Source organism: Zingiber officinale, chromosome 8B (genome assembly GCF_018446385.1).
Source record: "Zingiber officinale cultivar Zhangliang chromosome 8B, Zo_v1.1, whole genome shotgun sequence".
Lineage (NCBI taxonomy): Eukaryota > Viridiplantae > Streptophyta > Magnoliopsida > Zingiberales > Zingiberaceae > Zingiber > Zingiber officinale.
The window spans coordinates 24,393,708-24,527,758 of NC_056001.1; the positions used below are offsets into that span (position 1 = coordinate 24,393,708).

The window sequence follows — 134,051 nt, forward strand, 5'->3', positions numbered from 1 at the left end:
GAGCTTGTAATGACTCCTACTCTAAGGTCCGCAATCATTAATCGCTTTCGTTGGGCAATCTACTATCTGTTTAAAATATTACAAGAATATTTGAATTACAATATAGATGCAAATATTAAAAGTTACTGACAACTACAGATCCGAAGATTCTTAACTTCAATTGTTGGAGCAGCGTTTGGACATTGTCGAGTCATTTCTGGAGCAACGCATAGGAGAGAAACTTATTCAGAATGTTGTGTTTAAAGTGCTAGTCGAATTCTCTTTTTATAGCCTACTCCGAGTGCCTAGAACCTCTCCCGGGCGCCCCCATAGAGCTAACGTGGCATGCTCTCATCGAAACTCGATCCGGCAAAATTTATCCACCTCTAGGCACCCGGACCACCCTGTTGGTTGCTACTCGGAAAACCTATAGGTTCCACTGTACAAAAATTTTGTACAAAGGTCTGAACCTTTTCCTAGCTACCATGTGTTCTTTTAAATTAAATTTTGGATCGCCTGCGGAACTTAACACGTTTGATCCAAAACTTAATCTATTTGTTCTTTTAGGTTTTGACTTGGATCTCCTGCGGAACTTAACACGTTCGACCCAAGTCTCCTTAAGTTATTAATTTCATTAAATATTAATTTCCATAAAAGGTTCCCAGTACTGACGTGGCGAGGCACATGGCCTTCTTGGATATGGGAGCAACCACCACCGACTAGACAAAACCTTTAATAGAAAGCTAATATTTAATTTCCTAAAATAACTTTAGGTTAACCAAAGAGAACAATCAAATCACAAGGAAAAGAAAGAAACAAAAGAACACAACTTCGAAAAAAACATATTCGAAATTCTAGAACGTAAGCCTCTTGTATTTGGTATTATTTCCATAAATAACTAGCATGATGCGGAAATAAAATTTACTAGTTATACCTTGTAGAAAAACCTCTTGATCTTCTACCGTATTCCTCTTGTATGCCACGTTATTGGGTTTATTAATTTTATTATATTGCCAATCTAGTTTTATGACAAATCAATAGTTGGTTTCCCTTTGGTCACACAAGTGATAGTAGTGACTCCGTTGGGGAGGATACTATTAAATGTGTCTAAGTGTATACCATTACTTGACACTAAGTCCATTAATAAGATTATGCCCCTTCCGTTGGGGAAGATCACACGCTCTTAATTAACTTCCTATAGTCATCCAAAAATGGAAGTCTGTTCTAGTGATCCACAAACAAGCTCATCCGTTATGGAGGAAGGCACTCAGAGCCAACGCGCAAGCTTGTTTGTATCACTTACAAACCAGTAATGGAGACCATGAGATTTACTTAAAAATCCCTCTCCCACTTAGTTATTTATAAATGAGGAATTTTAACTATGCTAGCCTACTAAATATGTAAACCAACATGCACACATAGCACAATATAAAAGCAATAAATAGAAAATATAATTTTCAACTATTATGGCTTTTATCTCTAGTTGTCCTCCGTGTGTTGTCATCCCAAGCTGCTGCCATATTTGGCCACCGCCACCGGGATTAGCTGTCGCATCCATCTTGCTCCTAGTTCCGCTGCGCCTCTGGTCCTTAGAAGGTTCCACGCTTTGCAAGATTCGATCCGCGACATAAATAGACTTTTACATTTTTGATCCTATATTCCATAAAAGGAATGTACATGTATCTAGATCAAAAATAAAATCCTAATAAAACTAAATACAGCTCCTGCTGTATTTTATAATACAATCATGCACACACATATAAATGCCCTTGACATGTCTAAGGGTCCAATCACACATATAATAACTAAAAGCCATAATAGTTGGATCCTGCATCCACAAAGTTAGCACATCCTACTATTAACCTGCCTAAATTATGTATGACATGTGCATAATTAAACTAACACCAAATACACAGAGGCAAAACCCTAGCTCTGATACCAATTGTTGGTTGCTACTCGGAAAACCTATAGGTTCCACTGTACAAAAATTTTGTACAAAGGTCTGAACCTTTTCCTAGCTACCATGTGTTCTTTTAAATTAAATTTTGGATCGCCTGCGGAACTTAACACGTTTGATCCAAAACTTAATCTATTTGTTCTTTTAGGTTTTGACTTGGATCTCCTGCGGAACTTAACACGTTCGACCCAAGTCTCCTTAAGTTATTAATTTCATTAAATATTAATTTCCATAAAAGGTTCCCAGTACTGACGTGGCGAGGCACATGGCCTTCTTGGATATGGGAGCAACCACCACCGACTAGACAAAACCTTTAATAGAAAGCTAATATTTAATTTCCTAAAATAACTTTAGGTTAACCAAAGAGAACAATCAAATCACAAGGAAAAGAAAAAACAAAAGAACACAACTTCGAAAAAACATATTCGAAATTCTAGAACGTAAGCCTCTTGTATTTGGTATTATTTCCATAAATAACTAGCATGATGCGGAAATAAAATTTACTAGTTATACCTTGTAGAAAAACCTCTTGATCTTCTACCGTATTCCTCTTCTAACCTCGGACGTTGTGTGGGCAACGATCTTCCGAGACGAGAAACCACCAATCACCTTCTTCTCCTCCTAGCTAGGTTCGGCCAACAAAGAGGAAGCTTCACCAAGGAAGAAAAACAAAATACTAACCAAGCTCCAAGAGATGCTAGCTTTCTCTCCTTCTTCTTCTTCTTCTCCGAGTAGTATCCGGCCACCACAAGAGCTCCAATAGAAGGGTAGGGTTCGGCCACCACAAGAGGAAGAGAGGGAGAGGTTGGCCGGCCACACCAAGGAACAAAAGAGGGAGAGAAATAATAGATGTTGTCTCTTGTGAAGGCACCCTCACCCCTTCTTTTATATTCCTTGGCCTAGGCAAATTAGGAAATTTAATTACAATAAAATTTCCTTAATTTCCTTGACATGATTTAATTGAGAAAAATTAAATAAAATTTCCCAATTTAATCTCTAATGGCCGGCCACTTCTAGAGGAAATAAATTAGACAAGTTTAAATCAACAAATTAAAACTTCCTAATTTGTTTCCGGAAATTTTAAAACTAAATTTCTCTTTAAAAATCTCTTCATGGTTGATAAAGGAAATTTCTATAATTTTAATTTTATCAACATGTGGATAATTTTTTAAGAGAAAATAAAATAACTCATCAATCTACAAATAAGGAAAGAGATCTAATCTCTTTCTTTAATCTTTTGTAGATCTTTTACAAGAGAGATATTTTAATTTTAATTCTCTTTAAAAAATTATTTCTTCCACATAAAAACTAAAATTAAAATCCCTTTTTAATTTAATTTGGCCGGCCCCACTAGCTTGGGTTCAAGCTAGGGCCGGCCACCCAATAATATACCTAGGCCGGCCCTAGCTTGGTTCCCAAGCTAGCTTGGCCGGCCCCTTATTAGTGAGTATAGAAGGTGGGTATAGGTGGGTATAAAACTTCTACAAATAAGAGGCTACGATAGGGACCGAGAGGAGGAATTGGTTTTGGTCTCCCGATAAAATTAAGCATCCCGTGTTCGCCCCGAACACACAACTTAATTTTATCAATGATAATTCATTCCACTAGAGAATTATCATTGAACTACCGCACCAATCCCAAATTACATTTTTGGGCTCCTTCTTATTATGAGTGTGTTAGTCTCCCTATGTTTAAGATATCAAATGTCCACTAATTAAGTGAGTTACTGACAACTCATTTAATTAATATCTAAGTCCAAGAGTAGTACCACTCAACCTTATTATCATGTCGGACTAAGTCCACCTGCAGGGTTTAACATGACAATCTTTATGAGCTCCTCTTGAGGACATTATCAACCTAGTATCTCTAGGACACAGTTTCCTTCTATAATCAACAACACACACTATAAGTGATACCATTTCCCAACTTATCGGGTTTATTGATTCAACGAACTGAATCTCACCCATTGATAAATTAAAGAAATAAATATCAAATATATGTACTTGTTATTACATTAGGATTAAGAGCACACACTTCCATAATAACCGAGGTTTTTGTTTCTTTATAAAGTCAGTATAAAAGAAACGACCTCAAATGGTCCTACTCAATACACTCTGAGTGTACTAGTGTAATTATATAGTCAAGATAAACTAATACCTAATTACACTACGCCCTTCCAATGGTTTGTTCCTTTCCATCATGGTCGTGAGCTACTGTTTATAATTTATAAGCTATTGATAACATGATCTTCTGTGTGTGACACCACACACCATGTCATCTACAATATAAATTAATTGAACAACTACATTTATCATAAATGTAGACATTCGACCAATGTGATTCTTATTTCTAGATAAATGTTTATACCAAAAGCTAGGCTTTTAGTATACACTCCAACACACCCCGGGCACCTGGACTGTGACGTAGGTCCGCCAATCATCATGCTCTAGCTCGTCGTGCAGATTGATTTTAGGTCGTCGAGTGCTTGGAGCACCTCCGGGTGCTTGAACCGTGAGAGCGCCTGGCCAAGCACCTTTCTTGTCGATGAAGCCAGTCCGGGGGCCCAGACCACCATTTTTGTGAATTTCTTTTTCTGCAAAACAAGGTTAGTCCAGGCAATAATATGCAAAATAAGGTTAGTCCAAGTAAAATCAAGGGGGTTAACATTTGCTTCTAATTTTTGATACAATAAATTATTGACGAAGCAATTAGAGCTAATCACCCCCTCCCCCTCTAACTTGCCGGAGTATCCTAACATCTAAAACATATTGTAATTTATTAAAAAGTTCTAACCTAAATGTATCATCCACTTTCAAAAATTATATAAAATATTCATTTATCTTTATATATAGGAAAAACTATTACATCCACACATCAAATTATTAAAGTCATTTGCTTATGGCGATTGCATTTGAAGTAGACCTGACCACGGTTCGGAATTAATGGTTCGACGGTTCGGAACCACCGATTCGACGGTTCCAGGCAGGTTGACCCTTAACCTTCCTTAACTGCCCAACACGTTTACGGTTCATGGTTCGGAATCGTCGGTTCACCGTTGACCACAGTTCAAGATTATTATGTTAAAAAAAATAAAAATAAAAATTTATTATAAAAAATGGCTTGCACTTATTTAAGTTGCCTACGTATCCCTTAGGGTAAAGGGGAATCAAAGCACACGTAGTTCTTTTATATTTTTATCCTTTACATTGTCACTCACTTCCATTTCTGGTTCCTATCATATTCGTTCCTTCAATATCAAAATCTTCAACCTTGTCATCTGAAAGTTGCATTCCTTGAATTCTTTTCTCCACTCTGGTCTAATCATCCAATAATGCTTGGACTTCCTGTTGGTTGGTCCTAGGAAGATCGTACCGGTTCCACTGTACAAAAATTTTGTACAAGTGTCGAACCTTTCCTAAACAACCTATTGTGTTCTTTAGAAGTTAAATTAGGAATCGCAAACGGAACTTAATATTATTGATTCCAAATTTAACTTATCTGTTCTTAATTGTTTAGATTTGGATCGTAAGTGAAACTTAACACTATTGATCCAAATCAACCTATGTTATAAATTCAATTAAACATTAATTTCCAAAATTAGCTTTCAGGACTGCATGGCGAGGCACATGACCTTCTTGGGTATGGGAGCATCCACCACCGCCTAGACAAAGCCTTTTATGGAAAGTTAATATTTAATTTCCTTATATAACTCTAGGTTTAACCAAAAGAAACAATCGAATCATAAATTTGAAAAAAAAAAAAACATAAACTCGAATAACAAATTCAAAAAACTAGAATATAATGTCTCTTGTGTTTCGAATTCATACAAAGAAAAATAACTAGTATGATGCAGAAGAAAATTACTAGTTATACCTTTTCTTTGTATGCTAATAACCTCAAGATCTTCTGCCGTATTCCTCGCCTCGCCTTGGACGTCGTGTGGGCGATGATCCTCCAAGATGAACACCACCCAAAAGCCTTCTTCCTCCTTCTCTAAAATCCGGCCACCACCACAAGAGAACAAAAGAGAGCAAGGGGAAAAGAAGAGGGTGAGGGCCAGCCACAAGAGGGAGCACCAACTTGAGAATAAGAATTGATTATCCATGAAGCCTCCTCTCCCCTTCTTTTATATTACTTGCCCAAGGCAAATAAGGAAAGACTTTTTACAAAAATTAAAATCTTCCTCTTGTTTTTCCTTTTCCCCTTTTATTTTTCCTTTTCTTTCCTCTTGATTGATTCAATCATCAATCTTTGATTGGTTAATTGATTGGCCGGCCCCTTGCTTGGGCACTAAGAAAGGGTGGCCGACCACTTAAAGAGGAATAAAAACTATGTAAAAATTTTATAAGCAAAGAAGGAAAACTCTTATAAAATTTTACAAGCTCTCTTTTAATTTCTTAATGTGGATGTTAAAAAAGGAAAGTTTTAAAAATTAAAACCAAGTTTTAAAATTTAAAACTCCTCTTTTAAAATTTCCTTTATTAAACATGGCTACAAAATTAAAAAGATTCAAATTTAAAACCTCTCTTCCTTTCTTCTAAAACCATGAGGATGGTTAAAAAAAGAAAGTTTTAAAACTTTTAAACTTTCTTTTAAACCATGTGGCCTAATTCAAATAAGGAAAGTTTTATATTTTAAAATCTCTCTTTTAAACTTGTAGTTATATACAAAGAGAAGATTTTAAAAATCCAAAACACCCCTCCTAGTTTGAAATATAGTGGTCGGCCCCTCTTTTGCTTGGGCACCAAGCATAGGGCCGACCCTCTTGAGGAGATGGTGGCCGACCCTTGGCTTGGTCACCAAGCCTTGGGACGACCCCCTTCTTGGACACCAAGATGGACTTTTATTTGGATGGACTTGAGGCTTTAATGAGGCTACGACAGGGACCTAGAGGAGAAATTGGTTTTGGCCTTCCGAGGAGCTTGAGTATCCCGTGTTCGCCCCAAACACACAACTCAAGTTCATCAATAATAACTCATTCCACTAGAGAGTTATTATTGCACTATCGTACCAATCCCAAATTACATTATGAGCTCCTTCTTATCATGAGTGTGTTAGTCTCCCTGTGTTTAATATATCGAATGCCCACTAATTAATTGAGTTACTGACAACTCATTTTAATTAATGTCTTAGTCCAAGAGTAGTACTACTCAACTTCATTGTCATGTCAGACTAAGTCCACCTGCAGGGTTTAACATGACAATCCTTATGAGCTCCTCTTGGGGACATTCTCAACCTAGATGACTAGGACACAGTTTCCTTCTATAATCAACAACACATACTATAAGTAATATCATTTCCTAACTTATCGGGCCTATTGATTTATCGAGCTAAATCTCACCCTTTGATAAATCAAAGAAATAAATACTAAATATATGTGCTTGTTATTATATTAGGATTAAGAGCACACACTTCCATAATAACTAAGGTCTAGTTCTTTTATTAAGTTAGTATAAAAAGAATTTACCTTAAATGGTCCTACTCAATACACTTAGAGTGTATTAGTGTAATTTATTAGTTAAGATAAACAAATACCTAATTACACTACGACTATTCCAACGGTTTGTTCCTTTTCATCTTAGTCGTGAGCAACTGTTTATAATTTATAAAGAACTGATAACACGATCTTCTGTGTGTGACATCACACACCATGTTATCTACAATATAAATTAATTGAACAACTACACTTAACAAATAAATGTAGACAATTGACCAATGTGATTCTTTTATTTCAAAAAATAAATGTTTATAAAAGCTAAGCTTTTAGTATACACTCTAACACTTCCAATGAGTCGGGAGATAAAGTTGATCGCCATTCATCTAATGTGTTACCGCTGGCATCGAACGTCTACTCCACAACAGTTGACACAGGACAAGCTAAAGTTTCTTTGGCGATCACGGAGAGGATGGGAAATCTTTGAGCTTTCTGTGACCACCACTTTAAGATATCGAAATTTTCGCTATCTGCTTCATTAAAATAAAAAAAGTCGTAAAATAATTCTCAAGTTTCTGTGTGAAACTTGAGGATCTTCATGGACGTTTTGTCGGTTCTTTTAATAAAAGTTGTGCTTTTATAAGTTTTAAATTACTAGTAGTAATTTGTTGTATTTCAGAAATATTAATTTGTATTCCATATTTTGCATAATATTGATTATAAATATCATATAAATAAATTCTAACATTATATATAATATTAACTGGATCAAGAAAAGAATCATCTTTAATTGAAATTAAAACGTCATAATATAAAGTTAATATTTTTTGTAAAACTTCTCATTTAAATCTAAGATCTAAAATAAATGTAATTAAATAAATTTCAGGAATAAAATAAAAATATTTTTTCATTTAGTTTTCATAGCTAAGATGCAAGGAGATAAAAATTCATTATTAATATGTTCATTTAAAACTAATACTATATTAGAAAATTTTTCTAAAACTAATTGAGGAGTGAGATAATAAACAGTCGAAAGTTGCCGGTTATATCATTAAATACTTTTAAAATTTCACAAATACTACTACAAATATTATATTGTTGTGAAAAATATATATATTAGTATTAGTATTTTGTATGAAAAATGAACATAATAATTCTTTATATTGAAATAAATCTTATAATAATTGGTATGTTGAATTCCAACGTGTTGATACATCACGTGAAAATTTTTTAGATCCCATTCCATTAATTTTTCAAAACCTACCCCTTTGTTTCATTATAGATGGATAAGACCATAAATAAGAAATTACAATTCTAATTGGTTTAATATAACTTTCTAAAATTTTTAATTCATCTTGAACATATAAATTTAAAACATGGCATACACAACGAATATGAAAAAAAAAATCGCCAATAATAGGTTGACAAGCAAATTTTAGATCATCTATACAAGCGGTATTGGAACTAGCATTATCTAATGATATTGAAAATATTTTATGAGTTAAATCATATTCTTCTAAAATTAAACATAATAATTGTGCGATGTTATGAGCATTATGTAATTCATCAAAAACTCTATAAGCTAACAATCTTTTTTGGAGGCTCCAAGAGTTATCGATCCAATGGCAAGTCACGCCCATATACGAATGTGTTCACCAATGATCACTCCAAATATCGGAACATAAAGAAACTTTATTATCTAATTTACTAAATTCATCAATTAAATTCTTTTTTTCCTTGTTTTATTAATTTTTTAATTGTACGAGTAAGTGTAGTCTTAGGAACACGTTTAGCACTGGATTAAGAGATTCTTTAAAAAATCTTCAAATGTGCATTTAGATCTAAAACTAAAGGAAGATGTTCTATAAAAATAAATTTAGCTAATAATTCTCTTAATTTATTATCCGAATATAAAAATAAATCAGAATCAGTACTACCGTTACCACTAGTTGAAGAAAATCTTGATAATTATGTTTAAGAATAGTCGAGTTCATATTCCGTCCAGTGCTTCGTTTCTACATGTCATTTCAACGACCCATAGCCGCCGCCATCTTGGAATTTGTAGGAAGCATTGCAGTGCTTACATTTTCCACGCATTTCTCCCGACGAAAGAGTGATCTTCTCAAAATGTTTAGTAAAAATAGAAGACTTTAGAGGAAGAAGTTCCTGAACCTTAGAAGTAATTGCATCGGTATTTCCTTGTGTTTCGGGTGTCGGATTCGTAAGGTGCTCGATCTCATCATCGGTAGATTGAATGTTGGGGTCTTCCTCCCGCGAATTCATTATTTTCTTTCCTTTCTGAGCTCGAGATGATGCACCTCCACGACCTCCTTCCATTATAATTAAAAATTAGAAACGAAAGCGTATAAAGAATATAAAATTGAGATTAAGAGTAGAGAAGATGTATGTGAAAATGATGAAATGAGTTCTCTTTATAGAGTTTGGATAGTAATAGACACTAAATCATACTCATTGATCAAAAAATGGTCAAATGATCCTAACAACTGAAAAAATACCTAACCCCCCCCCCCCCACCCTCCCCAACGGCTAGGAGCCACCGGTTAATCGGCGGTTCAAACCATAAAAAAAAAATTGGTTTAACCGACGGTACGCCGAGTTTTAACCAAAGGAACCGGAACCGGCCCGGCAACTTGTCGGGCCAATTTTGGTTTGACCTAGCGAACCGGGTCAACAGGCAACCGGCCCGTTAACCAGTTACAGGCCCTGGCTGGGTCCAAGCCAGGCCTGGCCGGGGGTCGGGTCTAATCTGAAGTACAATCAAGTATAACTGAAAAATATTTTGTCTCTTTTATTTTTCAATTATAGCACTTCTTAATTTAAAGGCTAATATAAAAATCAACTCATTTTGAATCTTATGACTAAGGTAATGATAATGAATCTCATTATTTTGAATGCGTCTAAGATGCTCTTGCATTACCAAATTAAATTATACAATTAATTCAAGTAGCCCTAAAAAGTTGTCATTACTGCCTTGGTAAATTTTTGCATTATCCCCACGAAAAGTCAAATTACGCTTAGCAAGACATTTTATAATAGAAATAATCCTTACTAAAACAAGTTTCCAATGCTCTTTCTCTTTCTTAATTTGCACTTGAATATTTGGCAACTGTTCATTCTTTTTCAATCTAATTTACAAATCAATTCAAGTTCTCATGATGATAATATACTCAATATCATTCTCATGTTGGCTAAGTAAGTCACTTATATGTTTCCCATCATTAAGACCTTCATTTGCTAGCAAACATTTATTGTTCATTGATTTAAACATTTACAACAAAAACTATATACTTTGTTTTCATCTTCTAAGTACACAAGCTATTTTCTATCTTGATTCTCTTCATTTGGTAATTTTATTGTGTAATAAGAATATGAAAAATGTCTCGAAAACCCATATATAGTGAACTTAAGATTACCTTCTCTTATAGGACCTTTCTCTACCAAAAGATCTCTTATTTTATTATCAATGTTATCCCAAAATCTGGGATCATATATATCCAAAAAATGATCAAGTTACTCTAACTCATTTTCATTCTCAATTATATTATCAACTTCTACATTTAAATCATTATCATCATTTTCTCTCAATTCTTCCTGCTCATTGGTTGCATGATTATTATCATCATTTTTGTTGGTGCAATATTCCCCAGGTCAAGGTTGACCGTGTTGACTGAGCTTAAATTGAGTCAAGCTCGAGTCTTGATGTTGTGGTTTCGATGTTTGACAATACATGTAGTCAATACATGAAAATTGTAGGTGCAATTGTTCATGTGTGAAGGAGAGTCAAGTAGGTCAAAATTGACTGGATACTTGACTGGAAGACCTAGTGAGTGAAGCTAGGCAGAAGAAAGTCCTGGTGAGTGAAGCCAGGCAGATGGAAAGACCTAGTGAGTGAAGCTAAGCAGAAGGAAACCCTGGTGAGTGAAGCCAGGTAAAAGTCCCGGTGAGTGAAGCCAGGTGAAAGTCCTGGTGAGTGAAGTCAGGTGAAAGACCTTGTGAGTGAAGCTAGGCAGAAGGAAGTCCTGGTGAGTGAAGCCAGGCACGAGGAAATCCAGATGGATTAAGGCTGATCGAACATCTGGTGTTGAAAAGTCCAAGTAGGTCAAAGGGATTGACTGGATACTTGGCATGAGGAAGAAAAGTCCAAGTGGGTCAAAATGATTGACTGGACACTTGGTGAGGGAGTCCTAGCAGGTCAAGAGTGGCCGGATGCTAGGCATGTGTTGGAGTGTATACTGAAAGCCTAAGCTTTTGTAAACATTTATTTTGAATAAAGAATCACATTTGGTCAAATTATCTACATTTAGTTGTAGTTGTTCAATTAATTTATATTGTAGATAACATAGTATGTGGTGCCACATACAGAAGATGATGTTATCAATACCTTATAAATTATAAACAGTAGCTCACGACCAAAATGGAAAGGAACAAACCATTGGAAGGTCGTAGTGTAATTAGGAATTAGTTTATCTTGACTATATAATTATACTAGTACACTTAGAGTGTATTGAGTAGGACCATTTGAGGTCGTTTCTTTTATACTGACTTTATAAAGGAACAAATACCTCAGTTATTGTGGAAGTGTGTGCTCTTAATCCTAATATAATAACAAGCACATATATTTGATATTTATTTCTTTAATTTATCAATGGGTGAGATTTAGTTCGATGAATCAATAATCCCGATAAGTTGGGAAATGATATCACTTATAGTGTGTGTTGTTGATTATAGAAGAAAACTGTGTCCTAATAATCTAGGTTGATAATGTCCCCAAGATGAGCTCATAAAGATTGTCATGTTAAACCCTGCAGGTGGACTTAGTCTGACATGACGGTAAGGTTGAGTGGTACTATTCTTGGATGAAGATATTAATTAAATGAGTTGTCAGTAACTCACTTAATTAGTGGACATTTGACATCTTAAACACAGGGAGACTAACACACTCATAATAAGAAGGAGCCCAAAAATGTAATTTGGGATTGGTACGGTAGTTCAATAATAGTTCTCTAGTGGAATGAATTATTATTGATAAAATTAAGTTGTGTGTTCGGGGCGAACACGGGATGCTTAATTTTATCGGGAGACCAAAACCAATTCCTCCTCTCGGTCCCTATCGTAGCCTCTTATTTATAGAGTACTATACCCACCTATACCCACCTTCATACCCATGATAAGGGGGCCGGCCAAGCTAGCTTGTGGTTCAAGCTAGGGCCGGCCAAGCCTTGATTCATGGGTGGCCGACCCTAGCTTGAACCCAAGCTTAGGTGGCCGACCCCCATTAAATTAAAAAGAATTTTAATTTTTAATTTTATTATGTGGAAGATATAATTTATTACAGAGAATTAAAATTAAAATATCTCTTTTTAAAGAATCTACAAAAGATTAAAAGAAAGAGATTAGATCTCTTTCCTTATTTGTAGATTGGAAAGATATTTTATTTTTTCTCTTTGAAAATTATTCACATGTTGAAAATTAAAATTATAAAAATTTCTTTTTATCAACCATGAAGGGATTTTAAAGGGAAATTTTATTTTTTAAAATTTCCAAAAACAAATAAGGAAGTTTTAATTGTTGATTAAAAATTATCTTATTTGCTCTACATGAGGTGGCCGGCCACATACAATTGATTAGGAAATTTTATTTAATTTTTCTTAATTAATTGTTGTCAAGGAAAGTTAAAGAAATTTTATTGTAATTAAATTTCCTTATTTGCCAAGGCTAAGGAATATAAAAGAGGGAGTTGGGGTGCCTTCATGAGATACAACCTTTATTATTTTCTCCCTCTTTTCCTTGGTGTTGTGGCCGGCCATCCTCCCTCCCTCTCTTCCTCTTTGTGGTGGCCGAATCCTTTCTCTTGCTTGGAGCTCTTGAGGTGGCCGGATACTACTTGGAGAAGAAGAAGAAGAAGAAGAGAAAGCTTGCATCCCTTGGAGCTTGGTTGGTGGTTTTCTTCATCCTTGGTGAAGCTTTTGTTTTGGCCGAACCTAGCAAGGAGGAGAAGAAGGTGTGTTGATGATTTCTCATCTCGGAAGGTCGTTGCTCACACAACGTCCGAGGTTAGAAGAGGAATACGGTAGAAGATCAAGAGGTCTTTCTAAAAGGTATAACTAGTAATTTTTCCTTTCCGCATCATACTAGTTATTTTGGAAATAATACCAAATACAAGAGGCTTACGATTCTAGTATTTCGAATATGTTTTTCGATGTTGTGTTCTTTTATTTTTTCTTTTCCTTGTGATTTGATTGTTCCTTTCGGTTAACCTAAAGTTATTTTAGGAAATTAAATATTAGCTTTCCTTAAAAGGTTTTGTCTAGTCGGTGGTGGTTGTTCCCATATCCAAGAAGGTCATGTGCCTCGTCATGTCAGTACTGGGAACCAATTTTGGAAATTAATATTTAATGGAATTAATAACTTAGATGATTTGGATCAAACGTGTAAAGTTCCGCAGGAGATCCAAGTCAAAACCTAAAAGGACAAATAGATTAAGTTTTGGATCAAACGTGTTAAGTTCCGCAGGCGATCCAAAATTTAATTTAAAAGAACACATGGTAGCTAGGAAAAGGTTCAGACCTTTGTACAAAAATTTTGTACAGTGGAACCTTTAGGTTTTCCGAGTAGCAACCAACAGCATGATGTACCAACAGGTCATGGTTGACCGGATGTTGATTTAGGAGACTTTGGACTTGGTTTTGGGCAAAAACCATGAGCTGGATCGATCAGTCAATCGATTGGCTCATGCCCAATCGATCAGCTGATCAATTGGGCGAGTCCCCACGACAAGCCTTCTCCCAATCGATCAGTGGATCGATTGGGAAGAAGTGTCACACAAATAGAACAGCTCTGGATCGATCGGCCGATCGATCCAGAGCCCCCAATCGATCAGTGGATCGATTGGGAGGTTCGATTCTGCGCGATAAGCCCTGGATCGATCAGCCGATCGATCCAGGCAATTCCTGAGAGCACAGAGACGCTCTAGATCGATCAGCCGATCGATCCAAAGCCTCCCAGATTGATTGGGAGCAATCCAATCGATCGAGATCCGACCGTTGGCGCTGGATAAAGCTGTTGGCGTGCAATTCCTTCGGAAGCGCTCACACTGTTCACTCCCGATCTTCACTGCAGCTCTCCACATATTCTTCTCCACTCTACCGCCAGTTCTTGAAGAGTTCTTGGAGCAAGGTTTGCTGGTGATCCAAGATCAAGAGGCGGGCTACAACAAGAAGTTAGGGTTAGGATTTTTATTGTACATCTTGTAAGCTTTTGCTTATCCTGTATTTCCCTTTCTTCTTCTTGTACTGAGAGTGTTGTAGGGCTTATCTGCCTTTGGAAGTAACCATAAAGGAGTGTTATTCATAGTGGAGGGTGTGTGAGTGCGTGGATCCTTGGATTAGTCACCTCTTGTAAGGTGGATACCAAGTAAATCCTTAGTGTTAGCGTTGTGTTTGTTTTCTTTGTATTTTCCGCTGCACATCTTTGAAGAAACAAGCAACGAAGAGCATGACGAGCGCACTGAGCTATTCACACCCCCCCTCTAGCTACATAATCGGTCCCAACAAGTAGTATCAGAGCGAGACCGCTCTTCACCGGAATCATCGCCGGAAGGGGCAACAAAGCTAGAGGGTGTAGAAGTTGGAGCAAATTCTACAAGTCGAAGACTTCATCAAAAGGCTCCACTTCAAATGGAATTCCAAGATGGACTTGGATTCGATACGAGGGTGCCTCCACCATTCACAATGACAAGCTTCGATTCTTGGAGAACAAGAATCGAAAACTTCTTGATGATGGAGATAGAGCAATGGTTTGCTCTCATGGAAGGGTTCAAGGCTCCAAGAAATTCAAAGGGCAAAATTCTCAAAAGAAGCAAGTGGAGCCAAGACCAAATCCAAAGATGTGAGGCCAATAACAAAGTGACCAAGCTTTTGGTCAATTTATTGCCGAGCAACATCTTGGAGCAAATTGGAGATGTTGAAGATGCCAAAGAGCTATGGAGCAAATTGGCCAAGATTCATGAGATCCCCTCCACTATACCAAGTGAAGAAAAATCAAAAGAAGGCGACTCATTGGAGCAAGATCAAAAGGAAGAGGATTCCGAAGTTGAGAAATGCTCAACTTCCGAAGAAGAAGTCTAAGAAGTTTCATCTTCAAAGGAATGCAATGAAGAGGGCAAGGAGAGGGCATACTCCTTGTTCTATGTACAAGATGAAGATGAAGAAGCCTCCACCTCTAAGATTGAGGGGGAGTGTAGATCATTGACACCGGAGCAAGAAGAAGCCTCCACATCCGGGTCAAGAGAAGAAGAGGATGAAGAAGCTTCCACCTCCACAAGTCAAGCTAAATCAAATGGAGGATCAAGTGTCGTCCCTACACATGAAGGTATAAATGTTTCAATTAAAAATAAAAATCATATTATATGTTTTGAGTGCAGGGAACATGGGCACTACAAGAGCAAGTGCCCCAAATTGGCCAAGAAGAAGGGCCAAGTGGCACTAAAGGGCAAGGTGAAACCCAAGGAGACCGTCCCCGGAACAAAGAAGAGTAAGGAGCACATTGTGTGCTTCTCTTGCAATCAAAAGGGACATTATCGGAGTCAATGTCCCAAAGGGAAGAAAGCGGTCAAGGCTCAAGGAGGAAGCATGAGTCAAGGGGGAGCCTCCAAGGTAAAATGAAAGGTATCATTTGTTGAGCCTACCCCGTTAAATAATGATAAAAAGCATGCTAGTTCTAATTTTTATCATTTTAATGCTATTTACCATAAGAATAGAAAGCATGATAACTTTAAGGAAAATCATGTAGCTTTTCATGGTAAGACTACCACACCTAGGGTTAGGAAGGTAGATGAAAATCTAGGCAAGAAAACTAAGAGTTTTAGTTACAAGCCTAAACATAAAATTGCTCATGGATTCATTGAAAAACCAAAAACTAAGGATTTAATGATAGAAAATCAAGTCTTGAGGTCAAGGCTTGATAAAATGGAAAATACCCTAAAAAGGATGGAAAATATCCTAAAAGGACAAATTAAAATGAGAAAAACCTAGGTCTAGGAGTACAACAAGGGTCATCCAAGAGCCATAGAGGTTTGGGGTACAAACCTAAGGCTAAGAAGGATGTAATTTCTTACCATAGAGTTCCATATAGCTATGGAATCGACCCTAGGTCAAATGGTCAAGTCAAAAATACAAGGGAAGTTATCCCTAGAAGTATTTTTGCAACAAACGTGACTAAGACTTCTAAGAAGTCTAAGAAAGTCACTAGAAAGGTCACAAGGGAAGAAATCCCTAGGGTTGACCTAGAGAAGGTGACCAAGGCTTCTAAGAAGCCTAACAAGGTCACTAGGAAGGTATCTAGGGAGGTTATCCCTAGTGAATACCTAGAGCATCCAAGAAGCACCAATATATTTTGGGTTCCTAGGAGCATTTTCTCTACCCCATAAATGGGTTAGAGAGTGTCAACTCCGATTAGAATGGTAGTTAACCCAACTTTGATGAAGTTGACACTCTAAGAGCATTTTCAAAATTATTATTAACTTTTGAAAATGATAAGGGTTATATGTTTACTCTTGGTAAGAGTAAAATGTGTCACAATTTGAGAAATTGGATGATATTTTAAGTGACACAAATTGGAAAAATCATAAGAACTACCAAGTTGAGATTTTGGTATGTTCTTAGGAAATTAAAGGCAATTTATGCCTTAACTCAGATGATTACTCCTTGAAGGAGTAAATTGTTCCAAAATTTGAGGAATATGCTTAATTTAAATTGGCACAAAATTAGGAAAAGCAAAAGAAATGTCAAAATCAGGTTTTGGCATTTTCTTGGGACATCTTGGGCAAATGTAGGGTTTAAATTCTAAGTTAGCTAAGGATTAAGAATACTTAGATAGGTAATCTAGGTATATTTTATTTATGCTAAAACTTGCCATGTCTTGTTTGCCCATCATATGTCATGACATCATATTTGATTTTGCATTAATGGTTTATTATGAAAAACACAAAAATAACATGTCATGTCATACATACATCATGTAGTTATAGAAATTTTCTTTTGAAAATTATTTCTTTTTGATGTATGCCATAACATCATCATGCATTAGTTTATTTCCTTGTAAATTAAGGACTAATGGCATTTATCAACAAGTAACATCCTTGGTGGATGTTCACAACTTAAAATGCCTAGGTAGATATGCATGATCCCTAGATTAGGACAAAACCAAAGTTTACATCTCGCTAAAGAACTATAAGGTGACTTGTATGTGTTTTTAGTACACATTAGATACAAGTGAGGTGTTAGAATGATGAACAAAACTCAAGATGTTGATTTAGTGCATTCTTTTGAGCTTTAGATTCATCAAAACACATAGTTATGTGTTTTTCAATCATTGGGAAAGCTAATGTACAAGTCATGTGCATTGAGCCCAAGGAACATGGTTGGATATTGGTTTTGAAAATATTTTTAAATATATTTTGGAAAATCTTGATGAAGGCTATCTTTTGATAGTAACCATCATTGAATAGTTAAACACAAACTTGAAGAAAACACTAAAGTTTTTGCAAGTTTTCAAGTTTGTATCAATCTTTGAAAATAGAATGTATTTTCTTAGAAAACTATTTTTCCTTGATAGTATATACCCTAAATAATGTCTACAATAATTTTCACGATTTTTAGAATTTTGTAGAATTTTTGGGGAGTTTCTGAAGTTGACTGAAATGGTATTTCAGCACTTTCAGAGCTCCAATCGATCACCCGATCGATTGGAGTGCCTCATTCGATCGGACGATCGATTGAGAAGGCATTTCTCGCGAGCAGAAGCTCACTGAATCGATCAGTTGATCGATCCAAGCAGTCTGAATCGATTAGTGGATCGATTCAACAGGGTTCAATCGATTGGGACCAAACTCTAATCGATTGGGAATGCTGATTTAGGCTGGTAAAGCCTGATTTCAGCATTTTGGACCATCTTTAGTCTAGGTAACCATTCTAAACCCCTCAAAACATATTTTTATACATTTAGGGGGAGTTTTCATGATGAAAACAAGGATGGATTGGTTAAGTAAGACTATGTCGAAGTTTAGGTTGAGGTTTGACTTCATTGTTGAATTTATGAACCTCGAAACTTCTAATTTTGGGTTTCCTAAAAGTTTAGGGATTCCAAGTTATTGTTGGTGCAATGACAGAAGTTTCGTGCATGTCTTTAGGAGGAGTTACTCTTTAAGGACATGAAAATTATTTTTCATACACTTTGGAAGGTGGTTAACCTTCTTTAGTGAGAATGCTCAAGGTTGGGCATTTGACTACAATGGAGAGTGGATATCTTCATTGTTTCAGTGATATATGCTCAAGGATGAGCATTTGAAGAAAATGAAGGGTATGAGACCTTCATTTAAATCGTGTGAATATACCAAGTGGTATATGCTCAAGGATGAGCGTTGAGAATAATGAAGAGTATGGGGCCTTCATGTTGGAGGATCGGTGGCCGGCTTGAAGGGGGGTTGGATAGCTAGGCCACCCCCAAATCGATTTCTTCTCTACAATACGTTAGTTTGCGCAAGCGAAAATATAGAAACTAAAATAAAGAAACACAAACAAGAATACAAATGCTAACACGCTCGATGTAACGTGGTTCGGAGATTGCTTGCTCCTACTCCACGACGTGTCCTTGAGGTGGACGAGCCCTTGATCCTTTGGTGGATCAGTCCCCGGCAATCTCCGGCTAAAGCTTCTCCTTCTCGATGGAGCAAACCTCTCACAAGATCACTCTTCCTCTTTACAAGATGGAGTTAGAATTAGGAGGAAGAGAATTGTCTTGGGAGCTTTGGGCAAGATTCAGAAGGTTTACAATGAGTATCAGTAACCTCCTCAATGCCCCAAAGCCCTCCTTAAATAAGAGGAAAGAGTTGATCATCAATCAACTCAAACCCTGACACCAGTCGACTGGTCCATGCACCAGTCGACTGGTGCTAGCCGTTAGGCAACACCAACGGCTCTCTTTAGAGCCCGTTTTCTGCCAACGGTCATGTACCAGTCGACTGGTCCCTTTAGTCGACAAGCACAGAATGCTTCTGTGAATTTGGATCAGCCGACTGGTCCCATGACCAGTCGACTGGTCCCAGTACATTCACTCCTCTCATCCTTTCCGGAGTTGCCTTTGAAGTCCTCTTCCTCGGCCTTCGTCCCTCAGATGCACCCGAGCCCGCGGCTCCTCTCCGTGCCATCCTTCACGCTGCCTTGAAGTCCACTTCCTTCGGCCCCACTCCATTGCTCCTCGTCCGCGCGGTCCCTCGGATGTCTTCCACACCATCCTTCACCGACTCAACGATCCGAGCCCTTGGATGAGCTTTCCACACTTGGCCGCACCAAGTTCTCATGTGTTCCACAAGGTCCTGCAAGACTCAAACACATATCAAATACATATGAAAGCCTAACTTAAACTCTTTGACACACACATCAAAACCTAGGTCGATTGCACCAACAATCTCCCCCTTTTTGATGTGTGGCAATATGTTTAAGTTAGGCATAAATAACAACTTTGAAAATTTTGAAGCAAAACATGAAGCATAAAACCCAAGCTCCCCCTTAACACATGCTCTCAACCTTAATTTTCAAAGATTTGTACACAAGTAAACCAAGTAGATTTCTAACTTAAACCTACCCAATTCTCCCCCTTTGACACCATCAAAAATATTGTACCAGACACGTACACATACTATGGTATCAGTTATAACCAAATTTGAACCGAAAATTTGATTTTAAAGACCAACAAAATGCTGAAAGGCTGGTACCAGTCGACTGGTATCTGCACCAGTCGACTGGCACAAACTGAACATCAATTTCAGCCTATGACAGCCAACTTCAGAAATCCATAAAAAATTCCAGAAAATTCGAAAAATCATGAAATTTTGAACACATATTTATTATAATATTCTTTAACTAAGAAAAATATGTTTTCATGAAAAGTCAACCTATTTTAAAAATTTTGACCAAGTTTCAAAAATATCGAAAACATGTAAGTTTGTATCAATTTCAAGCTCAGTTTTGAAATCATATGTTTTAAAATAGCTAGACCACAGTAAATAAAACATAGAATTGTTTTCAAAACATTTGAAATATCTAACTATGATCTATGGGCAAGATGTCCATTAATTAAATATTTGCTTTCCCCATAGTTGGTCTATGATCACTAAAAATTGATACATTTCATAACTCATCAAAATGCCATAAGCATATGTGAATTATTTGTATCATCCTAGTATCTCACATTTATTGTTAGAAAATAATGCAAGTCATTGTGAGATAAAGGTAATCTCTACTTAGCCCTTTTTATCATGAATTTCTATCAAGGCTAAGTACTCCCCCTTAAGGTCTCAAGTCAACCAAAAAAATAGGAATTATGATTTCTATGGTTGACTTGACCTAAAATCCTCTAACCCTTGAGGATTGATTTTGGCACCCAATAGAAGTTCTCTCTAATTGGGTTGACCAAGTACTCCTTAGGGATCCATTTCCTATCTATGGTCTTTTTCTTTGATTTCCCCCTAGCAAGTAGACAATGATAAGTCTTTTCATTATTGGGTTCATTGTATCCTAGCCCATTTTTCTTAAAACTTGCCCTTTGGCTCCCAATAATCATGTTTAAGGTATTTGAGCCAATTTCAAATTTTCTAAGGGCATTGGTAAGGTATTCTACCTTTTCCCTTAATTTCCTATTTTCCTCTTCTAAACATGAATCATTTGAACTTGTAGAGGAAGCATGCAAATCATCATCCCTAATAGGCATGGATTCTAATTTTTCTTTAAGCATGCAAATGTCATGTTTCAAAGACTTGTTTTTCCTTTTTGCCTTGAACAAGTCATCATTTGTGCTTGAAATAATTTTAACTAAGATATGGGGAGGAAGATTATGTACCTCACTTACCGAGAAGTCCGAATCCGAAGTTTGACCTCCCCCTTCACTTGAGCTCCCCTCTTCATCTTCACTTGAGCTCCTTCCTTCTTCTTGTTCGGATGAGGTGGAGGCTACATCATCAATCCCCATGAGAAAAAATTGACTATGTGATGCTCTTCTTCCTCCGATGATTGAGGATCATCCCATGTTGCTTTTAGGTTTTGAGCCTTCTTCCCTTTTTCTTTTGTCTTCTTCTTTTCTTCCTTCTCTTTCAAGAGAGGACAATCATCTTTTATGTGTCCTTCTCCTTGGCAATTGTAGCAAATTACTCTTCTTGTCCTACTTTTGCTTCTTGAGCTTCTCCTAGCATGAGATTTGTTAGATGAAAATTTCTAAAAGCTCTTCTCATTTTCCTTACCATATATGCCTCTTGATCACTATCCATTGAGGCGCTTGATTCTTCGGAGTCGGAGGATGGTGGGGATGAAGACTTCTTCTTCTTACCCTTTCCCTTGTTTGCCACAAGGGCTACTCCTCTTGATTTATTTGCTTCTCCCTCTAATCCCTCAACTCTTGTTTCATGAAGCTCCATTGTTGAGAAGAGTTCATCTAGAGAGGATTTCTCTAGGTCCTTTGATATGTAGTATGTATCTACAATGGAACTCCAAGTTGTGGATCTTGGAAAAGCATTTAGGGCTTTCGTAATCACGTCTCGATTTGAAAGTGTCTCACTTACACTTGTTAGTCCATTAATAATCTCCTTGATTTTACAATGTAAAATTGATACCTTTTCTCCTTTTTCAAGCTTGATGTTATTGAGTTGAGTTCGAAGGAGGTCTCTTCTTGCTAATTTCGCTTCCGATGTTCCTTCATGAAGCTCCACTAGCTTTTCCCATAACTCCTTAGCGCTTGAGTAGGTTCCAACCCGTGTTATTTCTTGTTGAGGAAGGACACTTTGTAGATGATGTATGGCTTTAGCATTTGCTAAATGTTCTTCCCTTTGCTTCTTGGTCCACCTTGTTTTCTCAAGTAGCTTATTGTCTTGATCCCTAGGCACTTCGAAACCATTTTCCATGATTAGCATTATGTCAAAATCGATTTCGAAGAATACCTCCATTCTCCTCTTCCACCAAGAGAAGTCTCCTTCGAATTTGGGTGGATGAATGTTTGAGCCGGCCATTTGATGATGTTGTTCTTCTTGGCGATTAGTCCGTTGAAGAGCTTCCTTGCTCTGATACCAATTGTTGGAGGATCGGTGGCCGGCTTGAAGGGGGGTTGGATAGCTAGGCCACCCCCAAATCGATTTCTTCTCTACAATACGTTAGTTTGCGCAAGCGGAAATATAGAAACTAAAATAAAGAAACACAAACAAGAATACAAATGCTAACACGCTCGATGTAACGTGGTTCGGAGATTGCTTGCTCCTACTCCACGACGTGTCCTTGAGGTGGACGAGCCCTTGATCCTTTGGTGGATCAGTCCCCGGCAATCTCCGGCTAAAGCTTCTCCTTCTCGGTGGAGCAAACCTCTCACAAGATCACTCTTCCTCTTTACAAGATGGAGTTAGAATTAGGAGGAAGAGAATTGTCTTGGGAGCTTTGGGCAAGATTCAGAAGGTTTACAATGAGTATCAGTAACCTCCTCAATGCCCCAAAGCTCTCCTTAAATAAGAGGAAAGAGTTGATCATCAATCAACTCAAACCCTGACACCAGTCGACTGGTCCATGCACCAGTCGACTGGTGCTAGCCGTTAGGCAACACCAACGGCTCTCTTTAGAGCCCGTTTTCTGCCAACGGTCATGTACCAGTCGACTGGTCTTAGGACCAGTCGACTGGTCCCCTTAGTCGACAAGCACAGAATGCTTCTGTGCATTCTGTGAAGCTGGATCAGTCGACTGGTCCCATGACCAGTCGACTGGTCCCAGTACATTCACTCCTCTCATCCTTTCCGGAGTTGCCTTTGAAGTCCTCTTCCTCGGCCTTCGTCCCTCAGATGCACCCGAGCCCGCGGCTCCTCTCCGTGCCATCCTTCACGCTGCCTTGAAGTCCACTTCCTTCGGCCCCACTCCATTGCTCCTCGTCCGCGCGGTCCCTCGGATGTCTTCCACACCATCCTTCACCGACTCAACGATCCGAGCCCTTGGATGAGCTTTCCACACTTGGCCGCACCAAGTTCTCATGTGTTCCACAAGGTCCTGCAAGACTCAAACACATATCAAATACATATGAAAGCCTAACTTAAACTCTTTGACACACACATCAAAACCTAGGTCGATTGCACCAACACTTCATTATTGTGTTGTGAGCAACGAGTGAAGTTGTAAACAACGAAGGGTAACTCTTCAGGAGGAGGATTTATTTTTGATGTGTGCCCAAAGATGGGGATTGTTTGTGATGTGTGCCAATAGGGGAAGAATGTAGGGTTTAAATTAGGCTTTCATTATCTAAGAGGGAGTTTGCCCTCTTAGGGGGAGAATGTAGGGTTTAACTTATGTTTTCATTACCTAGTTGCATGAAGAAGGTTGAGGCTATGGGATTAGCCTAACTTAAAGAAGGTATTGTCAAACATCAAAAAGGGGGAGATTGTTGGTGCAATATTCCCCAGGTCAAGGTTGACCGTGTTGACTGAGCTTAAATTGAGTCAAGCTCGAGTCTTAATGTTGTGGTTTCGATGTTTGACAATACATGTAGTCAATACATGAAAATTGCAGGTGCAATTGTTCATGTGTGAAGGAGAGTCAAGTAGGTCAAGATTGATTGGATACTTGACTGGAAGACCTAGTGAGTGAAGCTAGGCAGAAGAAAGTCCCGGTGAGTGAAGCCGGGCAGATGGAAAGACCTAGTGAGTGAAGCTAGGCAGAAAGAAATTCTTGTGAGTGAAACTAGGTGAAAGTCCTGGTGAGTGAAGCCAGGTAAAAGACCTAGTGAGTGAAGCTAGGCAGAAGGAAGTCCTGGTGAGTGAAGCCAGGCACGAGGAAATCCAAATGAATCAAGGCTGATCGGACATCTGGTGTTGAAAAATCCAAGTAGGTCAAAGGGATTGACTGGATACTTAGCATGAGGAAGAAAAGTCCAAGTGAGTCAAAAGGATTGACTGGACACTTGGTGAGGGAGTCCTAGCAGGTCAAGAGTGGCTGGATGCTAGGCATGATGTACCAACAGGTCATGGTTGACCGGATGTTGGTTTAGGGGACTTTGGACTTGGTTTTGGGCAAAAACCATAAGCTGGATCGATCAGTCAATCGATTGGCTCATGCCCAATCGATCAGCTGATCGATTGGGCGAGTCCCCACGATAAGCCTTCTCCCAATCAATCAGTGGATCGATTGGGGAGAAGTGTCGCGCGAATAGAACAGCTCTGGATCGATCGACCGACCGATCCAGAGCCCCCAATCGATCAGTGGATCGATTGGGAGGTTTGATTCTGCGCGATAAGCCCTGGATCGATCAGCCGATCGATCCAGGCAATTCCCAAGTGCACAGAGGCGCTCTGGATCGATCAGCCGATTGATCCAAAGCCTCCCCGATCGATTGGGAGCAATCCAATCGATCGGGATCTGACCGTTGGCGCTGGATAAAGCCGTTGGCGTGCGATTCCTTCAGCCGCGCTCGCACTGTTCACTCCTGATCTTCACTGCAACTCTCCACATATTCTTCTCCACTCTACCGCCAGTTCTTGAAGAGTTCTTGGAGCAAGGTTTGCTGGTGATCCAAGATCAAGAGGTGGGCTACAACAAGAAGTTAGGGTTAGGGTTTTTATTATACATCTTGTAAGCTTTTGCTTATCCTGTATTTCCCTTTCTTCTTCTTGTACTGAGAGTGTTGTAGGGCTTCTCCGCCTTTGGTAGTAACCATAAAGGAGTGTTATTCATAGTGGAGGGTGTGTGAGTGCGTGGATCATTGGATTAGTCACCCCTTGTAAGGTGAATACTAAGTAAATCCTTAGTGTTAGCGTTGTGTTTGTTTTCTTTGTATTTTCCGCTGCACATTTTTAAAGAAACAAACAACGAAGAGCACGACGAGCGCACCGAGCTATTCACCCCCCCCTCTAGCTACATAATCGGTCCCAACAATTTTCTCTCAATTCTTCCTGCTAATTAATTGCATGATCATTTAGTTTTTCTTGATTACTCGGTTGTTGCTCATTTGTTGCATGATTATTTAGTTCTTCTTGACTTTTTTCTTGTAATTCATCAACTGAATCTTTAATTGAAGTGTTAGCTTTAAAAAACTTATGAAGTGCACATTTTTTAGTTTTAATAATCTGTTCCAATTTTTTTGTTTTGTTTTTTTTCTAACTCTCAGATTCATGTTTCTTTGGAAATATGTTTGTACTATAAATTTAAAGTGTAAAAATAAAACATATAAAACCAGCAACAAAGCAAGCAATAAAATAAACACAAGCAGTGAAAATAATAGTGAAAGAGTAATAAAATCTAGTTTGTGCTTTAAGCAATTGATATAATTTATTTTATGATGATTAAAATTGAGACCAGTTATTTAAACTTTTTCAAATCTGTAAGAAAAATTATAAAATATTGGAATCTAATACAATATTAAAAATTAATATTGAATATTAATACTAAAAAAATAGAGATAAGTTGGTAACTTACATTGCAGGTTTATATATTGATGAATGATGATACAGATGCAACTAAAATTTTAATTGAAGAATAACTTTTTCTAATTTAATTAAAAGAGATTCAGAGGAGAAGAAGAGAGAAAATTGACATTCAATTCAAACTTTACTCTTCAAAGTCTTCCAATTTCTATAAATGAATTAATAAAGAAAGACTTGTACCAAAAATAAAATTTTGGAAAGGAAAAATGATCATTTACCTTTTTTTTTCTTTTTTTTTCATATATTTTTCTTAATTTTAATGGTAAATATATTTTTTTACCTTTATTAAAACAATCCAACAAAATAAGTTTTTATTATAACAATATAATTATATACAATATATAATATATGTGTATATTAAATTTGGGGCCCCTAAAATCAAAGGTCCTAGACCATTACCCAATGAATATGTCTTAGGATCGACCATATAGGAGACTCGGGAGTAGGGGCCAGGAGACCCGAGAGGCCTGCGAGTCATAGGCCAGCAGGAAGCCAGAAGATCCTAAACTTTCTTTTGTTCGAATCATTTCAACAATTTTAACCAATATTTTTTTACTCACGTGGTGTCTATTTATCATTCTCTGGATCAATTATTCATCTTTCCATTATATAAGAAACCTCTCAATAATTTGATAGAGATTGCACACTTTTTTTTTTAAATCTCACTCTTTTATTATTTTTATTATTTTTAAAAAAAACATTTAAATTAAAAATGAAAAAAAAAAAGCATGGAAATAGAGAGCGGCTCCTAAAAAAAGCAAGGATGTTCTCTCATGGTGGGAGGAAGCTCTCTTTGGTGATAAAAGATGAATATATTTGTCTTCAGTGTCCTCGCCAATTCGTTCCAGGGTCAATACGGAGGAAGTAAATCATGGACAGCTACTAACCTTTGGAATAATGACTAGCACATAAAAAAAGTATTTTGGAAGAGAGCTCCCTTATTACATAATCATGTGGGTTGCATCAGCAAATATTTTTAGAGAGCTCCCATGTATAAATATTTTTTTTTTTTAGCTTTCTTACTTTTGCCCTCTCATACATGTCACTGAAAATTAAGAAATTGGGTTTGAAAAATGGAATCGGCTTCTTGACCTCTTTTCTCCTTTTATGGGTGGGATAAAAAAAATGAAAAAAAAAAACCAAAAACTCCCCACCCATGGGAGATGCTTAAAAAAAACAAAATTTAGCCGTAGTGCCGTATAAAAGGCTTCTGATACTATACGTAATAATGGATTCAGATATTAAAAAAAAAAAAAAAAATTAAAAAAGGGAGCTAGAGTTTATCTTTTTTTTCTCACTGTCCTTTAAATTATAATATATTGATGAAATTTTTCGAAAATAAAAAGATACTCAAGCACACCCCACTACCCTTAGATCCGCCCGTCTATACGGAAAAATAATCAAAACTCGTGGGCATCACGTTGAAGCGTACCTTCGCGTCAGATTCGTCATCACTGCTGACTCGGCAGGACCCATCAGTCGCACCTACTCAATTATTCCCCCCATCATGCCTTCCATTTTGTCACAGTGCGTGCATATGAAAAACAAAGAGAGAAATTGTCAGAGACCAGTATTCTCGTGGGACTGACTCAGAATATTGGCAATGAAGACTTGAGTTCGTAAAGGCTTTTTACGTCTATGAGACGTCTCTTCAGATGACAAATGTGACCATCAGAGAAGATTAATTACGAATAACCAGTAGTTATTAATATAATAATTAAAATATTAAAAAAACATATTTCAACATGTTACATTTTAATCCCATAACTTAATATAACAATACCTCGCATTTTACAAAATATTAAAGATTAAAATTTAATTTTGATAAATTAATAAATAATTTTTTTAATGGATGATTAATTTAAAAATATTGAATCGATGATTGTAGCGTTTCCTCATTTATAATTGGTGAAAAAAAATTTATAGAATCGAATAAATTGAATATCTTATATCAATTTTAAAAAATAAATAATATGGGATTGCAGTTCATTTAAAAAAAATAGATACTGAAATAAAAATAGGTATCCCTTTCGAATCTAAGACACCATCACTGAGTAAGCATCGCTGACAAGATTTGACTTGTTTATGGCATCAAGATCACAGAGATCCTCCTCGGACCCTTCGCAGATCCAGTCGAGTTGCATCATCGGCCAGGAAGAATGAGACTCTGTTATCCTACTGTTCCAGCTCACCGGAGCTACTGGGCACAAAAGATGCGTTAAACAAAAATAAACCAAGATTCATGAAAAAGGAACTTTTGATGCTCACAATTCAATAAGTTTTTTTTAATAATTTAATTATCCAAGATTTTAAATTAATTATTTTTAAGAAAGATACTATAAAAAAATTTCATTCGCGATCAATATAAATTAGAAAATATTTATGATTATCTATCAGAACGATTAATATTTTTAAATTGGTCATCTTAAAAAAGAAAATAACTAATTTGGTCCTGTAAAATTTTTTATTAATTATTAGATAAATCAAAAAGTATTCGAATGATTCATCAATTTAGTGTTTTTAGACTTACCGTCTTTAAAAAACTTATCAATCAATTTATTAAAATCAAGACTCAATTTTTAAATATATAAAAAATTAAGAAATTATTTTGCTACAGCACTATTCTCCCTGTTTCATGCACTATTATCTATCGACGATTTTTTTTTTTTTTTTTTTTTTTTTTTTTTTTTTTGTAAAAGATGAATACGCTCATCTCTAACGTCCCCGTCAATCAGTCTCAAGGTCAACACGGATGAGATAAATCACATGCGGCTACTAGCCTTTTGAATAGTGACTAGCACATAAAGAAAGTATTTACCTCGACTTTGTCGAGATTCGAACCCCATATCTTATTATGGTAACACCTCTATCGACGATCCTCTTGTACATTGAGATTATGGAGGATGTTACGTGATATAAAATATGTAGACTTATTAGTTGTTACAATTTACAAGTCAATACTACTCTTTCGGCAATTTATGAAAGATGCACGTAGGGATTTAAATTTATCAAAAAAAAAATGTATATTATTTTGATATTTATCAAAGAACGTACCTTTTTAAGTGTATTTTCTATTTTACCCTCATGACAATTTGACTATTTTTTTTTATCATTTTTCTTTTCTCCATTATTTTTCTCTTTTTTTTTTTTTTATCGGCATACAGAACATATGAATAACATTAGTCAATTTTTTAATAACATTTTAATACATTTGTAGAAATAAAAAATAAACAATGAATAGCATATTTGAACTCCTTGCAATTTTAGAAATCCACTGGAACTAAAATGAGTATAATCGGAGCTCTCTAGATCGATTAGTGGGGTTCGGTCAAAATTCACTGATGGACCTAGAGATCTCCGATTGCACCTATTTCAGTTTCTATGGATTTCTAAAATTGTAAGGAGTTCAAATATGGTATCAATTATTTATTTTGGTTTTTCATATATGTTAACATGTAAAATGAAAGAATCGTAAAAAACACCCACGTTGGGCCTGATATGGAATCATATCAGGCCCAACGTGGGTTTTTTTTACCGATTATTTGATTTTACCCATTTCAGTTCCTATGGATTTCTGATATTGCAAGGAGTTCAAATATAGTGTCTGATCCTGTCCGAACCAGGAGCCAACGGACACTGGGCACGTGGCACTCCCTGCTGAATCCTCGAGCGCTCCGGCGAACCTGCAGCAAAACCGAGCCGGGAGGGGTGTCCCGGCAACGGCCCTCCAATGCTCAAGTCAGGCGAGGAATAGCAAAAAAGTGGCTTTTAAGTAGGAGACCCTCGTACCTCCGATGAAGAAATGGAGGCCTTATATAGACCTCTCGAAGAAGCCTAGGCGCACCAGTCAAAGCAACCACCTGCCTTCGACCATGTCCAGGTATGGGTCTGTCAGAAGGGCCATGCCCAGATATGGATCTGTCAGGAAGACGTCCATGAGGCCATACTACTACTGTAGCAACCTTCCCCTGATGTGACGACAAGATCCTCCATCGTGTGATCTTGTGTATGGCCTAATCATCAGACATGCTTCTGCTGACATCCCATAACTCATGCCGAGCGCATAGGCCGCTCGGCCACCTTTGTACCCTCGCCTCTATCCTGGCCGAATGGACCACCCGATCGGCCAATTCGGTCCCAGCCGAGCGGACTTCCGCTCGGCCCTTCGATCTTCCTGCCTTGGCGTCGGAAACCCAAGCCCATGGATGGGTTATCTATAGCTCCGCTCGGACCATTATTCGCTGGGCCAGCCCTCCATCCTTCCTTAGGCTAGGACCCTTCAGAGGGTGGGCCCTCCCTTCTTACCGCCGGATCACTTGCCTTCCCTTCAAGTCTAGTCGAAGGAGGCAGTGAGTCCGACTGACTGGACTATGTGTCCAAGCGGGCGTTCGTCGCCTTTCCGTTGCTTATAATATTCGTGGGGCCGTTCGGCCCTTCCTCCAAATTCAGCCGCTCGGCTCTTCGTTATGGTGGTCTTGTCGCTCAACAGGAATGTTTGCTTGTCTAAATCTTCTTGAAAATCACACAAATCCTCTCCATTAAGTCGAAGCATGCGCAGTATGGGCGCATTAATTGCACTTGGTGACAGAGCGCCACGTGTCGACCATTGTGTGACGGCGGCGTCACTTACGATGGGACGCCTCCGTTTAAAATGGACGACCCGATGACGTCTTTGTTTCCCATGACCTAGATCGGACGGTGGAGGCCCATCGACTTCGGCCGTATAAAGCCTTAGCCCTCCTCCGCCTACGCATCTTTGCCCGTGCTTTGCCCCCCTGCCTCTTCTGTTGCTGCGGCCTCCGGCGATCCAGCTCCTGTTCTTCGGCAGCTACCATCTCACCGGCGATCTTCTCCGCCCATCCCCTTCTTAGTGAGCCTTCTTTCCTCGCTTACCAGGTCTTTCCTAACCGTTTTACCTCTCTTTCGTTGCTATCCTTTTGTCTCTTCGAGATGGCGAGCTCTTCTGACCCCTCTACCCATGTTCACGGTCCATGGTATATGAGTATGGAGAGTCGGTTTGACGAAGAGGGCGCTCGGCGTCTGGTTCGGACGTACGGGATCCCAGATGACCATGAAATAATTATAGCCGGCCCAGCCGATCGGCCCCATGACCCGCCGACCGGCACCATTTGTTTCTTTCTGGACCAATTCCAGGGCGGCCTTAGGTTTCCCACCCATCGATTTATTTTGGAAGTTTGTAACTATTTTCGTATCCCGCTCGGCCAACTTGTGCCGAATTCCTTTAGGCTGCTGAGCGGGGTGGTCGTCCTCTTCAAGCTGCATAGTATCCCCCTTGACCCCAAAATATTCCACTTCTTCTTCTACCCCAAACAATCCGAGCCGGGCACTTTTATCTTCCAAAGTAGAATAGGCTTTAGATTTTTTGATAATATGCCGACCTCCAACAAACACTGGAAGGAGTTTTTCTTCTATATCCGACTTCCCGAGCGGCCAGCATTCCGCACCAAATGGCAGACCGCTGTGCCGCCTCAGCCGGAGCTAGGCAAGTTCAGAAGCAACCCAGCTTATCTCCATGCGGCGAACTGGTTGTCCGGTCAGCGATACAAGATCGACCAGTTGCTGCTCAAGGGGGTGTTGTATATTTTCGGATTGTCTCCCGTTCGGGCAAATCTACCCTTCCGCATGAGTAAGGATTCTTTACTTTCTTACTCTTTTTTGTCTAACTGATTTTAATTTCTTTTACTGCAGCTGAAGTCATGTGGCGCTCCAAGGCTACCGCTAATTTGAAATTAAAGTCCGTGGAGATTGAAGCGGCCACCAAGAAAGAGCTCGCCGAGCGGGGTCTTATCCCCAGCCGCCCGGCAGATGCAGGAGAGGGGGGAGCGCAGTCCGCCCCTGAAGCAGAAGCTGCCCCATCCGCTTCAACGGAGGTTGAGGCGGATCCTGTTTCCTCAGCCCCCGCCGAGCTAGGCGTTCCCCAGGTCGGGGATCCCCCATTGGATGTTCGGCGGAAACGTCGAAGAGACTCCAGCCGTCCGCCGACCCAAGAGGCGGAAACACAGGCGCCAATCGACGTAACTTCGCCGGATCGCACGCCATCACAGATCGGGACCCCTGTGGTTTCGCCCACCGCACAGTCCTCCGGCTCTCCTCCCCGAACTCGCCGCCGCTTACGTCGGTTGGGCGAAACTTCCACCATAGGGGAGTCCTTGCATCAGGCGGCCGCGACTGAAGAAGCGCCGTCCAGCCATCCGACTATCAAGACTACCCTCCGATTCCCATCGGAGGAATATTTACTATCAGCCGATCGGCCATCGAGCCCTGTCCACGAAGTAACCCTGACGGGTCCACTCGCCAAGCTCTTTGAGGACGCTCAGATTCAAGTGGCCCTCATGACGCCCAAGCAGCTCGGCGACAACAATATGCAGCAGGCCACTCAGGTAAATTCATTTTTCTTCCTGTACCATGCCACTGTTTGGTTACTGACTCCATTATTTCCTTTACAGCGCTGGGCTGAGCAAATCGCCACTAGCCATCGGCTAGCCGAGTTGGAGGATCTCCTGGAAAAACTTCAAGTATCGGGAGGTCCCACGGCCGAGCGGGAGAAACAAGCTCTTGAGGCCGAACAGAAGAAGGCTGTCGATCTGGCTGCAGAGGTGGCCCGACTCGAAGACTTGGTGAAGAAGCGGGACGGGGACGTGAAGCGCGCCAATGGTCGGAAGAGGCGAGCAATTGCTGATCTAGATAAAATGAAAGTCGAAGTCCGTGCGCTAGATCAGCGATCCAAGGATCTGGAGGCCCAGCTGAACGCCGAGCGAGAGGACCGTTCGGCAGAACGCACAAAGGCTGCGATGGACTTGAAGGCCCTCCAAGATTCCTTAATCGCCTCCCGGGCGGTGCTCAAAAAATATAAAGAGGGAGAGCCGAGTCGCTTAGCAGCAGCGCGCCAGGAATACCTCCATTCGGAGAGGTTCGGCGTAAAATTCGGTGGCAGCGTCTCCTCTACTTTCGCCGAAGCGGTCAAGGTCGCCATGGCGTACTTGAAGAGGGGTGGCCACCTTCCTGAGGGAATGCATATTCCCGCCTCCGACCTGGCGGCCATGATCGATGATATCCCGGACGCCTTTTTTAATTTTGAAGACCCTGAGTGAGGCGAGTTAAGTGCTTTCTGTATTTCATCCGCTCGGCGGATGCAAAATTTTTGTACGTGCCGTTCGGCCTAATTTTTCCTTTAATGCAACGATGCCCATCTGCTTTTGTCTTCTTACTCATTATCCATAATATTCTTTTGTTTGCTTAACGTGTATGCTTAGAGTCAGTCATGCTCTTAAGCGTTCACCGTCACGCGTCCGATCGGCTTGGCCCATTGCATAAAGTCCGAGCGGGGAGGCCTATTCGCTTTGCACGTATTTTGCCTGCGCGAAGTTAACAAACGCCGAGTATCGAAGGACCAACCCCCAATCGGGCCTGAATGTTTTAATATTTGTAGTTTCCGCGGTTTCTTACTCTGATGTTCGTTCGTCTGTTCGGGGTATTTATAGTCGCCGGTCCGACTTGATTTTTAACGACGGTGCTCGTCGGCGCGGATGTTTATAGCCGATCGGCGCGGCTCTCGATCTTTGACGACGGTGCTCGTCGGCGCGGATGTTTATAGCCGATCGGCGCGGCTCTCGATCTTTAACGACGGTGCTCGTCGGCGCAGATGTTTATAGCCGATCGGCGCGGCTCTCGATCTTTAACGACGGTGCTCGTCGGTTTTCCGCTCGGTTTTTATGGCCGGTCGGCGCGGCTCTCGATCTTTAACGACGGTGCTCGTCGGTTTTCCGCTCGGTTATAGCCGCCGGGCCGGCTCGATCTTTAACGACGGTGCTCGTCGATTTTCCGCTCGGTTTTACGGTCGGGCGGCTCTCGATCTTTAACGACGGTGCTCGTCGGTTTTCCGCTTGGTTTTTATAGCCGGGCCGGCTCGATCTTTAACGACGGTGCTCGTCGGCGCGGATGTTTATAGCCGATCGGGCGGCTCTCGATCTTTAACGACGGTGCTCGCCGGTTTTCCGCTCGGTTTTTAGATCGGCGCGGCTCTCGATCTTAACGACGGTGCTCGTCGGCGGATGTTTATAGCCGATCGGCGCAGCTCTCGATCTTTGACGACGGTGCTCGTCGGTTTTCCGCTCGGTTTTATAGCGGCTCTCGATCTTTAACGACGGTGCTCGTCGGTTTTCCGCTCGGTTTTTATAGCCGGTCGGCGCGGCTCTCGATCTTTAACGACGGTGCTCGTCGGTTTTCCGCTCGGTTTTTATAGCCGGTCGGCGCGGCTCTCGATCTTTAACGACGGTGCTCGTCGGTTTTCCGCTCGGTTTTTATAGCCGGTCGGCGCGGCTCTCGATCTTTAACGACGGTGCTCGTCGGTTTTCCGCTCGGTTTTTATAGCCGGTCGGCGCGGCTCTCGATTTTTAACGACGGTGCTCGTCGGTTTTCCGCTCGGTTTTTATAGCCGGTTGGCGCGGCTCTCGATCTTTAACGACGGTGCTCGTCGGCCTTGAAGGCTAACTCCTTACCAGGTCGAGCGACCTTGGCCTTCATATCTTATCTCGCGTTTGGACAGTCTTTGTGCCCGGCCGAACAGCACGGGTCATTTGCTTGCGAATATAATCGGCTGGGGGGCCTTCGCTATTCGGGCGCCTGGCTCGGATAATCCATATGCCCCTTCCACCCAGCTCGGAGAACGTACTCCTGGCCGAACGGCTCAGGGTCTGCTGCGTCGAGCATTTTGGCTCGGATAATTTATCTCCGTCCGAATTGTTCTCTTGATTTTTCGTTTCTGCAATTTAAGTATTCAGTCGAAAAAAGTACACAAGATGATTTACATAGGCACACCTTTCACCCTGCCCGGTAAGGCTGGAGGTGGTTCGCGCTCCACGGCCTATCTAGCTGGCGACCTTCCTCATCTTCCAAATAATACGCACCCGAGCGGAGCTTCTCGATGATTTTGAAGGGACCTGCCCACGGAGCTTCAACTTTGCCGACGTCGACTTGACTTTCTTCCGACAAGGTCGCCGACCGAATGATCGGGAATGACGCCGGTTATAGTTTTGCTTCATTCGTTGACGGTACGCCATCAGCCGAACGGATGCTTTTGCCCTCTCCTCTTCTACCAAATCCAGCTCCATGTTTCTCCTTTCGGCGTTGTCATCATCGTAGCTCTGGATCCGGCTTGACTCAACGCCGACTTCGACCGGAATGACGGCCTCACCGCCATATACCAAATGGAACGGTGTGACTCCTGTCCCTTCTTTTGGCGTCGTTCGGATGGCCCACAAGACGGCACTTCGTCCGGCCAACTTCCTCCTAAATGATCGCGCAGAATACGGAGAATTTTCCGGTTGGCCACTTCAGCTTGACCGTTGCTTTGAGGATAGGCCACGGATGTGAAATGTTGCTCAATGTCGTAGCTCTTGCACCAATCCTCTAACATCTTCCCTGTGAACTGCCGCCCGTTGTCGGACACTAGTCGGTGAGGGATGCCGAACCGACAAATGATGTGTTGCCAGATGAATTTTTTAACCATTTGCTCAGTGATCTTTGCTAGCGGCTCGGCCTCCACCCACTTGGAGAAGTAGTCTACCGCCACTAGTAAAAATTTCCTCTGCCCGGCCGCCATTGGAAATGGACCGACAATATCCATTCCCCATTGGTCGAACGGGCATGAAACGCTTGACGCCTTCATTTCTTCAGCCGGTCGGTGGGAGAAGTTGTGATACTTCTGTTATGAAAGGCAGGTAGATACTGTCCGAGCGGCATCTGTTTGTAAAGTTGGCCAAAAGTATCCGGCCAAGATGATCTTCTTGGCCAATGAGCGCCCACCCGGATGACCCCCGCATGATCCTTGATGTACTTCCTGGAGGATGTAAGATGAGTCCTCCGAGCTTACACATTTCAGCAACGGGCGCGAGAAAGCTTTCTTGTAAAGCTGATCTCCGATGAGTGTAAACCGACCGGCTCTTCTTCTGAGGAGCTGGGCTGCATATTCATCTGAGGGTGTGGTGCCCGAACGAAGAAATTCTATAATAGGTGTCCTCCAGTCGCTTGGAAACGTGAGGCCTTGCATCCGATTGACGTGCGCCACCAGCAGTACTTTTTCAATTGGTTGCTGAATGGCTATTGGTGTTATTGAACTCGCGAGTCTGGCTAGCTCGTCTGCTGCCTGGTTCTCCGTTCGGGGCATCTTCTGTATAAGAACCTCTCGGAAAGTGGCTTTGAGTTTTTCAAAGGCCTCAACGTAGAGTTTAAGCCGAGCACTATTGATTTCAAAGGTGCCAGAAAGTTGTTGAGCGGCCAACTGTGAATCCGAATAGAGAGTCACCTGACCGGCACCCACATGCCGGGCTGCCTGCAATCCGGCTATGAGGGCCTCATACTCTGCTTCGTTGTTGGTAGCTTTGTAATCCAGCGGGACAGATAGGTGCATCTTCTCTTCCTGAGGTGAGAGCAGCAATATTCCAATCTCACTTCCGAGTCGAGTGGAGGACCCATCCACATATATTCTCCACATAGCTTCCGGCTCTGGCCTTTGCACTTCGGTTACAAAATCAGCCAAGGATTGGGCTTTGATCGCTGAGCGGGGCTGATATTGGATGTCAAATTCACTCAATTCTGTCGTCCACTTGATGAGCCGTCCGGACGCTTCTGGATTCAACAGTACTCTTCCGAGTGGACTGTTCGTCCGGACAATGATGGTGTGAGCCAAGAAATACGGTCGAAGGCGCCGAGCGGCTAGAACCAAAGCAAAGGCCAACTTCTCGAGCCCGGTGTAACGAGATTCAGCATCTTTTAAAATGTGGTTTAGAAAATACACCGGCTGCTCTTCACCGCTTGCCCTCACAAGTGCTGAGCCTACAGCATGCTCAGTCGATGACAAATAAAAATAAAGTGACTCACCCCCGATTGGCTTGGCTAACACTGGCAGAGAATTAAGATATGTCTTCAATTCTTCGAACGCTTGGTCACATTCTTCATCCCACTGGAACTTAGTAGCCTTGCGCAGGATCTTGAAGAATGGAAGGCTCCGGTCGGCAGTTTTGGAGATGAATCTGGACGAAGCAGTTATCCGACCGGTTAACCTCTGCACTTCTCTTGTATTTCTTGGGGGTGGCATGTCCTGCAGGGCTTTCACTTTGCTGGGATTTGCTTCGATTCCCCGCTCGGTCACTATGTACCCCAAGAAACGCCCTCCTTTTGCTCCGAACAGGCACTTCTGGGGATTTAGCTTGACTCCATATTTGCGCAGCGTTCGGAAGGTTTCTTCCATATCCTTGACAAGATCGGTCGCTCGGACGGATTTGATAAGAATGTCGTCCACATAGACTTCCAGATTACGCCCGATCTGCTCCTTGAACACCTTGTTCATCAAGCGTTGATAGGTGGCCCCGGCATTCTTCAATCCGAACGGCATCACATTATAGCAATATGTGCCGTCGGCCGTTACTTCTTCCCGGGCGAGCGGCACTTGATGATATCCTTGATAGGCGTCAAGCATGCAAATTAACTCGCAGCCGGCCGTAGAGTCCACCAACTGATCTATCCGGGGCAGAGGATAGAAGTCCTTGGGGCATGCTTTGTTCAAGTCCCGAAAGTCGATGCAGACTCTCCACTTGCCACCCGGCTTGGAGACTAATACCACGTTAGCCAGCCAGCTCGGGAACTGCACTTCTCATATGCCGGCCTCCGGAGTTTCTCTACTTCGCCGGATGATTGCATCTTGCTCGGACTGAAATCTTTTTCTCTGCTTCATTGGCCGAGCGTCGGTCGGACGTGCAACTCATGCTATGCCATGCTCGGCGAAATTCCGGGCAATTCATGTGTCGACCAGACGAACACATCATGATTTAGTCGGAGACATTGGATCAGCTCCTCCTTCTGCTTCTCCTCCAGATCAGAGGCAACAAAAGTCGTGGCCTCCGATCGGGTCGGATGAATCTGCACCTCCTCTTTTTCTTCATAAATTAAGGCGGGTGGCTTTTCAGTGATAGCATTTACCTCGATTCGAGGCGCCTTCCTAGTGGAGTTGGATTCCGCTCGGACCATCTCTATGTAATACCGCCGAGCTGCCAACTGGTCTCCCCGTACCTCTCCCACCTTGTCTTCGACGGGGAACTTCATCTTCTGGTGGAAGGTTGAGACGACCGCTCGGAATTCACTGAGCGCCGGTCGTCCCAAAATGACGTTGTAAGACGAGGGAGAATCGACCACCACGAAATTTATTGTCCTGGTCCTCCTGAGCGGCTCCTCTCCCAATGAGGTAGCCAGCTGGATTTGCCCGACCGACTGCACTTCGTTACCTGTGAACCCGTAGAGCGGCGTTGTCATGGGTAGCAGCTCGGCTCGATCAATTTGCAGCTGATCGAATGCCTTCTTGAATATGATGTTGACCGAGCTCCCTGTGTCAACAAATACGCGGTGAATAGTGTAATTTGCTATTACCGCTTTAATGAGCAGAGCGTCGTCGTGGGGCACTTCAACTCCCTCTAAGTCTCCGGGCCCGAAAGTGATTTCCGGTCCACTGGCCCGCTCTTGGGTACAACCGACTGCGTGGATCTGCAGCTGCCGGACGCCCGCCTTTCTGGCTCGGTTGGAGTCTCCTCCGGTCGGCCCACCAGCGATGACATTAATCTCGCCTCGGGAAGTGTTGCTTTTATTTTCCTCTTCACGAGCGGATGGTCGGGACCGTTCTCTGGACGCTCGGCGATTCTCTCGCCTGGGTGAGCGATGCCGATCGGGAGTCTGTTGCCGTGTCCTATCAACTCGCGTCCGATCGGCTTCCTGAGTTCTTTGTCGCCGATCAGCTGAGGTAGATCGCCGTACGGCATTCCGCGGCACAGGGTGAGCCACGAAGGGCAGACTTCGACAATCCCTGGTGTTGTGCGTATCCGTCTGGTGGAAGGAGCAGAACATCAGGGTCCATCTCCTCTTTGGCTTGCTTCGAGCGGCAGCTACTTCTTGTACTTGAGACCTTACACGAGGGGATCGGATTGCTTCTGCCCTCGGTCCTCTAGGTGGCTGCTGAGCGGCGTTCTGTTTCCGTTCGGCCTGAATAGGTGCCCGCTCTGTTGGAGTTTCCTTTTTCCGGGCGGCTTGCGCTTCTTCCACGTTAATGTATTCGTTGGCCCGATGTAGCATATGATCATAATCTCGGGGCGGCTTTCGGATGAGCGACCGGAAGAAGTCCCCATCCACAAGGCCCTGCGTGAAGGCATTCATCATCGTCTCTGATGTGGCCGTTGAGATATCCATCGCCACTTGGTTGAATCGCTGGATGTAAGCTCGCAGCGATTCTCTCGACTCTTGCTTGATGGCAAACAAGCTGACACTTGTCTTCTGATAACGCCGACTGCTAGCGAAGTGGTGGAGGAAGGCCGTTCGGAAGTCCTTGAAGCTAGTGATGGATCCGTCCGGCAGCCTCCGAAACCACCGTTGAGCCGATCCCGAGAGAGTTGTAAGGAAGACGCGGCACTTTACTCCATCTGTATATTGATGGAGTGTAGCTGTGTTATCAAACTTACCCAGATGATCATCCGGGTCCGTTGTTCCGTTGTACTCGCCGATCGTCGGAGGCACGTAGTGCTTGGGTAGAGGGTCTCGTAGAATAGCCTCCGAGAATTGGCGATTGATCCGCTCGGGAGATGAGTCCGCCCGGGGAGCTTTCCCTTTTCTGTCATCCCGCCTTGGCATCTCGTCTGAAGATGATCCCCTATCTCTTCGAGCTGGTACGACTTCAGGGGTGCGAAACAAGGCTCGATGGAATTCGACGGTGGCTGGAGGTGCTTCCGCTCGGCCACCTGACGCAGATGTTGCTTGTTGCTCAGGCCGCTCGGCTGCTGCTTTCTGTTTTTGTTCCACAAGTTTGGCGGCCCTTATCTCGACCAGAGCTTCGAGTTCTTCCGTCGAAAGCGCCACCGTATGTTGTCGTCCAGCTTCGTCCATTGTTTCCAGTCGGATGCAGGAGCGTTCCCACAGACGGCGCCAATTTGATCCTGTCCGAACCAGGAGCCAACGGACACTGGGCACGTGGCACTCCCTGCTGAATCCTCGAGCGCTCCGGCGAACCTGCAGCAAAACCGAGCCGGGAGGGGTGTCCCGGCGACGGCCCTCCAACGCTCAAGTCAGGCGAGGAATAGCAAAAAAGTGGCTTTTAAGTAGGAGACCCTCGTACCTCCAATGAAGAAATGGAGGCCTTATATAGACCTCTCGAAGAAGCCTAGGCGCACCAGTCAAAGCAACCACCTGCCTTCGACCATGCCCAGGTATGGGTCTGTCAGAAGGGCCATGCCCAGATATGGATCTGTCAGGAAGACGTCCATGAGGCCATACTACTACTGTAGCAACCTTCCCCTGATGTGACGACAAGATCCTCCATCGTGTGATCTTGTGTATGGCCTAATCATCAGACATGCTTCTGCTGACATCCCATAACCCATGCCGAGCGCATAGGCCGCTCGGCCACCTTTGTACCCTCGCCTCTATCCTGGCCGAATGGACCACCCGATCGGCCAATTCGGTCCCAGCCGAGCGGACTTCCGCTCGGCCCTTCGATCTTCCTGCCTTGGCGTCGGAAACCCAAGCCCATGGATGGGTTATCTATAGCTCCGCTCGGACCATTATTCGCTGGGCCAGCCCTCCATCCTTCCTTAGGCTGGGACCCTTCAGAGGGTGGGCCCTCCCTTCTTACCGCCGGATCAGTGTCCATTATTTATTTCGCCTTTCATAGATATTAATATATAAAATCAAAGAATCGTCAAAAGAACTCACGTTGGGCCTGATATGGAATCATATCTTTGGATCGTGAAAGTCCGCTAGAGGGGGGGGGGGGTGAATAGCGATTAAAAACAAATCGTAGCGAGTAGGCAGCGGAAATAGAAAGCAATGCTAACATAGATCAATTTTACTTGGTTTGGAGCCTTTGTCGACTCCTACTCCAAGGCCCGTATTCGTTGAGTGCTTTCGTTGGGCAATCACTAATAGTTCGTAAATAGAATTACAATATCAAGTACAAGAACTATTAAAAGATAATACCGACAACAATAAGAAAGAACACTTAAATCGCAGGTCGTCGGAAGAGCTTCGCAGCGTCGCAGGAGCACCAGAGATTGAAATCAGAGTTGTTGTTAGGCTCCACCTCTAACCTTCCTTTTATAGGACGGTCGGGGCGCCCCGGATCCCTTCCGGGCGCCCTGGTGTGACGTAGCAGGTCCAACCAGCGTGCTCCATGTGGTGACGACGCGATCAGAATAGAAATTGCCTTCCGGGCGTCCGGACCTCCGGGCGCCCAGACCACCTTTCTCTAGAAATTCCTTCTCCTGCAAGACAAGATTAGTCCGAGGCAAATATATAATATGTATCCTGCAAAACAAAGTGTTAGCACAGTTTATAAATTTAATATCAAGAGTATGACTTAGATTCTTTCTTTTCGAGACCGGAATCTAGTCACGATCTCGACTTAGATATCCGAAATGGATCTAAGCCGGATCGAAGCCTAATGTGTTGGTGCAACATCCCTCAGGTCAAGGTTGACCTGGCTGACCAAGCTGAGTCTTGGTTTGAGTTTAGATGTTTGACAATAAGAAATTGATTGAAGAAGAGTCAAGTAGGTCAAGGTTGACCGGATACTTGACTGGGAAGTCCTAACTGGGATGTTAGGTAGAATGAAAGTCCTGGTGAGTGAAGCCAGGTGAAAGCCCTAGTGAGTGAAGCTAGGCAGATGAAAAACCCTAGTGAGTGAAGCTAGGTGAAAGCCCTAGTGAGTGAAGCTAGGCAGATGGAAAACCCTAGTGAGTGAAGCTAGGTGAAAGTCCTGGTGAGTGAAACCAGGCAAGGGAAAATCTAGATGGATCAAGGATGATCGGACATCTGGTGTTGGGAAGTCCAAGTAGGTCAAAGGATTGACTGGATACTTGGCACGAGGAAATACAGATAGGTCAAAGGGATTGACCAGACATCTGATGGAAGTCCAAGTAGGTCAAAGGGAGTGATAAGATACTTGGCATGAATAGAAAAGTCCAAGTGGGTCAAAGGGATTGACCAGACACTTGGTGGGAAGTCCTAGCAGGTCAAAAGAGTGACCAGATGCTAGGCATGGTGTACCAACAGGTCAAGGTTGACCGGGTGTTGGTTTGGTAGGCTTGGGACTTGGTTTTGGGCAAAAACCAAGTACTGGATCGATCAGTGGATCGATCCAGGAGCTAGATCGATCAGTGGATCGATCCAAGCCTTTCCTAGCGAACAGAGAGCCTCTGGATCGATCCGTGGATCGATCCAGATGTCCCAATCGATCAGTGGATCGATTGGGACGCGGCTGCTTCACGCGATAAGCGCTGGATCGATCCATGGATCGATCCAGGCGTTTTTCCCAGAGCACAGAGGCGCTCTGGATCTATCCGTGGATCGATCCAAAGCCTCCCCGATCGATTGGGAACATTCGAATCGATCGGGATCCGACCGTTGGCATCGATAAAGGCCGCAGGCGCATGATTCCTTCGGTATCGCTTCTCCGATACACTCCAGATTTCTCGCCAGCTCCTCCACAGCACTCACAAAGCTCAGATCGCCAGTTCTTGAAGGATCTTGGAAGTTCTCCAAGTCAAGAGGCGGATCAAAGCCAAGAAGAGAAGCTAGGGTTAGGGTTTATACTCATTGTAAGCTTGTAAGCTTGTATTTCTTGTATCCTTTCTCTCTCTTTTTGTATTGAGTCTTGTAGGGCTTCTCCGCCCTTGGTAGTTACCATAAAGGAGAGTTTTATTTAGTGGAGGGTGTGTGTGTTGGTGTGGATCCTTGGATTAGTCACCTCTTGTGAGGTGGATACCAAGTAAACCAACCGTGTTAGCGTTGTGTGATTGTTTCTTTGTATTTCCGCTGCACATCTTTGAAGAAACAAGCAACGCCGAGCAACGAGCGAACGCGACGAGCTATTCACCCCCCCTCTAGCTACTTTTGGTCCTAACAAGTGGTATCAGAGCGAGGCCGCTCTTCACCGGAATCATCGCCGGAAGGGTCAAGCATAACAAGAAAAGCTAGAGGGTGAAGAAGTTGAAGCAAATTCATCAAAAGTCAAAGATTTCAAGAAGCTCAACTTCAAGATGCAATTCCAAGATGGACTTGGATTTGACACAAGGGTGGCTCCACCATACACTTCCACGAGCTTCGATTCTTGGAAATCAAGAATCGAAAACTTTCTTATGATGGAGATAGAGCAATGGTTTGCTCTAATGGAAGGATTTGAAGCTCCAACAAACTCGAAGGGCAAGCTTCTCAAGAAAAGCAAATGGAGCTCGGAGCAAGTCCAAAGGTGCGATGCAAATGACAAAGTGACCAAGCTTTTGGTCAATTTATTGCCAAGCACCATCCTTTGCAAAATTGGAGAATTTGAAGATGCAAAGGAATTATGGAGCAAATTGGCCAAGCTTCATGAAGAGATCCCCTCCACTGTACAAGAGCAAGAAGTATCCAGAGAGGGTGACTCTTTGGAGCAAGACCAAAAGGAGGACTCCGAGGTTGAGAGATGCTCAACCTCCGAAGAAGAGGAAATCCAAGAAGCTTCATCCTCAAGGGAATGCAACGAAGGGAACAAGGAGGGAGCATACTCCTTGTTTCATATTCAAGAAGATGAAGCCTCCACCTCTAGGATTGAGGGGGAGCAATCCTTGGTGACGCCGGATCAAGAAGAAGGAGAAGCTTCTACATCCGAGTCAAGAGACGAAGAGGAGGAAGAAGATTCTACCTCCACAAGTCAAGAAAAATCAAATGGAGGAGAATCAAGGTTCGATCAAGAGGAAGCTTCAACCTCCGGATCCAAAGGAAAAGATGCCATCCCTACACAAGAAGGTAAAAATAGTTCAATTAATAATAAAAATCATATTATATGTTTTGAGTGTAGGGAACATGGGCATTACAAGAGCAAGTGCCCTAAATTGGCCAAGAAAAAGGGCCAAGTGGCACAAAAAGGCAAGGTGAAGCCCAAGGAGATCATCCCCAACACAAAGAAGAGCAAGGAGCATATTATATGCTTCTCTTGCAATCAAAAGGGGCATTACCGAAGTCAATGCCCCAAGGGGAAGAAGGTGGTCAAGGCTCAAGGAGGCACTAGTCAAGGGGGAGCCTCCAAGGTAAAGAAGAAGGTATCTTTTATTGAGCCTACCCCTTTACATTATGGTAAAAAGCATGATAGTTCTAATTTTTATCATTTTAATGCGATTTACCATAAGAATAGGAAGCATGAGGGCTTTAAGGAAAAGCATGTGGCTCTACATGCCAAAACTACCCAACCTAAGGTTAGGAAGGTAGATGGACACTTGGGCAAGAACACTGAGGATAATAGATACAAGCCCAAAAACAAAAATGCTCATGAGTGTAATGAAAAATCAAAATCTAAGGATTTAATGATAGAAAATCAAGTCTTGAGATCAAGACTTGATAAAATGGAAAAGACCCTAAAAAGGATGGAAAATATCCTAAAAGGGCAAAATGAGCATAACCTAGGGTTAGGGGTACAAAAGCCATCCAATGGCCATAGAGGTTTGGGATACAAACCCAAAGCAAAAAGGGATGTGCCTAGTTATCATAGGGTTCCATATAGCTATGGAACAAACCCTAAGTCTAGAGGTCAAGTCAAAGATACAAGGGAAGATATCCCTAGAAGTATCTTTGCAACCAAAGTGACTAAGACTTCTAAGAAGTCTAAGAAAGTCACTAACAAGGCCACAAGGGAGGTTATCCCTAGAGTTGACCTAGAAAATGTGACCAAGGCTTCTAAGAAGTCCAACAAGGTCACTAGGAAGGTATCTAGGGAAGTTATCCCTAGTAAGTACCTAGAGCATCCAAGGAGCACCAATAGGTGTCGGGTTCCTAGGAGCATTTTCTCTACCCCATAAATGGGTTAGAGAGTGTCAACTCCGATTCGAAGGGTAGTTAACCCAACTTTGAGGAAATTGACACTCAAGGAGCATTTTCAAGGTTTTGTTAACCTTTGAAAATGAAATGGAATTATTATTTACTCATTGAAAGAGTAAAATGTGCCTAATGATGGAAGAATTGATGTTAATCTTAAATGGCACATATTGGGAAATTCATAAGAACTACCAAGTTGGGATTTTGGTATGTTTTTAGGAAATTTAAGGCAATCCGGGCCTTATTTTAAAAGTGCTACTCTTGTGAGAAATGAAATATGCCAACATTTGAGGATATGCTTAATTTCGACTAGCACAAATTAATCAAGGGAATTAGAAATGCCAATTTAGGCTTTGGCATTTTCATGAAGCACTTTAGGGCAATCTAGGTTTAAGTTGTAAGTTTAGCTAAGATTTTAAGGATACTTAGATAGTTAATCTAGGTATATTTTAGTTATGCTAAATCTTGCCATGATTGTTTTCCAATCATATGCCATGACATCATGTCTATTTTTGCATTCATGTTTTATTATGAAAAATCCAAAAATACCATGTCATGACATTCATACATCATGTAGTTATAGGATATTTTCTTTTGAAAATTATTTCTTTTTGATGTATGTCATAACAGTATCATGCATTAAGTTTAATTCCTTGTAATTAAGGACAAATGGCATTTAACGACACTTATTAACAAGTGACATCCTAGGTAGATGTCTAATATCTTTAAAATGCCTAGATAGATATGCATGATCCCTAGTTTAGGGCAAAACCAAAATCTACATCTCACAAAGACTATAAGGTGACTTGTATGTGCTTTAGTGCACATTAGATACAAGTGAGATGTTAGGATGATGAACAAAGCTCAAGATGTTGATTTAGTGCATTCTTTTGAGTTTTTAGGTTCATCAAAACACAATAGTTATGTGTTTTCCCATCATTGGGAAAGCTAATGTACAAGTCATGTGCATTATGCCCAAGGAACATGATGGGATATTGGTTTTGAAAATGTTTTTAAAAAAGCTTTTGGAAAACCATGGTGAAGGCTATCTTTTGATAGTAATCACCATTGAATAGTTAGACACAAACTTGAAGAAAACGCTAAAGTTTTAGCAAGTTTTCAAGCTTGTGTCAATCCTTGAAAATATGATGTATTTTCATAGAAAACTATTTTTCCATGATTAAGTATGCCCTAAATAATGTCTACACGAAATTTCATAATTTTTGGATTTTTGTAGAATTTTCTAGGGGTTTCTGAAGTAGCAACTATCAGAGCTTCGATCGATCCATGGATCGATTGGAGTTCCTGAATCGATCCGTGGATCGATTCAAAGGCAAGTCCCGCAAAAGCAAGCTGGATCGATCAGCCGATCGATCCAGGTAGTCTGAATCGATCAGTGGATCGATTCAGAAAGGTTCAATCGATTGGAACCCAACTCCAATCGATCCAAGTTGCTGATTTTGGCTGGGAAGGCCTGATTTCAGCATCTTTGAACCCCTTTGAGTCTAGGTAACCATTCCAAACCCCTAAAATACATTTGTATACATACAAAGGGTGTTTTCATGTGAAAACAAGGATGGATTGGTTAAGGAAGGTTTCATTGAAGTTTAGGTTGAGGTTTGCTTCAAATTTTGAGTATTTGAACCTCAAAACTTCTAAATTTGGGTTTCCTAAAGGTTTAGGGATTCCAAGTCATTGTTGGTGCAATGACAGAAGTTATCACCATGTCTTTAGGGGGAGGGACTCTTTAAAGACATGAAAAATTATTTTTAATAAACCTTGGAAGGTGGTTAACCTTCTTTAAAGAAAATGCTCATGTATGAGTTTTTGAACTTGAAATGGGGAGTGGATATCCTCATTATTTCAAGTGGGAACTCAAGTGGTTAGAAAATGCTCAAGGTTGGGTATTTGTCTACATTGAGGGAGAAGTTAAGGATAAATGAAGGGTATGAGACCTTCATTATCGTGTTGATCACAACAAGTGATGTTGTGAACAACGAGGAGCAACTCTTCAGGGGGAGAGTCGTCAACAAATGGATTTGTTGATGTGTACCCAAAATTGGGGCATGGGTTGATGTGTGCCCAAAGATGGGTTGATGTGTGCCAATAGGGGGAGAATGAAAGGACCTGTGAATGGGTGTAAGTTAGGCTTTCATTACCTAGAGGGAGTGTGCCCTCTTAGGAGGAGAATGAAGAGCTTAATTTATGTGTTCATTACCTAGTGGCATGAAGATTGAGGCTATAGGATTAGCCTAACTTACATGTGGTATTGTAAGTGTTATTGTGGTATTGTCAAACATCAAAAAGGGGGAGATTGTTGGTGCAACATCCCTCAGGTCAAGGTTGACCTGGTTGACCAAGCTGAGTCTTGGTTTGAGTTTAGATGTTTGACAATAAGAAATTGATTGAAGAAGAGTCAAGTAGGTCAAGGTTGACCGGATACTTGACTGGGAAGTCCTAACTGGGATGTTAGGTAGAATGAAAGTCCTGGTGAGTGAAGCCAGGTGAAAGCCCTAGTGAGTGAAGCTAGGCAGATGGAAAACCCTAGTGAGTGAAGCTAGGTGAAAGCCCTAGTGAGTGAAGCTAGGCAGATGGAAAACCCTAGTGAGTGAAGCTAGGTGAAAGTCCTGGTGAGTGAAACCAGGCAAGGGAAAATCCAGATGGATCAAGGATGATCGGACATCTGGTGTTGGGAAGTCCAAGTAGGTCAAAGGATTGACTGGATACTTGGCACGAGGAAATACAGATAGGTCAAAGGGATTGACCAGACATCTGATGGAAGTCCAAGTAGGTCAAAGGGAGTGATCAGATACTTGGCATGAATAGAAAAGTCCAAGTGGGTCAAAGGGATTGACCAGACACTTGGTGGGAAGTCCTAGCAGGTCAAAGGAGTGACCAGATGCTAGGCATGGTGTACCAACAGGTCAAGGTTGACCGGGTGTTGGTTTGGTAGGCTTGGGACTTGGTTTTGGGCAAAAACCAAGTACTGGATCGATCAGTGGATCGATCCAGGAGCTAGATCGATCGCTGAATCGATCCAAGCCTTTCTAGCGAGCAGAGCTCTACGATCCGTGGATCGATTCAGATGTCCCAATCGATCGGTGGATCGATTGACGCTCACCGCTTCAGCGATAAGCGCCGGATCGATCCATGGATCGATCCAGCGCTTTTCGCGCGAGAGGCGCTCGATCGATCCGTGGATCGATCCAAAGCCTCCCGATCGATTGGGAACATTCGAATCGATCGGGATCCGACCGTTGGCGTCGATAAAGGCCGCAGCGCATTTCCTTCGGCATCTCTTCTCCGATACACTCCAGATTTCTCGCCAGCTCCTCCACAGCACTCACAAAGCTCAGATCGCCAGTTCTTGAAGGATCTTGGAAGTTCTCCAAGTCAAGAGGCGGATCAAAGCCAAGAAGAGAAGCTAGGGTTAGGGTTTATACTCATTGTAAGCTTGTAAGCTTGTATTTCTTGTATCCTTTCCCTCTCTTTTTGTATTGAGTCTTGTAGGGCTTCTCCGCCCTTGGTAGTTACCATAAAGGAGAGTTTTATTTAGTGGAGGGTGTGTGTGTTGGTGTGGATCCTTGGATTAGTCACCTCTTGTGAGGTGGATACCAAGTAAACCAACCGTGTTAGCGTTGTGTGATTGTTTCTTTGTATTTCCGCTGCACATCTTTGAAGAAACAAGCAACGCCGAGCAACGAGCGAACGCGACGAGCTATTCACCCCTCTAGCTACTTTTGGTCCTAACATAATGTTCCCTTCCCGGGAACGCGTCCTCACAGTCACTCCCTTCCAGTGACTTACCTTTACTCATCTGTCAGACGTCCGGTCAGCCCTTCGACCCGTCTGGACTTCTCGCCAGCTATCCGGTCAGCCCGTCGACCTAGCTGGACTTTGTGCCAAGCGTCCGGTCAGCCTGTTGACCCGCTTGGACTTCGTGCCAGACATCCGGGTCAGCCCGTCAACCTGTCTGGATTTAGCCTGTACACTCGATCAGAGTGTTAGATAGCGACAAACCTAACTTAACCTGATTTGTCATTCATCAAAACCTGAGTTAGATCGTTAGTGCTAACCGCACCAATAATATCAAACCCAACGTGGGCCTGATATGAAATCATATCAGACCCAACTTTCATCAACGCTGGAGAAATTATATGTATGGGAGAACAATGAAGTCAGCCATGTAAATATGAAAGTTATCATCAGAACATGAAAACAGACAACTTTCAAAAACTTGTTTCTCCCTAAACCTAAAATGAAAGTCATTGGCATGCACACAGGGACATAGAGGTAGGTCACAAGTGAGAGAATGACCAAGAATACTTGATTTCAAATTCCATAGCACCAGTGCCTATGAGAAGATAACATTCAAGTGATACACAAGATTTAGAAAAATATCATATTAAGAAACTAGACCTTCTTACTGCAGTATCATCGTTTTTTGCTAAATTGTCTATAATTTTCACTAGTCCTAAAAATTAGGTCATTGTAGCAGCAAATAAAACCATTAACAAAATAAATACCTATGATGATCAACCAATTCTGGGTGAACCCATAAAACTTCTCCATCGTTGATGAAAGTTGGGTCTGATATGACATGATTTCATATCAAGCCCAACGTGGGTTTTTTTGACGATTCTTTGATTTTATATATTAATATCTATGAAAATTAGAAATAAATAATGGACATCATATTTGAACTCCTTGCAACATTAGAAATCCATAGGAACTGAAATGAGTGCAATCGGAGCTCCCTAGGTCCATTAGTGGATTTCGATCGAAACTCACTGATGAACCTAGGGAGCTCCGATTGCACTCATTTCAGTTCCTATGGATTTCTAAAGTTGCAAGGAGTTCAAATATGTTGTCCATTAATTATTTTGCCTTTTCATAGATGTTAATATATAAAATCGAAGAATCGGTAAAAAAAACCACGTTGGGCCTGATATGGACTCATATCAGGCCCAACATGGACATTTTTGAAGATTCTTTTATTTTACATGTTAACATATATAAAAAGCCAAAATAAATAATGGACACCATATTTGAACTCCTTGCAATTTTAGAAATCCATAGAAATTGAAATGAATGCAATCAGAGCTCTCTAGATCCATCGGTGGGTTTTAACCGAAACCTACTGATCGACCTAAAGAGCTCCGATTATACTCAATTTTAATTCCAGTGGATTTTTGAAATTACAAGGAGTTCAAATATGCTATTCATTGTTTATTTTTACTTCTTCAAATGTATTAAAATGTTATTAAAAAATTGACTAATGTTATTCATATGTTCTGCATGCCGATACAAAAAAGTGAAGAGAGAGAAAAATAGTGGAGAAAAAAAAAACGGTAGAAAAAAGTCAAATTGTCAGAGGGTAAAATAGGAAATGCACTTAAAAAGGTGCATTCTTTGGTAAATATCAAAGTAACGTACGATTTTTGATAAATTTATATCTCTACATGTGTCCTTTGGTAAATTACCGCTACTCTTTTGTAGGGAAAGCAGTTGTCCTCTAAGGTGACATTTGGTTCTCTACTAGGAATCAGAATGAGAATGGGTATCATAGTATTGTGGAATGGGAATGAGTATGAGCTTGGATATCATTCCTAAAAATAATGTTTGGTTAGTTGAATATTTTCAATCGGAATGAACTTAAATTTCCTTTTTTTACCCTTAGAGGAAAATAAGAGAAAAAATTATATGGAAAATAAAGTTGAATATGAGAGAAACATATGATGAGAGAAAATGATGAGAGAAAAAGTGTGATGGGAAAAAATGAAGAGAGGAAAAGTGTGATAAGAGAAAATGAGGAGAGAGAGCATGATAGGAGATATTGAGAAGAGAAAAAGTATGATGAGAGAAAAAGAGTGATGGGGAAAAATGAAGAGAGAGTGTGTGATGAGAGAAAATGAGATATTGAGAAGATAAAGTATGATGAGAGAGAAAGTGTGATGAAAAAAATGAAGAGAGAGAGTGTGATGAGAGAAAATAAGAGATTGAGAAGAGAAAGTATGATGAGAGAGAAAGTGTGATGGGAAAAAATGAAGAGAGGGAAAGTGTGATGAGAGAAAATGAGGAGAGAGAGTATGATGGAAGAGAATGAAGAGAAAGAAAGTGTGATGAGAGAAAATATAGAAAGAGAGTATGGTAAGAGAGAGAAAGTATGATGAGAGAGAAAGTATGATGAAAAAATGATGAGAGAATGAAGAGAGAGAAAATAATGAGAGAGTGTGTGTGATGAGAGAGAATACAGAGAGAAAATGGTAGAGAATGTGTGATGAGAGAGAATGAGGAGAGAGAGAGTATAATGGAAGAGAATGAAGAGAGAGAAAATATGATGAGATAAAATATGGAAAGAGAGTATGGTAAGAGAGATTGAGGAGAGAGAAAGTATGATGAGAGAGAAAGAATGATACAATTGTTGTATCTTTACCTTGAGATCTAAATTCCACTAAGTAAATTAAGAACAATAAATTTTTAAACTTATAAAGTTTTGAAAAAATTTATCACAAACTTATTATAAAATCTAAAACAATGATATTCACTAACCAATACCACCAGCGAGATCCTAAAACTCCTCTGATTCTAAAAATATAAAATTGATGATCTTTTTTCCCATTTCGCCCGGGCACCTCTTCTCCAGGACACGAGATCGGCTTCCACCCGGCGAGATCCAAACACCCTAAGATATAACACGGATTGGAGCTTGGGTTGACTTGCCGATACGACCCCTCCGACCCTCAAGTCGGTGATTGAGTAAAGAAAGAAGAAGAAGAAGAATAAGACTAAAGAAGAGGAAAAAGATGGATAAGAAAGGTAGTGGAAAGGAGTTGTCTCAACTTGCTAAAATAAGAGAACCAACTTCCTTGTATTTTACTGCTTCCGTTGCTTATATAGATATTTGAAAGAAATTTTCACGTCATTTGTTTTTATGTCTTTCTACTTCTTCTCGTCTAAGCGAAGATGAGATTTTTGATAATCCGTTATCTTTCTTCCACTCCTTGATCGTCACATAAGACGAGAAAGGCATCAAGGGAACTAATTTAACATCAATTACTTGCCTCTTCATTTACCAATCGCTATGTATTATGAAGAATGAATCAAGTGAACCACCTCTGACACTCGCTATTTACTTTTTCATTCATCAATCATCATGTGTTAATAACTAGAACCTTCCTTGCTTATATTATTCTGAAGAGATCCATCCGTATTACTCAGAAGGGCTTGACTATATTGTTCGGAGGAGCCTATCTATATTATTTGACGGAATTTATTCAAATTGCTCAACGGAACTTACCCAAATTGCTCGGAGGAACTTAACCACACCATTCTACGGAACTTAGTGATATTGTTTTGTGAGACTTAATGATCTTGCACTGTGAAACTTAATGTTGTTCCGTAAAACTTAATGATATTGTCCTACGGAATTTTATAATATATTACTTGTAAGATCTATACGACATTGCTAAGAGGACCTCATTACCTTTGAACAGAGGATCTTGACATACATTACTCTAAGGATCTCATTATATTTGAACAGAGGATCTTGACTTACATTGCTCGGATGACCTCGTTATATTTTCAACTTATATTACTTGGAGAATCTCGTTATCTTTGAACAAAGGATCTCAACTCAAAGGTAAAATCCCGACTATCATCACGAACTTTTAAAATTTTTAATAGTATAAGTATAATAGTTAATTTTAAATAAAACTGACTGATGGACTTACCTATCACAAACTTATTATAAAACCTAAAATAATAATACTCATTAAACAACACCGTCAATGAATTTTAAAACTTCCTTAATTCAAAAAATATCAATATTTTAAAATTTTAAATCATTTCAAAATCAAATTAAATATACTCCTAAAAAAACTACTTACTATATTTATACGTCCAAATCTGAATTCAAAAACATAAATAAATAGAACAAAAATTTTAAAAAGAAAGACTTGATATTATGAAAGTGAGGTGCACGAAATAAGAAATCCTGAAATCTACATACTACATGGGCGTTTCAATTAAATATCATAAGAAATATCCATGAACAACTTTTTAAAAAATAATAAAAACATAGGTTAGAAAAAGAAAACTAAGAATTATTTAGCATGAATTGTTTCAATGTTCCTTTGAACGATGAATGGAGCTGTGATTGTAGCATGTTGAAATTACATAATAACTAGGTGGTGGTCATTCAGCAGCTGTTTTCATCTGAACATTTTTTTGTTCCCCTGGCGTCACACGATATCATCAAGGATAAACATGATTCAGCATAATTATTGTATACGGAGCATGAAAAATATAGCATGAAATGCATGCATGTGTTCACCAAACTTAGTAGGAGACATTCTCCCAAGTGATAGATAGCATACACTGAAACCTTTGATTAAGGATAACTTTGCAATTTAATGGGCTTGCGAAGACTATCTTTCACACATTGGTTGGTAGAGTCCTCTGGAGGCCACCAACGAGAATGCCATAGTGCAGATTGTACACACTAGTACTATCATTTTAAGCAAATGTATATGAAGTTGAAGGCACAGAGGTGTATGTAGGCCTATGATAGTAATGACATGTTCGCATATAAAAGTGTGAAGAACAGTTCAACCTCCGGCAAGCTTTGAATGGCCTGTGCAAATTTGTTGCCACGGGGTTCGTCAAGTAGAGGCGAGGTTAACCGCACAATTTGAGGCAAAAGTTTGGCTAAGGGAACTCCCAAGGAGCTTGTCCCAGCGACTTGATTGCTAATGTCATCGACCAAAACATCAACAACCTTTTTCAGAGATATATCCAAGATTTTTCCAAAATCTGGGCTGCAAATAGAATAATACAAAGACACAATCAGAAGCATAGCATGTGCAAAGATGAATATACACATAACTTCTTAAAATAATATAATTTCACTTCGTAAATTAATTACATCCCATGAAAAATCCGTCAATTGTATTTGAATGGCTTTCCAGAACATAAAGCAGTCATAACAAGAGAAAAGGCACGTCTAATGTCCACTATCATCATTGGCTTGGCCTTTCTCAGAAGATCACACAAGGAATTCTTGTTCCTTTATGGAAAACATAAGCAAATGAGACTAAGAATGGCTAGTTTTGGTATTCTACGAATTTCTTAGCCAAACAAAAAAATTGTTAGGAAATGATAGCCTTAGCTGTTGGTGAAAAAAACTTGTTTCATTCTAAAAGGTTGAGATGGCTAGAAAATTATAATAAATTTAAGTTTGCTCGTATCATCAATCTAGGTCCTAAAACTAGAAAAGTGTCTTTATACTATGGAATAGAGAGTTTTGCTGGTATTATCAATCTAGACAAAAATATTTCAAGAATATCTATGAAATCCAAGATCTTTTTTACTGAAAGGAAAATAATTTTCAAGCTCACAGTTTAAGTGATTCAAAATGCTTAAATTAAATAAAACAAAATAATTGTCAGAACAAATCAGTTGGTTTGATTTAATTGTCCTAAAATAGGTATGATTATCAAGGAGAAAAGGTATATCAGTTTTCACTATTATCATTGTACCTGGCATAGATCCTGGCATAGATCCAGTACGATCCAGCCAGACTTAGCGAGCATTTAAAACAATAAATGGCTGCATCATCATCACATCATCATCTGTGTTAATCCAGACTATTAGGGGTCGATTAGTAAATGGGATGCATATAGATGGTAAATATTGTAACCAACATACTCTACAACATGAGAAACAGTCTAGTTCCATCTAGAATTACCAGTTTATGCTATAGCTTAGTAACTATACCTACACACGGATGATTATCAAAAAGAAATTATAATTACACACACGAGGTAGACAAATTTCAGAATCTTGATTTGCAGATTTACAGACAGTTAAATGTATGCAGCTATTATCCCTGAATTATAAAGATCTAGTTTTCATTCTCCGAATGGAAAAAAGAGGATCACAATGAATCAACTCAACCATCCCATAATACATTTTCCTACTTAGTGAGGTAGGCTAACCATCCCAATAGGAACAAATAGGAAAACCAGTGCAAAAGCCACCAAACTAGTCTGTGAGGGTCAAGGTATAGTTGTTCCTACAAGTATACAAATCCAGAGCAAACAAAGCAGGAGTAAATAATATGGCAAAGTCAATAAACAAGGACCATTAAGAAGCCTCAATTGCACACTGCAAAAATATGTATAAGAATATTAATGCATGCCCACAACATGGAAATGAAGAAATGAACTTGGTACATAGCCTGAACACCTACCAAAATATTAGATGGAAGGAAGTTCCAAGCTATTATCTAATATTCTAGTAGTTAGATTCCAGAAAGATCTATTCATATTTTCAATATCCAGCATGCTCTACAAAGCATAAAATAGATCCAAACTAGTATATATTAGCATACCTTGACAGCACAGAATGAGTCTCAGACAAAAGCTGTTCCAGTTTAGTGGCATCCATAAGAAGAGAAGAATCTTCAAATCCGTTGGCAGACATGGCCATCTGTTGCTTGTAGTCATGAACATTTTCAGGAACCAGATAACTTATCCAGTAATTTAATGAGCCAATGTTCATGAACATATCCAGAATTTGGATCATTATCTCATGCAGTGTTGCCATGCTAACAGGCTCCTTAAGCTGCTTGCTGACCATGATACACCATGACAAAAAAAAAAACACCAGCATTATTAGCTAAACTCTTTGTTTCTGAGCATTCTTAATATTATGTGAACAAGAAAATTAGGTTTATCTTATACAGTTATAGTGCTTGTCAGGCATGAAGTCATATACTACAGCATAATACATCTATTGAAGTGCAAGATGATGTTGAATTGTTCTGTTGATTCATATCAAGAGGCATATGCATTACATGGAACGACCATTGAATCGAAACAAGCACAAATTTTTAACTAGCATTTCATATGCAAATTAGATAGGGTCAAGCAGCAATAATTACATACTCTTTGAGAACTTCCTTAGCTGCACTCTGCATGTTCATAATTAATGAATTGATCCCATAGGTAGCTAAATAATCTGCGGTAGCAAGAAAGTCCTGTTGCCCATGACTTTTAAATGAGTCAATCTCATTCTGCCAAAATGTAAATGAAACAAAACATTCAAACCATGTACATGTATCACAGAATTTAAACTCATTAAAAAAATCAATGAGATGATTCCATGCATAATATTTATTGCTCAACGTTGGTTTTTTCATATTAGATTATAATTCACAAGAAAAATAATTAATAAACTAGAATGATAAGTAGAAACTGGAGAGGGATTCTTTTATTGGACAGGAGTTTTTTTCTCTTCTCATGGTTTTATGTCCTTGGGAAAAAGTCAAAAGGGCGTCCTTTTTATTGGAATCGTCAAAAGGGTCCCCCCTTTTCATTTATTATCAAATCACTGTTCCATCCCGCCATAGCTTATTTTAATTTCTGAAAATACCTTTATTTTCATCGTTGTTGTAGCAGATACGAGATCATAACTGATGCAACATAAAAAAAATAACTTAAACATAATTGTAGTAGCTACGACCCTTTAGTTGCTACAATTGTGTAGCTAATCCCGTAGTTGCTACAACATGAACACACGTCAATTTTTTCTATTAAAAAAATAATTATAACTTGTACTTTCCTCTAGTTTATACTCACTAATTAAGCATATTAATTAGCTGTAATCCATTTAAAATTAACTAAGCAACCTACAACCAATTCGCATGTTGATCTTCCCCATACAGAACCATTCACATTAAATATTGAGTTACTAAATGTATCATATAGTTGTAGCAGTTATGGGATTGTAGCTAGCTACAACTGCGTAGCAGCTACAATAGTGCCAAAACAAGAGAATTTTCGTAAATAAAAATAAGCTAAGGCGGGATGAGGCGCTGTTTTGATGACAAATGAAAAAGGGACGCCCTTTTGATGATTCCCATAAAAAAAGGGTGCCCTTTTGAATTTTGCACTGTGTCCTTTGTTTGAAAACCTTGTCCCATCCACTTGTTAATGTAAAACAACTTGGAAGCATCAACAACACAGGACAGCGAAGTTCTTGTTGATACTGTGTTTTCAATATGTGGTAGGATCCACTCCTTGCTTGATGGAGGCTTTCCTTTGAGTAAGGGGATCAACCGAAGTGCTACCCATGAAGATATCCTCCTATTAGAAGAAAGATGATCATGCAAAATATTTATCACTTGATCATGCGATGATACGTTACCTAAACCAACTGAAGTGTTATGGGTGATGTGTTGGACAAGTGTTGTGATGCAAATGTTAAAAGCATCTTGTACCTACTTTAGAGGAAACTAAAAGCATAAGAGGGAGAGTTTTATGCTAAACCTAAGGAGAGTGGGTGTGCGTAAGACAACCATGTAGTCACGACCCTTAGACACCAAAAATCCCCAATAGGTAACTTTAGACTCTACCATGAGTTTAGAGGGTTTACGGACACTTGGTAAAATAATGCTAAGGGTAAACTGCTTTACCTTTTGTCACTCCTAGCTTCGTCATTATATTGGATTTACTTTATATAGCATGCTAATTATACCATGTATAAACAAGCTTAGAGTTGTCTGATGATATATGCTAGAGTTATCCCATCATGAATACATAATCAAGACATTATTCTCTTACTCCTTCATGTCAGTATGTTAATTAATTGAAGATGCATTACAACAAACAACAACAACAACCAAGTCTTATCCCATGGGGTCGGCTATATAAATCATTTTACGCCATTGAACTCTATCTCCTACTATATCATCATCTATACTTAATAAATTTTATCTTATTTTATTGTTGCTAACCAAGTCTTTTTTTGTCTTCCTCTTCCTCGTTTGATATGCGTGTTTGTCATAATTTCACATTGCCTAACTGGAGCATTTATTGGTCTTCGAAGTACATGTCCGTACCATCTTAAACGTGTCTCTCAGAGTTTTTCCTCAATAGATGCAACTCCGACTTTCTCTCTAATGCTCTCATTTCTTATTTTGTCCATCCTCGTGTGTCCACGTATCCACCTTAACATCCTCATCTCTGCAACTTTCATCCTCAATTAATTGAAGATGCATGTTTAGAATAATTTAGGATAAATAGTGGGGCATGTATTGAGTGTGATACCTTCTTTAGCAAAGAGACTACTGCAAAGAGACCGCTTAGGCGATTTAATGTCGAGTTCCTGTGATAGTTATGGATTGTTAGCATCGAATTGGCGATCACATGTATTGTTATGAGATATTTGGGACCTATGATGGTTAGAGATTGTAGAAACCCAATTTGCAATTACATATGTCATTTGCCCACAGTTTGGAGACTTTTACTTGGAAATCACTGTGCCATTACAAGATATTGTGGGTTTGTGACTATTAAGCCTACCAGCTTCAGCAAGAGAACATGAAGTGCCACCCTTGTGCTAAAATGACCCCTTGGACTGACACGAGAACCTTACCACTTATTTTTTTACTTGTGAGAGTATATTTATTGAAGATTTTATTTCGAAGTTTACCTTCGTACTACTCAACGAAAGACAAATACAAGTACATTCAATGCTCTCAAACATTGTTGCTATTGGAGTTGAAGTTTTATTTTGTCATAATAAGTTATTCTTTGGCTTTTTCATTTTTTATGATTACGGTGCTTGTATTTTACCAACCTTCCTGCCGACCCCACCTAGTGGGAAAAAGCTTTGTTGTTGTTGTTGTTGTTGTTGTTGTTGTTGTACGGTGCTTGTATTTTACCCTGTTGTTCTAAAACCTTTTTGCATAGTTGAACAAAGTTTCATAAATCTCCTTTATAATAAATTATTCTTTGTTATTATATTTGTGTTTGTGTCAGTGATGCTATTATACCATGTGAATGTTGAGTACAAATATGTTACGAGCATATATTTGTTTCTGTAATGCTCCTGTACCATGCGAATGTTGAGTACAAATATGTTACAAGCATGGTCTAGTGTCTCATTGGCACAACCTTTGGCCAACACAAGAAATGTGCAGAAGGAATTGTTAGCCAACAAAGTGAGTTTTCCTTACACAAGGGAAGTAAGCTCACTTGGGGCATGACATTAATAGTGAGGTAGCTTCGCACGTAGAGTTAAATGGCAAGTGAAGATTTAGCAAACCTTAAATAAATGGAACTCATGGCTTATTAGTACTGTTGTTGTTGTGTTATATAAATCAATGAACTAAAGAATCATAAATAGACAAAGAAAAATAAGCTAGTAGGAAATAGCAGAATTGTTGTACCTACTCATGTCCATGTAGACATTATTGTGAATTCTTAAACTGCGCATTAAGAAGGAACTCAATAGGACACTTTGTCAATATTAGTTTTCATTATTTTATCTTTTTTATTGAAGGGGAGCCTTGGCGCAACGGTAAAATTGTTGTGACCAAAAGGTCACGGGTTTGAATCCAGGAAACAACCTCTTGCAAAAAGCAGGGTAAGGCTACGTACAATGGATCCTTCCCCGGGACCCCACATGGCGGGAGCTTCGTGCACCGGGCTACCCTCTTTTTTTTAATCTTTTTTATTAACTCCAGATATCATCTTAGCAATCTCATCTATGCTACATTACTTTTTATGTGTAGCTTTCTATCAGTTCAATGTTCCAATTCATACAACATGATAATTCTAATGGAACAGCAACAATCATACAAGATTTCAGAAGTTCCTCACAGTTTCAACAATCCACTCTCACTTATCAATGATTTCTTCATCAAAATTGTTTCATGTATGCAATTTTAGTTCTAATTGCCTTAAAACCTTTAGTTTCTAATGTTTTTTCCGTCACATTTCAAGCTTAAAATTAAATCTATTACTCTCTCATCAATCAACACAATCTCGTATGTGAACAATGTTTTATAATTTGAGTTAGGCTACTTTAATAAATTATGCAATCATCAAAGATTAACAAAAACAATCTCATAAAATGAATAGCAGCAAACGAATATGGGCTATAGTGTTCCACACATTTGAATAAGTGAATCTAATATATTATACAGGCTTCTGCAATTGTTCTCTAAGATGATACTTACAAGAGGTTGAGCATCCTCAAAGCCACGGGCAATCTCTACATACAATTGCCTTCCTAAAATGTTAACTTGAACTCTGACATATAAGCAAAGCACAGTCATTGACCACAAAGAAGCTGCTGTCCTTGTGAAACCTGGAAGAAATTCAAAAAATTACCAAATAATTTCCAAGTGAAAAGAGACCATCTTTAGAGACAAAGCTTCTCGCAGGTTAACATAAATAAGACTGTCAACTTCTCAGACACATTTTTGCAAAAAGAAACTGCAGCATACTTAGAATTTTAAGCCTTTCCCACAGCTCGAGCTTCTCCTTGAGGGGAAGTGAGCTTGACTGTCCCTTCCCATGAATAAGCTTCTCCGTCAGGGGTAAGAGGTCCAAATCCTCAGACACCCTCGACCGCAGGTAGTGCATCGCATAAGGAAGTGTGGTCGTGTCGGAAATCCTCTGGATGTTCTCAAAATGCACTTGCAATCTGCTCACCAACGATAACAAAATTAGTCAAGCAGAAATATTTGAAATCCATAATGAGAAAAGAAAAGAAAAAAAAAAAGGAGGGTTAATTTACTGATTCTTGATGAGTTCATCGACTTGTCGAGCGCCTTCAAGCTGCTGCTCCAAACCCGACAATCTCCTAGTGTGACTCTCATAGAGCTTGTAGACGAGATATCCACCACCGACAACGCCGAGAGAAACCAGAAACTTCCTTCTATGCCTGCTCCAAAAACCCCTGAATCCAGTCGGCCATAAAAAAAAACTAACCTTTAGTTCCTTATTCTCCATAACGAATAAAGAAACGCAGGAATCGGGCGAAGGAAGAAGACAAAACCTTAACGAAAGCATGGCATAGTTGAACGGCCAAAGAGAACTCTTCGAGCCGGTAGCTAAAGGTGATCGAAGCAGAGAAGGAGAAATTGGAGGCAGGGATCAGCGAGTTGCTGTGGCAATCGAGGGGCGAAGCTGGAGCCAGGTCGCGGCCGCTTGAGGGGAAGAGAAGTTCGTGGATCTCGACATTCCGTTTATTCCACCACCAGATGATTCCGTCTCACTGGTCGGCTACCCAACAGAGGATTAGAAATCCCTAACTCCGGACGGGATCCTCTGGTCCGCAAGTGATCCATTGATCATGATTGGTAGATTCCAAGGATCGTCGTTTGATTTTGGGCTTCAATCACCAGCCTTTTTTTTTTCATTGATAACAAAAAAAAAACATTCTTTTCAAGCTATTTCATATTGAATTTTAGGTTTGATGTAGGAAATATTTTTATTTTTTATTAAAATAATAATTTTGATCAAAATTATTATAATATATATGTAAGAATCTAGACTGAATGATTTCTTCCGAACGACAGATCGGACACTCAATTTGAGGATTTGAAGAAATTCTATTAGAACTGATTAAATATTTAATCAGGTATAAAAAATTTTGAATGAGCATGGGCGAATTTGATAAAATTCTATCTAGGTCATATCTGATTAAATTATATATAAAGATAATTTTTGATATGTCGTTTAACTTATGCTGCTCATCCTTATAAGCACCTAAAATATTTTTTTTGTTTTAATTTTTTTCTTAATATTATAATTTAATTCTTAAATCTTAAAAATAAAATCCTAAATGACTTAACCACGAATGTGCGACGTGCATAGAAACTGAGTGCATAGGATGTCCGAAATTGATTCGGGGACTCAGAATCAGTGTACTTTCGGACGCTTGGATCACTTCCGAACCCCTACGCACTCAAAATTTTATGTTGTTCGAAGTTGTATTTATTTATTTTTCCACTCCATCAGTTTTAACCCATGGATCACTTTTTCGCTTTTAACCCAGAGATGTCATGCGATTCCATGCTTGAAAACAATACCAGCAGTGAGTAAAAAACATGGATCGAGCAGGAAAAGAAGGCATAATTTACAATTCAGCAGTCATCCGAGAAGGTTATATGATGGCATGTCTTCTATCCTAATTACATCGTCCATCATGAGCTCCCTCTCCAGCTGCCCTCGAGTCGACTTCAGAACCTCCTGAAAATGCATAATAATATAAACATAAAGATTACCGAAAACACATGAATACGAGATTGTAGTGAAAGAAGTAGACATTGCTAACATTGAATTCCATGTAGGAAGCATTTCTTTGTAGCCATTGCTTGTCCATCAACATGAAGGCTACACAGTAGAGCAAATCGAACGCCCATTCATCCTCTGCCATGGCAAAGCATATGTTCTAAGTGGAATGAGATTTTGTATTCTAACTCAGCTCTACTGAATCTCATTTATGATACCGAAAACAGGAAGTAAATTGGCAGATATTTATGCAAAAAGCTCACCAGACAGCATTTGGACAAAGACGGCTCTGACGAATGTCCTGGCCTTTGCTGTAGATGCATAATTTTAAGCATGTTAAAATATAGTAATGTTGCAGATCAAAAGGACTGCAATTCTGCAAAACTGCTAAGGTGATCAAATACTTCCCAACTCAAAAAAGTTAATCTGCAACTTTGCAAGGAGTAGGTCTGTCGAATAAAAAAAAAAAAGGTGGTAATAAATACTATTCGATGAAATACCTGCACAAACATTCTACCATGCTAGATATGGTTCAAGAAGTATCAAGCAATGCTCACTTCTTTATACACCTCGGTGTCAATATGTTCTGGTATAAAAAGTCACCATGATATCTAGCTGAAAACTCTAATCTTGGTTCATGTGCATCATATACATGTAATCTTCCATTTGTTTCATGAATGCAACTCCAACAGAGGAGATTTCCCTATCTTTTTCAATGATCTTTAGAATTAACTTTTCGAGGGTTTTTTTTTGGCTTTGTCCTACTCTCATTTGCTCTTTTAATAAACAAAGTATTGATCGCTAGAAAGAAACACTTACTAGATTGCAAATCTAGCATTTGTATAATCATGAAAGTGATATTGACACCAGCCACTGCAAAAGGATATTCCCAGGTAGACCGTTTCCCGAATTGCTTGTTTAGCAACGTTTGGAAGGAATTCTAAAGAGAATGAAAGTCAAGTTTACTTTTTCTTGGAATACAATTGTTTAAGAAGATAAATTTTGTGAATGAACTAAAGTTGAGAAAACAAAAAACATGAACAAGATAATTTGATCTTACAGAGAATGTTTTTGCAAAGAATAGCAGATTCTCCAATGAAATAAACCCAGCACCCCTACTTATCATGAAACAACTGTGTGTCAGGATATTTCTCAGTTTGTGTAGGATGGAGAATAAAACAATTATATTGGTCAATTTACCGAAAATCAGTAGATGGATCCCTCCCTTGCCAACCCATATCCTTCCATTGGTCAGATACCAAACCACTGAGTTCCTTATTGGGGTATGTTGCATGCCAAAGAGCCCTGAGAGCTTCCTGCCAGTACATGCTACGTTTCAGAATTGGTAAATAGAATAGATGCAACATTTGCTATTTCACTCAATACTTCCAATTAATAGCTTTCCTTCAATAATCACTCTTCCTATTTCTCCTGAATGCTTTACTCAGTAAAGAAGTTCAGAACCCTAGTTATCAAAAAAGTGAAAATGGTATCAACATCCACAAGCGATGAAAAATGCTTGGTGTCATCTTTCACTTGACTGTCCATGTTTATCCTAGAGTATTTCATATATGCATGTATAAGAAATAATCTGATCAAAACTAGGTAGACACACTGATCAAAAGTTGATAAGTATTGCTTAATACCTGATGATCTCGTCTTGAACCATCAAAATAAACATTCACACGGTGCTTCAGTCTTTGAAGTCTTTCTTCCTGAAAACAAATATATGCACAGATATTAAACTTCCCTTATCAAACATTTTATTAACGAAGAAGAATTAACTTAAGGTGAAGAAAAATGAATGCCAGTTCAAAGCTCTAATGAACAGGCAATATAGAAACACTGCAAACATGAACAAAGACAAAGGATTAAGATGTAAAGGCAAACCAAACTTCATATAGCAAGTGTCGAATCACATTGTGACTGAATTTTTACCTGCAAAGGAGTTAGATTCATGCAGATGCGCTCATAAGTTCCTTTGCGTTTCATACAAACACAAGATAGTCCTTTCCCGATCCATCTTGGTGAACCACATGTCTGATCATCTGCGCAAAGCCAATAGGAAGTTAATCTTAGCAATACAAGCATGAAAGGCATATCATGACTAGCAAAATGACACTAGCATGAGGGCACCTCACTATTGTAGTTTTAGTCAAAAGATATCCTAATTTTAAAAAATATTAAATCAGCACCTCATTACATTTTTTATCTCAAAAATATTCTTCTTCTAGCACTATCATAGTAGCTTTGTTCAAATCTATTACAACTTGTAGCAACTTTATTCAAAACTGCTAAAAGTAATTCTAGTCAAATTGCCCTATATTGTAGCATTTATTAATAAAGCTACTACATGTTGTGTCAACTTTGAAGGCCACCTACCTCTAGGATTAGTCCTGAATTATCAAAAAAAAAGACTTTGAAAACAAAGCTACCATCACAAGATTGAAGTGAACTTAACCAAAATAGAATGATTTTGACCAAGCTAGAGCAATTTTGACCTAGTTAAAAAAATATTTTGATATAACAATATTTCATACTTAGCAATATTGCTTTAAGTCATAGCAATGTTGGCCAAAGTTGCTACACACAAGGATATTTTTAGCATGAAAAAGGGAATAAGACACCGTTTTAATATTTTTAAAAAGTAAAATGCCGTTTTAACGATAAAAAAAATAAGCAGCGGCCTTTTAATTATTACCCAAATAGTTTCTCAGGCTATGTCACAAGGCTGGAGACTTGCAAGGACACGAAACTTACAAGAAAGACAAACTTCCTTACAAGAAAGACAAACTTTGGGGGGGAAGTACAAGCATTTGGTGGTTGCTTGTAGTATGATGTTGCGTGGCTACAAATTTAGCAGGGCACCAAGGCTTACAGGAAGGTATCGTGTGAGACCCACGTCTGTAACATACTCGTGGCATTTGCTAGTCAGCAATGACAATCTACTCGGGGAACGAGACACTTATATGGGGATATTTGCCGTCTTAAATTTCCGCGTGCATGCTAAAGTGGCAAGGACAAAGAGTAGCTCCAGAAATTATACCGCAAAGTGCAAAGAGATATAGCGTAAATTTCGAGATAGGACAGACAAATGACCCTCACATGTCATGCTAAAACTCAAAGGTGTCGCCATTCCGATGCTAAGCTAAAAGTAGAGATGAAAATATCATTGTTTCTTTGTTATTCAAAGACTCCCAAAGACCAGATCTTTAGTAACTCAAATCTTCGGATTCACCTAAAGAAGCTGATTAAAGCTCAAATATACCTATTAGAGGACAACAATATTTTTTTCATCTAAAAATACAGCGAGCACACAAAATCGGTTGCAATAAAGAAGCAAACAGATCGTTGCGGACAAGCCCTAGAAAATATCCGATAGAAAACCTAGGAAGAAAAACACTGCTCCAGCGGTAACAAGGAACTTCGGCCTCCGGTTGTCCATATCATACAATGTCCACGGAGTGCAACGGAATCAATCAGCGAGAAAATCGACGATCAAGGGAAACCTCTCGTACTCTAAAGACCAAAAAGTACTTTTTTCCTGAAGCAAAAGAAGAGGAAGGACGAGGATGGCCTACCGGCATTGGCAGCGGAAGCGCTGTGAGCGCACTTGAAGATGGAGGGCGGCGGCAGCGATCCGACAGCCATGCAGCCCCCGTGGTTCCTCTCGATGCTCATGTCTCCCTCCTGCTACCTCCTCTGGAGTAACTGGGTGAGGAGAGATGGAGGAGAAGAGGATCAAATGGGATTTGGGAGCGGAGCGAGAGTGGCGGAAGACGGAGGAGAGTAAATAGTTAAAGAAAAATGAGGGGCGGTGGAAGAGTTGCAGGAGGAAGCTAAGGCTGTTTCCGCGTCTGTTTCCGTGGCTGTGTCGGAGATTGGATTCGTCGCCTTGTCGTCGGCTTTCCTCGACACGACAAAACCCCTCACTGAAATAAATAAAGTAGGCAGGCAGAAAATTCAAAAAAAAAACTTTTTTATATATCGACTTTTTCTTTTTCAACAATTATATATAACGCCTCCTCACTCACTCAGAGTTTGCTGTCTAAAATACCCTCATGATTTATCTTGGAACTATTTTGATTAAGGCTTTTTTTTTGTTTTTTAATGTGCTAATTAGGAGAGAGAGAGAAAATCAAACGTAAAAAAACTTAATTATTTTAATTTTATTTTTTAAATTTTTTATTATTTTAATTGATGAAATACGTGAAAGAAGAAATACTCGAATCTTTATCCAAAATATTAGAAGTAAAATATTTTAAATTTAATAGAATAAAGATATGTATGAAATTTATGTTCAGTAATATTAAACGAATGAATTATTATTAAGATAGAATATAATAAGTTATTTTAAGATCATTTTTATATAAAAAATAAAGGAATTGAGAAGATGTTTTATATAAATATAAGTAGGAGGATTGAAATAGAAGATAACGTAAAATATAATTTATAATCTTAAATTACTTCTAAGATTTTAAAAAGAAAATTATAAAATGGTGATAAAATCTGCTACGTTATGTTATAATAAAAATGAAATTAAATATTAAATTATAACTCGAACACAAGTAAAAAATAAGAGTTACATAGATTGAAGATATTATAATAAAAAATAATATTAAAGAAAAAGTCAAAATTACAGTTAAATGAAAACTCATAGAGATATGTTTACAATAATATGGATATATATTTAAACAATTAATAAATATTCTAGTTAAATGACATGAAACTATAAGAAATGTCTATATCAAATATGAAATATAAAAAATATGATTTATAATAATAAAATAAAATTTATTTAAATATAAATGATGATATATATTATAGAGAATAAAGCTCTAACATTTTATTAGTATGATTGTATTTTTTTATTTTTATAATAGTTAATTATAAGAGAAAAAGAAGGGAAATAAACATCTTAAAAAAAAAACAAAAGGTAAACTACTTTAAGATGGAGTGAAGGGTGTTTTAGGAAGAAAATATAAATGTGATAATATTTTTGAAAAAAATAAATGCCGAAAGGTGCATCATTGACTTCAGCCAATAAAGTATCTGCATTCAGTTTTCTTCATTAATTTCACTTTAATACCTCCATTTAAGAAAATATGACATTTTAGATAAGATCCACAAACACTTTCAAGTTTCAAAGCTGCAGTTTCATTTAGTTCGTTTACATCCTGTTTGAAAATAACTAAGTCATAGAATTGAATTGAATTTTATTATGAATATGACTTGAATTAAATTTTATTATGAATTAAATTTCATAAGGAATTAAATTCAATTCTCATGTTTGGAATGAATTATAATTTAAATTATGAAATTTTTATATTTTACCATTTTATCTTTCTCTCTTTTTTCATTTCTTTTTTTACAAAGAAGAGATAACGAGGGGGCACAATGGACATAATATGGAAAATTGAATTCCCTATCTAAATCATACATAAAGAGGTGTGATTTAATTTTACCTTGTTTGATGGAATTGGAATTGAATTCCATGTCAATTCTTAGTTAAAAAATTATTCTAAAATATGAAATTCAATTCCAATTCTAAAAAGAATTGAATTCCATATCATTCCAAACAGACTGTTATATCGCTGTTTTCTTTAATTAGCTTGGCAATGGTGCAGCAGCAGCCTGATGTTTTTCAATTCATCATAGATATATAATGCACGATGATGGACCATTCACTACCACCACTAATTTACTTAAAAATTTCCATGCAACTGAACCGCATCTGCTTGGAGGTGCCAACTAAACAAAAGTGCAGTTTAATTTAGTCGTTTAGCTATTGCTGTTTTCTTTAATTAGATCGCACTGTGGCACAAGCACAGCTCAATAGCAGTCAAAAGAGGCTTTCGATCCTCCATGTGTTCTTCTAGCTTTACCCAAATGACCGCCAACTCTTTTTAACTTCCCCGGGACAAGAGCCGCGAGCCATGTGAAGTGCTGGAGCATCTGCAACAAACATGCTCCAGAAACACAGCAGCCAGCCACTCACAGCCCCGTACGATACACAGCAAGAAGACTGCTTTTAAAGGCTGTTTTCAAAGGCTATCTATTTGGACAGAATTGAGCTTAATTTTGTTTGATTCAAAAGTACTGGTTAAAGGTGCGTTGCTGTTCCATTAGAAGATGATAAGGCTGCGAAGCTCTAAGCTCTGCAGTGAGAATTGATGATTGCTTTGAATGGATGTCGATGTACAAATTATCGAATATATTTTTTCTACACTTAAAAATCAGCATCAATTGACCACTGTCATGTTACATTTAAAAGAACAACGAATCTCAAGAACAACATCACTTGTGCTAATTTGATGGTAGTTTATACGAGTGTTAATTGTTGAAATATAGTATAACAGTGTTGGTATTCTTTGAATACAGCACCACAGGTGGTAGAGGAGTAAAATTAGAAACAAGTAAGCTATTTGAGAAATCTGAAAATGAAATGTATCTTTTAAAAACTTTATAACTTTAAATAAGCTCTTTAGTAATATAAGCAATGTTATCAAAATCGAGAATTTAGGTAAAATTATTAAAATAGTCATAAAATTGGATCATAAAATCGAAACTTTAAATACGCTCTTTAGTAATATAAGCAGTGTTGTCAAAATCGATAGTTTAGGTAAAATCGTTAGAATAATCATAAAATAGAATCGTAAAATCGAATCACAAAATTTTACATCATACTTTAAATCAATTTTTAAAAAAATTGATATATTCTTTTTAATTGATCATTAAATATTTTAATCCAAATTATAACATAAATCTATGTATAAAACATTTTAATTCATATAATCATAAACTACTCATAATTTTAAACTTTTGAACAACCAAATACTTACTATAAAAATACTACATAAAGATAAATTTGAGTCTAAAGATAAATAAAATACAAGATAACAAATTAATATAAATCATTCATGGACAAATACAAATCTAAAATCCTCCTAAAATGATATCATTTTGTCCAGAATAATTCCCTTTTATTAATGACACAAAATTAATAAAATTATCTCAAAAATTATGGTTTTACAAGTTTAAATGTAATTTTATGATTTTGATTTGATTTTACGATTTTACTTTAATACATAATTTCACTTGATTTTCATAAGTAAACTCATGATTTTATACAAGTTTACGAGTTCACTCGTAATTTTGATAACATTGAATATAAGAAAGACTCATATTGCATATCATTTCAATTAGGGTTTTCAAAGTATGATTTTCTATATAAATTTCTTTTGACAAAGTATAAAACTTTCAAGTTAGTATTCTTCTTCTACTATTATAATTTTTACTTTTTATTTTCTTCTTTAACACTCATGATAACATAATTTTTAGTATTTTATTTTCTTCTTCTGCCACTATAATTTTTACTACAAACTAGAAAATTTGTTAGTCATGTCATTTGTTATTTCTTCGTCCTTTTCTGCTTCTAACTTGTTCAGCGGAAGTATTTCAAAGTGTTGCTTACCAAATCTCATAGTATTTCAATGCACGTTAGTGTAGGTCCGGTGTTGCAAGTGCAGTCCTTCACGATCAAATTAGTACCGCACCGAAAGATGAAGCTTGAAGAAATGCTAAGAGAGAGAGGAAAGATTGTTGGGGAAGAAGAGTTGTTTTTGTGTGCCATAAGAAAATCATCCTACCTTCACTTAAAGCATCCATAATAGCATGGAATATTTCTCCTAAATATTCATGATCCCCACTTCCACATCACTCTTCAAATATTTTACTATTCAAATATCTCAACTTTCATAATGAAATATCTCACCATCCAAATATTTATGGATCCCACCAATCAAATATCTTACTCTCAAATATCCTTAACTTTACAATCAAATATCCCACCAATCAAATATTTATATGTCTCATGACCATTTTATTAACTTACATATAATTTTATATTTAAATAAAATTAATATATATTTTTAATATATTTCGTCTATCATTTATTCATAAATATTTTTTAGACAATTATTCAATATAATTATTTTAATATTAATATTTTATTTAAATGAAAACAATACAACATCATGTGTACACATTTTTTTAAAAAAAACTACAACATAATTCAAATATTTCACAAAATCAGAATTGAATAACTAAATATTTCATATATAATAAATTAGTTATTTACTCATCACGATGGCATGTTTCCCAGATGTGTTCAACCAAATCATGATGAAGCTGATGATGCTCCTGAGTATCATGTAATTCGGAATTTCTTCGAATGTATTAAGCAAATTCACTGGTTGAGCCATGATTTGTTGTGATTGTATCTTGTTCTTCGCGATCCCAAATCGATATTGCATGACCTTTGTCCTCCACAATCATGTTGTGTAAAATAATGCACGTATACATGATTTCTTTACATTTGTCCATAAATCAATGTCGCCCTGGACCTCTTATAATTGCCCAACAAGCTTGGAGTACCCCAAATGCCCGCTCGACATCTTTTCTTGCAGCCTCTTGTGTTTCCTTAAATTGGATCTTGAGGGTAGGAAAAACTCTTAACGAAAGTGGCCCATTCCGGATATATACCATCCATTAGGTAGTACCCTTTTGTATATTATGTACCGTTCACAATAAAATTTAACTTCCGGTGCATTTCCTTTCAAGACGTCATTAAAAATAGGTAATTCATTAAGCATATTGATGTCATTGTGAGATCCAGCAACTCCAAAAAATGCATGTCATATCCACAAATCAACAGATGCGACTGCTTCAAGCACAATTGTTGGATAGCCATGATCGCCTCGTGTGTACTGTGCCCTCCACGCAACCAGACAATTTTTCCAGGCCCAATGCATGCAATCAAGACTTCCTAACATCCCAGGGAAACTATGCTTTTGCTCATGCATTTCAAGTAAACGAGTGATGTCAATTGCATTGGGTTTTCTTAAGTACTCACCTCCGTATATTTGTATCACGCATTAGCAAAAGTTGGACAAGCATTCGAGGGCAGTTGTTTCACCCATTCGCAAGTACTCGTCAAATTGGTCGGCGAAACCTCCATAAGCCAATTGATGGATAGCCGCCGTGCATTTTTGAAGCGGCGACAGACCTTTTCTCCTTGCTGCATCTTCTCTCCATTTAAAAAATCCACTAGGATGATTTTCCAAATCAGTAACTATGCGCAAAATAACTCTTTTATCATTTAGAATCGTATTCGGAACATATCATCGATATACACCGGCTCAACACAGAAATAATCATTGACAAGTTGAGTGTGTCCAGCTACACGGTCTCTGTTAATTGTTCTTCTTCTTTGTGTACTCCCATGATAATCTTGCATGAATTCAGTCACTCTAAATTGATTGTGCACTACCATCATAAATAACGCCTCACCGGCATCTGATATTGTAGGGCTCGTTGTGTCTTCGGGAATATTATGAAACTTTCTTCACTAGAATTTTCGTCGATATTTGGAGAGTTGAACAAATCCCTAAAATAATGACCAGAATTTGTATCCATTTCTCTCTAAATTTTTGGTAGGCAACGTGTATGGAAATGATGAAAATAGATGAAAGAAAGGATGTATATATAGGGAGAAATTGAACGTTACCTAACGTTTAAGTTTTCAAACGTTTAATTTTCCGAATGTTGTTTTTTCGAACGTTAACGTTTGATTTGTTTTTAATTTTTTAATGTTCTGAATTTAATTAAATTTTAAAAAAATAAAAAAAATCTAAAAGTCACGACACCCACCATTTTTGGTGGGGCCCATCATATTTAATTAAAATAAAAAAAAATAAAAAACTAAAAATAATGGCAGCCCACCAAAATGGTGGGCCCCACAAGAGGAAATCATCGGGCAAATATTTGTGCATGGTGATTTCCATTCATCCCTCAATATCCCCAATAATAAGGGATATTTGAGAGAAGGAGGAGGGTATTTGGAGAAATATCTTCTCCAAATATCCCCCATTGGAGATGCTCTTACTTCTTCTGAGCCTTATATAGAGGCGGAGGTGGAATACCCAAGTGGCCACGTGAGCCTTAAGAGAGCCACGTAGGCGACCACTTGAGCAAAATGCCACCCACCAGTTGGCTTTCTAATGGGTGGTTAGGGCAACAATTGTTGGGTCGTATCTCTAATGTTGTTGGGTCGTTGACTAGGTGTCATCTTCTACACAAGTTGTCTAAGGTTAAGATTGAGGAGTAGGCTACCGTCAATAGCTGACTAGGCAAGGGTGGAGCCATGTTATAGCCTATCCGAGCTTTAGCCCGGGGCCCAACCAAGTTGAGAAGGAGTTGCAGCTTGGATTTGCAACAGGAGAAAGGAAGAACATGTGACTATTCTTGAGGTCATCCCAAGAGGGAAATTCCCTGCAGTTTGGATTTTTGATCAACAACTGCATTTTTGATCAACCCGATGGATTCTTTCAAGCTTTGCCATTGTGACTGGGCATCCCAAATCCGAATGGAAAATCATTGGATGAATGTCGAGTGTTCCAGAGCGTAAACTTTGAGTGACCTTCCCAAGTCCGAATGGGATATTGTTGGTCGAAGGCTGAGTTCGTGGAACAAAGGCCAAGTGCTCAGGAGGTGCCCTATATGTCCGAGTTGAATTCCATTGGATGAAGGCCGAGTGCTCGGGAGGTGACCCAAGTCCTAGTCGGATTGCGCCGGATGAAGGCCGAGCGCTTCACGAGAGGATTCTCGCTAGTCGGGAAGCGAAGCAAAGTGCTCGGTTAGTCAAGTGCTTAGGAGCGAAGACCCTAATTGGCCTTTTTTAGTTTGAGTGGGGTGTTGTTGGACGAATGTTGAGTAACCGGAGCATAGATCTCGAGTGACCTTCTTGAGTTCAAATGTTATATTATTGGACGAATGCAAAGTGCTCAGGAATATGGACAGACAAATCTGGGAGTGAAGTTGAGTGCTTAGAAGTGACTCAAGTGTAAATGGAATGTTATTGGATGAACACTGAATGCTCAGGGAAGGAGACAAGTGAGAAGAGAGGTAAGGTGTACCTAAAGATGATAAATTATGATGAAAATTTCATCGGTCAAGAAATCAAATAGGAGTTGATATCACATATATTTTTCAATAAAGATTGCATAATGAGTATTTATATTAAATTGGATAAAATGAAAGATTAATATATTTTTTTGTATTTTTGCTTCAGAAAAAAAAAACACTTTGTTCAAACGGCTTAATCAGTAGGCAAATTAAGGATTTTCATAAAATCAGAAATAAAAAACTAAATGAAATCCAAATGCGTCCAAATGCCTGCGTCGATCCACCACGAGGCTGAAGGCTTCATCATATTGCCGGAGAGAACAACGTCTCGTCCGGCCGTCGGGCCACCCCAGTGACAGCCTTAATTACGGACAAGGACGCGCTGGCCCGCTCCATTCCGTCCGGCCCCACTCGTCCCACACGACACGTTTCGATCCCTGACTCGCCCGGAGAGCGTGTACCGTGCTGGAGCGTACGCCACCACATCCCCCTCCGAATAATCTCCATCGAGCCAAACGCCCCCCGCAACGACGTCACCCGTTTAGGCACCTCGCCGTCCGTTAGTGGGCTCCACCGAAACGGTGGGCGGTGGCAGGTACTCGCGGGATAAGCGATAGGACGACAACGGCGGAAGCTTGCCATTCAATTTCTTGTCCTTTTTTTTAAAAATATATATGTATATTTAATTTTTCGGAAATTGTTTATTTGAAAATGTTTATATTTACCATCTCCGTAACGCTCTACCCTCCCTGCGATACATGAAAGGACGGTGAAGTGATGCTGCTCGCCATCATCCTCTCTCCTTCCTTGACTCGGTCCTTTTTTCTTCCTCGCATTAGGGTTTGATATCAGATTTGCGTTTCGATGCCTCACTGCTCCCAGCTTTGGATCCTCTTCAGTGGATTTGAGGTCAAGTATTGCAGATAGTAATGCATTCGTCCGCTCTCGATCGATATGCCCCTTTTTTTTTTTTTTGGTTTTTGATTGTGGTACTGAGGGGATGATTGCTGCAGCTTGCGATAATGGATGCCTCGCTTTCTGCTGCTGGCAGATGTGCTTGTTTGACAACGAGAGAGAGCACGCCGGTCCACGATCATACCTGCGGCCATGGCTGTGTGTACCAGCGTGCTTTTTCTCGTTGTCAACTGGCTGGTGCCTTTCGTCGGGATCGACCACCTTCTTGACCCTGGCTGACGGTTTGTTTCATTGTTGCTTTCACCTTTGGTTCTCAAGTTTTCCTTAGAGTTTGTTTTTGGTCGCGGGTCAATATTCTTTGTCATTGCGGTTGTTTTGCGTAATCCTGGAGCATGATTTTGGCTTAGACCAAGCGGAGAACTCGCTGCTTTCTTGCTTTATTCTTAACAAATGCTATGCAAACGCGTAGCGGTCACCGATGTAATATTTGTTTCCGAATCGACCTTTTAAAGCCTTTTTCTGTACTTGAAATTTTAGCTTGACGATCACTACTCGAATCATGTTTGTTTTGTAGAGGGCTTGTCAAATAGTGTTGTGATAGTTCAGTAATTATCTCTCTAGAACTAATGTTTTTTTAATTTGTACTTAAATAACTTAACTTTGCTAAAGTTTTGGATTGTTGATGTAATGCCAACTATTAATTCTTCATAGTGTTTTAAAATCAGTTTCTGATTAAGAACTATCTTGCCTGCTATATTCCACTTATAGGAAATAGGCAAAGAAATGCAATGATTTCGTAAACAAGGTTAATCTTTTATTTGGAAGTATCCATGGTAGATAAACTATCAGTACAGTTCACGTTGACATGTTGCAAATTATAGGAATACACCAACTTGCATTTAGTTACTGCATCTTGTAATGTTTGTGCGAGTCCTGCTGTTGTGCCAATAGAACTCTAGTTTATGAAATTGAGTAAATTGAATTAAAAACAGTAAGGTCTCAACTTCTGAATTTTAAGTAAACAAGTTTAATTTGCTTGATCTTTCATTCTTTCTCCAGGCATAATTATCAAATATTGTTCCTACTGAATAAAACAATTATTAATTTTCTCCATTTTATTTATCTTTTAGCAACGAGTTAAGTTTAAAGGCAGTTCTATGCATAAGCTCCTCTTATTGTTATACAATGCAGGGATTGAAGTGCCTGATCAGCATTTTAAATAGTTAGCAAAAAATTTAGACCTCTAGTAAACTTGTCAGTTGTCACGGATTTCTGGATTTGTATTTTCCTCAGCTTAGAATCTATAATTTTATGTTTTTATCATTTCTCTTTTCTCGCCATATGCATTGAGCCTTCCTTTTCTGGCATCTATTGTAAGTTAATTCTACATGTATGACACTGAACTACTAAGGTGGACATGTTCTTGTATCATCCTTGTGTTTGACACAACTTCTAGCTGTGATCTGCTCGCGTGGTGTTTTCCTTATTCACTATTTTCTCCCTTTGATCTAGAGCTAGGGTTAGCTTTTTTGTATGAACCACACATGAGCCTTTGTCAAATAATTTGGTAGCCAATAATGTTGGTTTCCTGGCTTACGTTTTAGATCCTGTCCTTCCCATTCCCTTCTTCCTGATCAAAATATAAAACTTGGTACTTCTTTTCTCTCTACAATTGGGCAGTAAGCAACTTAGTAAGCTATCCTTTCCTTTTGAAGCATTCTCTGATCACTTTCTTTACCATTTTCTCCTTTCAATCTAGATGCACATGGATGCATCTTTTCCTAGGCCTTGCACCTCAAATGATTGCTCAGTTAATGGAAGTTACGTGGTCATAGAGCCCAACATGGCTGTGGAGGTCGTTTTGGCTGATAAATTATGTTTAAATTCACCCACGGTGGAAAATTTTGTTGTCTTAAATGTTTAGTACTCCCTTAATGGATATTTACTTGGTCATCCTCTGTACATTGCTCAAGTGGCGTACTTGGCCACTACCGCCCAAGATGTTCCAATCTCCTCTAACTCCACTTTCATAGGTACTATTAAGTATATGCGGCTTCTTTAGCTGTAGGTTTGACAGATATCTTCTCTTAGTCAAATATGATCATGTAAGTATTTTTATTGTATTTATGACACATTTTATAAGGTTTTTTTTTTCTTTGAATCCGTGTCTCAAGTGTTGGGGTGTCTCAAGTGTTGGGGTCTTGATGTCCGGCTAGAGGGAGGTGAATACCCGATCACCCACGACGTTTGCTTCCTACAACATGTTGGAATACAAAAACAAAACTAATAAGTAAAAAACTAAACCCGAAAAGATAATAAACAAGAAAACAAATCGACACGTTGTGTTTAAAGTGGTTCGGAGATTAAAGCTCCTACTCTATGGCTATCCGTAAGGTGGATGATCCCAATTCATCGGTGGATGACTTCTTGGAAAATTCCGGCTAGCTCAAGTAGCTTTTTGTGGGTGGAGAAGTCTCATCATAACCTCACACAAGCATGTTTGATCACACGAGAACTTGGAAGACTCTAATAGATTTTAATCAAGTCTATTTTGTCAATCAAGGTCGGCCACCCCGAACTTTATTAAATATAGTTTGGGAGAAAACACAAGATATGTTTCATGCCACCAGTCAGCTGGTGATTGTCGATTGGTCTCTATGAAAAAATCGACTGTTACACCCTAACAGTTTGATGTCAGTCGATTGCTATAGTACCCGTTAACTGCTATAGTCAGTGTTGTCAAAATCGAGAGTTTAGGTAAAATTGTTAGAGCAATCATAAAATCGGATCGTAAAATTGAATCATAAAATTGTAAGATTTTACATCATACTTTAAATCAATTTTAAAAAAAAAACTTGATATATTCTTTTTAATTGATCATTAAATATTTTAATCCAAATTATAACATAAAACTACATATAGAACATTTTAATTCATATAATCATAAACTACTCATAATTTTAAATTTTTAAACAACCAAATACTTGACATGAAAACACAATATAAATATAAATTCAAATTTAGAGCTTAAGTCCAAAGATAAATAAAAGATACTATAACAAATTAATATAAATCATTCATAGACAAGTGTAAATCTAAAATTGTTCCAAAACGATATCGATTTATCCAAAATGGTTCCCTTTTATTAACGACATAAAATCGATAAAATTATCTCAAAAATCATATTTATACAAGTTTAAATGCGATGTTACGATTTTGATATAATTTTACGATTTTGATCTGATTTTACATTAATACACGATTTCACTCGATTTTCATAACTAAACTTGTGATTTTATACGATTTTACGAGTCAACTTGCGATTTTGATAACATTGGCTATAGTACTAGTTGATTGCTATAGTATCAGTTGACTACTATAGTACCAGTTAACTGGTACAATGTAAGTCGGTTGACTACAGTGTCTGGTTACAGGACCAGTAGATTGATTTTCACAACTGTTAGGCATAGAAATATTCTGTGCCCTAGCCCAGTCGACTGGTCTAATTGTCATTCAACTGGTGAAACTTTAAACTTAGGATTTTACATTGAGTATAATCTCTCATGCACTCGTCCTTACTCGCACAACCTTGACCTTACCTTCTAGCCTCTTATAACAGTCTTGTGTCTCTTGATTCCTTCATGTCTTGCCTTCAAGTGCTTTCTTCAGTCTTGTTCTTTGTTGTCGAGTCTTCCATTGCCAAGAATTCCTCACCTCCAGGGCTTCAACCTTGCCAAGTCACACTTAGACTTATGTTGTCAAGTCTACATATTTGGACTTACCCCGTCAAGATTCCACTTGGACTTTCACCATTGCCAAGTTCATATTTGAACTTTTTCTTGTTGTACCTGCATCTTGTATACTCACAACACATATCAAATACAACAATAAACCTAACTTAAAGCTTTGTCCAAACATCAAAATCTAAGATTACATTGATTGCTCAAACAATCTTCTCCTTTTTGATGTTTAACAATTCGTTTAAGTTAGGTAAATAATATATCAATACATATGCAAATCAACTATGTATAAATAATGGAACCAAATTCCTAGGCTCCCTCTTGACCTAAGTTCCTCCTTGAGCTAGGATTTCTTGTAAAGGTGTGTAAATTTCTCATTTAAATCCAACACTTCTTCCCGTTTATCATACATCAAAAAGAGTTCCAATAATATCCCAATTATTGGATTCTTTAACCTCTAATGACTACAATTATTATGTATTAATCCCCTTTAAAATTACATATATGTACATCAATTTTTTTGGCCATTTTCTATTGTTGAAAAATAGTTTCAGATTGTATTAGTCGACTACCCTAATCGTAACAACCTCACATAATCATTATGTGTTCGATGAACAATGTTACCAGTCGGTTGATAACTGTATTAGTTGACTGGTACACTATTTTAGCCCCAAACAATATTCTGAATTTAATTTAGAAATGCACTAAAAAATTCACATACTTTCAAAAATTCTCAAATTTTGTGGAGATGTTTGTTTTACCAATGTCCATTTGGAAAAAAATATATATAAAAATATATTTATCATAGATCCCAAGATTGACATAAAACCCAAAACTATCTAAATAGTTCAATTGAATCTTGACATAAAGTTCTAGTCTTGACTTCCTCTTGTTGTATTTGCCCATGCTAAACAATAATACACGCCCAGCATTAGTTTATATGACATCTATACATCCAAAACAAATTTTCATGTAATATGAACCACTTTTCATATTTTTATGCATGATACTCTACCCCCTCGGATGAGTCTAGTGGTTAGCGCATGAGATGTTGTCATCATGAGGTCTGAGGTTCGAATCTCGGCAAAGTCGAGGTAAATGTCTCCCTTATGTGCTAGTCACTATTCCAAAGGCTAGTAGTCGTCCGTGATTTACCTCTTCCGTGTTGGCCCTGGGACGGGTTGGCGGAGGCGCTAGGGGCGAGTGTATTCGTCTTTTGCTATCATGCATGATACTCTACTAAATTGTGCTAATTCTTTGAATTTGAGATTCAAATCCGTTTTCAAATCATTTTGGCACATTTCATGACTCATCTTGAGTTCCAAGCATGGTCCGCTTGAGATCCATTACTATATGTCCCAAAGACTCTTTGAGCTCCTCCTAGAACTCTTAACCTTAGTCACTTTCCTAGGTGACTCATCCACTATGGCTAGGTCACTTCGGTGCACCTCAGGTGTCACTTGGCTTACAAATCTTATTTTCTTAATCTTAGACACTTTGTCCTTGGTTAATTTTTCCTTATCCGTAAATGACTTTCTCTTGTTATTTCTTGACATTTTCTTGTTTTAATCAAATGGCACCTAGAATATTTCTTTTCATGCGTTTAGATGACACTCCCTTGCCCTTGGTCACTCCTCCCTTACCAATGTCATGTGACATTCTAACACTTGACCTCCTTTTGGCCTTGGAGGGATCTAATTTGATATTTTTGGGTCTTTGATTACCCAAACACATATCAAGTCCCTAGGTCCAATAATGAACATATCTAGGACTTTTTTTATTTCCTCAAGCCTTGTCTTTAAGATTTGATTTTCTAATTCTAGGGTTTTAACCCTAGAATCAACATGTCCACCTTGGACACTCCTAGACTTACCCTTCCTAGGCATATGTCTTTCTTTTTTGGAAGTAATGCCTTGATCATTTACCACATTCCTTTCCTTAGGCAAGGTGAGTTGGTTTTTATTAAGTCTAACCTTGGTGTATGATTTTCTAGGATTATCTATCGCGTTAGCCCTATTCCTATCATTATATATAAATCCATAATTATGCATGAGCACATAATTTTCATTATTCCTAACAAGCATGAAGGAATTTGAAATTGGATTAAATTTCAAATTAAGGATTACTTTTCACCTTTGGAGCTCTCCCTTGACTTGAGTTCCTCTTCTTCTCCCATTTTTCAAGTGCATCAATTTCTTGAGCTTTCCTTTCCTTGGACACTTCATGTGGTAGTATCCCCACTCACCACATGTGAAGTATTGAATGTGCCTCTTCTCCTTGGCACCATCCCTACAACCCACGTTGATCTTTAAAAGAGCTTTACCGAGTTTAGAGTGTACATTCTTTACCTTCTTGAGCAATAGACACCTACTCTTATAGTGTCTCTGTTGGTTAGTCCTAAGAACACAAGTGTCGAACCTTTCCTTAAATAACCTATTGTGTTCTTTAGAAGTTAAATTAGGAATCGCAGACGGAACTTAACATCATTGATTCTAAATTTAACTTATCTGTTCTTAATGGTTTAGATTTGAATCGCAAGCGGAACTTAACACTATTGATTCAAATCTACCTAAGTTATTAATTCCATAAATATTAATTTTCAAAATTAGCTTCCAGGACTGCATGGCGAGGCACATGGTCTTCTTGGATATGGGAGCAATCGCCACCGCCTAGGCAAAGCCTTTTAAGGAAAGCTAATATTTATTTCCTTAAATAACTCTAGGTTAACCAAAAAGAACAATCGAATCACAAATTCGAAAAAGAAGAAAACACAAACTCGAAAAAAATATTTCGAAAACTCTAGAATCATATGCCTCTTGTGTTTGGTATTTCCAAAAATAACAATACAAAGAAAATTAGTATGATGCGGAAAACAATTACTAGTTATACCTTTCTTCGTATGAAAAAATAACCTCTTGATCTTCTACTGTATTCCTCTTCTAACCTCGGACGTTGCGTGAGCAACGATCTTCCGAGACAAGAACCACTAAGCACCTTCTTCTCCTTTGCAAGGTTCGGCCACTACAAGACTCCAAAAGAAGTAGAGGTCCGACCACCACCACCAAGCTTCAAGGGATGCAAGAAACAAAACCACCTTTCTCTCCTTCTTCTCCTAGCTAGAACCGGCCACCATAAAGAGCTTCAAGAGGAATTGTCGCTGGCCATAAGAAGAAGAGAAGAGGAAGAAGCTAGGGCCGGCCACCAAGGAGAAAAAAGAGAGGAGAAGAATAATAGAGTTGTTCACAATGAAGACACCTCTACCCCCTTTTTTATAATCCTTGGTCTTGGCAAATAAGGAAATTTTAATTAAAAACTTCCTTAATTCTTTTGCCATGAAAAAGAAAAATTAATTTATTAAAAATCAATTTCCTTATTTCAATAATATTGTCCGGCCACTTATTTTCCCAAAACAAGGAGAGTTTTAATTAAACAAGAATTAAAACTTCCTAATTTGTTTCCAGAAATTTATAAAAATTTCTCCAATAATTTTATCCCTTCATGATTGGTTAGTAAAAAGGAAATTTTATAAATTAAAATCTTTCTTTTAAACATGTGGATAATTTTCAAAAAGGAAAGTTATCTCTAAAAATTAAAATCTCCTTTCAATCTACAAATAAGGAAAGATATTAAATCTTTTCTTAATCTTTTGTAGAAACTTATAAAAAAGAATATTTAATTTTTAAACTCTCTTTTAAATCATGAACATGGTTAAAAAGGAAAGTTTTTCTCAAAAGTAAAATCTACCTTTCAATCTACAAATAAGGAAAGATTTCAAATCCTTTCTTAATCTTTTGTAGAAAGTTATAAAAGGAAATATTTAAATTTTAAACTCTATTTTAAAACCATGGAATCCACATAAGAAAAATTTATAAATAAAATCCTTTTAAATATGATGTGGCCGGCCATCTAAACTTGGGCTCTAAGCTATTGGTCGGCCACCTTAAGGCTCAACCTTTAGGCTTGGCCGGCCCTAAGCTTAAGCTTCAAGCTTGGCTTGGCCGGCCCCTATTGGTTGGGTAAGAAGGTGGGTATGTGGTGGGTATAAATTTCTATATACAAGAGACTACGATAAGAACCGAGAGGAGGAATTGGTTTTAGTCTCCCGATGAAATTAAGCTTCCCGTGTTCGCCCCGAACACACAACTTAATTCCATCAATAATAATTCATTTCACTAAAGAACTATTATTGAACTACCGCACCAATCCCAAATTACATTTTTGGGCTCATTCTTATTATGAGTGTGTTAGTCTCCCTGTGTTTAAGATATCAAATGTCCACTAATTAAGTGAGTTACTGACAACTCATTTAATTAATATCTTAGTCCAAGAGTAGTACCACTCAACCTTATCATCATGTCGGACTAAATCCACCTGCAGGGTTTAACATGACAATCCTTATGAGCTCCTCTTGAGGACATTATCAACCTAGATCACTAGGACACAATTTCCTTCTATAATCAACAACACACACTATAAGTAATATCATTTCCTAACTTATCGAATTTATTGATTTATCGAACTAAATTTCACTCATTGATAAATTAAAGAAATAAATATCAAATATATGTGTTTGTTATTATATTAGGATTAAGAGCACACACTTCCATAATAACTGAGGTTTTTGTTCCTTTATAAAGTCAGTATAAAAGAAACGACCTCTAAATGGTCCTGCTCAATACACTCCAAGTGTACTAGTATAATTATATAGTTAAGATAAACTAATACCTAATTACACTACGATCTTCCAATGGTTTTGTTCATTTCCATCTTGGTCGTGAGCTACTGGTTTTAATTTATAAAGAACCGATAACACGATCTTCTGTATGTGACACCACACACTATGTTATCTACAATATAAATTAATTGAACATCTACATTTGGTATATAAATGTAGACACTTGATCAATGTGATTCTTATAAATGTTTATACAAAAGCTAGGCTTTTAGTATACACTCCAACAGTCTCATCTCACCACATTCAAAGCACTTGATGTAGGCTTTCCCTCTCTTCTCGATAGTTGAGGTTGAGGGTTGAACTTCCCAGACTTCTTCCTCACTCGTCTTGGATGTTGGTGCATGGAGCACTAAACAATCGAATCTATATTTTGATAATGACAAAAGAGTTTAAAGTTAAGGCGTCTTGTTGTCTAACAAGTGTGACTGAGCTTGCAGGAAAGCCCTAAGTTGTCTTAGGCAAGAGTCTTAGTGGATTCTAGGCAGGTGGAAAGTCCTAGTTGTGGTTAGGTAATGAAGTCTTAGTCTGGGGGATTGGGTAAAGTCTTGGTGGATCAAAGACTTTGAGTGAAATCCTATAGTCGATGACTTTAGGTGAAAATCCTGGGGTCGCAGACACCAGGTGGAAGTCTAGACGGGTTGTGGATTGGACGTTCAGCATGAACTCCTAAAGTCTCGAATGTTGAGCAAAAGTCTACATGGTTTGGAGGACTAGTCTCACAAATGGTAATTTCTCCTGAGAGGAGTAGGTGAGGACGCATTCTCCGAAGAGGGAACAGTAGGCGTCGGTTCGACCTAGAGTTTTAGCAAAACTCAAAGTCAAAACCGGACAGTCTGGAGGCTGTCAAAGTTACTTTTTATATACTGCTTGTCTATTTTTTTAACTCTGTTTTGCAGGAAGACTAACATTTTATAGGGTCGGATTTTGTCTTGTTCGATCGACCAAATGTCTGGATCGATCGACCAAAACACCAAGCAAACAGATCAGATTCCAGCTCGTGGTGAAAGTTTCACCCAGGGGATCAGTTGATTGAACTTCAGGTTCAGTCGGCCGAACGATGGAGAAACTTCGACCGGGTTGATCGGATCAGATAAGTCGAGGAGCGTCGAGGATTTGGTCGACCTAATGACGAGATCAGTTGACCTAACGAAGTTCTTACCCGGAGTAGCAGCATCTGGACGGACGGTCGGGTTCAATCGGTCGATCAGGGGGATTGGTCGACCGGTCAATGTCGAGTCAAACACTGATTTTGAGATCAACGGATCTAGATCAAGTCTAACTTGATTATAAAAAGGGGTTCCACTAGCAACTTTGATACAATTCATTCAGAACAACCTCAGCTCCTGCGTGCGCTCTGGAAACAATTCGACAACGTCCAAACGCTGTTTCAACGACGATCACACCAGAAGATCAAATTCTCCAAGTCATCGGTAGCAAGTTTCTTTTTATGCAATACTTGTATGCTTCAACTTTGTAATCTAAACTTGTAAAGATTTTTCGATACTATAGTAGTTGCCCAATGAAAGCGATCAACGATCTCGGATCTTGAAATAGGAGTCATCACATACTCTGAACCAAGTAAATCCTTGGTATCCTTATTCTTTGTTTCTTACTTTCCTCTACCTATTCTATGTTCCGCTACTTATTCTTTGGATTCTTCTCCCTCTTTTGAAGATATGGACGTTTCCACTTCTTACTTCTTTGAAGATGTGGACGTTTCCACTTCTTCCTCCTCATCGGATGTTGAGCTCGTCTCCACATTCGATTGGTTATTCTCCTCCTCTGGGACCAATAAGCCATTCTCCTTGGGCTCCTCCTCTCCTTGGACTTATGTACGATTTTCATGTAGAGCAACCATCGTGCTCCATAGGTCATGAGCATACTTGTACTTACCTACATGCGACATAATCATAAAAGGTAATAAATTTACTATAATTCTAATTACCTCCTTATCCATTTATGATTGCTCCCTTTGCTCTGGTCTAATACCGAGATCGGAGACACTTCTCCTTCTTGTCCATCGGAGCTTCGAACAAAACTTCCAACGCGGTCCAATAGTCCCAATCCATTTAGAATCAAGTCTCCAATCACTTCCTCCAATACTCGAAATCATCTCAATCGTATGGAGATAGGATTCGGATATCCTATCTTAATGATCCTTCCGACTCCATCTTTTTTCTCTGGCACTTGTTCCTTTCAGCGGTTAGTCCTTCAAAAGTGCTCCTCGCTCTAATACGAATTGTTGGGGCCAAAAGGGATTTAGATATCTCCACAATGACATGATATTGTCTATTTTCGGCCTAAACCCTTATGATTTTGCTCTTGGGCTCTACCCAAAAGGTCTCATACCAATGGAGACATCTTTTTCTTATAAACCCATAACTTTTCCATGTGTTTTCAATGTGGGACTATGTTTGCAACCTTACGATCCCAACACGCGAGACTCGAGTCCTGGAGTAGGAGTCACCGAAGGCTCCAAACTACCCACGACGTTCACTTCCTATAACTTGTTAGCGCACAGTAGAATACAAAAACAAAACTAATAAGTAGAAAGTTAAACTCTAGAAGACAATAAACATGAAAATAAATCGACATGTTACTTTTAACGTGGTTCGAAGATTAGGGTTCCTACTCCATGGCTGCCTGTAAGCTGGACGATCTCGATCCGTTGGTGAATGACTCCTCGGAAAACCCCAGCTAGCTAAGTAGCTTTTTGTGGGTTGTGGGTGGAGAAACTTCGTCACAACCTCGCACAAGCACGCTTAATTACACAAAAGCTTGGAAGACTCTAATAGATTTTAACCAAGTCTATATTGTCAACCATGGTCGGCTACCCCGAACTCTATTAAATAGAGCTCGGGAGAAAACACAAGCTGTGTTTCCTGCCACCAGTCGACTGGTACAGTCACCAGTCGACTGGCCTCTATGGAAAAATTGACTTTTACACCCCACCGGTTCGATACCAGTCAACTGTCATAATTACTAATCGATTGCTATAGTAACTCGTTAACTGTTATAGTCTCGGTTGACTACTACAATATCGGTTGACTGCGACTGCTACAATGTCAGTTGGCTGGCTACAATACCAGTAGATTGGTTTCACAGCCATCGGACACAAACATTCTATGCCTAGCCCAGTCGACTAGTCAAATTACCAGTCGAATGGTAAAACTCTAAATCTAGGAATTTACACGGAGTATAATCTCTCATGTGTTGGGTTACTTCGGGGCTTCGCTTTGATGAGTTGTTGTAGCGGAAAACACTCAAGCAAATGCTAATGTCAAATATTTACTTGGTATTCACTTCAAAAAGAGGTGAAGTGTATTCACTTAGATTTTTCTCCTTATGTCAAGTGTCCGGTCAATCTTTTGACCCACTTAGATTTTTCTCCTCATGCCAAGTGTCCGATCAATCCTTTGACCCACTTGGATTTTTCTAACTGACTAGCTTCACTCACCAAGACTTTTCATCTGCCTAGCTTCACTTACTAGGGCTTTCATTTGACTTTATTCACCAGAATTTCCTTCAGCTTGGCTTCACTCACCAGGATTTTTCACCTACCTAGTTTTATTTATTAGGATTTTCAACTGTCTGACTTCATTCATCAGGACTTTCACACCAAGTGTCTGGTCAACACTGACTCACTTAGCTTTTCAACTTCTGCCAACCTTTCCGTTGGGTTTGCCTTTGCCTAACCTCTAGTTAGGACTTCTCAGCCAGGTATCCAGTCAATCTTAACCTATTTGACTCTTTTTCATATCAAACTAGTCAAACCTTGACCAGTAGAGAATTGCACCAACAATATCCCCAAATGGACAATTGCACCTGCAATCTCCATATATTATCAAACATCAGAACTTAAACATCACGACTCATGCACCTTCTAGGAGCTTGAAGACGCCTTCGATCGGATAAGTTTTGCAACTTGCGGAAATTATCGTCTCCGACGCTGTGGGGATAAACTTCACAGCTGGAGGCACCTTCAAGGAGGTTGAAGGCACCTCCAACATCTTATAATTTCCCTCTTCGAGTAGTGCATCAGACACAACGAATTCTTACGATCTTCCTATTGTGCGCTACTCCAAAAATAAGTCCACGAGATCGTAACACTGCTCCGACAACTAAAAGCTTGCATCTTTAACTCTCTAGGTCGCTGGTATAATTTTAATTATAACACTTAATCTATTTTCATTGTAAATTATACTTGTCTTTGTAATTTGACGGATTGATAGTGAATTGTTCAAAGTAAACACTCAATGAGTGTGAATTTTGAAACAGGAGTTGTCACGGACTCCGATCCAAGGAAACCCAACTTGTGTCATTATTTTATTTTTTTTTCTTTATTTCCATTGCGTCTATATCCGATTACTTTAAAACGAATGTGAAAAAGTCATTTTATTTTATAACAAATCTATCTTCATTTCATAATAATCTCCATATTATAAGATAATTTAAGTCAAATATCATGCCATTAAAGTAAGAGAAGAAATCGATGAGAAACAAGGATTTATTTATTTTCCTTTTTACAAAATTATGATGGCTCAACGTATAATTTCTTTTATGTGACAGCCCAACCAAATACCAAGTACAAAAGCCTTTAATTACACATTTTTCAATGTTTCTTTGGCAAATTAGTTGGAACGGTTAAATTACTTGAAGCTGATCATGGTGCTCTCTTATTCAAAGAAATGGCCTGGGACCTTTGTATTCTTCAAAAAAAATAAAAAATAAAAAATCAATTTTATCCTTAAATACAATAATCATTCCCCTTTCTTTAGATTATTCTGTTATCAGACAAACAAGTATAATTTTCTTGTAAAGCACTCTAGCTTATTTTATTGATGTTGAAAAAGTCTTAAAAAATGATACAATTTTTTATCAGACAGAACGGTCACATTTCCTTATTTATAAAAGAAAATATTCTAGTTTTAAAATTATCAAAAAGAGTATTAAAAAGAGTATTATTCTCTTTCTACCTCTCCCACTAATCTTATAAATCCCACGTTGATTTTCAATGCATGGACTTGATAGGAAAAAATATTAGGCCTATGTTGGGCTTGATATTGGACCATACTAAGCTCAAGTTGGACTTGATATTTCTAGGAAAATATCAGGTCCACACTGGATCTGATATTGGATCATATCAAGCCCACAGTAAGTTTGATATTGGAAAATATCAAGTTCACCGTGGGCCTGATATGAGATCATATCAGGTCCAACGGTGGGTCTGATATGGACACATATCAAATCCTTTTTAATACTAGAGAGAAGGGACACATTGGAAAATGACATACGCGGCGCGAGAGAGAGAGGATTTAGGAGGTTAGCAGGAGGGTAGAAAAAGGAATAACATTATTTTTGATATTTTTTTGATAGTTTTAAAGTTAGGATGCCTCTTTTGGGTAAATAAAAAAAATGTGTCCGGTCCTTTTAATAAAAAGCCGAAAACGATAATAAGGATGTTATTGGGCAAACCATGTTTTTTCCCCAAAAGATCAGTCTTTTGACAAAAAGCATTAAAAACAAGTCCTAGGAGTCGAATTGTCCTACATACCTTAATACGAGGCACACAGTTTTCATGGGTTCGAAATTGCCGCATGATTGCATTTCATGAACATGGATATCTCAAATAGCCATATATTACTTGGATGCAAAATATGAACAAGAAAGTCATACAGGTGTCTCCAGACCATGGGCCTGGAAGCCCTGTTCAAGGGATTCATTGGCAACGATCTCATCAGATGTTTGAACCAGCACTCGCTCCATCTCCTCAATCGTCAGAGCCGGGACCGAGAGGGACAGCAACTCAGGGTCTCCCACCCAATTGCTCAATGTGCCAATCCCATAAGCACCGATGCCAATGTGAGTTACATGCTGCACATCCGTTGGGCACCCAATCTCCAGTTCCACCTCGTCATCCTCCCTCTGCAGAGCAAACAGCTGAGCAAAGCTCTTGATCAGTCTTTGCAGAGCTGCAGATATGTTGTGCCTCGCTGTTGGAGGAAACCCAAGTGAGTTCTTCATCCTCGATCCTCTATCTATCCGTCTTCACCTTTCAGAAAAAGAAATTCATTAATCTGTGAAGATCGAGGCAAATTAACTAAAAACGCATGATAACTTACTGCTCAGTGGTTGAAAGGTTAAGCTTCTTCTTGCCGCTCTCAATGAGAGTAGTCTTGGTGTTGCCTTTAAATGGAGTAGAAAGGTGATTGATTAATGTAGAGTATGAAATAAGTAATAAACCCTTTTTTGAGACCGAATGGCCTTGTCAAGGGGTGATAGGCTAATTGACTTGCTTCTCAAGTCTTTCCATCTCCATATTGTATTGCAGGAACTAGATTTTGTGGTTGGTTGCTACCTACTTGCTACTGATTGAAGGGGCATTTGTAAGCTTAGTTGTGTTTCTGGTAAACATTATGGGGCCGTCAATATACAAATCAATGCCAGATAATAGACGTAGGTATGTTACTATGACCACTGAGACTGAATTGTAGTTTAATGCAAGCAATTTACTCAGAATGGATAGCGCAGTGCAGTAGTTGTATTGGAAAACATTGGTTATTGATTTAGAAGGTTAAGCCTGAGAATCAAGTAGAAGATTGTATGAAGGTTGAGATGTTATTTACCATTTACTAGATATGTAATTGCTCGTTCAGAGGATGGATTGGCAATCCAATTTTTTGGCAAAATCTTATCCGCTCAAATATAATGAAAAATTTATTTCCTTCCTTCTAATTCGAAATCTCAATGTTTACCGTCAGCTCGAATGTCTTGGTGTCTGCCACTCTCCTGTGCTTGTCCTCCACTGCCAGGAAGCTGGTCGTTAGTCCCGTCGTTAGTTAAGTTGTTGGGATGCAGAAGAAAGGAAATTGGAGAAGCAAGGAAGATATTTTTTTTTTTAAGGTAAAATAGGTGTTTTATTTTGTTTTATCAGTTTTTGATACACACTGATAAACTAAGGATAAGCATGAATTAAGGATGATAATATATTTTTCTTTAATTGTGTGTTCACTGAAAATAGTTCGATTTGACCTTTAAATTTTTAATTGACTTGTCAAACTGTCTGATCCGGCTCAGGTTCAAAAACACTGGCCTACATAGGGAAGAAAAAAAAGATAGACATGAGAATGTATTCTTGTATTCGTGAATCATCAAGTCGCCATAGACGGAGCTTTATTTGTAGTGCTGATCTGATCCTCTTGCTGGCCTTAGAAGCAAATGATATAGTTGACGAGTGCACCAAATAGCTTAGTTGGTACTCGACTGATCTTTGTTCACGTTGGGATATCCCATTCCTCCCACTATTTTATTAATTGCTGCAATGTACCCTCTCCATTTTTCTTCTTCTAATTCTTTTAAAATATACATGGAGTTCTAAATCAAAGTTTTTGCTACGTTTCCCATTCAACCAATTCGGTGTGGTTGATTGAAGCAAATAATATTTTGATTTGAAGTTCTTAAAAGTTAAGACTATACAATAAAAACAAATAATGGCTCACTTTAATTTTCTATATGTATTCATAGCCTAAAGAAATACAATCTGATTAAAAAATCAAATACGATGGTAAGGCGTTATTCTTTTCTTTTTTTAAAAAAAAAAAAATGGTTTTTTGAGAATCATTATTTCAAAGATTGAATGGAGTTGTGGTCACTGGAATTTAAAATATAACCTCAATTTCTTTAGAAAGTTCGTTGAGGTTGATCAAAATCTCAAAGGTGAGTTTTAATTTAAATAGCAAAAGAACTCACCACCGTGACAAGACTCAACATATAAATTTAAGAGGAATCTATATTTTGTTATAGTATCATGCAAAAGTATGTGTTTGAAATGCAACTTTAATTCTACAGAGAAGTCCTCAATGAGATTTACATTTTCCACCTCAAGAGCAACCCTGGAGCAGCAACCAAGATAAAATTGATGCTGCAACTTCAGAATGTTAACAATGATCGAATGCATGAGTAAGAAATTCCTATCTGAATCTAACTCGATCTATTTATTATGGGCCTTTACATGAAGCAAATTAATTAGCGATAAATCTATGAGATGATTGTAGAGATGATGAACTATGCACATGTCTAAATTAGCCTCAATAAATAAAATTATGGGAGTAGTATTCTAAGTTTCAAGCATCGATAGGATCACAAAGTAGATCCATCGGCATCAATATCTTCGTCATCCTCAGACATCGATGAATCATGACTGCCTCCTTCCTGTTCGCAGTTGCTACTGGAAATCTGAGTCTCTAGTGACTTTTTTCGCTTCCCTGGACTAAGCTTCCTCTGATTCTCTGTTTTAAAAATAAGAAGAAAAAAAAAAAAAAAACCCAATGAGATTGTGCAAGGAAGATCCTAAGTGACCATGACCTGATGAGAGAAATTGGGAGCTTCGTTACTCTTGTTGTTGATCACACTGCGTGTCATCGACAAGAACTCTTCCCAGTTGTATTGCCTTAGTTCTTGTTTCTCCTCCGCCAAGAGCTCGAAATTGGGTTCTCTCCCACACATGAAAGCCGCTCTGCAAGAACAAAATTAATATCACTTAGTTGAAAATTAAAAGAGAATGAGATGCTTTTCTGAGAACACGAGCTGCGATACTGGGTAAGTGTGCATCTAATAGATCAATACCTGTCATATAGTCGAGCAGCCTCTTCTTGAGATCCAACAGTCCCCAAATGTATCTGTTTCTTGTCAACCTTTATTGCTGCTTGCCATTTCATATTTTTGAAGTAAACCCCTCTCATAATGCACGGTTCCTGGTTTTCATAGTGCTTTCTCCTATGTCGTTTTCTGCGTTTTATTTCTTTACCTGCAAATAGAAACAAAACTAAGACATGTAAAAATAAGATCATCAGCAAGCCATCTTGTTCCCATTCATTCAGAGGTCCAAACCTTAGGATTCAACCGACCTTATGCAGGGATGCATATATTTAAAAGGACTAGAAACCATTAGGTCTACAGATGCGCTATGCACAAACCTGGATAACATGGGTTTAGCTCTTCTTTCTTGATCTCGTCTGTGGATCCAAGATACATTTCAGACTTGTTTACCTGAGGAACAGCACATTTTTTTAATATAAAATATTTGTAGCAAAAAATAGTTTATACTTAATAATGCTATAATAGGTCTCTAGAAAGGGATTGCCAAGAATGAGCTACTAGAAAAATTGAAATAGACCTATTTAATCCAAACTTTAGGCAACAAAGAAACACAAATCACTAGCAGAGTTACTGAATGTCATTGGGATCCAATCTACTAAAAAACAAAGGTAGTTCAAAAGATTTATGCTTACAATCAGGAAAATAAGTCGATTATAAGATGTGAAATGCCAAATAGGAAAAACATCAAGATGCAATATAATCATCAACTTGAAGAACTAATAACATGTTGGGTCGCTGTAAGCACATGCAGCAGTATAAACCATATCAATCCATCAGGCCTCATTATATTAGGTCAATGAAAACACTAGGCATAACCACATGATTGCCATTATTAAGTATATTTATGAACTCCTTACTTCTAAGTGTTTATAGGAAACTATAGCAATAAAACCTAACACTCATGATATAATTTTCTTGTAGTATAAATCTCTGAAATACATTCACCATATATACTCTTTTTCCTTCAAATATACCATACACTCATTCACAGGACGGCATGATTAATTGACACCCATGTGCATATATCCCCAAAGTTTATGATGTGAATATATCTAGTTAACACAATATGTGATAAAGATCCAAAATTACTACAACTAGTAAACTAACAATGTAATTGGGTATGTTTTATGTCAATTGGTATATAAATCAATTCACTAGAAGCTGATGGAATGACATAAGTTAGATATTACATGAACAGTCAACAGGTTCCAGAGAAATATCAAATGGACAAAAAGCATAGTATGCGTGGAGTGTATTTCTTTGCCTAAGATAGCAACTCATACAATAATGTTTCATTCAGGCACCAAGAAGGTAACAAAATAGGTGACACATAAAAAATGGGATTGTGTAATAAATTTATACCAGTTGTTGAAGATTCGTCTCCACTGAAGGCATAGGATGCACACTAACTGGCCTTACATGCTGACTTGAATTTTCATCAGCAGTCCGAATCTCAGTGGGCTTAGGAACCACCACAAGAGAGGAACTTTTTCCTGCAAAATTTACATTAGAACATTAAGCTATATAATTACAAGCTCAAACACCAAAGCAAACCACACAATTGATTTCCTTTTGATCACATTATGAACATCAGGAAAAGCATCTATCACCATTTAGAATTACTTGATTGTCTGATGAAATTATTCTTACTGATTTAAGAATAGTGTCACCTATAATCTAAACAAATGGATGTTTAAGATACAATTAACTATATATAATATACATAAACATATATCTAAAACGAACTGAAAAGGTAAATTGAATTAGAAGATTATCTTCCACCACTAAGAGACAAAATTTGGATATGCCACCGGTCCATGTGCAAAAAAAATGTCTCTGAATCGTATTCCCAAACAAAGATATAAAGGGGAAAAAATACTTGTGAAGGAAAACCACAGAGAGTTGAAGCTAAGACTAAAGAGGACTACCAGAACAGAGCCCCAGAGATCTTCTTCGTCTTATGCTAACCATGGCTAGCTGCTGCATGAAACAAGAAGAACTTCAACTAAAAGAAGCAACATTGATAATTCACAATAATAAACACAGCCATAAAGGTACGAAGTTCCAGCCAAACTAGATCCAGACAAAGGGCAAGCTAGTGATCAGCACCACAAAATCAACAAGAAAGCGTCCAAAATCCTTTCTCATCGCACAGAACTCCAAATAACATGCGCACAGGAACTAACAGTTTCCCCCCTTCAATTCTAAACACACATATTTACAATTAACAATAATTAAGAACTTACCAACCCACCACCCCAATCACCAAACCACCAAGATTTTTCATAGAACTGATCCCTCAACCCTCAATCCACCCACACACCACACCGCAGAAAAGGTCCCAAATTGCGACAAACCCACTTTACCACGTGCAAGCACAAAATCAACCATCCCGATTCATTGAAAAAACTAGGAAAATATCGGAAAGTCGCAAATCCGAGAAAGAACCTGGAAGAGTCCCAAATCCGGATCGATGCCGGCGCCTGAGCAGGTCGCAAGTCGCAACGGTGCGGCTGCTGCTCGAAGGCAGCCTGGAGAGGATGAAGAAGCAGAGAGGGCAGGCGGCACAATCCACCACCTTTCTCTTCTTGTGTTCCAATTGATTTCCTTCTTCCTACTACCACCCTCCTCGTCGATCCTTCCCTCGTCGTCGCCTTCTTCTCCTCAAGTCCGTCAGGCGACAAGCATTGAAGCCATGGCGGAACGTATGCCTTGGGGGCGACTCTTTCTAAGGAAGACTGACCAAATCGCCCTCAATCTTTGGGTAAATCCGTGAAGAAGAGCGAGAACGGGCGGATACCGTAGGGGCGATTTGGGTATTTCCGGATGAGCTTAGGTTTGGTGGACGGAGGGAAGCGGCAATAGTAGCAGACGGCAGGCACCGACGAGGGGGAGGTGGTGGTGGTGGTTGGATTTATAGAGAGAGAGAAAATGAATTATAAATAAATTTAATTATTTTTTAAAAAAATAAAATAAAATAAAATTAATGTGTGGGGATTGGGCGGGCGTGAGGATAACGTCCGGCCCAACCAACTCCTTTCTGTCCGCCCGCACAGCCTAACGCCTAACCTTAACCTGCTCCGGTCCGAACCATGAGTCAAGGCACAAATCAAGAATAGAAGCCTTTAGCTAAACCGGTTCAACTTATCAATTATTTATTCTTGAAAGCTTTTTAATAATAATTTATATATATATATATATATTTTTTTTTTATAATCAAGATATCTACTTCATGTCATCCGATTAATTCAGTAGGTGCATAACACTAAATCTGAAAATTACTGATGACTTTTAACGCGACACTCCAACATAGTAATTCAAGTCGGGTTAATTCGATTTTATTTGTACAGGCACTGTCCTAACCTCTTACATTGGAATGATGAGACCCACACTTAAGTAGTGAGTCCCATCATCTCATTGTGAGAGGTTGGGACAGTGCATGTACAGGCAGAGTAAAATTTACTTTCAAGTCGGAACACAGATTACTTCTAACACAGCACTCTAACATCACGAGTAATTTAAGCTCGGAAAAAGTCGGATGCTTAGAGTTAGAGTTAGAGTTAAGTAAAAATTTAGAAAAATTAAATTAACTGACCGAATTTAGGAATTTATTTTTACATTTTTTTTATAAAAAATAAATCGATTTGATTTTTGATTAATTTAATTTAATTTTGATTTTAAATTTTATAATTCAGTTATGCTGAATAAATCGAATAAAAATATTAATTTAATTATATTTTATTAAAAATATAATTAATTAAATATACTTTTAAAGTTAAAACTGAATAAAATTTTAAAATTTTAATTAATTCAGTTAAAAATAAATTAACCGATATTATATTTTATAAGTTCACTGATTTAAAATTTTTTTAATTTATTTAATTTTTAATCTATTTGATTCAATCAATTTAATTTTAATTGAATACTCTTCCAGCATCATATTAGATTAATGAATCCAATTGATCAACATGTGAATCAAAAATTAAATTAGTCTGGTCGATGGTGTAGTTTTACAAGACTGGTTGCTAGGGTCCAACACGTAGAGTTGCCTTTTGAAGAAGCAAAGAAAGACATGGACTTGGAGATAATGAAGTATTGACCACAAATACCAGTCAATCTATCAATTAGACCATCAATTTTCTAATCAACAAATTTAAATATTAATTAACTTGCTAAATTATTCTGGTAGCAAATATGAACGGTATTATTGAACAAAGAAGAATCAATTTCAGACCATGAACTCGTAGCAGAGCAGGATCATAACAAAAGCAAAGAGCTTTTGGTTTAACAAAAAAAAAAAAAATCAATCGGAGTTAAAGCTAAACCAAGCACAAATTTCTCAAAGCAAAAGGAACATTAAAGCATGAGCTGAAAGGCGAGCACCAAGACATCCTAATCCTTGTACTTCATTGCAGACATTTGGAAGCCCGGCATGTCAAATGATGCTGAAAAATTTTCAACTGCAGCCTTCAGCTCCTCGATATCCTTGTTATTCACTAGACCTTTGTTGAAGTCCTTGAGCAACTTGCCATGTTCTTTCTGGATGGCGAGGCAAAGGGTGACCGCTTGGTGAAGGAACTCTGCTATCCGCTCAAAATCCTTTTCCACCAAGCCCCGCGATGTCATAGCAGGAGCGCCTGAGAAAATAAGGATAGGGTATTAGTATGATTATCAGGATCCCATGAACATTTTATGATGCAGTAGAGCAAAAATATTGCCTTGATTATATGAACATTTTATGGGCATTGTAGTAAAAATAAAGGTAGCATCTATGGTCATTGATGAAAAACCAAGTTCAAGAAAAGATCTTCTTCATATAGTGTCTGAATGGTCTTCAAAAAAGTGATCAAGCTAGTACAACAAAGTTCCTTACCAATACGGACACCGCCAGGAGCCAATGCACTGCTGTCTCCAAAAACAGCATTCTTATTGACAGTGATATTGCAGAGATCACAGAGTTTCTCAACCTTGTTTCCTGGAAAAAAATTGGAATTTGGAGGTTCTTATTTCAACCTGGAAGAGATAAGCAAACAAACAGTTGCTCGATGGAATCTAATGGTTAATACCAGTCAAGCCCAGAGGTCTAAGATCCCAGAGAACAAGGTGGTTCTCAGTTCCATCTGTCACGAGCTTGTAGCCCTTGCTCATCAGATAGTTCCCAAGAGCAACAGCATTTGCCCTGACCTGCTTGGCATATGCCTTGAAACCTGGTGACATAGCCTGCTTCAGTGCCACAGCCAGTGCAGCGATCTGGTGATTGTGAGGGCCACCTTGTAGAGCTGGAAATACAGAAAAATTGATTTTGTCCTCAAAATCATAAGCTGCGTCTTCTGGCTGTCCCTTTTTTGGTGGCTTAGGGCCTTTCCTATAGAAGATCATGCCAGACCTAGGGCCTCTGAGACTCTTATGAGTGGTGGTGGTGACCACATCACAGAACTCAAAGGGATTTGCAGCTTCCTACGTAGACAGATTACTAGATAAGTTACTGTCGAAAAACAATCAAAGTAATCCTGTGCACGATCAATTTGAAAGATTAACTAATCAAGCTAAGTTATAATTTCCTAAAAACAAGAATTGGAAGAGAAGAGACAGCAAATCTCACAAAATTGCAAGACAAATGTTTGACGGCATCCAAGACAAATACACAAGACGAAAGATCTGTTTGTCCTCCACTTCTATTCGCAATTCCAAATCTCCAACGTGAATCCATTTGCCAAAGACAAATATATGCCGACAAAAAAAGTACGGAACACCAGGGTTAAAATTTTGGTCTCTTAACTACAATATAAACTTTCAAATTTATGCCGCATCATTCGAGCAATAGGACTGCATCTACTCATATCAGATCTAGATGAATGTTCCAACAAAAATGAGTCACGATAGATCCAAAAACCATGTATTCAAATCTACCAGATCCGTCAATTACTGATGCTGGCTTAAAAAAATGATTTGAAAGAGGAATACAAACATCAAAAATAAACCAGAAGGAGAAGAATGAAGAAGGTTTCATCCATTATTACCTGAGCGGCCACGAGCCCACTGATGTGAGCCATATCGCATAATAACAAGGCCCCGCACTTGTCGGCGATGGATCTGAACCTCGCGTAGTCCCAATCCCTTGGGTATGCGCTTCCACCGCAGATGATGAGCTTGGGGCGGAAATCGAGGGCCTTCTCCTCGAGCTTATCATAGTCGATGTGGCCGGTCACAGGGCTGACTTTGTAAGGGAGACTCTCAAAATAGATGGAGGTGGCGGAGATCTTCTTGCCTCCGGATGTGTAGTATCCGTGGGTGAGGTGGCCGCCGGATGGGAGGTCGAGGCCCATGATGCGATCATGGGGGTTGAGCAAGGCGGTGTAGGCCGCGAAATTCGCGGGGCTGCCGGAGTAGGGCTGAACGTTGACGCCCCACTTGGCAGGATCGAGGCGGTAGGCGGCGAGGGCGCGAGAGCAGCAGAGGTTCTCGATGGCGTCGATGTGCTCGTTGCCGCCGTAGTAGCGATTTCCCGGCATGCCTTCGGAGTACTTGTTGGTGAGTGCGCTTCCGAGGGCTTCAATGACGGCAAAGGAGGTGAAGTTCTCGGAGGCGATTAGCTCGATGCCGTGCGACTGACGCCGCTTCTCGTGCTCGATCAGGTCGTGGATCTCGGGGTCCACGACGGAGAGCGGCGAGAGGCCCCACTCACTGACGGACTCCCGGGAGCTGGCCATAGCGGGGACGGTGTCGGAGAAAAGTTTTCAGAGGAAGAAATAGACCTGGAAGGCGGAGATAACGACGACCGGAGGTGGAGACACTATTTATGGGGAAATGCGAGGGTTTTGTGCTGTTCCCACCACATGAAAATTATTATTTTTTGGGTAAAAATAAAAAATCATTGCCCTTTATTATTATTATCACAACAGTTTAAAAAAAAATATCAAAACACCATCATATTTTTTTTATTAAAAATAACTTTATTTCAAAATTATTTAAAATAATTTTATCAAAATTCCTATATGTAAGATTTTTTTTAATCACAATTACTTTAATTTAATTAAAATTACTTTAACTTAGGTAAGTTTATTTTAATATTTTTTAATTTGAGTTCTTTTTTTATGTTGATGAAAATAAAATGCCATATTTTAATCTTTGCCCTTTATTTTCTGTTGTGTGTAAATTAATGCGTCTTGTTTTCCTGTTTTGATGGAGGTGTGGATATTTATTCAAAACTAATTATTGGTTTTGTGTTAATTAATGTATCTCATTAATATATATATATATATATATATATATATATATATATATATATATATCATATATATATCATATGAGTGTTACATAAAGTTTTCCATCACTTACAAACTAGATTTAGGTTTTTTTTAAAAGCATAGTTAAATTTTAAAAGGAATGGTTAAGCTGGATTTATATATTAGTCTTTTATTTTTTAAAAAATATTAAAAATAGAGATTGAAAATTTATTTTTTATTCCATTCAACAATCTATTTGTTGAAATAATAAAACATTAATATGCCACATCATTCAAAAAAACAAAAAGAATTACAAGCAAGTTATAATATATTGACACAACTTTATACTTGAAATTGTAGAATGCAAGTAACTTTGGATAGGGAAATTAAGTATGACTTGAAATTTATGATTTAAAAAGAAAAATCTAGTAACTAATGGCAGAGGACAAAGTATTATAATTTATTCTTCAAAGTCATTTAATTATTTTTAATTTTTAATTATTTCATAATATATGAATTTACAAAATTATTGTCAAATTAATTTTAAAATAGAGGGAAAATATTTTATTTATAATTATATATTTATATATAGATATTTCTACCTCACATTCTAATTTATTACTAAATAAATTTATACATATTTAATTTTTGCTAAAATGATTAAAATGTCTAGTAAATTATAAATGCATTTATATATAAATCTTGATTAGAGATGGTTACTCTCCGAAGTTAATGGATCTTAAATCTCAAAAGATAGGTATCTGCTTATTTATCGTTGAGAATCTTTGGTTAATATTCAACACCAACTTACAAATCGGTGAACATAATAAGAATATAAAAAAATTAAAAAGAAAAATACTAAAAATTTAGGTAAAAATAATAATAATAAAAAAGACTCCATTTTTATTGGAATAGACATCCTTTTTAATTTATTATTAAATTGACAGCTCATCCCTTGCCATTACTTTTTTTATTTTCAAAATTATTCTTATTTGACATATAACAACAGCAGCTTTACGGTTAGTCGTCTAATATGGACTTCAATCATTATCAATACTAATAAATTGTGTATTGTAAAAAACATTGACGATATTCTTCTCCCTTCTCTATAGGATTTCTAAATGGACAGATTGTTTTATCTGAAGTTGGTGGAGTGAAGGCGGTGGCTAACGTTGGAAGAGTAATTGTTGGGTGGTATCTGAAGGTGCAGGTTAGATTTCCTTCTCATCTCCCTAGCATACCATCTATTCGGTGCTTCTTCCTTACCTCTCTCAGTTGATTCTTTCCCATCTATTTTGTTTTGGTTTCTTGGCTATTGTGTTGCTAGTTCACCGGTGCAAACAGGTTTCTGTGGTTTTGTTTTCAAGATTTTTCAGTGATCGCCGGAGCTTTTCTTGGCCAGTCACCGAAGATATACCAAACCTGGTAGGTGTTTACAGCAGTCTTGCGCAAAGTAATAGGCAGCTATTCTTTCCAGTTTTGAGATGTTGTTCAGATCTTTTTCCCATTATTTCCTGCATTGAAATGGCAAAACGGAAGATTTTGGCCCGACATCATAATCAATTAGCATCTCAATCTAATGCTCATGATCAGGAACTACTTAATCATCCCACTAGTTGACAAGTGTACTGCTGGCCCTACTAATGTGGATGCCAACAAGGATGTTGAGATGCCACATGTTGCTGAGGTGGTTGTACGGTACCCAACTTGAGAGCTAATGAAATGGTTGTTTATGTGGCTGGCACAACTTGACCAGACGGCGTGGAACTTACTGGACGGGCTGAGGATGCGATCCCAACGTCGGGTGGGCTGCGAAAATGAATAATCACAGTAGTGGATAGACCACACAGGCAGATCGTGACAAATTTTGGGCTAATATATTCAAAGATAATCGAAAATTGAGCACGGTTGCCCCTCTATACATGTTCTAATGATCGGGGTAACAGATTCAAATCGAGATTGATTATATTGATACCATGGATCATTCGATGGGTCATGGCTTGGCGGGATATTTCATGGAGGCATCTGGGACATGGAGGAGTGGAACTCATTGTGAATCGTTTGAGTGTTCTTAGTAACTTCTTCATACATAAAAGTGGATGAGTTGTTTACAAATTTGACAAAGTGGAGGATAAATATCATATTATGCTTGGAGGGGCATACTTTGTTTTGGTATTCCACTATTCTTGAAGAAAATGCCGAGTTGTTTCCTCTTTGTTGAAAATGGTCGTTAGATTCCGGCTTGGGTTCAAATACATGATTTTCCTCTAGAATGTCAGACTCCGATGGTGTTTAGTTTGATCGGTTCAGAAATTGGCATGCCCTTGTACATGGGCAAGCTTATGTGGACTTGAGAGTAGCTCACATATGTCCCGCTTCTTGTAGAGATCGATGTCCAAGCAGAGAGGGTGCTTAAGGTGTCAATTGCTTTACCTATCAAAACACAAGTTGAATTGAAGGTCACCTACGAAGTTATATCGGATTTTATTAAACCTACAACCGGATTGGTCATAAGCAAGGGGAATGTAGGAAACAAACTGCCTCTGAGGCTGCATGCGCAGGAGAGAGGCTCGAACGTTCCTAATCAATTCGTTGACGGATCCAATCAAGTCAGCGATGGAGGACTAAAGCACCAAGTAGGCTCGCTAATATGAATGGTGCGCCTAACACAATGGCTGTCGGTGGTGGAAGGGATATGACCTTAGCGGTAATTGAGAATCCAGAGTCTATTGCCTTAGTGCCTATGTAAGATGTGCAATTTATCTCACATGGAACGGACATGGTGAATCCGGGTGTGGTGAAGGAAACGGTTCAACAAGAGGGAGAGATAATTTTGGATGCAATGCCAAGCAATCTTTACATAGGGCTGCTCCACCAGTGCATGATGCCCCAAGAGTGCATAATGATTCAGCAGCACTAAGTGTGGCACGGACCTCCTCTACAATAGTGAACTTATAGCAGGATAAAATTGATGTTGAGAGTCAGACTTTGGGCTCTTTTACCACAGTTTCTTCAGTACAACCAGCGGGAATGGGCAATGCAAAAGCGAGCACATCGGGCACTACCGAGAGTAATGCAAAGGACTGACAAATGGAAGTGCGGGAGAGTGGGCGATAAAAATGGGTGTGGGTAGCTCGGGCTACCCTTTCATAGAGATTGTTGCATAGAACATTAGGGGTTTTCACAAGTTCCTAAAACATCGGTTGGGGTCAGTTAGGGGGGTGCAACACCTCCTTAAGCACTGTCGTATTTAAGTGATGACATTTTTGGAGATGAAATTCATTGAAAGCAAGCTAGACACTATTGTTCAAAGGTGATTCATAGGTATGAGATCAACAAATAATTTTCATTCTTCTAATCGTGGTCACATTTTGTTCCTTTAGGGTATGCAGCTGGTTTTCTTGGAGGTTTTCATTGCAACTGTGCAATTTATGCATTGTCACATATGATGCTGTATCACGAGGCAGAATTTTTTTGCTACCTTTTTTTTATGGTTTTCATACGATTGTCACTCATTAGTATTTATGAAGTAACCTCACTTCACTTGGGGAGGGCATATCAGAGTCATGACTTCTTTTAGAGGATTTTAACTCGCTATTGATGGTTCATGATAAAGAAGGCTACCAACCGGTTATGAATTATGAGCTACATGATTTAGAGCTTTTTGTTCAAGCTTGTGAACTAGTGAACCTTCATTCAATTGGATGCCACTTGGCATGGTCAAATGGTATGGTTTCTGATCGTGCTTTAGTTAATTTACATTAGCTCTTGAATGATTATGATAGCTTTGCGGAGTTCACCACTTTCGATTGTTTATCGGATCATTCTTATAGTTTCGCCTCTATGCTTGACTCAGACCATACTTTTCAAATTCTACACATGTGGACTTTGTGTGAAGATTTTCGAGACTTGGTGGTCGATTCATGAGGGGAACCAGTCTATGACACTATTCAATTCGAGCTCAAGGCTAACTGAAGGCTCAAGGGCCGACTGCATCATCTTGATAAGTTACCTTCCATCACATTTTAGAATAAGCTTTGAGAGTCAAACAAGTTTTAGAGGTGGCTTATCACACTATATTATTGGGGGAGGCCTCGACAAAATATGGATTACTAAGTTGATGTGTCATCATGCTTGCAGAGGTGGAGAAGAGTTTCTATTAACAAAGGACTAAATCTCAAGAAAAATGATAGATGCACTAAGTTCTTCCATAATTTGGTGAAGCGTAATAACATGTGGAATACTATTGTCACCATTACCAAACAATCTAGAGAGCAAACCTCTCGCCTTGGGAAGGTTGTAGCAGAGTTTGTGGGATATTTTCGGGAGCTATTACATAGAAATGAGTAAATTTTACCTCTACACAACGAGGGGTTGCCAGGTCGCAAATTGTCTAGCATGTAGGGGGCAACATTAGTTTGGATGACCACCGCTGAGGAGATACAGGCTACGGTCTTTAGTATTGGGAGGGACAAAACCCTAGATCTAGATGGATACAATGTCAAGTTCTATACCTCCGTTTGGGGCACAGTAAGTGTTGAAGTCATAGATGCAGCGCAAGAATTTTTTCTACATGGGCAACTACTCAAACAATGGAACCACACATTAATATCCTTGGTTCTAAAATCCAATCATGCATCCAGTGTTAGTTATTATTGGCCAATATCTTGTTGTATGATTTTTTAAAAAGTGATCTCCAAAATACTAGCGGAGCACCTAACAGGAGTCATGGATTATTTATTGGATCCGGCACAAGCAGATTTTGTCCAAGACCATTCCATAGGTGAGAACATTCATCTACAAAGTTATTTCTAAAATATGAACGCAAGAATATCTTTCCTCGATGCATGAGTAACGTGGACTTGAAGAAGACTTTTGATACTGTGAATTGGGGTTTTCTTATGGTGACTCTTGTTAGTTATGATTTTCCCAAACAATTCTGTAATTGAATTCACAAGTGTGTCATCATGATTTCATACTCTATTAGCCTAAATGACGGCTTATATGACTTATTTAGTGGGTGGCGTGGCTTGCAGCAAGGTGACCCATTTTTTCCTTTGTTAATTGGGCTTTGTCTTGAAGGTAGCATCGGAGCAAGAGGATGATTTTTCACTTCCATCCTATGAGTGAAGCGATCCATGTCACTCATTTAGAATATGTTGATAATCTTTCAATGTTTGCAAGGGTGGATGCATCCACCGTCTCTACAATCGCCAATTGTTTGAAGGAGTTTGGGGTTAAAGTGAGACTTCAAGCTGACCCGTTGAAGTACAATATATGCACAGGGGGTGTCGATGAAAGAATAAAGGATTAGCTTTTACAAATTATGGGTTTTCAAGAGGGTATCTTCCCCTTTGGTAAATTGGTGTTCCTTTAACTGTGGTGAAGCTTTGGATTATAAATTATGGATCCCTTCTTGATGCGGTGACTAAGAAGATTATCTCTTGGTTGAAGCACACTTTATCTTATGTGGGGCACTTGGAGCTAATTCGATTTGTGTTATAAGGCCTTGAATGCTATTGATTATCTATTCTCCCCATTCCAAGTGGGATGATTAACAAGATTTATGAAATATGCTAATCTTTTGTTTGGTTCACCAAGCATCTGCCAATCTCATGGTCAACTATTTGCTTATCCAAAGATGAAGGAAGCTATGGTATTCGGGACTTGCGCGCATGAAACAACGCTTTATTGTGTCGGGCATTATGGAACATCTAAAGTAAGAAGGATTCACCATAGGGTCGTTGGATGCATCAGTATTACCTCAAGGATGCAGATTTTTGGCAGTGACAATGCAAAGCGTCGACTTCCCCTTTGATTAAGAAGTTGGTCTACATTTGTGACCAAATTGGGTAGCGAGAAGGAGGCTATGGGGAGGCCAACATGAAGCTTTCGAAATGGTTTGCAGCATAGAAGAATAACACGGCTAATGTATACCGATTTTTCCAACCAGGGTAGCAGTTGTCTCTTGGGCGCCAATTAAATGGAAAGTCGGCTTACTTCCCAAGCACTGGTTTTGCTATTGGATCCTTGCTCACCAAAACCTCACAAGTAGTGCTCCATATGCCAACAAGTTATGAAGTTAAATGATCATATTTTCTTCCATTGCCCTATCACAAGTCAACTTTGCGACAAGGTTCGGAAATGGCTGGGCATCTGACCAGCCATCTATACGGAGGAAAGTTTGTTGGGTGTTTTCTAAAGGCAATTCTGAGGTATAGGCGGATAGGCCGACCAACAAAGACTCGCTATTTAACGGCAACTTGTATGATCTTTCTTGTATGACAAGCTCAGAACCGAATTTGTTTCAAAAGTGAGATGCCTTGTATTAAGAGGATGTTTCTCAAAGTCCAGACTCATGTCTATTATTTTGTAGGCATCTAGTTTATGTAACTTTCTTGGGTTTTATATATTTTTAGTATTTCAAAAAAAATTATGTATTGTATTAGCTGTTGAAGATCAATATCAACTCGTTAACGGATAAAAATAAAAATATAGATGGGAGTATTCTTTCTCATTCAATGGATAATATTTAACAGATAGAAATTAGAATGTGTGGTTGAGAGTATTTCTCTCATTTAAAAGATAGAATTAAATTGATAAGAATTAAAATGTATGGTTGAGAGTATTTCTCTCATCCAATGGATAGAGATAGAATTTCTTGGTAGATAGAATTTAGTTTTCTGATTAACTATGTATCTTGTATGGTGAGTACTATAAATACTCCCCCTGCATTCTTGTTTTATCATCCAACGAAAAATAAAAGTATAGAGTCTTCAAATTGAAAGTTGTTCTTCATCTTCCTTTTCTTTTCCTCTCTAAAATTGTGAGTGGTCCTCAAAAGTGTTGTAGTGTCTTTGTAGTGTGAATATAATACAAGTAATTTATTTACTTGTTTATAGTCCAATTTATTTTCTCGATAATTGGTATCAGAGCTGAACGATCAGGGATTGTTCTTGGTGGAGTTATCTTGAATCGTGAGGAGGTTTATATTGTATAAGGTTGTTCATCAAACTTGTTCAATATAATCAAAATCTTTCCGACACGATGGGCAACCTTCAAATAGTAGGAGGAGTCAAGAACTTCAACAACAAAAACTACAACACGTGGACAACATGTATGGAGTCCTACCTACAAGGTCAGGATCTTTGGGAGTTTGTTGGTGGTAATGAAGTCATGCAACTAGCAGAAGATGCTAATGACATCTTGCGAAAATGGAGGATCAAAGCAGGTAAAGCAATGTTTGCTTTAAAAATCACAATTGAAGAAGAAATGTTGGAGCACATCCGAGATGCCAAAACACCAAAGGAAATATGAGATACCTTTTCTACACTCTTTTCAAAGAAGAATGATGCAAAATTGCAACTCCTGAAGAATGAGCTACTAGCAATAGGGCAACGTGACAAAACGATTGCCCAATACTTTCACAAGATAAAGTCGATATGTCGCGAAATTTCAAAATTAGATCCAGAAGCTCCTATTGGGGAAACCAGGATAAAGAGAATAATTATCCATGGTTTGAAACCATAATATCGAGGATTTGTTGCTGCTATACAAGGATGGCCAACACAACCATCACTTCTTGAGTTTGAAAATTTACTTGCAGGCCAAGAAGCTATAACTAAGCAAATGGGAGAAGTCTCGCTAAAGGGTGAGGAGGAAGCGCTCTACACCAATAAAAGTAAGGGTAGCTTCAAACGACATGCTGGTGATGGATCTAAAAAGGATGGTGACAAAGTAAAGAATTATCAAGGCAATGAAGGTCATCATCCAAGAAGAGCCCCACAGAATCATGCCAATAATAGAAAGTTTATTGTCAAGTGTTACAATTGTGGGAAGGTGAGCTAAGAAAAAGTTTGTTCAGAGTAATACTGCTACCTCCAATCCTAAGGAGAATAGCGAAGATGACTGGGATGCTGAAGCCTTGTTCGCTGCAGAGGAAAATGAAGTAGCTTTTACAACAATGTACTCAGACAAGATTAACTACAAAAATGATTGGATCATAGATTCAGGCTGCTCAAATCACATGACAGGTGATAAAGAAAAGCTACAAAACTTGTCCGAATATAAGGGAGCTCGTATGGTGGTGACAACCAACAACTCAAGGTTACCAATAGCTCACATTGGTAAGACAATAATTACGTCCCGATATAACTCTAATCAGGTGTCACTTCAAGATGTCTATCATGTCCCAAGAATGAAGAAAAATTTATTATCTGTGTCTCAACTAACATCATCAGGTCACTATGTTCTATTTGATCCTGAAGATGTAAAGGTATATCAAAATCTCAAAATATCAGAAACACCGATAATGGAGGGGCAACGACTGGAGTTGGTCTACGTGATGTCAACAAAGTCTGCATATATAGACAAGACAAGGAAAAGTGAAACATCAGACATATGACATATGAGATTAGGTCATGTTAAGTATTCCAAGTTAAACATGATGATGAAGAAGTCAATGCTTAAGGGGCTTCCTCAACTAGAAATACGAACAGACACGATATGTGCGGGATGTCAATATGGTAAAGCACACCAATTACCATATCAAGAGTCAAAGTTTAAAGCAAAGGAACCATTAGAGTTAGTCCACTCTGATGTATTCGGACCCGTTAAGCAACCATCAATCGGCGGTATGCGGTACATGGTGACATTCATTTATGACTTCTCAAGGTATGTCTGGATCTTACTTATGAAAGAAAAATCTGATACATTTTTCAAGTTTAAAGAGGTCAAACAGTCAGTCGAAGGAGAATTGGGAACAAAGATCTGTTGTCTACGCACAGACAACGGGGAAGAATATAGCTCAAGAGAGTTCTCCCAATACTTAAGAGAAAGTCGAATATACCATCAGTACACATGTCCCAACACACCACAGAAGAATGATGTAGCAGAAAGAAAGAACCGACATCTTGCAGAAGTTTGTCGGAGTATGTTGCATGACAAGAATGTACCTGGACGGTTTTGGGCTGAAGCAATGAGGACTGCAACTTTTGTCATTAACAAACTTCCTCAACCAAGGTTAGAATTCATTTCACCTTTTGAGAAATTATGGAACATAAAACCTACAGTTAGTTACCTTCGAGTATTTGGTTGCGTATGTTATGTATTTGTTTCTGATCACTTACGAACCAAGTTCGACAAGAAAGCTATTAGATATATCTTTGTGGGATATGATAGTCAAAGAAAGGGGTGGAAATGTTGCGATCCAACAAGTGGAAGATGTTACACTTCACGAAATGTAGTATTTGATGAAGCATCTTCTTGGTGGAATCCCGTTAAGGAGGTGTTGTCAGATTCTAAAGACCTCGAAGACAAATTGCAACAAAAGATGGGAGAGCATATTGTTCAACTTGAACCAAGCTCAGATGAATCAGGAAATCCAAATGACAATGATATTGAACAAGGAGTGGCTCAGAGTCCTTGGCAAACCGAAATATATCAACAACCAATTGAAGAAGAGAGACCTAGTGAAATGGAAGAATCAACTCCACAATCTCAACTCCGAAGGTCAAACAGAACACAAAGGCCAAATCCAAAATATGCCAATGCAGCCATAGTTGAAGAAGCAACAGAACCTAAGATATTTGAAGAAACGTCGCAAAGTCCTGAGTGGGTGATAGCTATGAAAGAAGAGATTGATGCACTACAGCAAAATCAAACTTGGGATCTCATACCAAAACCAAGAGATGTGAAGCCCATTTCTTGCAAGTGGGTTTTCAAAATAAAGCATCGTCCAGATGGGTCAATCGGGAGGTACAAGGCACAATTGGTAGCTCATGGTTTCTCTCAACAATATGGACTAGACTATGATGAAACATTTAGTCCAGTGGCAAAACTTACAATTGTACGAATCCTTCTTGCACTTGCAGCCAACAAAGACTGGAATCTATGGCAGATGGTTGTGAAGAATGCTTTTCTTCATGGAGAATTGGATCGGGAAATTTATATGATCCAACCAATAGGTTTTCAGAATCAACATCATCCTGAATATGTGTGTAAGCTACGGAAAGCACTATACGGATTGAAACAAACACTTAGGGTGTAGTATGGTAAAATTGTTGAATTTCTAACTCAAAGTGGTTATTTAGTAACATCTGCATATTTCAACTTATTTATCAAAACAAATAAAGGAAAATTAGCTATCGTGTTAGTATATGTGGATGACCTAGTCATAACAGGCGATGACAAAGAAAAATTCTTCAAACAAAGGAGAATTTATCAGTTCGCTTTCAAATGAAGGAACTTGGGCAACTTAAGCACTTTCTTGGTTTAGAGATTGATCGCACACAAAATGGAATATTTCTTTGTCAACAAAAATATTCCAAAGACTTGTTGAAAAAGTTTGGAATGCTTGAATGCAAGCCGATTTCGACACCCATGGCGCCAAATATCAGAATATGTGTGCATGAAGGGAAAAGTTTAGAAGATGCAACTATCTATCAACAATTGGTAGGCAGTCTCATCTACTTAACCTTAACTCGACCTGATATTTCTTATGCAGTCAGTGTGATAAGTCGGTATATGCAAAATCCAAAGAAGCCTCATTTGGAAGCAGCTCGACGAATATTAAGATATGTAAAGAGCACAACTGATTATGACCTTTTGTACAAAAGAAATGAAGACTGCAAGTTAGTTGGCTACTGCGATGCTGACTATGCAGGCGATTGTGACACAAGAAGATCAACAACTGGTTATGTATTCAAGCTTGGTTCTAGAACAATCTCGTGGTGCAGCAAGAGACAACCAACTGTATCATTGTCAACTACTGAAGCTGAGTATCGAGCAGCAGCAATGGTAGCTCAAGAGAGCACATGGATAATACAACTAATGAATAATCTACATCAACCAGTAGATTATGCAGTTCCAGTATATTGTGACAATCAATCAGCAATTTGTTTGGTAGAAAATCCAATCTTTTATGCAAGAACTAAGCATGTTGAAGTTCATTATCATTTTATCAGAGAAAAAGTTCTGCAAGGAGAAATTAAGATGAGACAAATCAGTACAGATAATCAAGTTGCGGACGTGCTTACAAAAGGATTAAACGCCAACAAATTTAAGATGTTTCGTTATCAACTCAGGGTTGGTATTGAGGGGGAGTGTTGAAGATCAATACCAACTCGTTAACGGATAAAAATAAAAATATAGATGGGAGTATTCTTTCTCATTCAATGGATAAGATTTAACAGATAGAAATTAGAATGTGTGGTTGAGAGTATTTCTCTCATTCAATAGATAGAATTTAATTGATAAGAATTAAAATGTATGGTTGAGAGTATTTCTCTCATCCAATGGATAGAGATAAAATTTCTTGGTAGATAGAATTTAATTTTCTGATCAACTATGTATCTTGTATGGTGAGTACTATAAATACTCCCCCTACATTCTTATTTTATCATCCAACGAAAAATAAAAGTATAGAGTCTTCAAGTTGAAAGTTGTTATTCATATTTCTTTTCTTTTCCTCTCTAAAATTATGAGTGAGTAATTTATTTACTTGTTTATAATCCAATTTGTTTTTTCGACATTAGCTATAATTTATAATTATTATAAGGACAATGCTAAATGACTAGAATCTGACCAGCTATAATGATTTTTTAAAATAATTTTTAAGTTATTATTAAAAGTGTCCAAATGATATTATATTTTATAAATCAATTATATTCTTTCTTACTTATTTTCATATTTAATTTTAAAAATAATACCTAATTAATTTTATTATTAATATTTAATTAATTTTTTAACTAGATAAATTCTTTCTAGTCAGTCGAATTTATCGTTATTATAATATGAGCCCTTGATACAGTATTTTGACTTTGATAAATACTAATAAACTATTTATAGTAATTATAATTATAACGCATGCAGTTATAAATTCGTAATCATTATAATTATATAAAAATAATTATGGGATATTAATTAGGTGAATATAATGGTCCCTAACGCCTCTATTAATCTATCTTAGGATCAATACGAAGTAGATTATGAATAATTATTAATCTTAAAAATAATAATTAGTACATAAAAGAAATATTTATCTTATGTGTTAATCATTATAGTATCATATCATAACTATGATAATAATATAAAAAAAGTACAGTAATATTTTTTTAATAATAAATAAATATAGGCATCTTATTTTTTAAAAGATTCCAATAATAATAAAAAACACATCCTTTTAACTTTTTCTCTTAAAAATTTTCTATTATAAATTAATAGTGATAATTATCAAATAAATAATAATATTTATTGCATTATTCACCTTTTATCAATTTAAGTATATTTTAAAACAATACTAATATTTAAACTTTCAAAATTTTTTTTAAAAAACTAAATTAAACAGTTGAATTAGACGGGTTCCATTTCCGTAGCGCTGTTTCGTATCTCTCTTTCGCTTCCCTCACTCTGACCAACCTGAAGCCAAATCGGACGTTCCCTATTTTACCACAGGAAACAGCCCTTCATCAAAGCCGTTCATTCCCTGGAGTCCATCTATAGATATTAGACTATCTCCAACCCACCTCATCAAATTTAATTTAATTTTCACACCAAAATGATACAATTTTAACACTAAATATTATTTCAACTCCAACCCATCATCACCATATCACACCAAAAAAAAAAAAAAAAATTCTTTAGAATATTCTATTATTCTTATTAATTTTTTATATGATAATTATTATATTTAATTTAATGTTATTACTATCTTTATTTTGTATGTATAATGAGTAATGTTCGTGCAGCGGAGGCCGGCAAGAGGGGGATGAATTGCTGAAAATACAAAATAAAAATACCCTCCTCGGATTTCAACTCAGAAAAGCAATAGTAAAATAATAACAATTAAATTAACAGAAGTAAAAAGAAACTCAGCAATTAACCTGGTTACAACCAAGGAGGTTGTTAATCCAGGACGATGAAAAAGCGCACTAGAAGAATCTCCTTTGCTGAAGGCGGAGAAACCTTTTACACACTAACGGCTCAGAACTATTGCTTGGAATTAAGTACAGAGTTGATTGTCAAAGTTGATCTTGAATTCCTAGCTCCAGGGGCCTTTTTATAGCTCCTGAAAATTCTATCCCGAGGGTCCAAGGCGCCTCCAACAAGGTTTAAGGCGCCTCCAGCTCGGTCAGCGGATAAAACTTTATCAGTAGCGCAAACGGTCAAAACAGACCTGTTGAAGGCGCATTCATGATGGAGGCGCCTCCAAGCAGGCTTGGAGGCGCCTCCAAGCTGGCAGCTCCATTTTTCAGCTTGGTTTCTTCAGCTTCCGATGCTCTGTTCTTTTGGGTGATTGCGGCCAACCGGAATAGGGCTCACCCAAACCCAATTCCCGGCCTTCTACTCGAGTAGCCTTCCGTCCCGGCTTAACGTCCCTCGAACGCCGCGCACGCTCTTCACGCCCACCGGAGTACTCTTCCGCAGCTCTCTCGTCCTTCGGACGCACCGAGCCCGTCGACTCCCTTCCCGTGACGTCCTTCTCGCTAGCTGCGTCTTCCGCTCGACTTTCTGTGCTCCTAAGCTCCTGCACACTCAGACACAGGGATCAAACACAGCAGGACCTAACCAACTTGGTTGATCACATCAAAACTACCATGGGGTCCAACAATCTCCCCTTTTTGATGTGCATCAACCCAAGTTCAAGTTAGGGTAACAAATAGACATAAAAAGTAATTTTAAAGAAAACTACTAAACTAACAAGTTAAGTATAATTTTTTGCAATTAGTAAAATTGCAACAAAAAAATAGAAAAAGAATTTTAAATTTTTTCTAACTCCCTCTAAACTTGTACTTTTCTCTCCCCCTTTGATCACAGCAAAAACGGAGTTAATAAAAATAGAGAGAATGAATGGTTCAAAAAATATTTCAAGTAAAAATGAAATTTTGAAAAAAAATTCTAGGTAAAATTTTGCAAGTCAAAAAGTTTCCACAAAAAATTTTCAAGTTAAAAAAAAATTTTGCAAAAATTTTTTTAGTAAAATGAATTTTTGAATTTTTCAGAATATATTTAAAAGAAATTCTAAGTTAAATGACTTTTTAGAATTATAGAAAAGACTTTTAACTTAGGCGAAAATAATAAATTTTTTTTATTATTATTATTAAAACAAAATTCATTCTCAAGTTATTGCCATTTCTCTAACCTTATTATGATATCTAAATTTCCACTTTAGTTTATCATAATTTTTTAGATTTAAGGAAAACAATATTAAGTATGCGAAAAATTATTTTGACAAAATAATTGATAAAAGATCTTTTGATAATTCGTTCGACAAATTATTTTGTAACTCACAAGAATCTTTTGGCAATATTTTTAGTTTCAGAAATTCTTTCAACAAAATAGTTGGTAAAAAATATTTCGACGGTGTTTTTAATTGGAAAGATTCGTTTGACAAAATTTTTTCCAATCCAGAAAATTCTTTCGAAGATTTAATTTTTATTTCGCAAAAATTTTCAGGTACCTTCTCGATTAATGTAATTAATTGTTCAGAAGGTGGAGACCATACCTGACTTACCTTGTCAGCTGTTGATTTTCCCCCTGTCGAGTTGCTTTCTTCCGAAGTCTCTTCCCCTTCATCGATGCCCATCTGGGATGAGCTTTCTGTGGCTTCAGGATGGAATTCGGCTGTTGGGGTTGTTGCGGCATTTACCTTGGATTCGGACTCTTCATAGATCTTTAAGAACTTTTCCCAAGGTTCTTTTGCGCTATTGTACTCTCCGACTTTGTCGAGATCTTCATTTGGTATTGTGGTTAGAAGATGAAATTCAGCTCATGCATTTGTCATAAACTCGTTACGTTGCTTCTCGTTATAGAGGTATTTCTCGAGCTCTTCTCCGTTTGCTTTCTTTGGTGCTTCATAATCATATTTCATTATTAAATAAATAGAAAAATCAGAGTTAAGGTATATCTCCATCTTTTGCCTCCATGAAGCAAACTCCCCTTCAATGTAGGTGGGTAGTCACTGTCTCCGGCCATCGTTTTGATCGTTGTGCGTCAGTCGGCGGTTAGTCCTTCTGAGCAACCTTGCTCTGATACCAATTGTTGGTGCAGTGGAGGCCGGCAAGAGGGGGGTGAATTGCTGAAAACACAAAATAAAAATACCCTCCTCGGATTTCAACTCAGAAAAGCAATAGTAAAATAATAACAATTAAATTAACAGAAGTAAAAAAGAAACTCAGCAATTAACCTGGTTACAACCAAGGAGGTTGTTAATCCAGGGCGATGAAAAAGCGCACTAGAAGAATCTCCTTTGCTGAAGGCGGAGAAGCCTTTTACACACTAACGGCTCAGAACTATTGCTTGGAATTAAGTACAGAGTTGATTGTCAAAGTTGATCTTGAATTCCTAGCTCCAGGGGCCTTTTTATAGCTCCTGGAAATTCTATCCCGAGGGTCCAAGGTGCCTCCAATAAGGTTTAAGGCGCCTCCAGCTCGGTCAGCGGATAAAATTTTATCCGCAGCACAAACGGTCAAAACAGACCTGTTGAAGGCGCCTCCAAGCCTACTGGAGGCGCCTCCAAGCTGGCAACTCCATTTTTCAACTTGGTTTCTTCAGCTTCCGATGCTCCGTTCTTTTGGGTGATTGCGGTCAACCGGAATAGGGCTCACCCTAATCCAATTCCCGGTCTTCTCCTCGAGCAGCCTTCCGTCCCGGCTTAACGTCCCTCGAACGCCACGCACGCTCTTCACGCCCACCGGAGTACTCTTCCGCAGCTCTCTCTTCCTTCGGACGCACCGAGCCCGTCAGCTCCCTTCCCGTGTCGTCCTTCTCGCTAGCTGCGTCTTCCGCTCGACTTCCTGTGCTCTTAAGCTCCTACACACTCAGACACAGGGATCAAACACAGCAGGACCTAACCAACTTGGTTGATCACATCAAAACTACCACGGGGTCCAACAAGTAATGTATTGTATATTTATGCATATCAAAAATTTTAATATTTTATTGTATTTGTTTATGAAATTAGTCATAATTTATAAATGTAATTATAATTAAAATATATTAAATAAAATTAAAATAATAATTTTAATAAATTAAATATTTATAAATATACATAATAAAATTTAAATATACTATTTAATAAACTTAATTTAAATTTATAATAAATAATAATTACATTTAATTATACTATAAATGAAGATAAAGAAAATAATAATTATTAATTAATTACATTTGATTTTATAATAATATAATAAAATCAAAAAAATTTCTCTCCATCACCAAATATGGTGATGTGAATAGTACAGTATCATATTTGGGGTGGATTTTAGTGTATAAATTGGAGCAATTTGGTGTTAAATTGACACCAAACTTGGTGTTTTGATGATGGGTTGGAGATGCCCTTATGCAACATCTCGTTCGTTCTCATCGTTCGCCCTCTTTTCCTTGTCGTTCCGAAGGAGAGGAGATCTCCTGGACCACTTTTTTGTGGTCTAGGGGATGTGCCACTTGAATTTGTAGTCGGATCGTGGCCGTGATCCGGTCGCAATTGATTGTGATCCCTTACAGGGTTCATCGTCCCCACCGGATTATAGTTTTTGTTCAGAGCAGGCGGCCGGAGGCCGTCCGAAAGCCTCCGGTGGTGGATAAGTGGTCAGGTTTCTGGGTGCCGAGCGAGGGTGTCCTCCGGGCGACCTCCGGGCGCCCGCTCCAACAAAAACTATAACCTGATGGGGATGATCAGGGGCGGATTTACCTAATGGCCCGAGGGGGCCACGGCCCCTCCAAAATTTTTAAATAATATTAGTTTTATATTAATTTTTTAAAAATAGTTTAGTATATATATTATTTGGCCCCTTGAAAGGTAATATGTATTATTGGTCTAATGCTATGTATAATATTTTATCAAATGCACCTCTCAAGTTCGAATCCTTAGAGGACTCTTTTTTTTCATATTTCAATTAAATATATATTATTCATGAAAGTTAGGAAGGATTATTATTATATAATATATTTAATAATTATTTTAATTTTGTCACTTATATATGGCCTCCCCAAATTTAAAATCCTAGATTCGTCCCTAGAGATGATGAACCCTAAAAAGGATCGTAATCAGATCATGGCCACGATCTAACCACATATAGAAGTGACACATCCCCTAGACCACAAAAGTGGTCCAGGAGATCCTAGCTCGTTCCGAAGCGAGTTGTAACAATGGCTTTGATCGCGGAGAAGACGTCGTTGGGCGCGAGTACAAGGTTAAGGAACTCTCGCAGGCCGACTTCGTCCGCCTCGGGATCGAGCTTGCCGAGGTGGAGATGCCTGGCCTAATGGCCTGCCGCGGTCACCATCGCCCACGATTCCGCCGCGGCCTTTGCCTGGAAGGGCGAGACTCTGTCCGAGTAGTGGTGGTGCACCGAGCGATGCCTCGATTGGGGTGCCGACGGCGGCCCCTGACCCCATCGTCGACGACGGCGGCGACGCTACACTCCTCATCCATGAGGGCGTCAAGGCCGAAGAGGAGTACGAGAAGTCGGGAAAGGTGCCAGATCCTTATGGCCTGCCGAGTTCCAAATCATGGTCGGAATTATCCGCGACGGGATCAAAACCGATCCCCAAAAGTACCACCGGATGAAGGAGCGGCTCGTGGCCGTGTCCGAGGAGACCACGACCGGTGTCAAGCGGCTCTACCAGATGCAGGCTAACGGCACCTTCTGTTCCCTGCAATCAACGTCAACGATTCCATCATCAAGAGCAAGGTGATTTTTCTTGACCTAAAATTGTATTTGTTCTATGCCGATCTACATTTCTCGTGCTTTGGATCCAAATCTAGCTGCGTTTTGTGGGTTTCACTTTTACCTAAAACCTAAATCCCTTGTTTCTCGTTTTGATCTGATGCTCCGGTTTTGACCGCTATAATTTGGCGTAATATGTCAAAATAATTCGTCCGCTTGGTGATCTTCACGTTCCATTCAAGAACCGACATTGATTGTCCCCAGCTCCATTTGAAACTTGGATCCAGATCTCGATCCAGAAGTTTCACTATTACCAATGGATCAACAGCATGTTAAGCGAGGTTGAGCAAACTCTGCTTCTTGCTTCAACACTACTTTGATCTGATCTCATTTAGCTCCATATGTGACCATAATGGGAATTGATTTGACTCGAATTTGCTGCAAATTTACGTCATTGATTTCGTCATATGCAATGCGGATATCGCTTTCTTCTAGCTGAACCCAATCTGAAATCTTACTTGATACTTTTCACAAATGTTTGCAGAGATTTGTATTGATCTTGCTTTCACATTTTTAACAGTTTGACAATCTATATGGATTGCCCTCACTTGCTCGCGTCTGTGGTTAAGGTGGTGTGGGGAAGGGCTGCTTTGCTGCCCTTAAACAAACCGGCGCTCGTGTAATCGTTACTGGGATCGACCCTGTCCTCACACTAGAAGGCGTTCTTTCTGAGGCCGATATCTTCGTTACCACCATCGGTAACAAGGGCATCATCATGGTCGACCACATGAAGTTGAAGAACAATGCCATTGTCTGTACCATTGGCCACTTTGATGTTAAAATGTTTCCCACAAACTACACTTATTGTATGCAAAGCTTAGAGCATTCCAAATTGGAAACTACTCAAGACTTTAACCCAAAAAGAAGCTGAACCTCCTCTGAAATTTAATCACGAGATAAGACATTGACCCAAAACGAAACCGAACATCGTCTGAAATTAACCACGAGATTGATCAAATTAGGCCAAATTAAGATTTGTTTATAGTGTCTGGTGCTAAAAATTCAAAAAGAAACACATCTTAAAGTTCAATGCATTACATTCTCAATGAAACAACGGCATTCCGAAATGAACTACAGAAAGATAATCAAGGAGTGTTGCATAATTAGGAGGCTCCTGCTCCCTTGCCCTTCTTCCGCTGTATCTTCTTGAGGTAGAACTCAAGCTCCTTCCCTTCTAATATGTATCTACAGCATCAAACACGAAACAAAAGTAAGAACTTAGTCAATCGATAGTGTAAAGAGAGGAAGTAGTTACTGAACAAGTTTGTATTAGGTAAGGTTCTGCTAACCCATCAGCTCTGCCACACTGGCCAGGGCGCGAGGATATGCTGGCCAAGAGCCTTCCGGTACCAAATTGTTCCTCAATGTGGGGATCGAGTTTCCGATCCTGCTGCCTCTTTTCTAGCTTCCGCAGTACGCTACTGCTCTTCTTAACTACTTCTGTAGTAGTTTCTCCCTCTTGGCCCTGATACAAGATCAAAGATTACGAACTTGAAAGGTTTTTAGTTTTAACATGTGCCCCAAGGAATTTAGCATTAAGCCTAATCCATGTTTTTTTATGACAACAATGCTCAATCGCATAAATATTAGATAACTTGTACAATTCACAAGAATAGCAGTTAGTTTGAACTAGACAGATCAGTTTATTATTCAACTTTTTCATTTGCTAGAGTAATTTATAATTCTTAATCACTTGAGACAATCACAACTATTATGAAACCAAATTTACCACTCCAATGAGCTCTATGTAATGCAAAAATGATCCCAACCCCAAATGAAACAGGTTGATTATTGAAATAGTTCAAGCCTATCCTTTGTACATGACTAAATAATCCTATTCGAAACCCATGAATGGACAAAATAAACAAGCAAGAAGGATCCATTAACACAGTTAGATAGTTTAACATATGCATAATGTTTGTAACTACAAGATGCTTCATATTTATTGCTTTTTCAAACTCTAAATGATGTTCAGACAATTATTCAAAGTTGTGAATCAAGAACACATACTGGAAGTTAATAAGTATAGGGATAACGGAATACTAAAAAAAATCTACCTCAGTTGCCTCTTTTTTTGCCGCTGGGTTCTTCTTTTTCTTTCCAAGCTCGATCCCATAATGCTGGAGATACCATGCCTTGAAGGGGGCAGCATCAACCTGAACAATTGCGCTCTTTACTAGGGTTTGAGTCCTCACAAGCTCATTGTTGGAGGCATTGTAGACGACATCAAGGATACGGGTTTTGCGTGTCACGGCCTCACTTCCCCATGAGTAATTCCCAGTATCCAATCTGAGTGCCCTCCACTTCACATTGCCTCCTCGAACTCGCACTCGTCTCACCGTCTTATTGCTAGAGAGCTTTGTGTTCGCAGGCTGCCTTCCCAGCTCATACCTGGGAGAAAAAAACGAATAAAAAATAAGGCCTAACTCAAAAAAAAAAAACAATTTTTTTTGTTCGAGGATCTTCAATATAACAGAAAAAAGGTAAATTAAAAGAAAAAAAAAGAAAGATTACTTTAAAAAAATAGGATTACGCTACGAATTTAAGGTTCAAAATCCTTTTTTTTTTCATTAAGGAGCCATTAGGCAGAAGGAAGTGGTGTTTGAAAAACCCAAAGTTCAAGGAAGAAACAATCATCTAAAAAGCTCAGAGTTAAATGAACAAAAAAAAAACGAGTGCTGGGAAGAAAATTGCGTACTTTCTCTTCTTCCTCCAGGCCTTCTTCTTGCCTCCGGTGGCGCGCCTCTTGTGCATCGAGTCACGTGAGATACCTGCGAGCACAAGAAGAAGAACGGCGCCATTAACGAAGGCATTGTGGCTAAAGGTAGACCAACACAGAAGACAATTCTAAGGCTCTTGATTTGTACCCATCTTGGCAGTCCGGTGGTGATTATCGCCTCGATGACCCCCGCCGCCGCCGCTAGCTTCCGAGCTCCTTCCGCCCTCGTTAGATCTGATTATATACTAAAGCCCGAGACGGCTAGGGCTTCCACGAACAGGCTTTAAATTTATAATGTTCTATTTACGCATAAGAATTTGATAAATTTACAAAATATGAAATTCTAAAATATTATTCTTTTTACTATTTTATTTAATTAGTGTACTAAAATAAGTTTACAATTACTTTTTTTTAAACCGGAGTATTATCACTTAAAACAATATTTAAAATATATTGCAATCATCTAATTTCATCTCATAGTTTGGTACTCTTTAAAATTTCATATTTGTTTTAAATTTACACCACATACTATTATAATAATAATAATAACACTTTATTTTTTTATTAGAAGAAGTCATCGTATCAATTCTATTAAATTTTTTTTTTTTATCAATTATCAGAATAAATTTAAAAATATAAATGTCTCGTCATTTAAGAGTCAACCTCTTAAATTTTCGCCCCATTAGAATAGATCCGATAACGGGCCAAGTCTAAAATCATAACCAGCCTGATCCCCTTCTAGGCTGGTGACAGCTCTAGCTTAAAAGAATACTGAACCAATGGTTAATCGTCGATTCAAGTTTTTTTTCATTTGAATGTGGGTTCTAGTAATTGGAGATAAATGAGAGATATTTTTTCTTTATTTATTTTTAATAGTTGAGATTATTTGATCATTTTTTATCAATAACTATAATTTAGTGACTATGACTTTCCAAATTCTTTAAATCAAGAGTTCATTTCATTATTTTCATACCTATCTATTCTACTCTCATTCTCGATTCCGTAATCTCTACACACTTTCGACTGCAATTCTACACGCTTTTTACTTCCACTTCCGAGTTTCGATTACAATGGAAGGAGGCCGAGGAGGTTCATCATCTCGATCTCAGAGGGGCAAGTAAATAATGAATCCTAATGAACTCAACATTCAATCTACTAATGATGAGATCGAGCAACTTCCGACACCTGAAACACAAAGAAATATTGATGCAATTACTTCTAAGATTTGGAAGTTCCTCTTTTAAAATTTTCTATTTTTATTAAATATTTTGAGAAAATCACTCTTTATGTCAAGACAATTGTGTGAAAAATATAAGCACTGTAATATTTCCTACAAATTCCAAGTCAACGATGGCTATGGGTCATTAAACGACACGCACCCAATAGAATATCGACATGAGCGTTCTCAAACACAATTATCTAGATTTTTCACTAGTAGAACTACTAATTCTGATTTATTTTTATATTCTGATAATAAATGAAGAGAATCATTAGTTAGATTTATTTTCGCTAACATATTTCATTAAGTTTTTGATCTAAATGCACTTTGAAAATTTTTGTAAAGAATCTTGTAATATTAAACATATTTCTAGAACTACACTTACTAATATAATTAAAAAAATTAGTAAAACAAGGGGAAAAATTAATTGAAGAGTGCAGTAAATTAAATAATAAAATTTCTTTATGTTGTAATATTTGGAGTGATCATTGGCAAATATATTTATATATGAGTGTGATTTATCATTGAATCGATAACTCCTGAAATATCCATTAAATATTTTTAACATATAAGGTGTGTTTGATTTAAGTTATCATGCATAACCTTGATTATGTAATTGCCAGGTAATCATATAAACAAGGTTATGAGAAATAAAATCAAATGTTAGTTGGTTTAACATTTGGAATACTCATTTTGGGAAAAAAAAAATTGATAAGTTTTTTTTATTAACCCCGGTGATCGTGCCCGCGAACGTCAATGTGTGATTCACCGGTGAGCTGGCTATATTGCCAACTTAATTGTCAATCGCTAAGTAACAATGAGGATGATGACGTGGTTAGGAGCCTCGACGAAAATAAACAAGAAAAAGTTGGTTAGAATGATGGTCAGGGAGTTTCTCGACACAACCACTCTGGCACTCAAGTTAGAATATGAAGAAGATAATATTGATGTGCGTATGTGTGTGTATGTGTACCTTAGATGTCGGAAAAGACTACATTTTATAGAGAGAGCGCAGACCTTTTCCATCCGTTTTGATCCTCATGTTGTTATTATTTAATTCTTAAATTAATCTAAGATTTATTCATGTCATTGCCTTTTTCTTAAAATAATCGAAATTAATAGACTTTTTCCTTCTGTTCCAATCCTCGTGCTGTCATTATTTGATTTCTTAAATAATTTAAGATTTATTCACACCACTATCTATTTCTTATAATAATCCAAGTTTTACATGATGATTATTTTTTTCCCTGAAATGATCCTTCATCCTGCATCATTTAGGAGTCGGGAGGCCCAAGAGGCCAGGAGGCTAAGGACACGGGAGACCTTTAGAAATCGGGAGGCCAAGGAGATGGGAGGCCTTTAGAGGTCTGAAGGCCAAGGAGACGTGGGAGCTTTAGAGATTGGGAGGCCAAGGAGACAAAAGACCTTTAGAAGTCGGGAGGCCTTTAGAGGTCGGGAGGTCAAGGAGACGAGAGACCTTTAGAGGTTGAGAGGCCAATGGGCTAAGGAGTCGAGCCTAGAGCCTAATGAGTTAGGTTGAGTGGCCAATGAGTCAGGCCAGGCGGCCCAAGTAGCCATGCATTGATTTGACCCTCCATTGGAACCCCGTTGGAACCACCTCAGTGTAACAATTCTATAGCATGATATAAAATCCTTTGAAAACTTACACCGATCTCCTGCAAATCTGCAATCGACGATGGTGTGATCTTCAGACTTGCTATCGGAAGATCAATTATAAAAACGAAAAGCTCTCCACAATTTCACAAACCAAATCCAGCAACCTTGGATGTCTTCCTCTTGTTCTTCCACACCCCTTTCGTGAACCACCCTTGGACGCATCCTTTATATGGGAATTATCCTAAGGGTAAAAGAGACTTTTCCCTTAAGAGTAGTGGGCAACGTGGGCTTCCCCATATTCCCATTTCCTACATCTTCCACTCGTCCAAGGTAAGTCACTAAGACTAGTTCATCCAAGTAAGTCACTAAGATTAGTTAGTCACAAAGACTATAAATAAGTCACATAGACTATATAAGAGTTTAGTCACAAAGATCATATCAGAACATTCAATCCATACTTAGAGAAAATGGTTCATGCAACAGCAAATACACTAAGCGATAGATGCTAAGAAGATTGTCACACTTTACATAGCCGCTCTTTGAGCAATCAATCCTAACAAAGTTGTCACACTTTATTTAGCCGCTCTTCTAAATGAATCAGAGACATTCTCATAATGGCACATAGTCTTTATCCAGGATGCATCCAATCTCCAAGTGGCACACAACTATTCTCTTAAAGATATCAATGTCTTACTATTTACCCAGATTAAATAATATTCATTTACATCAATATGAATATCTACAATTCCTTATTATGACTATTATGTCAAGAGCATGTTCCATATTCCATATTTACAATCATTTTTATACATAACAGAAATGGGTCGACTAGTGAATAATATTAAAAGATGTAAATCTATTTAATCTTCCGTTTTTGCTAGAATCTATTCATTCTAATCAGTCAGTTTCCTAGTTATGTTCCATAAATTGAATCATTCATAGTCATGGGATACATACTAAAATAGCATGCACTGATTAAAAGTTCAAGTAAATAGCTAAATAGTTACTAAGGGCAAAACTGAGATTAACTTATAATTTCAAAGGTCTCACATAGTAGAGAAACAGAGATTCATTCACCTACTACCTTTATTGTCGCAATAACACATGTGGTATGAATCACATGCTACGATGTTATTCTCTTTACTAAAAAAAACATATGTTTTCCTTAAATTTAACATTGTACAGATTTTGATCTAGACATATCTAATGTCTAACCCTAAATTCAACATATGAATTCCAATATGACTTTCAACAGATTCAGTAAATGGTGGGGTCATTTACTTCGATCATTATTAACACATAAATTATCTCAACTTGACACAATTATCAAGGCGACCTTAACTTATGGAGTTATTATCTATTCACAGCTACATAAGTTGTCCTATAAGCAACGATTTTACCTCTATTTGTACTCCACATACAGAGATGATTGTTCATATGAGTGGACCAATTTTAACCTGTCAACATGCACACCAAGATATTATATGAATGTAACGAAATCATATATACTAAATAAATTATGACAAATTATACAATCAAATCATAATATCCAATTTAATTATACTATTGTTACATTCTATGAAGTCTAATAACTTTACATGTTCTTTAAATGACTCTTTAGTCATTAGCTTAGTAAAAGGATCTGCAAGCATAACACGTGTAAGGACATACTCAAGAATCATTTTTCTTTTAGCCACAATATCCCTCACAAGATTATATTTTATAGCTATATGCTTACCTTTGCTGTGATATTTGGGATCCTTGGAAAAAGTTGTAGGATCGTTGCACTAGAGGGGGTGTGAATAACGCTCGTGGCTTTCATGTTTGTTTAAAAGCAGTCGAGTAAAATGCAGTGGAAAGAAAGAAAGAAATAGAGTAATCGCGCGCTAACACATTTCTTTTACTTTGTTCGGATTGGAGCCTGTAATGACTCATACTCCAAGACCCTCGATCGTCGATCACTTTCGTTGGGCAAATCGATCACTATCAATTCCAAATAAGTACAAGTGTAAAATTACAATATTAAAACAACTGTAAAGTAAAGTATACCAACAACTACAGATATGAAGATTCTTGTTCTAAGTCGTCGGAGCATCGTTTGGGCATCGAGGAGGCATTTTCTGAGCAGCGTGCAAGAGCAGAAGTTGTTCAAAATGTTGTTTTTCAAGTGTTGGTCGAATGCTGCTTTTATAGGCTATTCCGGGCACTTGGATCCCTTCCAGGTGCCTGGACTGTAACATAGGCTCGTCCAATCAGTGTGCTCCAACGCGATGAGATAAAGTTTGGCGTTCCGAGCGCCTGGACCAGCTCTGGGAGCCCGGACCGCGAAGGCGCCTGCCCAAGCGCCTTACCTGGGCGGAAGCTTCCCGGGCGCCTGTGCCCCCTTATTTCGCTACTTAATTTTCTTGTAAAACAAGGTTAGTCTAGGCAATAGTATATAATGAAATATAAGTTTTGACAGTCTTCGGACTGTCTGATCGTGACTTTGAGTTTCACTAAAACTCTATGTTAGACCAACACCTACTATTCCCTCTACGGAGAACGCGTGCTCACCTACTCCTCTCCAATTAACTCAGAGTCAATCTTAAGTTCAACACATCGGCTGTAAAAACTAATACAATACCCTAAATCAAGAAGACACATAATAGAAACAACATTTTGTCGAATTTCAGGAGCATACAGGACATCATGTAGAAACAAAACACTACCACTACGGAGGTTGAGTTTGCAAGTGTTGACTCCTTTGACTTCAACTCTTGCATTGTTTCCTACATAGATCCATTTGTTGTCAGCTGGTATCCGATGATACTCTACAAATGTAACTCACTCCCGAGCTACATGGTTGGTTGCTCCCGAATCTATAATCCACAAAGGATAAGAATCAACTAACAACACTGAGCTAGCAATAAAATACTCAGGAAAATAAGACACATTTGGATTTATCTTTTTCTGCTCAGTGCACTCCCGAGCGAAGTGACCCTTCTTGACGCAGTTAAAAGCAAGTTAACTTGCTTTTAGGTTAAGCAAGTGACCCTTATTGAGTTCAGCTATAATGTTTCCAGTCTTCTTAATTGGGCTCTATCCCACAGTAACAACTTCTTTCTTCTTCCCTTCCCTTTCTTGAACCATTTATTTTTCATAGATCCAGATAATCCAACAGAACTGATAGTCACATATGCTAGTCTAGAAATCCTTGCGGATTCAACTCTCTCCGCCTCCAATTCTACATGGCGTGAAACATCAATAAAAGTCTTGATACTTTCTATTGATGCGGTTAACACTAACGGTCTAACTCAGGTTTTGATGAATGACAAATTAGGTTAAGTTAGATTTGTCGTTGTCTAACACTCTGATCGAGTATGCAGGCGAAGTCCAAACAGGTCGACGGGCTGATCGGATGTCTCGCACGAAGCCCAGCTAGGTTAACGGGTCGACCGGATAGCTGTCACTAAGTCCAAGCGGGTCGACGGGCTGACCAGACGCTTGGCACGAAGTCCAGCTAGGTCGACGGGCTGACCGGATAGCTGGCGAGAAGTCCAGACGTGTCGAAGGGCTGACCGGATGTCTGGTAGGTGAGTAAAGGTAAGTCACTGGAAGGGAGTGACTGTGAGGACACATTCCCGGGAAGGGAACTTAGGTGTCGATCCGACTTAGAACCATTTCGGAACTCTAAGTCGAGATCTTGACTATATTCCGGTCTCGGAAAGACTGAATCTAAGTCATACTATTTATGTCAAATTATAAACTGTGTTAACACTTTATTTTGCAGGATATACATTGCCTCGGACTAACCTTGTCTTGCAGGAAAAGGAGCTTCTGGAGAAAGGGGGTCCGAGCGCCCGGAGGCAAGTTTTATTCAAGACGCGGCGTCGACACGTGGAACTCACTGGTTGGGACTGCTACGTCACACCAGGGCGCCCGGAAGGGATCCAGGCGTCCCGAGCATCCTATAAAAGGAGGGTAAAAGGCGGAGCTCAAGAAACAACTCAGAACTGACAATCTGCTCCCTTATGCTCCTGCGACGCCGCGATCTCCGACAAGCTTTCTTTTTCTGTCCTAATTTTTATTGTCGTTAATTTTCCTTATTAGCGATCTTGTACTTGATTTGTAATCTAACTTTCGAATTGCTAGTGGATTGTCCAACGAAAGTACTCAACGAGTACGGGCCTTGGAGTAGAAGTCGACACAGGCTCCGAACCAAGTAAAAAGAACTTGTGTTAGCCTTGCTCTTTTCTTTCTTATTCTTTTTCCGCTGCGTAAACTCTTACGAAATTTTTAAATCGATATTCACCCCCCCCCCCCTTATCGAAATTCACGATCCAACACTTTCATTATGAGTTAGGGCATGTTTCATGGTCTCCCAAGAATCTGGAAGGGAACGAATAATTGTTTGAACTTGTTGTTCATTTGTCAACTCATGACCAGCAATTTTAAGCTCCTGAATCATGTTTGACATCTCTCTGAGGTGTTGAACCATTGAAACATTTGAACGCTTCTTATAGCTGTCAAACTTGATTGTCAGTTGTCGAAACTTGCTCATACTTACTCCACTGTATTTCTCATTAAGAGCTACCCAGACTGCATGAGCTGAAAGACATGACTCATACTCAAAAGCTAGGTCGTCTACCATTGAACTAATCAATATGCCCTTTGCAGTGGAGTTCTTTTTCTTCTATGTCTTATAGACATCATGATCTTGTCTGTGTTGTGTAGTAGAACCATCTACAGGTTCTACCATAACTTGATTTATAACCTCCAGAACTTCTTGTCCCTCAAGCACATATTGTATCCTGAGGTGTCATATCTTATAGTTATCCCCATTAAGTTTTTCACCCTTATTGAGTTCAGCTATAATGTTTTTGGTTGTCATAATCTATCATAAATAAATACATTATTTAGTATTCGGTGTAATTCATATACATGTAATTTATGATTGACTCAATATTAATTTGAGTTGGTTTACAAATTCAAGTGATAACTATGTTTTCACTCATCATTTGTATGATCAATCAAATCATTATTAATCAATACTATTACACACATCTCAACTAATGAACTAATCATTATTTATTATACTCATAATGAACTAATCAAAGAGTATCATGCATCATGTAGAGTAAACAACATAAACAAACATATGAATGAACATATCATTAACATAAATATGCTCCATATTGTTAACATATAACAAACTAACATGAATGAATTGGGCTAATATTATTCATACATAATGACAATAACAATAACAGAGCTCTAATAAACTAGATAGGTTACCACCACTCCCACTAGGACAGACATTAGTGCAGTGGTCAACATAATCCCTTTTAACCTGAACTCATTTGGGGTAATCACAAATGGGACGGCTTTAGGATTCTCTATCGGATCCTCTTCTGGATCCTCCTCGATCATTTTTGGGTCCTCTTCGGGATCCTCTTCAGCCATATGGTGAAGTAGTTCCTCACACAATTCTGAATATGCTACGCGTCCTTCATGACGCCCCCATATATAGTCTGCTATGATCTTAGGATACTCTGGCAATGAACGTATCAGAGTCCAGATCCTATAACTGTCCAAGACTGGAAACACTTCTCGCTCAAGTTTCCAAAATAGGTCATCAAGCCATCCAACGTGTCCATCGACTCCATAAACAGAGTTAGACTCTATCTCCTTGATTTACTCCTTGAGTTGGTTCCGCCACACTTTGCAACGAGTCAATGTAGTAGTTGTCCGTGCCATCTAAAAAATTGAAATTAAGTCAGTACAAAATCACCTAATTAGTACAAACCAACTTAATTCAATTTATACAGGTATAGAACTAACATAATAAATCAAGAAAAATAAATCTTCTCAATTTTCAAGAGTCTAAGTCTATTGACCCATCGAATCAGTCAATTGGAAATTCAGATCCTAAGATTGGTCAATTGCCCTAGTTAGAACTAATCTAATTAGACAGGAATTTTCTGTACTTATGTTTTGTTATTGTTTAATCTAAATCCATTTCATCCAATTTCAAACTTATTGATCAAACTTTGATCCATTTGATCAAACTAATGCTCATTGGATTAAGCCTAATCCATTAAAATAAATTTAATCAATTTGATCAAATTTGATCTAATAGAATAAATTTGATCATTTGATCATATCTATCTAAACTCAATCAATCAATTTCAAATTAAATTGATCCAATTAAATTAACTTAGTTGGTCTAGATTTGTGAACTAGATAATGATCTGTATGCATTAATTAATTAAGACAAAATTATAATATTTAATTTCAATTAAGTAAACTGTGAAATTAAACCTATTATGTTTCCTGATTTCAACATGCATGCAATAAGTTATAACGAAACATTTTTTTTTAAAATTTATTTGATGCACGCTTTATAAAAATGACTTCATCAGCATGATTTAAATAATAATAAAAAATATTTTGATTTCACCCGTGAACCCTATCTTTCGTTACTCTTTCGCTACCGGCCCTTACGCCACCGACAATGTTATTTCCTTTTCTTCGCCAACAACGCCCATGTCGTTGCCATGACCACTTGACAGGGACGGTTTTCTTCCGTCGTGGTGCGGTCGCCGACCACATGAAGAAACCACAAAATGCAGTCGCTTGGAGAACTCAGCCTCCATACCTCTCCTCTGCGGCTCGGGAACTCAACCTTCGATTGCCTAGCAATGGTAGAGAATCGTGACACAGTTATGATCTCGCTCGGTAATGGCAACCTTTGTCAGTAATTTATCTCGGTAGAGAACAGGAGCAAAGAATCATAACAATTTCGTAAAAAGATTGGTCAATGAAGAGGTAAATTTTAAGGATTTCTCATGCGTTTAGAACTAGCACAACTTTGATATCAATATAGCAATTCTATAGCATGATATAAAATCCTATAAAAACTTACAACGATCTTCCACAGATCTATAATCGGCGACGGTGTGATCTTCAGACTTATTATCGAAAGTGCAATTACAAAAATAAAAAATTCTCCATAATTTCACAAACCAAATCTCACAGTCTTGGATGTCTTTCTCTCATTCTTCCACATCCTCTTCGCGAACCATCCTTGGACGCACCCTTTATATGAAAATTATCCCATGGGTAAAAGGGATTTTTTTTCTTAAGAGTAGTGGGCAACGTGGACTTCCCCACATTTCCATTTCCTACACTTAGCAGATACACTAATCTTCTTTTATTCACGTGGTGCCCTACCAATTATTCCTCAGATTATAAGTCTCTCCCATCAAGTCTAGTTAAGAGGCTGATTGACTGGACGGTTGTGTAATCGGATTGATTTTAGTTGCCTTGACTACTCAAGCTATGTGGCAAATCCACTGCATATTTTTGAAAAGATTACGCATTAAATGTCAACACGCTTTGGTCATCATGTCCGTAAATGCGACCACTCCTTTTAAGCACGCACCGCCTAAGTCATCTGTCTTGATTCTTGAGCCCAGAATGCACCAGTGAGTCTCCAGGGTTGTATCACATTAATGTGATGGGACTTGCGACAGGGAAGATTGGGCATCTTTTAACATGTAATGATTATTCAGAGTTTTTATTTGTCCTATGTGCTTGATCCCACGGTGAAAAGTTCATTCTGCCCTTATAACAGCAGAGATCTAATGGCTCATATTGAACGAGTCAAAGTATATTAAGTCATATAAGAATGTTTTTGTGCACACTTACTAATTCTCCCATCCCCGCTTCTTCGACTTATCCGTCTCCTTTGTCTTCTTTGTCTTTTTCATCTTTGAGTTTTCTTCTACTCCCAATAAATGATTTCAGTCCATTTTTTACAATTCTTACTTTCATTAGTCCTTTGACAGTACCCTATATGGTCGAAGAATCTTCTTCTGCTCTCTGCTATAAATCTACTATTTCGAGTTTCACTGAGGCATCCCTAGATTGATTAAGGACTGTCTATGGAGTTCCAGCTTATTATCTATTAAGGCTTCCGAATTGAAACCATAGGTCAAACCATACTCCTCTAGACTTTGTAACCTCCTTTCGAAGTCATATGTTGAGCGGTCTACATTTTCGTATTCCCATCTTCTTCATTGAAGTGTCATGATACTTTCACATCCCGTTGTCACAACTTGACCATAATTCTTTCCATATTTTGATTGGGGTAGTAGTCCTCTTTCATTTGTATCACATTCCACTTTCTCCTCACTTCTTTTATTTTTTTTCTTTTACCTAAAGAAAATGGAGGATCGAGTCTTCTTCTTCTCTTCTGGATCTGGGATTAACTTGATTAAAGAGCTTCCTTCTTTCCACAAGGGATGAAAATTCTAATTCTTTTTTGTCAAACCCTCAGGCTCTATCTCCTGGCCAACTCACTAACAGTGGGAATTACCTCCTTCAACTTTGAAGGATAACCACTTGGAGCGAGGCTGCCATAGTGAGTTCAACAACAATATCCTACTCGAAGAAGGACTACTGCATATGTTGGGACTTAGCTCTATACCAGCTTCTCTCATCGCTTCATTTGGTAAGAATCCCTATCTTCACAAGTTTTTATATCTAATTGAAGGCATGTTACCTTTTGTAGCCAACACAATGATAAGGGCATTTCTTAACAAGGTGATGAAGCTTATGACTATAGAATTGGAAGCGCACTGCTTGGAAATCGTAGACCTCACTAAGACGACTCCAAAGGAAGGAGCATCACAAACTCCAGCTACAACCCCAATAAAGAGGACTTCTCGATCGGTGGCAAGGGAACCAAGCTAGATAGGAGAGTTGAGATCTCCTATTGGTCGCCCTGATGTTCTGATATCGAATTCATCCGCTAAGTCAAAGGCTCCCCAAAGAATTTTGAGGAAAAGACACTGCCCATTTGGTCCTTTGTCTGATCAAGTAGGCCCTTCCATCCTGATATAAATCTCTGTTGGATCACCAACACCCACTGAATCAAAAGGTCGCTCGATTACCACTAATCTCGTTTTAGTTCACCTCTCTCCTCCCCTAAGACTCAAGCTCCCAAACATCCTAGTGAATTGAGAACTCCAGTTAGGGGAGTGAGTTCCTCACATGCCCTTGAGGATCTGCTAGATGAAGGTGTCCCTCTCGCCATGAAGCTTACTCAAGACCCAGTCCAAGCAAAGCACAGGATAGACTTCTCTATTTGCGGTCTAGCGACCCTTGCCTGGAAGAACGGGGAAGCAAGGACCAAAAATATGTCCATCCGAGCTTTAGTAAAGGAACTTTTACAGGATAGGGCAAATCATATGTCTTAGTTGAAGATATTTGTCCAGTGATACCCCAAGATCCGCCAGGGTCGTGGAGATCTGAAGACCCATACTATAACTGAGTTAGTTACCTGTAGCTCCTTCCTAAGAAATTTTGGTTGTAGCTTAACAGAAAATAATCACCATACAATTGGAGATCGATCGCTTTAAGTAACTACAAGCATACCCTGCTTCTAATCAGGCGACGATCACCCAACTAAGGAGGGGGATAGTAAAGGCAACCGATGAAAAAATCATCCTAGCACATAGCATGAGTCAACTGCAGGTGGAGATAGTTGTTCAGCCTAGTTTGGATGTCAGTCAGAAGAGTTGGGGATTCTGAAGATGGAGTTGGGAGTTACTTGAGGGGAGGTTGAGTCAGCCAAAGCTTTGGCGGAAGCCCGTCACTGTGACCTGGTGACTGCCCTTATCGTCATTAAAGATGTCTGAGCCAAGGTACGGAGCCAGGAGATCTCCCTAACATAACTGCAAGCCTTCGTGGAGGAGCTAGAGACCTGGAAGGATCAATTAGAGGGTCATGTGTTTAATCTTAAGGAGTACCAAGTAGGAGAAGACGAGCGTTGGCCATCAGAAAAAAAAAAAAAGAATTCCTTCAATCAGAGGAATTTTATGATATGGCCAACACCTGTTTCATTCGAATGGTACAACATGACATTCATAACACCTTGAAGTAGTTGGTAGAGAACAGAAAGCTTCCCGCCGGCTCCCCCTCCCAGTAATTGATATTTTGAAGATTAATAAGAGTATCCCTGATGAAGATGCTACTAACTTTAAGATGTACCTATCCTTTTGTAACAGTTTTTGTCAATATGGTGGAAGTTTGGGAGATGTATTGTTCTCTACTATGATCGTAGAGGTGAGAATCTTGACACCGACTACATCCAAGTTTGGAGGAGTTCGGATCCAAAAAGGACAAGGTGATATAGAACTCGCTCAACCCTTGTACAAAGGGGAGTCCGCTACTGTAGCTTGGAAGAACTCGACCCCAATTATGTACAAGTCCTGGGGAGTTTAACCTCTGAAAAGGATAAGGTGATATGGTACTTGTTCGACCCTTGTATAAAGGGGAGGCTGCTACCGTAGTATGGAGGATCTCAACCCCGACTACGCCCAAGTCCGGGGGAGTTTTTGGGCAAAATTTAAATCTGAAAAATAAATAACCATTTATTTGATAAGAAAAACACTTAAATAAATAAGTCTGGGAGAGATAATTTTTAAAGTTGTAAAATATTTTTTAAGTAAAGTAGGATTTAAGGCGGTTTGCACTCCATTGTCGATCGAATTTTTTACCATCTACATCTTTTAGATAATAGGATCTTGAGCTCTGCTTGCGAATTACTCAGAAGGGTCCTCACCATTATGCCTCCAATTTACTTATATCTCCCACCAGTTTAATCATTTTCCAAACTAGATCTCCAACTTGGACAGTATGAGGAATAACTCATTTATTATACCTAATGTACATCCACTGTCGGTACACTTTGAGTCGAGCATCTACTCGTTCTTAGGTCTCAATGATCAAATCAAGATTCAGGAGTCGTCATTCAAAATTATCTTGTCTAGAAGTGCCCCTTCGAATTGATTCTTCTCTAATTTCTACTGGGACAATTATCTCTCATCCATAAATAAGATGAAAAAGAGTCATTTCGGTTCTCTCTCACAGTGTGGTTTGGTAAGCCCATAGAATGCTTGACAATTCGTACACCGAACTGCCTTTAATATTATCCAATCTAATGTTGTGCCCCCAAACTATTTCTCGATTGATCATCTTGATTTGATCATTATTTTTATAATAGGCTATCAAAGTGAAGGCTTGCTAGATTTTGAATCATTCATACCATTCTATTAATCGTCAATCCTAAAATTGTCAGTCATTATCATAGATAATCTTGTGGGAGATGTCATATCGACAGATGTTGTTCTTCTCTAGAAATTTCTTGACTGCGTCTTAAGTTATTCGGGCTAATCCCTCAGCCTCAACTCATTTAGAAAAATAATCAACAATTACCAAGAGGAATTTTTTTTTTTGAGACCCAATCGGGAAAGGCTCCACAATATCTATGTTCCACTGATCAAAGGGGGCTGACATAGTGGAAGTTCTCAAAAACTCTGTTGAATGGTAAGAGAGATTTTGGTGCTTTTAGTGATGAATACAAGCTACGATGAATCAGGAAGTATTGAACTGCATTATCGACCAAAAGTACTCAGCTAATAACATCTACTAAGCAAGTGTCCTTCCTCCAATATGATTTTCATAAATACCCTCATGAACCTCCCTCATTACGTAATCGACATCCTCGGGATTATGACACTTGAGGAGGGAGCGCGAGAAGGATCGCCGATACAACATATCCCCAACTAAAGTGAAGTGGGGAACTCTTCTTTTGAACAATCGAGCTTGTTTAGGATCAACAGGCAAAATTTCTTATTTTAGATAAATAATGATGGGTGTTCTCCAAGCAACAGGTTCATCCTGGCTTGAATCTTGGTTGATATGGAAAACTAATAGAGTTTAAGACACGTAGTTATCCATTCTCCATTAATCTATCAATGTGCTTACTAGTTTGGCCAACTCGTGTCCCGTTTGATTATCTGCCTGAGCGATCTTCTACAAAGTAACTGTTGGATCGTGAAACGTCGATAGAGGGGGGGGTGAATATCGATTCGAAAAACAACGAGTATAAAAGAGTTAAGCGCAGCGGAAATAAAACAGCTTAGACAGGTGAACACGATGTTTTTTACTTCGTTCGGAGCCTGTGACAACTCTTACTCGAAGGCCCGTACTCCTTAAGTACTTTCGTTGGGCAATCACTAGCAGTTCGAATATTATTACAATTTAAAGTACAGAAATGCTAATGAAAATAAAACAAGTACCGACAAGAATTAAAGACGAGGAAAAGAGCGTATTGTCGGATCTTCGTTAGCGTCATAAGAGCGCAGAGCAGTAGAGCAAGCAATCTAAGAGTTCTGAGTTGATTCTGATCTCTGCCTCCGCCCCATCTTTTATATGAAGCTCGGGGCGCCCTGGATCCCTTCCAGGCGCCCTGGTGAGACGTGGCAAGTTCAACCAGTGAGCTCCAAGTGGCGACGCGCGGTCAGGATAATTTTTGCCTCCAGGGTGCCCGGGTGCCTCCCGGGCGCCCGGACCACCTTTTTCCAGTGAACAACTTTCCTGCAAAACAAGGTTAATCCGAGACAAATAGATCCTGCGAAATAAAGTGTTTAGCACAGTTTATGAGATTAGTATAAGAAGTATAACTTAGCAAAACAGAGTATGACCTAGATTCCGTCTTTTCGAGACCGGAATCTAGTCACGATCTCGACTCAGATATCCGAAATGGATCTAAGCCGGATCGACGCCTAATGTTCCCTTCCCGGGAACGCGTCCTTGCAGTCACTC

General features: G+C 38.7%; 7 protein-coding genes, 1 long non-coding RNA gene and 1 pseudogene across 12 annotated transcripts; 3 read left to right on the forward strand and 6 right to left on the reverse strand.

Moving 5' to 3' along the window:
- Positions 1 to 53,083: 53,083 nt before the first annotated feature.
- LOC122015074 (peroxisome biogenesis protein 3-1-like) lies at positions 53,084 to 60,988 on the reverse strand. Of its 2 annotated transcripts, none has more exons than XM_042571748.1 (7): positions 60,637 to 60,988; positions 60,376 to 60,537; positions 60,083 to 60,282; positions 59,813 to 59,943; positions 55,734 to 55,825; positions 55,178 to 55,417; positions 53,084 to 53,603 (listed from the first exon to the last, which is right to left on the reverse strand). In XM_042571748.1, the coding sequence occupies exons 1-7, from the start codon at positions 60,648 to 60,650 to the stop codon at positions 53,348 to 53,350; spliced, it is 1,095 nt and encodes a 364-aa protein (XP_042427682.1). In that variant the 5' UTR covers positions 60,651 to 60,988; the 3' UTR covers positions 53,084 to 53,347. The 2 variants fall into 2 exon arrangements, with proteins under 2 accessions (XP_042427682.1, XP_042427681.1); XM_042571747.1 differs by having other exon boundaries at positions 55,734 to 55,861; positions 60,637 to 60,984.
- A 690-nt stretch (positions 60,989 to 61,678) lies between these two features.
- On the reverse strand, positions 61,679 to 65,811 carry LOC122015075 (ELMO domain-containing protein A-like). Of its 2 annotated transcripts, none has more exons than XM_042571750.1 (9): positions 65,456 to 65,811; positions 63,813 to 63,922; positions 63,521 to 63,589; positions 63,075 to 63,190; positions 62,935 to 62,989; positions 62,694 to 62,814; positions 62,138 to 62,185; positions 61,918 to 62,012; positions 61,679 to 61,832 (listed from the first exon to the last, which is right to left on the reverse strand). In XM_042571750.1, the coding sequence occupies exons 1-9, from the start codon at positions 65,553 to 65,555 to the stop codon at positions 61,734 to 61,736; spliced, it is 813 nt and encodes a 270-aa protein (XP_042427684.1). In that variant the 5' UTR covers positions 65,556 to 65,811; the 3' UTR covers positions 61,679 to 61,733. The 2 variants fall into 2 exon arrangements, with proteins under 2 accessions (XP_042427684.1, XP_042427683.1); XM_042571749.1 differs by having other exon boundaries at positions 62,935 to 62,992.
- Positions 65,812 to 73,594: 7,783 nt separating this feature from the next.
- Positions 73,595 to 75,185, forward strand: LOC122015427. Of its 2 annotated transcripts, XR_006120891.1 has the most exons (3): positions 73,595 to 73,748; positions 73,853 to 74,035; positions 74,946 to 75,185. It is a non-coding gene; the product is annotated as an uncharacterized LOC122015427 (long non-coding RNA). The 2 variants fall into 2 exon arrangements; XR_006120890.1 differs by having other exon boundaries at positions 73,853 to 75,185.
- A 12,667-nt stretch (positions 75,186 to 87,852) lies between these two features.
- Positions 87,853 to 88,409, reverse strand: LOC122015426. The gene is made up of 2 exons (XM_042572298.1): positions 88,352 to 88,409; positions 87,853 to 88,281 (listed from the first exon to the last, which is right to left on the reverse strand). Exon 2 carries the CDS (start codon positions 88,251 to 88,253, stop codon positions 87,900 to 87,902), a length of 354 nt encoding a protein of 117 aa, XP_042428232.1. The 5' UTR covers positions 88,254 to 88,281; positions 88,352 to 88,409; the 3' UTR covers positions 87,853 to 87,899.
- Positions 88,410 to 90,302: 1,893 nt separating this feature from the next.
- Positions 90,303 to 93,777, reverse strand: LOC122015425 (ethylene-responsive transcription factor-like protein At4g13040). 2 transcript variants are annotated; one of them, XM_042572297.1, is made up of 7 exons: positions 93,336 to 93,777; positions 92,816 to 92,864; positions 92,250 to 92,380; positions 91,205 to 91,277; positions 90,855 to 91,035; positions 90,623 to 90,744; positions 90,303 to 90,517 (listed from the first exon to the last, which is right to left on the reverse strand). In XM_042572297.1, the coding sequence occupies exons 2-7, from the start codon at positions 92,856 to 92,858 to the stop codon at positions 90,369 to 90,371; spliced, it is 699 nt and encodes a 232-aa protein (XP_042428231.1). In that variant the 5' UTR covers positions 92,859 to 92,864; positions 93,336 to 93,777; the 3' UTR covers positions 90,303 to 90,368. The 2 variants fall into 2 exon arrangements, with proteins under 2 accessions (XP_042428231.1, XP_042428229.1); XM_042572295.1 differs by having other exon boundaries at positions 92,816 to 92,867.
- A 1,262-nt stretch (positions 93,778 to 95,039) lies between these two features.
- Positions 95,040 to 97,707, reverse strand: LOC122017206 (serine hydroxymethyltransferase 4-like). Its single transcript, XM_042574761.1, has 4 exons — positions 96,908 to 97,707; positions 95,954 to 96,344; positions 95,761 to 95,862; positions 95,040 to 95,524 (listed from the first exon to the last, which is right to left on the reverse strand). The coding sequence occupies exons 1-4, from the start codon at positions 97,595 to 97,597 to the stop codon at positions 95,280 to 95,282; spliced, it is 1,428 nt and encodes a 475-aa protein (XP_042430695.1). The 5' UTR covers positions 97,598 to 97,707; the 3' UTR covers positions 95,040 to 95,279.
- Positions 97,708 to 108,493: 10,786 nt separating this feature from the next.
- On the forward strand, positions 108,494 to 109,222 carry LOC122013600 (secreted RxLR effector protein 161-like). The gene has a single exon (XM_042569857.1). It carries the CDS (start codon positions 108,494 to 108,496, stop codon positions 109,220 to 109,222), a length of 729 nt encoding a protein of 242 aa, XP_042425791.1.
- Positions 109,223 to 115,175: 5,953 nt separating this feature from the next.
- On the forward strand, positions 115,176 to 116,758 carry LOC122017075 (annotated as a pseudogene).
- Positions 116,759 to 116,774: 16 nt separating this feature from the next.
- Positions 116,775 to 118,839, reverse strand: LOC122017076 (40S ribosomal protein S8). The gene is made up of 5 exons (XM_042574552.1): positions 118,710 to 118,839; positions 118,541 to 118,613; positions 117,900 to 118,233; positions 117,132 to 117,307; positions 116,775 to 117,027 (listed from the first exon to the last, which is right to left on the reverse strand). Exons 1-5 carry the CDS (start codon positions 118,711 to 118,713, stop codon positions 116,946 to 116,948), a joined length of 669 nt encoding a protein of 222 aa, XP_042430486.1. The 5' UTR covers positions 118,714 to 118,839; the 3' UTR covers positions 116,775 to 116,945.
- Positions 118,840 to 134,051: the final 15,212 nt, after the last annotated feature.

Bases quoted from the DNA above. Each gene is read 5' to 3' on its own strand.
- LOC122017206 (XM_042574761.1), bottom strand. From the start codon at position 97,597: ATGGCCAGCTCCCGGGAGTCCGTCAGTGAGTGGGGCCTCTCGCCGCTC. The intron at 96,345-96,907 runs GTAATAATGGAT...CTGTCTACGTAG, and splicing joins GTGGGCTCGTGGCCGCTCAG to GAAGCTGCAAATCCCTTTGA. The intron at 95,863-95,953 runs GTATTAACCATT...ATTTTTTTCCAG, and splicing joins TAGACCTCTGGGCTTGACTG to GAAACAAGGTTGAGAAACTC.
- LOC122017076 (XM_042574552.1), bottom strand. The intron at 118,234-118,540 runs GTACGCAATTTT...TTTTTCTCCCAG, and splicing joins GCCTGGAGGAAGAAGAGAAA to GTATGAGCTGGGAAGGCAGC. The intron at 117,028-117,131 runs GTTAGCAGAACC...TTGATGCTGTAG, and splicing joins CAGTGTGGCAGAGCTGATGG to ATACATATTAGAAGGGAAGG.
- LOC122013600 (XM_042569857.1), top strand. From the start codon at position 108,494: ATGGCGCCAAATATCAGAATATGTGTGCATGAAGGGAAAAGTTTAGAA.
- LOC122015075 (XM_042571749.1), bottom strand. From the start codon at position 65,555: ATGAGCATCGAGAGGAACCACGGGGGCTGCATGGCTGTCGGATCGCTG. The intron at 62,993-63,074 runs GTAAATTGACCA...TTTCATGATAAG, and splicing joins GATCCATCTACTGATTTTCG to TAGGGGTGCTGGGTTTATTT. The intron at 62,013-62,137 runs GTGAGCTTTTTG...TTGCCATGGCAG, and splicing joins CTTTGTCCAAATGCTGTCTG to AGGATGAATGGGCGTTCGAT.
- LOC122015426 (XM_042572298.1), bottom strand. From the start codon at position 88,253: ATGAAGAACTCACTTGGGTTTCCTCCAACAGCGAGGCACAACATATCT.
- LOC122015074 (XM_042571747.1), bottom strand. The intron at 60,283-60,375 runs GTAAATTAACCC...GTTGGTGAGCAG, and splicing joins GATGAACTCATCAAGAATCA to ATTGCAAGTGCATTTTGAGA. The intron at 55,418-55,733 runs GTATGTAATTAT...TATCATGGTCAG, and splicing joins GCTAAGGAAGTTCTCAAAGA to CAAGCAGCTTAAGGAGCCTG.
- LOC122015425 (XM_042572297.1), bottom strand. From the start codon at position 92,858: ATGGTTAGCATAAGACGAAGAAGATCTCTGGGGCTCTGTTCTG. The intron at 91,278-92,249 runs GTATAAATTTAT...GCTGTTCCTCAG, and splicing joins AGACGAATCTTCAACAACTG to GTAAACAAGTCTGAAATGTA. The intron at 90,745-90,854 runs GTATTGATCTAT...TTGTTCTTGCAG, and splicing joins GCTGCTCGACTATATGACAG to AGCGGCTTTCATGTGTGGGA.